The sequence below is a fragment of the Eschrichtius robustus genome, chromosome 19 (genome assembly GCF_028021215.1).
Source record: "Eschrichtius robustus isolate mEscRob2 chromosome 19, mEscRob2.pri, whole genome shotgun sequence".
NCBI lineage: Eukaryota > Metazoa > Chordata > Mammalia > Artiodactyla > Eschrichtiidae > Eschrichtius > Eschrichtius robustus.
Genome location: NC_090842.1, coordinates 52,474,624 through 52,618,802, shown reverse-complemented (window position 1 = coordinate 52,618,802; position 144,179 = coordinate 52,474,624). Strand labels below are relative to the sequence as shown.

Here is a 144,179-nt window from a genome sequence, read left to right as displayed (position 1 = left end):
GCTGGATGACTTGGTAGACACTTGTTATTTTAGCTAATGTTTCCCAGGATACATTTCTAAATTATTGCAAGAAGAAACAAACTTCAAAATTCTTCTTGGGGACTTCCCTGGCAGTCCAGTGGTTAAGATGCCACACTTCCACTGCAGGGGGCGCCGGTGTGATCCCCGGGTAGGGAACTAATAAGATCCCATGTGCCCCGTGGTGCAGCCAAAAATTAAAAAAAAACAAATCTTATTCTTGCTAACACAGCAAGATTTCCTCCAACAGTTACTGAGCTTTCTCCAACGTGTCATCTGTTTACATCCTAACGTAACCTATTACAGCCTCTTGATCAAAGTGTGATTGCAGCATGAAGCCTTATTACTTAAGAGGAATGTTCAAGATGTTAACTGCTGCCCCATTCTGGAATTTCAGAAGCAATTTAACAACAAATTTGACACTGACATTATCGTGGAGTCCTTGGAACAATGTAAGGAGTGCTTGCATGTGTGAGACTTGAAGTGTCTGACTTAATTCATGATTTTGTAGGGTTTGGACCTCCTGACAAACTCACACAAATCATCAAATTGTGATAGTTTGTATTTGAGGAAGTACAGAATGAAGATGTTGAAAGCTGCTTCAGTCTCACCTGAAGGGCTGCTTGTGATGGTTAATTTTACATGTCGACTTAACCGGGCTAAGGGATGCCCAGATAACTGGTAAAACATTTTTTCTAGGATTATCTGTGAGGGCGCTTCAGAAGAGAATAGCGTTTGAATCAATAGACTGAGTGAAGATCTGCCCTCAACAATGTGGGTGGGCATCATCCAATCTGATGAGAGCTTGAAGAGAACAAAAAGGTGGAGAAAGGGTGAATTCTCTCTCTTCTTGAGCTGGGACATCCATCTTCTCCTGCCCTTGGACATCAGAGCTCCTGGCTCTCAAGCCTTTAGACTCTGGGCCTCCCACCAGTGGCCTCTTAGTTTTCAGGCCTTCAGACTCAAACTGAATTATAGCCCTGGCTTTCCTGAGTCTCCAGCTTGCAGACAGCATATCATGGGATTTCTCAGCCTCCATAATCATGTGAGCCAGCTCCCATAATAAATCTCATATATCTGTATAGAGATACATAGACATATCCTATTGGTTCTGTTCCTCTGGAGAACTCTAATATACTGCTCAAGACTTGCAACAACTGGCAGCCACAGGATAAGTGGAAGCTGTAAGTGATGACAGTGGCAGTGATGACCAGAACAAGGCAGGGCCAAGGGACACATGGCCAACTGACATATGACAGGTGCTCCCGCCTAAGGGAAGACATGAGACTTGGCAGCTGGCCTAGAGGAACTCAGTGGGCCCACTGCTAAAAGATCATTCATGTGAAGACAAGCTAGCCTGAGAGGGTCTGCCACCTAGAATTTTCCTCTCTACAGACTTGCGTGCTTGCTCTTTTGTAATAGAGGAAGTGCCTCTGATGGGAATATAGCTCACTTTTCATCAGCTATATTAAGAAAGGAGGTGGGGGAATTCCCTGGCAGTCCAGTGGTTAGGACTCCACACTTCCACTGCAGGGGGCACAGGTTTGATTCCTGGCCGGGGAACTGAGATCCCATATGCCGTGAGGCGCACCCCCCCCAAAAAAAAATAAGAAAGGAGGTGGGTCAGCAGGGGCTTCAACAGAGCTTGACTGTTGAAGAGCATCTTTCTATCACCTCTGCAAAAGTGGGAGAGAAGTGGGCATTCACTTTTGGAATTAAAAGAAACAATTTCCACTTCACCAATAGGAAGATGAGAAGTGCTGACAATTTCTATTATTTATTTTAAGTGGATATTTACACCTGTACGGTCACTTTCTACAGTCAGGGTATTCCTTTCTTTGAGCATTCATGGGCGCAGTTTGTCTTCTCTTTAGAGGAAGAAAAAATACAAGTCCTGACTTTTCCCTGTTTTGAGGAAGGCATGTGACCAAGCTAGAGGACAACTCAAATGCAGGCAGCCCAGGAGAAGATGGGGTGAAGGCCGCCCTGATGACAGGGTTGGGGGCAGCAGGGCTTTGTGAAAGGGGCAGCAGTTTCCCAGTCCAGATCATTCTGTGTCATGGTCTAGGGTGTAGGTCTGGAAAGCTCAGCCTCTAGTCTGCCCATCGATTCTGCCCATCAACTTTAAATAAAATTCATTTTCTGCTAAATTGGCCAGAAATATTATTTAGTATCTTGAATAGAAGTACATTAAATAGAAGATAAAAGGATAGTTTCTTCAAAAATCATTTTTTTCAATTGTCTATCTTATAAAAGGAAAGAATTACCCGAGCATCTGGCCAGGAGTTAGTGGTCACCCTTGACCTGGGCCAGGAATTCACCCAAAACAGACAAAATCTCAATGTGGTTTTAAAAACTATCCAGTGAACAGAAGTATACAACCCCTCCAAAGCCACAGGGGTGAGAAGTGTAAGAAGATGTAGAAAAGATTCGATTACAGAGGCCAAGTTGCCCTCGTGACTTGGATTATGCCCCACTCCACCCATTCTCTTCTCAAGGGACCGTCCTCCATTCTGGATCTGCTCACCAATTACAGTCAAGCCTCAGTCAAGGCAAACACTCCTCCTACTGGGCACCCTAACTCCTGCAGAGAGCCCCATCTCAGGACAAAGAAGAGGCTAAGCCCACAAGCTCCTTTGTGGCATCTTTATTTTCTACCTGGTATATGAACAATGAACATAGGTCGGAAAAATCAGCTGCACTGAAACACTTCAGCCAACTGTAAGACAGAGGGGGCCTGGACATGGAGAGGGTGAGGCTGGCAATTCCAGACCAGCTTCCCCCAAAGGGCTTGTGGTCCAAGCCCGAAACCAGAGGGTGCTCTGGGCAGGACCATGCAGTGCAGACTCTGGGCAGGAGGGAAAAGACGGACCGGTCACAACAGGGACTGCTGCCGGGCACGAGTTTATTGGCTTCTGGCCTCACGCTCCTGCTTGATGAAGTTGATCAGCCCATTGGTGGAAGAATCGTGAGAAGTCACTGGGCTGCTGCCATCAAGCTCAGGTTCAATTTTCTTAGCCAGCTGCTTTCCCAGCTCCACTCTGCCAGGGCGAGGAGAAAGAATGGTATGAGGAAGCTTCCAACATTGCTAGTGAAATCCACCAGCCAACTCACAGGCATTCCCCACCCTCCCCTTTAGCCAGCAACTCACCCCCACTGGTCAAAGCTGTTGATGTCCCAGATGATGCCCTGAACGAAGATCTTGTGCTCGTACATGGCTGTGGAGGGAGCACGTTAGGGCTCTACCAGCCCAGTCCGACCTACCCGAAGCCGGGACCTTCCCCGCTCACTTACCAATCAAGGCTCCAAGAATGAATGGCGTGAGTTTAGTGAACACAATAGAGTTGGTTGGGCGATTTCCTTCAAAGACCTTCAGAAAACACCCAGAAACGTCCCCCAGTTAGTCGTGATCCCTAACTCCTCATAAGGAAAGCACATGCCGCCCCAGAGGCTGGGATGGGCAGCTCTGTGAGGACAGCCCCTCCTACTGTGCAAGACAGGTAAGGCACTCCACGAGCCCCTGCCCTGGCCACACAACTTTATCCTTCCAATTCCAGGATGCCACCCAAAGCCCACTTCAGGAGAAGTGCTGACCTTGTGGGGCAACAGCTTCTCAACGTTCTCTGGACTCTTCCCTGCAGCCTGTAGCTCCTTCCGGGCCTCCTCTGTCGACTTCCCCCGCATCAGGGCCTCAGTCTGGGCCAAGAAGTTGGCCAGCAGGATCTGACGAGAGAGACATCGAGTACCATTTTGAAGCACTGTCTGAGCTTCAGGCAGATGGACAAGACTGCCTGGCACTGCCCAGTCGGGGTTAGTCTCAGCAGTCGGGGTCAGGCTGCTTGCCCCGACTCTGGAGCTTACTTGGAGCAAGGGGGGACAACAGAGCACATCTGTTGACACTGGCAAGTAGGTAACGATGATAACTACCCTTCAAGGACTATGTACTACTTGCCGAGGGCCCGGTTAAGAACTTTACCAACATCTATTTTTTAAGATCCTGAGGGGGAGAGGCGTCATCTCTTTTCTAGTTGAGCCTCAGTTTCCTCAAGTCAACAGCACTGAATCCCAGAAGGACAGAGGAGAAGAATTAGAATTCAAACCCAGGACTCCTGAGTCCAAAGCTTGTGCCCACAGTAACCCATGCTACTCTGCACACCCAAGATAAGGCAGGATCGGTCCTCTTCAGGACTTTGTCAGGTCAGGAGTTGGGTGGTTTTCCCCTTTGTTGCTGTGGCAGGCAAGATCCTGGCTCCCTGATCTTTTCCCCCTGCTGTTAACGCCTGTGTATATTATATCGCATGGCAAAAAGGGATTTTGCAGACGGAGCTAAGGTTACAGACCTTAAGATAGGGAGATTATCCAGGTGGGCCCAATGTAATCACATAGCCCTTAAAAATAACAGAAGAGGACAGCAAGTGAGTCAGCCAGAGAGATGCAACAGAAGAAGAGGCAGGAGAGAATCGAAGCTTCAGATGGACTCAACCCAGCCTGGCTGGTTCTGAGACCAAGAGTCAAGGGGGTTTCTAGAAGCTGAGAACGACCCCCAGCTGCCAGCAAAGAAACCAGGTCTTGGTCCTACAACCATATAGAAATGGATTCTGCCAACAATCTGAATGAATGAGGAACAGGATTTCCCCCCAGAGTCTCCAGAAGGGAACACGGTCCTGCTGACACCTTGACTTCAGCCTGTGAGAACCTGAACAGAGACCCAGCAGAGCGTGATGGGCTTGGGACCCACAGAAACCAAGATAATAAATGGGTGTTGTCTTTAAGCCACTAAGTTTGTGGTGGCAGGAACAGAAAACTAGTACTGCTGACTAATGCATCAGTCTTAAGAGGTCTGGGTGTAATGTGAGCCTAAGACAGCATGAAGAGGGTCGGGATGAGGGCTTTTACCTTGTGATGCAAACCCTTCCTTATCGGGTGCTGCGTCTGAGCAGGGATGAGGAAGTCACAGGGTATCATCTTGGTACCTGCGAAGGGCACTGTGGTCACCCAGGCGCCTATCCCCACCCATGGGAACCATCCATGTGGCCTACAGGAGAACGCTGACCTCATGGAGGAGTCTTTGCTGGCGTGCCCTCCCCGTCCCCAGCAGCACTCCTGCCCAGGCCAGATGGGCCCTACCTTGGTGGATGAGCTGGTAGAAGGCATGCTGGCCATTGGTCCCTGGCTCCCCCCACACAATGGGGCCCGTCTGGTGGTCCACACGGGTGCCGGACTTGGTGATGTACTTCCCGTTGGACTCCATGTCACCCTGGAATGGGGCCAGAAACCCAGTCATCGATCTGCAAGTCTTGCTCCTTCATGCACATGCCCAAAACCAGCCTGGGATGCACCAGGCACACCTGCCCTGCCCTGGCCCTGTGAGATATGGGCAGGCATGATTCTTTTATGTCCCCTCACCTGGGAGGGCACAGCTCACAAGCTTTTTGGCTTCGACCGCGCTGAAGCACCCATGACCAGCAGAAGGTGTATATGGAGGTCCAGGGAGGACCTCCCTAAGAGCAGAAACGGGTCACAAAATCTTCAACTGATTTCTTAATGGAGAGGCAGGCTGGAATCCAGACTGTATAGCCTTTGAGGGCCGTCACCCCAACTAGACTCTGGGCCTTGGGGAGCCTCAGCCCCTCCTCCAGTCACAGGATCCACTGGGAGAGGGGCTGCTCTAGAGGGGCTGTGGAGATTCCAGGGGCAGAGGGCTGTGAGTAGCTCAAAGAGGCACCACAGACTGGGTGTAAACCTGCTTGTCTGGAGGGACAAAGGCAGTGCAAACCATGGGGGTCCCAGGCTATGGCCCCACCCTGTCGGGTGATGTCCAAGAAAGAAGTGACCTGGCTGAGGCACATGCCCTGAGCCAAGCCAGAGCCTGACTGGCCAGGGCACCATGATAGCCAGTCATGCCCCTCCCACGGTAGCCAAACTCAACTGACACCGATCCTGGTTACAAAGATTCTCCATGAGATGGGGAGCACAGGTGGGCCTTGGACATGCCCAAGGGTAATGGAGGAAAAGGCCCCTGGAGGAGCAGGAACCTGGGCACCCAGGCTCATGGGCCCCCCAGCCCAAGGCCTGGCCTGGCAGCTGGTACCTGCTGGAAGTAGGCAGCAAAGCGGTGCAGGTACTGGTCATAGGGCAGCATGGCATGCGTCTCACACCCAAAGCAGTTGATGTACCAGACGCCCAGCAGAGCCAGCAGGACGGGGGCATTCTTCTCCAGGGGCGTCGTGCGGAAGTGCTGGTCCTGAAATGAGAACAGGGTGGGTGGGGGCTGAGCAGCTTCCCAGGAGGCAAGGAGTGAGGGCGAGGGGGAGGGAGCTGGGCCAACCACAAGCTTCCAGCCAGCACCTGGCAGAGAACACAAGCCTCAGCACTTACCATCCAGTGAGCCCCTGAGAGCAGCTGCTCGAAGTTGTCAAATCCTGCGACACAAAAGCAGCGTCAACAGAAATGGTCATGCCCTATGCCTCCTGGACGTGGACACAGCTTCTTCTGGAACCGGGGAAAGGCTGGAGGGGGAGCCAGAAGAAACAGGATCTGGGAGGACTTGGGCCTGTAGAAAGCCCCTCTAATCAGAGTCAGCCCTGAGCACTGAGGCAGCTCTAAGGCCACCTGGCGTGGAGGAGCGAGCAGGACCGCAGTGGTGAGGGGCGGGGAGAAAGGCCAACCCGCAAAGCCGCAAGGAAACTCGGCCCTTCCCACCTGACCTGAAAGAACTGTTCCAGCCAAGGGCAGAGAGGCCAGCGGCCTGTGGGAACGGGAAGGTATTCAGGGACACAAGCCCCCAGCCCGACTTCAGACTTCAACACGGTCTCCCGAGACAGAAACACAAACAGGCACACTCACCCACGTGCAGGGCAATGGAGAGTCCGATGGCTGACCACAGCGAGTAGCGGCCTCCCACCCACTAGGAGAGACAGGAAAAGGCGCTGAGGGAGGGCTGGCACACCCCGCCCCCCTCCCTCCTGCCATGGAACTTGCCCCCTGAGAACCATGCTCTGCTACAGGTGAAGCTCCGCGGCCCTGGGGCCAACCCACCTCTGGGAAGCAAGACAGCAGGCCAGGCGCCAGCAACTGTTGGGCCGACCAACAGGGCAGACTATACGAGGGACTGACCAGGGCCACGAGACTCAACAAAAGACCTTACCGTGGCTGGCCCCACCTCCTCAGACACCGACAGACCCGGCGCCTCATACCTGTGCCAGGTCCGGCCTCCCCAGGCACCAACAGACCTGGCGCCTAGCCCACCTCCTTGGACACTGACAAGTCAGAATCCCATACCTGTGTCTGGTTGTGCCTCCAAGGACACCGACAGACCCAACGACTCATACCTGTGTCCAGCCTCTTTAAACGCTAACAGACCCAGCGCCTCATACCTGTGCCCATGCATACTTCCTTGAACAATGAAAGACCCAGCACCTCCTACCCCGCCTTGGCCCCTGCTCCTCAGATACTGATAAACCCAAAGTCTCATACCTGGGCCTGGCCTTGCCACTTCTGACAATGAGAGATCCAGTGCCTCACACCTGTGCCCATTCCCGACTCCTCAGGCTGTACTGACAGACCCAGCACCTCCTATCTGTGCCTAGCCCTGCTTCCTGGGACACTGACAGGCCCAGTGGCTCACACCTAGGCTTGACTGATCTTCAGCCTCAGCCCAAGACACACTGAGGCCTACCATTCACACTGTGCCTTCTCATGCCACACTGCAGACTCCACTTTACCTTCAGAATCCTCAGATCTCCAGTCACGTCTTCCTAACAACTATTTCTGGAACACCTACCATGTTCCTAGCATAGGCAATACAAACAATCCACAGGGGAGAAAGATATAAATGAAACAATCATGCCAATAAATGTGAAAATGAGATGACGTGCTTGGGAGAAAGGAAACCAAGAATAAAAGGACTCTGAGGGTGCTTGAGCCTGGATGTGAAGGATGAGTAAGTGTTACCCAGGGAAGCACAGAGGGAGGAGAAGGATTCCAGCAGCCAGAACAGCATATGCAAAGGTCCTGCAGCAAGAGCAGCCTTTCTCAACAGTGAGAGAATTAAGCCCCACAGAAAATGCTTTGAGTGACTTAATTTCTCAATACTCCCAAGGTTGGTCCAAGGCTAGCACCCTTCTAGAGGCAAAAGAGAGATGCTAATTCATTACATCCAATGGATGCCTTGGGGCATTAAGGCTTAATTCTATCCTGAAAGCCTGATGAGACAGGCTGGGCAGGAAGAAGTGTAGCACAATCTAGAAGATGAAGGAAGGTGTGAGAACTGGAGGGTAGAAGCTGAGAGGCAAGGCTGGAGAACCAAGAAGTCTGTGGGTGAGGGGAGAATGGAAGCAGGAAACCACCTAGGAGCCCCAGTGGTTGTCCAAAGAATGATGCTACCCTGAATGGGGGCGGCAGGGATGCAGAGCACTGATTCAGGAGGTTCAATTAAAAAGGATGAATTGGAAGAATGAGAGAATCAAATGTGGCCCAGATGTTTCTGGCTTGGATAATAAGACGAATGATGGGGCTCTTTACCTAGAAAGGGTCTGGGTTTGGGGGAACCTTACCTGACTGTCACAGTCCCACAGACCACACCATGCCTGACACTGGCTCTCAGATCTCACCCAATAGACTCAAATCCAGAAACTGGCCTGAGCAGACAGCCAGCACTCAGACCAACAGATTCCAGGCTGCTGACCTTGACTGAGGTCAGGTTCTCAGACTTCACTTTTGTTCTGGGAGAGCCCAGCGAAGCTAGTGTCTGATTTGAGCCTCTGAGACCTTAAGGACCTGAGGTCCTTAGACCTCACCTTCACCTGCAGTGGGTCTCTCACACCACACCTTAGAGATGTAGCTCTGCAGTCAGTTCCACGTTCTGTGCCTCACCTGCCCCAGAGCCTCAGACCTCACCTTCTCCAACCAGGTATAATCCAATCTCTTTCCCCACTTGATTAATTCAGACCCTGCCAGCCAGACCCCAAAGTGACAGACCACACCTTGGACTGGTTACAGATCCTCAAGCCTCTGCAACACCCTGAGCTCCACCCATCACACCTGACCAGGGTGCTAAGAACAGGTGGCTGACATGGCTCAGCTCATTCTACCTCTCCTACCTGAACCCAAGGGCTCCGCACACCTCCCCAGGCAGACCCAGGTACACATACCTACGATGACTCTGCCTTTCCCTCGATGAGAGTCCACTCTACCCACCTGACCGTGCCTGAGCCTACCACTGAGGGTCCCACCTGTGTCTGACCCACCTTCTCAGGCCTTACCAGTCGTACCAATTACGTATTTCTAGGCTAGATCCTGCCCCATTCATTTCATCTAACAAGCCCGGGGATGCCAATTTGTACCTGAACCAGGGGGCAAAAACCCACCTAAGATCATGTTTATACCTCTGCCATGTGACCCTGATCCATGGACTCAGTGACGAAGCCAGGTCCACATAGCAGCCCTGGGTATGGATGCAATGGCTTCACCTGGGAGGTTAACTCACCTACTTGTGTTCAACTCCAGTACCTCAGACCACAGGGTTATACACCTGTCAGAGGCAGGCTCCAGACAGCTCAGCTAACGAACCGGGCTTCACATACCTGTCTGTGCCTAACCTTGACCCCTCACATCTCAACTGACAGACCCAGGCCCACCTCCCTGAGCCCAACACTCAGACTCCTCACACCTTCCCAAGGGATCCAGCTCTATCTCCATGGGCCTGATCTCGGCTCCCAGGCCTACCATGAGAGAGCCAGGTCTACCGTCTGTGTCTGACTAGGCTTTTCACATCTCACAAACAGATCCAACACTATCAACCCCTGCTTAACCTGGGCACCAACACCTCAGTAAGGAGCCTCAGACCTCATTAGATGCAAACATCTCTGCGTATCTGTGCTCAGCAGACCCCACCAAGAGATGTGGTTCTATCTACTTGTGACTAACCCCAGGCCTAACTTCTAGGACCTGGGTCAATGTACCTGAGCCGGAATCACGCTCCAAGGATTTCACCTGCAAGACCCAAGCATACATACATCTGGCCCCAAAGTCCTTGCTTGAGAGAGCCACATCCACCTACTCATGTCTAACTTAGAGGCTGCGTATCTGCTATGAGCCCCGCAGAGTCCCGCCTATCTGCAGAAGACCCCAGTGCCGTGGGCCTGAATTGAGGCCACTCTACCAACCCAGGCTTAACCCTTGTCTTTCAGGCATCACCAAAAGACCAAGGGTACATACCTTTGCCTGAATCCAACACCTGAAAGAGCTAAGTCTACCTACCTGTGTTCAACCGTAACTCCTCAGGTCTTCTCAAGACTATACTTGGCAGCCAGGCTTTGCCTACCTGCCTCTGACCCAGGCTGCTCAGACCACATTTGCTGGGCCAGCTCTGTCTACTTGTACATGACCCTGGTTCCTCCGAACATACCTAGGGGACAGCTCTGCCTACCCGTACATGACCCTGGACCCTCAGTCCATACCTGGCACACCAGTTCTGCCTACCTGTACATGACCCTGGATCCTCAGACCATACTTAGTGGACCAACTCTGCCTACCTGTACGTGACCCTGGACCCTCAGTCCATACCTGGCAGACCAGCTCTGCCTACCTGTACATGACCCTGGACCCTCAGTCCATACCTGGCAGACCAGCTCTGCCTACCTGTACTTGACCCTGGATCCTCAGACCATACTTAGTGGACCAGCTCTGCCTACCTGTACATGACCCTGGATCCTTGGACCATACCTAGTGGACCAGCTCTGCCTACCTGTACTTGACCCTGGATCCTCGGACCATACCTAGTCAGATAGCTCTGCCTACCTGTACCTGACCCTGGATCCTCGGACCATACCTAGTGGACCAACTCTGCCTACCAGTGCTTGAGCCTGGATCCTTGGACCATACCTAGTCAGACAGCTCTGCCTACCGGTACTTGACCCTGGATCCTCAGACCATACCTAGTCAGACAGCTCTGCCTACCTGTACATGACCCTGGATCCTTGGACCATACCTAGTGGACCAGCTCTGCCTACCTGTGCTTGACCTTGGATCCTCAGACCATACCTGGTGGACCAGCTCTGCCTACCTGTGCTTGACCCTGGGTCCTCGGACTACACCTAGTGGACCAGCTCTGCCTACCTGTGCTTGAACCTGGATCCTTGGACCATACCTAGCCAGACAGCTCTGCCTACCTGTATTTGACCCTAGATCCCAGACCATACCTTATGGACCAGCTCTGCCTACCTGTACTTGACCCTGGGTCCTGAGACTGTACCCGACCCTGGGTCCTGAGACTGTACCCGGTGGACCAGCTCTGCTTACCTGTGCATGACTCTATCTCCTCTGACCATAACTAGTGGACGAGCTCTGCCTCCCTGTGCTTGACTCTGGGTCCTCAGACCATACTCAAGGGAACAGTTCCGCCTAGCTGTACATGACCCTGGCTCCTCAGACCATACCTAGCAGACCAGCTCTGCCTACCTGTACATGACCCTGGCTTCTTATGCTGTACCTAACAGACCAGCTCTATCTACTGGTATATGACCCTGTGTCCTCAGACCATACCTACCCAGCCAGCTCTGCTTACCTGTACATGACCCTGGATCCTTGGACCATACCTAGTGGACCAGCTCTGCCTACCTGTACTTGACCCTGGATCCTCGGACCATACCTAGTGGACCAACTCTGCCTACCAGTGCTTGAGCCTGGATCCTTGGACCATACCTAGTCAGACAGCTCTGCCTACTTGTACTTGAGCCTGGATCCTTGGACCATACCTAGTCAGACAGCTCTGCCTACCGGTACTTGACCCTGGATCCTCAGACCATACCTAGTCAGACAGCTCTGCCTACCTGTACATGACCCTGGATCCTCAGACCTTACCTAGTGGACCAGCTCTGCCTACCTGTGCTTGACCCTGGATCCTCGGACCATAACCTCGTCAGACAGCTCTGCCTACCTGTACATGACCCTGGATCCTTGGACCATACCTAGTGGACCAGCTCTGCCTACCTGTGCTTGACCTTGGATCCTCAGACCATACCTGGTGGACCAGCTCTGCCTACCTGTGCTTGACCCTGGGTCCTCGGACTACACCTAGTGGACCAGCTCTGCCTACCTGTGCTTGAACCTGGATCCTTGGACCATACCTAGTCAGACAGCTCTGCCTACCTGTATTTGACCCTAGATCCCAGACCATACCTTATGGACCAGCTCTGCCTACCTGTACTTGACCCTGGGTCCTTGGACCATACCTAGTGGACCAGCTCTGCCTACCTGTGCTTGACCTTGGATCCTCAGACCATACCTGGTGGACCAGCTCTGCCTACCTGTGCTTGACCCTGGGTCATCAGACTACACCTAGTGGACCAGCTCTGCCTACCTGTGCTTGAACCTGGATCCTTGGACCATACCTAGTCAGACAGCTCTGCCTACCTGTATTTGACCCTAGATCCCAGACCATACCTTATGGACCAGCTCTGCCTACCTGTACTTGACCCTGGGTCCTGAGACTGTACCCGGTGGACCAGCTCTGCTTACCTGTGCATGACTCTGTCTCCTCTGACCGTAACTAGTGGATGAGCTCTGCCTCCCTGTGCTTGACTCTGGGTCCTCAGACCATACTCAATGGAACAGTTCCGCCTAGCTGTACATGACCCTGGCTCCTCAGACCATACCTAGCAGACCAGCTCTGCCTACCTGTACATGACCCTGGCTTCTTATGCTGTACCTAACAGACCAGCTCTATCTACCGGTATATGACCCTGTGTCCTCAGACCATACCTACCCAGCCAGCTCTGCTTACCTGTACATGACCCTGAATCCTTAGAACCTAACTAGCAGAATAGCTCTGCCTACCTGTGCTTGACCCTGGGTCCTCAGTCCATACCCAGTGGATCAGCTCTGCCTACCTGTACATGACCCTGGATCCTTGGATCATACCTAGTGGACCAGCTCTGCCTACCTGTGCTTGACCCTGGATCCTCGGACCATACCTAGCCAAAGAGCTCTGCCTACCTGTACATGACTCTGGATCCTTAAAACATACTTAGTAGACCCACTCTGCCTACCTGTGCTTGACCCTGGATCCTCGGACCATAGCTAGTGGACCAGCTCTTCTTACCTGTACACAACTCTGGACCTTCAGACCATACCTGAAAGGCCAGTTATGCCTACCTGTACATGACCCTGGATCCTCAGACTATACCTAGTGGGCCAGCTCTGCCTACCTGTGCTTGACCCTGGATCCTCAGACCATACCTAGTGGACCAGCTCTGCCTACCTGTACTTGACCCTGGGTCCTGAGACCATACCCAACAAACCAGTTCTGCCCACCTGTACTTGACCTTGGGTCCTTAGACTGCACTGAGGGGGCAGCTGTGCCTACCTGTACATGACCTGGCTCCTTGTGCTGTACCTAGTGGACCAGCTCTGCCTACCTGTGCTTGACCCTGGATCCTCAGACCATATCCAAAGGAACAGTTCTGCCTACCTGTACATGACCCTGGACCCTTGGTCCATACCTGGCAGACTAGCTCTGCCTACCTGTGCTTGACCTTGGATCCTCAGACCATACCTAGTGGACCAGCTCTGTATACACGTACATGACCCTGCTTCTTATGCTGTATCTAGCTGACCAGTTCAGCCTACCTGTACTTGACCCTGGATCCTGAGACTGCACCTGGTGGACCAGCTCTGCCCACCTGGCATGACCCTGGGTCCTTAGACTGCACCTAGCGGACCAGCTCTGCTTACCTGTGTGTGACTCTGTCTCCTCTGACCATAACTAGTGGACGAGCTCTGCCTACCTGTGCTTGACTCTGGGTCCTCAGACCACACCCAACAGAACAGTTCTGCCTAGCTGTACATGACCCTGGCTTCTTATGCTGTACCTAACAGACCAGCTCTGCCTACCTGTGCTTGACCCTGGGTCCTCAGACCGTACTTAGTGGACCAGCTCTGCCTACCTGTACATGACCCTGGATCCTCGGATTAAACCTAGTGGACCAACTCTACCTACCTGTGCTTGCCCCTGGATCCTCGGACCATACCTAACCAGACAGCTCTGCCTACCTGTACACAACTCTGGACCCTCAGACCATACCTGACAGACCAACTCTGCCTACCTGTGCTTGACACCGGATCCTCAGACCATACCTAGCAGACCAGCTCTGCCTACCTGTAGATGACCCTGGGTCCTGAGACTGCACCTAGTGGGCCAGCTCTACCTACCTGTACTTGACCCTGGGTCCTCAGACCATACCTAGCGGACCAGATCTGCTTACATGTGCATCACCCTGGCTCCTCAGACCATATCTAGCAGACCAGCTCTGCTTACCTGTGCTTGACCCTGGCTCCTCAGACAATACCCAGTAGACCAATTCTACCAACCTGGCACCTTACACTGTACCTAGTGGACCAGCTCTGCTTACCTCAGACCACATGTGGCAAGTCAGTTCTACCTACTTGTGATTGGCCCTGGCTTCTGAGATTGCAGCTGGATGGCCAGCTCTGCCTACCTGTACATGACCTTGGGTCCTCAAACTGCACGTGGTGAGCAACCTCTGCCTACCTATGCTTGTTCCTGGCTCCTGAGACCGCCCCGGCAGGCTAGCTCTGCTTACATGTACCTCATCTCAGCTCGCCAAAGGTCGTCTAAGACATTTGGTTCTTCTTACCTGGACTTGGCTGTGACTTTTGAGATTTCACTGGACAGACCCAGGTTCCTGAACTTGCTCCACAGACTTTACCTGACAGACCCTGCTCTACACACCTGTGCTTAACTCACCCTGACAGACCCAAGGATAAAACCTGTACCAGATGCAGACTCCACAGACCTTACCTGAGAAACTCAATTCCATATACCTGTGCCTGGCCACAACTCCTCAACTTCGTAAGACATCTCTACAAGATAGGCAGAGATGCAGTTCTACCTACCTATCCTGACCTTACCTGGGAGATGCAGATCTACTCACCTGCGCCCAGTCCCAGCTCTCAAGATCTCACCTGAGACACCTACCTCTACCCACCTGCCTTCACTTCGTATTCTCAGAGATCATCTAAGAGATCCAGGTCTTTCTAGATGAACCCAACCCTGACTCCTCAGGGCTTACCTGACAGATCTGTTCTACCTACCTGTGCCTGACCTCAACTGTGGGACAGAGTTTAATGAACCTAAACATGACTTTTCAACCTACTTCTGGCTTACCTTTGGCTTTACAGATTTTACCTGAAAAACTCCGTTCTATCTACCCGTGCTGAACCTCAGCTCCTCAAATCTGGAATACAAACCGGGGACTGACCTCAGCAGCTCAGACCTTACCTGTTCAAGAACTGAAAGTACAAACCTGTATCTCACCTCAACTCCTCAAACCTTACCTGACAGACCTGCTCTGTGTACCTCAGACAGACCCCAGAATTCATGAACCTTCCAGATGGATGGATGCAACGCTCCATCTCTCTGCCCGACTCCAGCTTTTCAGTCTTTTCCCAGGGGACCCAGGACCATCTCCAGGACCACCGCCCTGAGCATCACCAGAGCTGCCCGGACAACACCTGAGGACACAGTTCTGACCTGGACCCGATCGTGGATTTCCAGTCCCACCTGTCAGACTCAGCTCTGTCTCTGCCTACCTTTGGCTTCAGTGTCCTTACCTGACCAACACTCTTCTGTCCAGATGTGCCTAATCTTGGCTCCTCAGGCCTCCTCTAAGACACCTAGTTATACACACCTTGTCTGATTTCAGCTTCTGAGACCTCAAACAGACGTGGCTTTACAGACCATCCCGGCAGACCCCACTATACAAACCTAACCTGAACCGACTCTTCCCAGAGACCTGACAGATCCCTGGCTGCTCATCTCGGCCTGAGGGAAGCCTGGCGAGAGCCCACTGGTGCCAAACAGTGTCTGAGTGACTTGGGCCTCTGACACTTCTAGAGACCTTTGTCTACCATAAGCCTCTCACACTGCACCTGAGCGACGTGGCTCCTAGGTTGGTTTACCTGTCTGTTCTTCACCCGTCCTAACTCCCCAGTCCTTACCTTTTATAACCAGGTACATTCCTAACTCTTCCTCATCTGGGCACCTCATACCCCAACCCATTCAGACCCCAATGCCACTGATCACGTCTTGGGCTGGTTATGGAACCTCAGGGGCCTCTACAACACCCTGAGCTCTGCCCGTCACACCTGGTCAGGATGCTGAGACCTACGTAGGGGACTTACCTCTGTTTGCCTAATCCTGAGTTCTAAACGCCTCACTTGAGTGATCAGCCACCCACTACCTGATGCTTAATTCAGAGCCAGTCAGAGATCCCAATGTTACACCTATCCTGAACTCACAGATCCAGGTTTAAGAACATGTACCTGGGCTTTCCTGGTGGCGCAGTGGTTAAGAATCCGCCTGCCAATGCAGGCGGACACGGGTTCGAGCCCTGGTCCGGGAAGACCCCACATGCCGCGGAGCAACTAAGCCCGTGTGCCACAACTACTGAGTCTGTGCCCTAGAGCCCGCGAGCCACAACTACTGAAGCCCGCGCACCTAGAGCCCGTGCTCTGCAACAAGAGAAGCCACCAAAATGAGAAGCCCAAGCACCACAACAAAGAGTGGCCTCCGCTCGCCACAACTACAGGAAGCCCGTGTGCAGCAACGAAGACCCAATGCAGCCAAAAATAAACAAACAAATAAATAAATAAATAAAAGAACATGTACCTAATTTTGGCTCCTCAGACTCCACTTGATAGAATAAATATCTGAATTCTTCCAGAATTCACAGACCTCACCTGTACCTTTACCTGTCCTGGTGCCTCCTCTTCAGATATCACCTGTACCTGTCCTGGCTCCTCTTCAGACATCACCGGCCAAAATTAGCTCTCCAATAATGTGTGCTGACTCTGCCTGATCCCGACATACAAGGCTGCCCCATGACTGACCACAGCTGACCAGGCCTCACCACTTACACGTACCTACGCCAGATTGGACTCTTCAGATCTTACCTCAGAGCCAGAGCAATATCCTTGTATCTATTCTGACTCCTCTCTCTCACCTGAGAGACCCTGGGTCCAGAAATTTCACCTGTTCCTGTCCCTGGCTCCTCAGATGTCACCTTCTCAATTCGGCAATATACATCCTTAGTGACCCAGGCAGGTCCTTCCAGGCATGTCTGGACTGGCCCTAGAGGCCTCCACTGTGCCCACCCTGGCCACTCGGGCCTCACTAGCCAGCCCCAGCCCCATGTTCTTGTGCCCAACTGTCATTCCTAGGCCTTACCTGGGAGACCCAGGTCTGTCTCTAAGCCACACCCCAACTCATCTCTGCAGGCTGGGAGGTTACAGGCAATGACGAGCCAGGCTGCGACACAGCCCCACTGTGCTGGGCTCCTTGGCTAGCAGGAGCCCCCACGTGTCCCTGACCACCACCTGCTCAGGCTCCAGATCCCAGGGGGGAGGAGGATGGTGCCTCCCCTCGTTTATCAGGCATGCAACATTTGTTAGAAGCTGCACAGTCTCTCTCGACCGGGGTTCCTCATCTGAGCCACAGGACGCAGAAAAGGATTTGAGTGACTCTTCTCAATTCTTCCAAGGATGGCACGTAACTAGTCCCATTCTAGAAAGAAGTTAACTCATTACACACAAAAGATGCCTTAGAGCGTGAGGGCTTAATTCTCTCCCAGACTCCAGGCCTTTAGAGCTTTCAAAGGAAGTTACATCTTCAGATGCTGCCACCAAGCAGAGAGCTTCCAGTATAAAGGCCTGGAAACAGCCCCACTGGGAAAATCCCCAACTGGACAATGCTCTCTTAGGACGCCTGCCGAAGTCACGTGTTAGAGCCACACCCACTGCATTCAAGGCACCCACGCCACACCCTGCACTGCATCTCTGCCCCCCAAGCCTTCCCTGCATTCTGCGACCCGAGCCCTTCTCACACCACGGCTGCACTCAGGCAAGCTGCAAGGAAAGCTGCTCACTGCTTGGCACCAGCTGTGGCTCTAGCAGAGATGAGTCTATGTGACCGCCTGTCACTAGAGTGGCCCACAGCTCTGCCACTCAGCAATGTCGGCTTTGCGAGCTGCCCAGCGGGGCCCCACCCAGGCCCCAGCCTGGCACCTCCTCTCTGCCACCCTCCAGCTGCCCCTGCAGCTCCTTTCCAGGCCTGCCCAGTCACACCTCCTGCCTCACCCTGCCCTTTGGCCTTTACAGATTGCGGCTGTAGTTCAGAGAAAGGTCATCACTGAGAATAACTCACAACCTCAGCTTAGCGAGGGGGACAGGGGTGGCTCCGGTTACCCCACAGTGGGTGCTGCCGGCAGGCACCCAGGGAAATGTCACCCTGGCCTTGCAAGCCTGCCCTTGGTGGGAGTGGAGCCCTCATCCTGACTGAGCAGAGCTGTTCCTGCCCCACAAGCCTCTCTGAGGGCCTCCTGGCCTTTCCCAAAGCCAGGCATACAGCAGGTGCTCAATAAATGTTGACCTGACCTTACGGGCCCCTCATCTGAAGCTTGACTTGGCAAAGGACACATGATTCACCCACCACGGGGAAGTGCCTTTACTTACATCCCAGAACTCGAACATGTTTTGAGGGTCAATTCCAAACTCCTTCACTTTGGCCTAAAAAGGGCAAAGGGAAAGAGAAGGAAGGAAGCGTGGGTTAGCTGCACAGGAACAGGAGCTCCAGGGCATGAAGAGTCGTGCCACCACTGGGGCTGCGCTGGAGCCACCTGCGAGTCCAGGCGGGACCAGGAGCCACCCACCCCCAGAGCCAGATGCCAGGCCAGCTCACGTCCAGCACACCAGTGGCCCAGTGCTTACAAAGCCCTCCTGCTGAGGGGGGGCTGCACACCCACTCTGAGGACCTGGCCCACACACTGTTCTGCAAGAGCCACCTCCTGGACCAGACCCCCTGGGACATCGGGGAAACTGAGCCTAGAGCTGGAAACTGAGCACGGGCAGGGGCAACCTCCCAGGCCAGGAAACATACAGCCCGGACACCTGCCCAGCCCTTCCAATAGTGGGATGGTGACCGCACCCCAGGAAGCCTTCAGGGAATGAGCGATCCTATTCTATCCCCTGGGCAGACAGGGTCAGCAACCCTTGCCTAGACCCCACAGGAGACGCCCCACTGACCAGTCTGAGCTCTACCCGCAGGAGGTGGACAGTGGCACTGTGGTTGGCCAGCCTTAGGATGTCCTCCTGTCTCCCCCCACAGGCAAGTCAGCACTGCAGGCACGGGTGGGGGTGGGGGTGGGGGGGACACGGAAGGAGCGGAGTCAGGAGGACCCGGGTGTGGTTCCAGCACAAAGCCCACCACACAGCAAGTGCTCAGCCGGGTCTGCCTTCCTCGCGACCCCTGCAGCACAGCCCCGCCCTGCCCGCTGACACGCCCCCGACCCTACCTTGCACAACCTGGGGCCAGGAGGAGCTGGCAGGTGGGTAACCATGTTCTAGTCCCGTGTTCTAATCCCGGCATCACCGACTCATGCAATCACTGGGTGACAAGTCACATCCCTTCATTGGGGCTTAACGTCCTTATGTGAGAAATGGGATGCATCCCCCACCCGTACCCCGCACATCCCATCTGGGGAGAGGCCAGTGGCAGAAGCCAGGGGAGGTCACATGTGTGGAATGTTGTGGGCATCAGCCAGGCCCGGGAGATGGGTGGGGTTAATGTGATCCCACTGACTGTGAGCCCCTTGCTGGAGCAGCAGAGGTTTGTCTGCCTTGCAGAAAAGGTAAGGATGGTTTGCAACTCACATCCCTCAAAGGCAACCAACCCTTCTACCCCAGCAGCTGAGCCAAGATCCCTGAACCTGTGAAACACACCTCAGCTCATGTATTCGGAAAGGCCATGACCCTGACCTGGCCCGGGCCCTCCCAGGGAGGTAGTACGGGAACCCTCATGGGCACTTACAGTGTTGGTAGACAGGGCGACAAAGTGCTTCGAGACTGCGGAAGGCTGCAAGAGATGAGGCAAGTTACACCACACCCATCCAGGGGGCCCCCCAGGGGCAGTGACCCTCCCGTCTCTGGAGAAACCAAGGCCCCAGGGGGGACCCACTGCTCCCAGTCCTCGGTTCTGAGGCTGTCGGAGGAGCCCCATGTCAAGATGGAGAGGACAGAGGGGTCAGAGGCCAGGCAGCCCAACCTACCTCACAGGCACACAAGGCCCAGGGTGCCTCCCCTGTAAAGCTGGAGGGGCCACGGGTAGAGAGGATTCCATAGGGCCAGTGGCCTTAAGGAAAGGGCCCTCAGCAGTTAGAGCAGGGCCTGCCACATTTGGCTTGTCTGGGCTGGCAAAGCCAAATACCTTTTTTTTTTTTTTCAATATTTATTTATTTTGGCTACACGGGGTCTTAGTTGCAACACGCAGGATCTTTGTTGCGGCACGCATGCGGGATCTAGTTCCCTGACCAGGGATCGAACCGGGGCCCCATGCATTGGGAGCACGGAGCCTTACCCACTGGACCATCAGGGGAGTCCCAAAGCCAAATATCTTAACCAGAAAGGCTGCCTCCTGCTGCCAACTTCAGGGGAAGTAGGGCTACAGGGCTAAGCGTGGCCACGCAGGCTGACAGGCAGGCCCACCCTGTCCTGCCCAGCCCACACACTGCCCACTGCCCACCCAGCACTCACATCCTTGGCTGACAGGAGAAACCACTCCTTTGCTGTCTCTGCATTGGTGATGGTCTCCTGGGTGGTGAAGGTCTGCAGGCAGAGAGTACAGGAGTTGGTCCAACAGCCAAGGTCGGTACGGCCCAGAGCCAGAGCTCAGCAGCGGAGGCCGTGTGGGTGCCCAGTTACCACACGGAGCAGTGCATGCAGGTCAGTGAGTTACTCCCCATCACCTCCACCCACGTGTCCACAAAGCCACGATCAGTGGCTGTGTCTGGGGCAGGGGCCTGGAAGTTGCAACGTCATCCTGTGATTCCAGGACTTCACAGACAGAGAAAGGGGAAACGCTAGTAAGAGCTACACCCCCACCTGCCCAGAGCCCACCCTCCGCCCCCGCCACCCCACCACAGGTCAAAGGCCAGAGCATCCTTCAGGAGAGCAGCTGTGGACACACCTGGGGCTCCCTTCAGTCCAGACTAAGCTGTATCTCAGATCTCAGATGGAATTCTTAATATTTAATGTGCATGGATATGAGTAAACAGGGCATAAATGACAAAAAACCAAAACGCTTACATTATCTATCTGGGCATGGCTCTGGGATCAGAAAGGAGCAGACATGAGAGACAGATCTCTGAGAAAGATGGGAACGGTCCCAGGCTGAGCACACCTTCAGCGAAGTGAGTGGGTGGGCCTAAGATGAAGGCTCATATGGACCAGTTCAGGCTTTCATCAGGTAAACTGTTTTTGCCACCAGATAAGGAACAGTCTAAGGGCAGCTGTGCCCACCCGATCCACAAAGCACGGCTCATTCAGAGCAGTTGGGAGGGTCCAGCGTCCAGGGCAGTGGCAAAGCATCCACCCCCCCCGCACCCCAGCACACACAGGGCTGGGAGTCAGGCCGGGTATGAGGGCCGTACCTTGGAGGCGATGATGAACAAGGAGGACTCAGGGTTCAGGGCGGCCAGTGTTTTGGCAACGTGGGTCCCATCGATGTTGGAGACAAACCAGACCCGGGGACCTTCTGAAGAGTATGGCTTGAGGGCTTCAGTCACCATGAGGGGTCCCTGTGGGAAGACGCAGCATCAGAAAACAAGATTCCAGGGCCCACGAGAGGTGAGAACAGCCAGGTCCCATCTGGGCCTGAGAAACCAAGGCCCTGGATGGGACCCCTCCTCCCCCATCCCAAGGCAGCCCCTTCCTTACCAGGTCAGAGCCGCCGATGCCGATGTTGATGACATCCGTGATGGACTTGCCTGAGTACCCCTTCCATTCACCACTCCGGACACGCTGGCACAGAGCGGGGAGATGTAATCAGCCCAGACCCCTGAGTATAAACGGCTGCTCAAATGCATCGTTACTTCTGTATCCTTACACCTCAGTCCCGACTTCCAGGCCCTATCAGAGGCCTACTGAGACACAGTGTCACATCCTTGCCACACTCAGCCCCAACTAGACCCTTTTTCTCATCATTAGTAAGCGGGGTGACATCCCCACCTCACAGCAACATTGTCAGAATCTGCAAAACAAGAGCGAACTTTCAGCAGAACCTAACATGACAGAGGCCAAGAGATGTGAAATGCCAACTATTGTGACTGGTCTGTGCCAGGGACAGAAATGACAGACATGCAGCCAAGCTCCACATGGACCCCAGGGATTCCTGCCTCCCAGTATTCACATCCCCATAGGGTCCCCCATGCTGTACAGGGCTCACTATGCACCCATTAGGATACTGCAGAAATGATGGAGTGTGACTTCAGAAGCTGGGTCATGAAAGACCATGCAGCTTCTGCCTCGCTCTCCTGGATAGCTCACTCTTGGGGAAGCCATCTACTATGTTATGAGAAGACTCAGTTGTACGAAGAAGCCAGTGTGGTGAGGAACAGAGGCCTTCTTTCAACAGCCAATGCCAACTCACCATCCATGAATAGGAACTGCCTTGGAAGAGAATCCTTGAGAACCCAGCAAACCTTCAGATAACTACAGCCCGGGCCGACATCTTGAGTACAACCACAAGAGAGACCCCCAAATCAAGACCAACCGGTTAAGCCTGAATTTCTGATCCATAGAAACTGTGTGAGATAGTAAATGTTTACTGCTATTTTAAGCCAAGTTTTGGTGGAATTTGTTATATAATGATAAATAACTAATGCAGACTTTGGTACCACAAGTAGAGTATTACCATAACAAAAATCTAAAAATACGGGTAGGTACTTCCCTGGTCCAATGGATAAGACTCCGTGCTCCCAATGCAGGGGGCCCGGGTTCAATCCCTGGTTGGTGAACTAGATCCCACATGCATGCTGCAACTAAGAGTCCGCATGCCACAACTAAGAAGTCCACATGCCACCACTAAGATCCCACGTGCCGCAACTAAGACCCGGCAGAGCCAAAATAAATAAATAAATAAATATTTTTTAAAAATAAAAAAATTAAAATACAGGTAAAAGCTAAAAGAACCTTGAGGAGAGTTAGTGAAAGCCTAAAAAAACATTGGAAGAGACTGTTAGCAGAGGTTTAATAGTCCTCGAGGGGGCTGCTGGTATAGATTTAAAGAAATGGGAAGAAAACACTACTGAAAATTGTAGGATAAAGAATCCTTGTTATGTAGTGAAAGAAAATTTAATAACACTGTTGCCTGCATTAATGGGGAAAGTAAAAGATGTATCTATTATGATCTGGATGATCTAGCTACAGAGATTTTCAGGCTGTGTTATAGGAACTACCTGGCCTCTTACTGCTTATAATAAAATACAAGAGGAGAGAAATAAGCTTAATGAAGAACTTTTAAACAAAAAGAAGCCAGGACTCGTTGGATTTGAAAATTCCCAGCCTCTCCAGAAAATAACTGACGCTAAAATTAGGAGATGGATCTTTGGCAAAGTTCAAATCTAGGGCACTGTAAGAAAAGCTTCAAAAGGTAAAGCAGAGAATGTAGCTGTAAAATCCTTTGTTAAGACCTCAGAAAGAACCAAGGTGGTAACACAGAGAACATTTTGGCTGAAGGTAAGGCTTCCAAAAAGCTTAAAAGTACTGTCTCTGTGGTCTTAGAAGCAATTGTAGGAAAGGACTTATCTTGAAAAAATTTGTGGGTATAGCTTTTGTCTAATGGAGTGGACCCCCCCCCACCCCCCAGTAAGCTCCACAGGAGACCCACAAAGTTTTTAAGATAACTGAATTGTCAGAAACACTATCAGCTTGGACTGAAAGTGACAGAGGTATTACAAAAGGAAAAGAGATCTTTGGGACTTCCCCGGTGGTCCAGTGGTTAAGACTTGCACTTCCAATGCAGGAGGGCGCAGGTTTGATCTCTGGTCTGGGAACTAAGATCCCACATGCCGTGCGGCATGGCCAAAAAAATAATAATAATAAAAATAAAAAAGGAAAAGAGATCTTTAATAATTTTTATGTTTTAGGCCGTGGCGTGTATATGGTCTTAGTTCCCCAACCAGGGATCGAACCTGCACGCTCCTGCATTGGAAGTGCAGAGCCTTAACCACTGAACCGCCAGGAAAGTCCCAGAAAAGAGATCTTTAAAAACCCACATTTCTATAGGCAGTAAGCAGGCTGAAAAAACTAGGCAATTACAAACACAGACTACCTTTCATGTAAAAAGGATGACTAAGGGCAAAGCCAAAAGCCTTGAGGAACAATTCCTAGGCCTTGAGTCCTAACCAAGCAATTGCCAACGCGTGTCCTGCTCAATTTCAGAACTGCTTTGGACCAATGTTTCCTGTGTGCCTTCCACTTTCCTTCCTTTTTGAAAAGGAATTATCCTATTAACAGTTATCCTATGCCTATCTCACCATTGTATGTTGGGTGTGTAGGGGATAAATAACTTGTCTACTTAATTCACATATCTTCAGATCAAAAGGAACTGTATTTAAGTTGCATTAAAGAAAATACAGATATATCTGTACCTAATTTAGATTATGAGGTTCTTCACTTCTAGCTGATATGGTAATGGCATATGGCCTTAAGAGAAAGAGAACAGGGTATTTTGCATGTGGAAGGAACATGATGAATCACTGGGAGCCAGAAGGCAGACTATGATAACCAAATTCTAAGATGGTTCCCAGCTATCGTCACCTCCTGGCACTGCATTCATGTCCTTGTGTAGTCCCTTCCCACTTTGATCAGAGTTGACCTGTACAACCAACAGGGTATTACAGAAATCAAAGAGTAACTTCTGATGCTACCTCAAGGTATTCAAAGATATTGAGGCACTCTGCCTTGCTCTCTCTTGGATCAGTCACTCTGGGAAAAATCAGCTACCTTGTCATGAGGACATTCAAGCTGTAGAGAGGTCCACAAGATGAGGAACTAAAGCCTCCCAAATGTCAGCACTAATTGCTAGTGAGCCATCTTGAGAGCAGATCCTCCATCCCCCATCAAGCCTTCAGATGAATGTAACCTTGGGCCAACATCTTGACTACAACCTTATGAGACCTGAGCCCGAACCAGTCAACAGAAATGTTGACTGCTGTTTTCAGCTGCTCAATTTTGGGAGTTATTTGTTACGCATCGATAGGAAACTAGTATACATGGCTTTCCCAAAACCAGTAAGACCCAGTAACTTTACTTCTTTTAGATAATAATCACCTGCCATGAGCAATTTTCCATCAATACAGAAAGAAAATAAGTTGCTCAGTTTTTCAACAACCAATCTCACCATGAGGGGCTTCCCTGGTGGCGCAGTGGTTAAGAATCCGCCTGCCAGTGCAGGGGACCCGGGTTCGAGCCCTGGTCCGGGAAGATCCCACATGCCGCAGAGCAACCAAGCCCGTGCGCCACAACTACTGAGCCTGCGCTCTAGACCCTGCGAGCCACAACTACTGAAGCCCGTGCGCCTAGAGCCCGTGCTCCGCAACAAGAGAAGCCACCCCAATGAGAAGCCCACGCACCGCAACGAAGAGTAGCCCCCACTCGCCGCAACTAGAGAAAGCCTGCACGCAGCAACAAAGACCCAATGCAGCCAAAAATAAATAAATTAATTAATTAATTAATTTATTAAAAAAAAAAAATCTCACCATGAGTTTTGTTATAATAAAGCATCCTAGAAGGGAAACTTTGTGTATCTTTACTATTACTACATATACTCTTTATTTAACCAGATGGGGGAATCTTACGAAAACACACCAGTTCTGCAACTTCCTTTTTCAACTTCACAGTATATCCTGAACAGCACAGCAGGTCAATGCAACTGTAGCTCCCTAATTCCTAATGGTGCCCAGGACTACGGTTTATGAACATATACTGACTTTACTGGTCAGTCCTCTGATAAATGAGGTCAGGCTGTTTTTGGTTTTTGCCATGACAATCAAGGTCATGGTGAACATCCTCACCCAATCTTGGCAACCTTCTGAGAGCACAGCCATGGGGAGTGCTCCTTACCATGGAATTGCTGCTATTCAGCAGCTTTTTTGAACTATAAATACCCCATCAGTCTGAGTCAGGTATCCAGCAGCCAGCTATAAGGGAGGGCTTTCCTGGAAACAGCTTCCCAGACGACCAGTGCCACACACTCTCCACATGGCATGCCCGAGCACACAAGGGCTGACCAAACAGAGCACCATGCTTCCGAGACACATCAGTTCTGCCACTCACAGCAGATGTCTGGAAATGCCCAACCTTACATCCCATCCAAAGCCCATCACAAGCACCAACCACTCTTAAGGGACATTCTGGAATCCAGATTCTCATCAGGATCCCAAGCCTTCCTCACCCTGCGAAGTCCCACTCACTTGCCTGCCTAGCCTCTAGGATGGATGCCCAGATCACCTCCTGCCGTTTCAGGTCTGAAGATGACCAGCCACACGTGGGGGACACTGCTCTCAGGGACCAGCTGACTAGAGCCTAGATTATCACTCCCAGAGCACGCGTACAGACATGCATAACCCACACGTACAGACATGCACACGGCCACACAAACCGTCCAGACCACAGACATCACCCTTGTACTCCAGGCTTGAGGACATCCACCAACTCTTGCAGAATCACCATGGGGTAGACACTGAGGCAATGGCAGGTGATGTGGGGAAATCTCTAGCTGGTCTCTGAGGCAACCCCTACACCCCCACACAGGACAAGGAAGCACAGTTGTGTGCATTAACGCTGACACAGGGACAAGCTGCATGTGTGTGTACACGTGTGCCTGTATGTGTTTCCAAGAAGAGACGACAGACATGCTAGTACATGCACAGGAAACTTTTGGAAAATTTAACAGTAAACATTATAAAAACTGCCTCTGGAGAGCTGGCTGGGGTGTGGTCAAGAAAACTTTCCGTTTTAAACCTCATCTAGTTCTAGACTAGGCAATAAGGGCACATGACTAAAGAGGTTAGAAAAAGCAAGTCTCTCCCCGACTATCCCATCCCTCGGGGGCCTCACTTTTTTTTTCAGAACTCTGTCCTAGCCAGATTGTCACCGTGAGCCCACAGGTGTTAGAGCTCAGGAAGGAGGCTGCTCTACTGCTGCCAGTGGTGGGTTCCCTGAGAACAGGGTCAGGGAAATTCCTGCCTTAGCAGAGCCTCCACGGCTAGCTGTCACAGAGACCACCGCCGCCTCAGGCTGCATTGAGGGCTGGGGTCCTCTCCAAGGAGCGTGGAAGGGCGGCCCATCAGGATCCCCAGATTCCCAAATACAAGCACACACACGGCCAAGGGGAAGTCCAGCCCAGCAGCTGCATACCTGGCAGAAAGACTTCATCTTCTCCAGGACCCTGTTGACCTCTGGCATCACATCCTTGCCATCCACCAAAATGGGTGTGTTTGACCGGTTCCGAAGGGCCACGTGCAGCACTGCCCGATCCTGGGGATGAGAGTCAGCGTGTGAAGGCCTCCACCCCAGGGCAGCCATACTCCCAGCTGGGCATGATGCAGTGTGGCCCCAAGAGTCAGCTCAGCCCCTTATCCACTGGACACGCAGGCCCTAAGGTCTGCTAGTACCATGGTCTCATACTCAAAACCCACTGTGTGCTCATGCAAATAGGCGCCACTCCAGGTCCTAGAGGCAAGGCAAGGCATGTGCCACTCCCTTATGTGCTGCAGACAGTCGCAAGGGGAGGGAGACCGGAACAGGCCTGGGACAGGCCCCAACGACCCACAGATGTTCAGGGTGTGAATAGTCAAGGAAAGCTGAACAGAGTGAGCAAAGGCAGACTGGTGACAACACAGGTCAGAGACAAGCAATGAATGGCTACAGAGGACCAAGGCTCATGAAGCCCAGTCTCATCTTCCTGGTGAAAGTACACGGTGTTTGTTGGCGCCTTTTGAAAAGTGTCCCTGGCCCTTTGGAAGTGGAGCAAAACAGGCAACTCAAGCTTCCCTCACCAAGCATCCCATCACACCCACTACTGGAAACCAAACCAGACCCTAAGTCTGTGATAGGCTCCAGGCAGCTGGCCTTATCAAGTGAGAGCAACAGTCCCATCAAGCTGGAGGCAGCAGAGCAGTCCTTGAAGGAAACAGGTCTGAGACTCCAGGGGGACAGGAAGGGATGATCTCAGGACTCCAACGCAGGGAGAGGCTCACTAAGGTGGAGGGCTTCATGCCACACTGCCTTCACCCCACCCACCCTCACTCCTGTGCCACATTCTGTAGACAAATGCACTATTCCAGGAAGCCCTCCTTGATTGCAGTCTCTCAACCTAGCCCAGGAGTGAAAGACAGGGGTGTTTGAATAGTGGCTCTGCCACTTACAGAATGACACTGGATAAGTAACTTGACCTCTGAGTTACAGGTTCCTCATGTGTAAAACGAGGATAATAACACCATGAGGATGACACCCTGAGTGCTCAGTGGTTCTTATGCCTACAGGGTCCCACAGCGACTCACGCACAGGGTGGCCGAGGCCTGGCCTTGCCACAGCTTCCTGTTGACTCCTCCCACTGAGGAGGTTGATTTTGACATGAGTCTTCTTTTCACTAACAAAACTTGTAGCAAGGATCAGAGCTACTTCTCTGAGCATGCCTTGAGAAGCCCTCTCCCTGCAGCCTTGAGAGGTGCTGTCCGCAGGCAGACACCGGGAGCCATTCCACGCTCACCAGACCTAGACTGCAGCCTTGGGGAAGACACACCCCAAGGCTGTGCAACTTGCTTGAGGAAATAGGCCTTCAGGCCCCTGGTTAAGCAAAAGCATTGCCTAAGAGGAGGGGTACGGACACAGGGTGATGTTGCTAACAGTCAGACGAACCCCAAAGGGAAGGAAGAGGCTGTGGAGGGTATACGGAGTCTGCCTGCTCACCTCGGTGAAGTTGATCTTCTCACCACTGAACATGCGTTCCCGGGCAGCCTCCACACCCCTGGACTTGGCCTGAGAAGAGAATACACTGAGGCCTGGTGCCACCCACGTTGGCCACCAAGAGTCCAAGGCCCCAAGCACAAGGCTTGGTGCAGCCCCCGGTGGGGCTGACAAATGGCTGCAGACTGGTGCCCTCCCCCACTGCCTGGGAAGGGTCTGCTCAGACATCAGGCACTGAGTCCCCTGGGATGCCTGTCAGAACCTGAGCCAGGGGCAGGGGCACGGGCACAGGGGCAACTACTGAGATCCACTAAGAGGAGGAAGTAAAGATGCTCAAGGACCTGAGGACGCCAGTAGCCCAGCTCGTCCACAACACCGTGGGTCAGGGGTCAAGCCTCCCCAAGCAGAACATTACCAGGTCCACCAGCATCTGCATCACAGCCTCCGTCACAAGGTTCTTGGAGTAATCCAACAGAATATGCCCATGGTTGGTGTCGAGGTTCAAGCTGCAGAAAGATGGCAGAAGCGGCTGACCACACCCCAGCCTGCTCCCTGACCAGAGATGCTTCCAAAAAAAAAAAATCCTCCCTGTGCCAAATCCAAACAAGCCTCAGGTGGCCAGCTGGCACAGTGGTGTCGTCTGTCACCTGTCCGCCCCCCACGCTGACCTGCAGCAGCAGCACAGCGCAAGATGCAGACCCCTGGTGAGGAGGCTTTCCTCTGCTAAAACTGAGCTGGGGGATGGGAAGACAGAGCTGGGTGCGCTGCCCCTGCCTAGGCCAGGGAGTGACCATTCCCTCCCAGAGCTTCCACTCTGCGACTCAGCTTACTCAGGGAAGGACCCAGATGACAGGGCTGGCCATCAGGGACTTCCAGTCTGGAGCCACAGACCTCCCCTCCCGAACCCCTGCGCCAGTGACCATTCCCGACCCCCAAGATTTTCTCCTTTTCTGGTCGTTCATGGGTCTCCGGACCTAGCCTCCTGAGCAGGAATCACGGCCCCACCTCTCCACCCTTCCATCGCGGCTCCCCGCAAATCCCCCGGGCCGGTCCCGCCCTGACCGCACCCCGCAGAAGGTCCCGAGCACACTCTCGGCCAGGAACGAGTGGAAGTGGGCAGCCCTTCTGGGCCTGCTGCGTCGGCGAGGGCCCTTGCTCACAACCGCGGAAGGATGGGCTGCTTCAAACGGCAGGGACTGGTGGAGGGGAAGGGGAGAGAAATGTCCCCGTGGAGGGAAAGCGGCAGAGAGGCCCAATCCTCATGACGAAGCTGCCGGGGCCCCGAGACCTCCGGCCAGCACCCGGAAACCTGCTTCAAGGAGGCGTCAAGGACGAAGCGCGGCCTTGGCCTGCGCCCAGATCCGTAGCCGGGGGCCCCCGGGGACCGCCGCCCAGCCCTCCCGACCCAGGCCCTGCACAGCCGGACCCCGCGCGCCGAATCCGGGTCCAGCACGTCCGCGCCCCGCCCCTGGCTCCGCGCGCGCACCTGAAGTGGTTAAAGCGGTCCTTGTCTCCTTCGAAAAGGCGGCGCAAGTTGAGTTTAGAGCCGTGCTCGTGGTACCATGCCTGCAGCTTCTTGAACTGCGGGTTCTGGGTGAGCGCGGCCATGGCGAGAGCGGCAGAGAACGCGGACTGGGACAAGCACGGAGAAGGAAGCTGGGCGGGTGGCGCACGGCAGGCGGAAGATAGGAGAGCGCAGCGAGCTTTATGGCGCAGGCCCCCGGCTCCGCTCCGCCCCGTCCCCGCCCCCGCCCCCGCCCTCCTCTCTGCGGTCCGCGCCCGAGGGGCAACCTGGTCCGCAGCTGAGGCTCGGGGGCCTCAACTCGTCTCACCTTGCCACCGGCGGCCTCTTGGGCTGCTGCTCTACCGACCTCTGCCTGGAAGTGACTGAGGAACAGAGGCAGAGCCCCGGCCTGCTTCATTAGTTCGTTCATTCACCCACTTAACCCAACTCCTTCCAACACTTCAATGTTACAGGTGCTGCGGCTATGTAGGTGACAAGTAAAATATATGGCATATCAGATGCTGGTAAGTGCTACGGAGATAAGGAAAGCTGGAAAGGGTGCTGGGAATAGGGGTTGCAATTCTGAATAGAATGGTCAAGGCAAAACTCACTCATGAGGTGACATTTGAGCAAAAGCCTGAAGAAGGTGAGGAAGCAAGCCAGTTGGCTATCTGGGGGAGAAGTGTTCAGGCAAAGGGAAGAGCAACTGCAAAATTCCCGAGGAGAGCATGCTTAGATGTTTCAGCAACAGCAAGAGGCAAGTGTGGCTGGAGGAGAGTCAATGAGGGGAGAGTGATAGAAGATGAGGTCACAGAGGGAAGGAAGACAGTAAGTCATCGTGAGGACTTTGTTTTTTATTCCGAGAGAGATGGGAAGCCATTGAAAGGTTTAAGCAAAGGAGGGACATCATCGGACGTGTTTTACAAAGGATCAGACCAACAGTTCAGTATGCATGAAAGTAAGGACAACAGATAGGACGCTACAGCAATAATGCAGGCCAGGGATGAAGGTGTCAAGGTAGCAGGAGTTGGCTGTGGTGATCTAGATATATTGAGTGAAGAATTAAGAGAAAGAAAAATAACAGTCAATGATGACATCCAGTTTTTTACCCGAGTTCCTGGAAAAATGGAATTGCCATTGCATCTTGGAGAAATACAAGTTTTAGGGGGAAGATCATGACCTTGTATTTTGACACATTAAGTTTTCCAAACCTATTAGACATCTAAGTGGAAGTGTTAAGTTCGGTGTTCACGTCTCTGGAGTATGAAGAGAGACGGTTCAAGCAAGAGGAAAAACTTGGGAGTCATGAGTGAATAGGTAGCACTTGAAGTCGTGAGCCTAGATGAGAGTCTGGGTGAGACGGAGTAAATATAGTCAGAGAGAAGAGGTCCAAGAACTGGGCACTCAAATTGAGCTTCTCCGTCGCCCAGTTCCCCCAGAAATGCCATCCATCTAGGAGTGTGCCCTGTCCTGCTGCAGACTCAGGCCTAGGTCTTCCTCTGGCCCACCTCCCAGTTCCATGCAGTCGCTGCCGCCTCTGGCCTTGCAGATGGCTTTTCTCTCTCAGCCCAGAATTATTTGAGTTCCTAAAGATAAAGAAGGAAAAAAGAGAGCGGCCAAAGACTGAAGAAATGAATGGTCACAGGACTTTGCAGGGAACAGCCCTGTCCACAAGGCCCTTATTTAGCCAGAGTTTTGGGTCAACTGTCAACTCTGAGATTTAACTCGGCTTCCCATACCCAGCACAACCCTGACAGTTGCTGAACAGCATCTGGTCTACTAGAGTTTCTGAGAAACATTCCAGAGTTTCCCACCCAAGCAGCTGACTGCACAGAACAGCACTCCCACCCCTCGATCCTGTGTTTCAGAACAGAACTTCATCCAATAGGAAGGCCAGTCTCAGTAGCCATTACCCCATCATCCACTTGCCCTATGATTCCTCAGATGACTCTAGCCCAGCAGTAGCCACTGACTTCCTTTTTCTAGTAGGCTCTTTTTGGTGATCACAGTGGACATCTGTTCATCTGTTGTCTTTGTCTGAAACCACTACCTCTCACCCTTAGGTTTCTTCCTCTGCCTCCCTGATTGCATCAGAGATGAACACATGACCTAAGCCCGCCAAACAGGGTTCTTTCCTGGGACCCAAAGCCAGGAGGAGAAACTCAGTTTTCTGTAGTGTTAAGCTGCCTTTCAAAAAGGACAGACCCGAGGTTCAGTCCCTGGTCTCAAGGAAAACAATGGAGAGTGTGACCTCCAGAGAGATGTCAGGGTGAACCTCATAGGGCCCAAGTTCCTGGGGCCAGGTCACCTCTGTCTGCAGCTGGAACACGAATCGAATCAGTGATTTCCCTTAGTGTTGATGTTGTTCTGAGCTGAGCTGTCATTTACAACTCCAAGTGTTTCCAAAAATGTTATGGGTGTTCACCTGCCCACTGCCACACCGTCCTCCCCAGTGTCCTCTCTCATCCACCCAAAACCCATAGGAGCAGCTTGGGTACTGAAGAGGGAGGAGGCAAGGCCTCCGATGATTACCTTTTTGAAGGTTTCATCTTCTTTTTAACACTCTATAATGTACACCTCCAGCAGTTTGGCCTCTCTGATTCCCAGTAGCTTCAACTATTCCAGATTTCCCAGATATTCTCAGATTTCCCCATAATATTTTAACATTGTACTTTGAAATTCCAGGGACTTGGGCTTCCCTGGTGGTGCAGTGGTTAAGAATCCACCTGCCAATGCAGGGGACACGGGTTCGAGCCCTGGTCTGGGAAGATCCCACATGCTGCAGAGCAACTAAGCCTGTGTGCCACAACTACTGAGCCTGTGCTCTAAAGCCCGCGAGCCACAACTACTGAAGCCCGCGCTCCTAGAGCCTGTGCTCCGCAACAAGAGAAGCCACCGCAATGAGAAGCCCACGCACCACAACAAAGAGTAGCCCCCACTCGCCGCAACTAGAGAAGGCCCGCCTGCAGCAACAAAGATCCAACGCAGCCAAAAATAAATAAGTAAATAAATAAATTAATTAAAAACTATAGAGTTTTTCAATTAAAAAAAAAAATCCAGTTATGTGGATTTTCTATGTTAGCGGAAAACTAGGTTCCTATCTGGAGGACCATAACTCACAGTAGCTAAGGAGAGAAAATGCAAAAAAGGAGTAGCTCAAAGGCAAGCCATTCATCATCCAACTACTAACATGGATACTTTACTACTCCCACCAGTTTACTGTGTGCAGAGCTCTGTGCTAAATTCTTTCCCACATAACCTTCATAGCAGCCCCATGAGGGATATCCTGTTGTCCTCCCCATTTAAGACAGGTTAAGAAATCTGAAAATAGCCATTCTGCTACTAAGTAGAGAATTAACTCAAGGTTGCCCCATTCCTGAGCCCTGTCCTTAATCACAACCCTGTCCTGCCTGCCACTTCCTGACTCTTCAGCCTTGGGAAGAAGGTACAGGGAAAGTGGAGGAGCAGGCAATCCCTGCCCTCCCCATTATCCCAGTTCTGTTTTAACATCAAGTAGGCCTTTGTGATATTAAATCTGATTGACAGGGTAGAATTTTACAAGTGGAAATGGCCAAGAATGACATCTCCAACGGAAAGGACAGCAGCATGAGCAAAGACAGAGGTAGGAGAATACAACCACTGGATTAACACTGGTCCCCTTGGAGTGGATCTAAGGATCTGTGTAGGGCAGTAGGGAGAAACCCACCAGGAAAGGTGCAGTGTGTGGAAGGGATCAGACATTGGAGTGTGGGGTGGCCTCTCTAACCACATTTGGGGAGTGGAGTGGGGTCTGTAATTTGGAAAAATAGTAACTTAAGGTAATTTTATGTTGACAAACGTTGAACGTGTTTTCTACCACCGTCACCACAATGGGCACCACTTGCTGTGCTAAGCCCTGTCTGCAAACCGCACAGTAAAGGGTTCAGAATCCAGGGGAAGTGAAGCTCTCGGAGGGTTATCTGCGCCCAGGCCAAGGGCTGACAATCACAACCGAAAGAAAACCTGGCTCAGAGAGTTCAACAGACTGCTCCAGTCAGTCAGGCACCTTCAAGTGCCCTCAGCAAAATGGTATGACCCGGGAGAGGAGTGGGTTGAAGGGTAGACTTAAGTCAGGCCTCAATTCAGGGCCGCTGGACAGGGGTCAGGCAGGACCTGGAGACCAGGGGATCACCAGGACAAGGTCAAAGGGAGGTTCGGGGACAGGGCGACAGCCGGAGTCTGAAGGAGGTCGGGTGTGGGGCGATACACGCCGATGGATTTTCGCGAGCCGCTCCGGGGAAGCGCACCCACCGAGGGTGCTAAGTCACGCTGACCAGGAAAGGGCAAGAAATTGCGGTTCGCCAGAGATACGGAGATCTCCTGGCACCGGCTCCACTCTCCGGAGGTGCGGCGCGCATGCGTCTATGCGCAGGGAAAGCGAGATCAGCTCAGGTAGTGCGGGGGCGGAGGTGCGCACGCGTCTGCGTGTGGGCTCGCACGTCCGGGGGTGCAAGTGTGCGCATGTTCCCGCGCCGGGACAGGAGCGGAGGGCAGTCCGCGGAAGTAGCAGACGCCTCTGCCCGCACGTCTGGGATGGACGTGTGCGCACAAGTGCGCATACTCCGGGTTGGGGCGGACTGCGCGTGCGCAGGCTAGGAGACCCGAGGACGCGGGAGTCAGCGCCCCCAGGAGGCTCGGAGCTCGTGCTGCGTGCTTCGTGCTGTTCGCCTATTCGGCCGAGTACTGTCGCTTCGGGATGTCGCCACAGACTTTTCCCTTTGAATCCACTGTTAGGTTTTTAAAAAGAATTTCCCCACCGCACGTGGGCATGGGTTTCCAGCAGAAGAGAAAACTCTGTACTTAGTTGAGCTACAGAGCCCTACCCGCAGCTCCTAGCGTCAGTCCCTTCTTGCAGCTCTAGTACAAACACTGGTCATAGTGTATTCTTTCAGCCCGACGTGAGAACCGATTTATTTTAAGTCTAGTTCTATTTTTTGCGCTGTATTATAATTTGCCTCTGGCCTTAGCAACACCTCGTTTCGTCTGGCTTGTCTTGAGTTGCTTCGAGCTGTTCTGCACCCTGCACATGTCGCCATGAACGAGACTCGCTCCTTGCTCTACTGAGGGCTTGGTTCAGGTGAGAGAGACACATACCAACACACATTCCAGCGGAGTGCTAAGTGCTGTAGTGAAAAACAAAGCTGGGTGGAGGCTGGGCTCTGGCCCAAGATAACTGGAGAGGCCCAGGCAGGTGGGTGGGGGTGTGAGGGTGTGAGGCTTCCGTGAGGTAGCAGGGGTGTATGGGACACCCTGGGGCCTGAGAAGGAAAGGCAGGAGCTAGGGGAGGACCAGGTTGATGGCAATGGAGATATAAGAACGTGGTGGAATTTAAATGTGCTTGCAGATGCACTTGTAGGACTTGCTGCTTAAGTGAGTGAGGAGAGTAAAGATGATCAAGAATGTCTTCTAGGATTTGTGCCTGAGCGCTGGGTGGATGAATAGTGGCACCTCTTACCAAGATTGGGAAAGAGGGGGTTGTCTTCCCTAAAACACTGAGTTTTACGGTCACAGACTGCATCTTCTATGCAGCCCTGGCTCCCATCCTAGCAAGGGCCTCGCCCCTAGGTGACAACAGTAAATGTTGAAATGAATGACACTCCTGAAGCAATCCTTCCTCCTCACCTAGGTCCACATCCCCAACGCAGTCCCAATATAAGCCACATCCAGTCCCCCTCACAGACAAGCAGAGGCCTGTGCCCAGCCAGCAGACCCCTGTGGAATCATAAGGCCAGCTGTTTGTGTTACTTCCAGGAGCCTGTCCCTGGAGGTTCCTCAGACTCCGACGCACATATGGTTGGGAGCCTGACAGTCATGTTGTCCACATACATGGCTTTTTGGTAATTGAGGAGCTGTCACCAGATCAGGAAGCAGATCACAAGAGGGGTCACACAGAGCACAGAGGAACGTCCTTTCACAGCACCATGGTTGGAATGCAGTGTTTCAGCTACGCTCCTAGAGCTGGATGCCCCACTCTCCCAGCATCCCCCAGGTGGAAAAGGAGGGGCACCGTCCTCATAAGGACCTCACCTACCTGTGTGTCATCCTCCATTTCTCGGCTGAGCCAAAGCCTCCAAGGACCTTCTTGGGGCTCCAGTGAACATCTGTCCTGCTTCCATCCCCACCCACCTGGCATGGAGCTGAGGCTACGGGACTCCTGTCTCCACCACTGTTGTGAATCAGAAGTCAGGGAGCAGCAGCAGGTACTAGTGTTCAATAGGAACACGTTTGAATAAAATGTGTTTTTCTGTCTAGCATTTTAATATGAACTTCCAGTGTCTTCCTTAGCATACCCATGCCACATGGCTGTTCCTAAGCAGCCTTGTCCTGAGGTGCACTTAGAAGGCTCTAGGACTAAGTCCTCATGCTCAGCTTTTAGGCATCTCAGCAGAAAGAAGCCTGAGTGGTACTTGTACGGGTAGGTTGTATATTAACGCTCACTTACTCCATTATCCTAAGTTCATGAGAAAAGTTTCAATCAAATGCTGTCTTGCTGTAAATGAAAATGAACTGAAATTCCCCTGTAACCCACCCGCCTTTTGTGGTTCCCATTTTGCCATCTTTCCTTCTCCATTAGCAGGATGGCATCATTCAGTGAGACTAGTCCTTCTTGCCCCTGTGAGGTAGGGTCTGTCTGCCACACAGTGGGTCCCTGGCAGAACTGGGGGAGACCTCATCCCTGCATCTGCTCCTTGGAAAGGCTGGCTGGGCAGCTCACAAGCGCCCATGTTTGGTGGAATGTGTGTGTTGGCAGATCACAACCGAAGGAGAGAGCCTGCATCCTTCCAGGTGACCTCCTTCACCACGACATTGGCTCTGCCCACACAGAGGCCTCTTCCAGCTTTGGCCTTCGGGAAGCTAACAGGAGAGGTGTGGTAGGTTGTCCTGCTTTCTGCCCACCCACCCCAGCTCATCCTAATACCCCCAGTGGTATTACCCTTGCAAGGGCTCAGAGTCAGAGGACAGGCCGACCTAAACCTACTCGGGTGCAGCTTTTCAAAGTAATGAACCAGACAGGGCTGCTGACATGGTATCTGCTGCAGTTCATTTTCAACAGAGATACAAAAATTATTAAATGTATATTTTAATAAAGCCGATAGTTATTTTACTTATAGGAGCTTTAAAAGTAAGATACAAAATGTAGAGTTCCAGTTTGGAAGCGTTGTAACTAGTCACACGAGCAACGCAGCCACGCCCGGCCACACAAAGGACACACACACTCACACGTGCACACACATGCGCTTCGGCGAGACCCCTCTGCCGAGCGCAGCACCTGGAATTACCAGTGTTCAGAGCAAGGCGGTGCTGAGAACACAGCACCTACAAGGAGACCACACAAACAGCTTCACACAGTCTCATAGCCCATGGAGATGCAATCACAAAATGTCTTCCTTACTTGAGAAAAACAGATTGGAAAGTGACAATTAGCAATGTTGACGTCACCTGCGCTGGAGCATCAAGGACTGACCTCTGTCCAGGATGAGGTCTTTGGGGAGGCACTATTAAAACAAGAGTACTTCAGTATAACAGAACTTGAAACACAGGGTACTGTAGACACATTACTGAAGGAAACAGAATACCTTACAAGTAAAACAGCCACGGACAACTTCAACAGAGATTAGTGCACACACTGTGACAGCTAACACAGACAAGAGCCACGCAGGGTTGGCGCAAAGCACGTGCCTGAAAAGTCTATGTACAAAATAGTTCTCTGTAAACATGGTGAGGTGACTGTTCAGAACCCACGGTGAAAGGATCATGAGTACACGTAGCAGTGGGATCCGCACGCAGCACAAAAGACAACACCCGAGGCCTGGAAACAGCCTGGCAACACAGTACTAAAAATTCAGATGGCTGGGCTCAGACACCCTAAGGGTCCTCTATAATTAGTGTGTATACGTACATATATATATTCTTTTTGGTATTTTTAAATATAAATTTACTTATATCCATAGAAAAATGAGAACATAACTGTGTTATTACAATCTTTGCCGAAAAGCTTATATGGAGTTAGAAAGAATAAACCATTTATTAGTAGTTAACATATATTAAAATGGTTTAATGATTTAAGAAAATATAAAAAAAATATTAATACTGTCAAACTTTCATACCAGAAAATATTATGGATTTTTCTCAATTAGACTTTTTCAAAGATGAAATATGAAAAATTTAAATAAGTTTTATATAAAGAACTTCTGTAACCTCAATTAATATACAGTGGGGTATGCCTAGTCTATATAGATATATTTATTATTTCTCAATTTAAGCACCATTCAATTCTTCTGGATCCATTCTGGCTGGAAAAATATCCCTAAATCCACAGGATGGTATCTATTTAATAGCACGTTAACTGAAAATGAGGTTTTTTTTTCAAAGAAAAAACTTTTAAATTAATTCCTATCTACATCCTAATTGGTTTGTCTTGAGCCAGCTCACAATGTTACTGCAATTTCAAGTGTCTCTCTGCAGCCCCTGACCACACCTCCACATTTTGAGACTGTGTCGAAGCTTCTGGCCACGTGTGGAAGGGCCTGAGGGCCGAAGGTGTAGCTTCATCCTGCACCGGACAGCAACCAGCTGGCTCATCTCCACGCACCATCAGGGCTGTGCCTCCAACATGTTTTATGATCCTGCTATTGTAAATCCGGTAGAGGCTGCACCCCCTGGGTGCTGCTGTGGGGTGGCAAGGGGCTGTCCACCTACAGAAAACCCAGGTGATTGCTTCTGATCACAAATATTCTATACTTTGCCCAGTTCGTATAAGCTTAAATAAAGATAGTGTTGAACAAACCTCCAGCCACTCTATTTGTTATCTTAAAATATTCAATGCATTTTAGGCAGGAGATGTTTTAACTAAAAACCTATATGAAAAATAGCTATAAAATACAGTGATTGGTGTGTGGTCATCACTCAATGTGTTAAGGAGGGGGGAGGGGAGGGTTTCAGAAGAATGGTCAGTTTTGCTCTCAGCCTTCAGGCCTGATGCCTTCCCAACACACACAGTGGGACTACAAACTTAAGAGAGCTGTGTTTCTCAAAGTGTGGCCTGTGGCCCACCTGCATCAGAATCACCAGAGGTGCTTATTAAACTCGAAGATCCCCCAGCATCTCCCTGAGGAGGGTCAGAAAACTCCATCTTCAGCTGGCCCTCCGGGCGTCTGATGCCTCCAAACTTTTGAGAAGCCAGGCCTTAAAGGCTTGGAGTTGCCAACCATCCCCATCCCCAAGGATCCCTGCCTGGGACAGGGGTGCACTGGTCCTCTGGGGGGCTGGTGCCAGCTAGTCAGCCCTGGGGTGGGGACACTGGCCCCAACAGCTCTGAGCAGGCAGGCAGGCTGGTCCTGGGTCAGTACTGGGGCAAGTAGGCCGGCCTGCGCTCAGCCTTCCCGGGGAAGGCCTTGAAGCCCTTGGGCGCTGCCTTGTGTGCTGGTGGGGGTGCGGGCTGCGGCGGGGTCTGCACGTAGGTGAAGGAGGCGGCGCTGCAGTCGCTGGTGGCGGCCCACACTGGGGACTGCAGCATCTGCATGGTGTCATTCCACTGGCTGCCAGGGCTGGCGACTGCATAGAGTGGTGCACTTGGGCCAGGCAGGGTGCTGGGTAGCGGGGAAGGGTGTTGCCAGGGGGCTTTGGGTGGCCACGTTTTGGTTTTGTTATCCTGAGAGACAGAAGAGGGTTCTTAGTGGCATTTCTGGCAACTGATCATCTTTTCCCACCTCCCCAGATCTCTGGTCCTTATTCCCACTGAGGAAACAGGGTGAGAGCCCCAGCCCTCCCCACAGTTCTGGAGCAGCACGTCTTAACAGAACTCGCAACATTTCAGACAGAAATGTTCTCTGTTTGCGCCATCCAGTACAGTAGCTGCTCACCGCACATGGCCAGTGCAACTGAAGAACTCCATCTTTCTTTATATTTCAGTAATTTAAACTTAAGTAGCCACATGTAGCTAATGGCTATCATGTTAGACAGCACAGCCCCGGAGCTTCCTCTACATGTGGCTCTGAGTCAGCTGAGATGGCTAATCATTTAGACAAAAATCACAGGAAGAAAGTTGTTCACCACAAAGAACCTCTCACTGAACCACAAAGAACCCCTCATTGCTTTGAGGCCCTCTTAAAACTTAAGCTTTGGAACCTTACTCATGGTCTGTACCCATAAAGCCAGCCCTCTGTGGAGAGAGCAGGGCCCACAATACCTGGTTCACGTCCTCCACTGTGGTAAGAAGAGGCGGTGAGGGCAGCGTGCTGGTCTCCTGCTCTCCACTGCTGTGCTTCCTGAAAGAACCAAGAGCTCAGTGCAGTGGTCACCTGGCTTCCCGTCCAGCTTCTCTCCAGGGGACACCCTAGCCACTTGGCTCGGGTGTCTTCAGGCACTGGTTCTAGGTGGGGAGGCCTTGGGGCCACTGCATGCAGGGGACTAAGGTGGGTCACCATGGAGTGGTGCACTCAGCAGCCCGTCACAGGGCTGGGCTGGGGCAGAGGTGGCGGGCATGAAGACTGGCACTGGCTGTTACAGCTGCTGAGTCCACCAGCTCCAGCCTTTTGTTAATTTATTCAACACATACAGACTGTTTACCGTGCACTAGGGATAGGTGACAAAAACAAAAGGCTGTTAATTTTACTACTAACATGAAAACATTTCTGTTATTATGTTGAATGAAAAAGGCAGGCATAGCAGGCAGAGAGCCAAGTAAATCAGTCTATCAGCGCTCCTACGTGCAGACAGCAGCCTCTGCAGAGGTGGTGCTACAAGTGCCTTTCTAGACGTCTAGTCAGTCTCTCCGATTTCCTGTGCCTAAAACAGAAGTCGTCAGATCTTTCCAAGGCTCAGTCCTGCTCTTCCTACAGTCCTCCGTGTCTCAGTCCATGGCACCTCCTTTCACATAGATGCTCAGGCCAAAAACTTGCGTCTCACCCTTGATTCTTCTCTCACATACCCCACTGCCAATTTCTCACCAGTTGCTCTATCATTTTGTTCAGCTTTCTGCTCATCAGAGGCCTCCCTGACTGCCATTCAGAACACAGAAAATCCACCTTTCCCCTCATTCTCTGCCCTCATACCTTACTTTATTTTTCTTCATAGCACCTAATCCAAACTGACATATTTGGGATTTTTTTATCGGCCTTCCTTCAATAGAATATCAATTTCATGAGGAAGGGGACTTTGATTTGTTTGCTGCTGTATCACCAGTGCCTGGTACATGATGGGTGCTACTGAGTAAATGAAGGTGTCCCTCCCCCGCCCAAATTCAAATGCTAAAGCCCTAACTTCCAGTACCTCAGAATGTGACTGTATTTAGAGATAAGTTGTTTAAGCAACTAATTAAGTTAAAATGAAGTCATTAGGGTGAGCTCCAACCCAATATGATTAGGACACAGACGACACAGAGGGAAGACCATGTGAATATACAGGGAAAAGACGGCCATCTGCAAGCAAAGGAGAGAGGCCTCAGAAGAAATCAACCCTGCTGACACCTTGATCTCAAGACTTCTAGCCTCCAGAACTACGAGAAAATAAATTCTTGTCGTTAAGTCCCCAGTCTGCGGTTCTTTGATATGGTTGCCCTGGCAAACAAATGCAGTGTTTGTGAGAATTAAGTGAGAAAATGTACATGAACGCTTAGCCCAGGGCCTGGCACAAAGAATGCACCCTAGCTTGTATCAGCAATCACTGTCATCACCACCGTAACTGCTCTGTGCATCCTACTCTGTGTGACTCAGGTACCCTTCTGTCTTTATCTACCTGCTCCCCATTGCTTATCCAATGAAGCCTGACCCTGTGACACGAGGGCCATGCTACGTGGCCTCCCTGTCCCCTCCACAGCATGACTTCTGACGCCCTGGTGACCGTGCATGCTCTCTATTCCTGCCCATGTCCTTTAGACCACCACCTCTGGGCCTCTGCTTCCTCACACCCACAACAGTCTCTGCATTTCTTTCTAAACAAATTCTTCTCTTATTTCAGGGCCCATTTTAATTTTTGTGACTACTTTTGAAAACTTCAGATCTGAATATACTATGTATCTATTTTTTTCAACTTTGAAATACCATTCGGGGGTCATTTTATCCAGTTCCACCTTTGACAAAGAAATAGAGGGTCAGAGAGGGCCAGGCCCATGTTTGGAGTTGCAAAGCCTGTTGGAGAGCCCTAGGTTAGAACTTGGTTGTCCTGGTCCTGCTCCTCCCACGGAAAGGGCTGCCTCCTGTAAGGCACAGACCAGCATCAGCAGACCTTGTTCTCCACAATACTCCCTTGCCTGTCATACTGGTATTTTGGGCTACCACTTGCATGAGGCTGTTCTACCAGCAAAAACTCAACCCAACTTTAAGTCACCACACAAGCTTCAGCAAGACAGTACTGGAAGAGGCCCGCTGCCTCTTTCACACACGGCTGACTGGGAGCGATGGGGCTACTGAACTTTGTAGAGGAATAGCTGTGGTTCACATTTACAGAACCCTCTGTCCTTTGGTTTAAAATTTTCTTCATACCTTCTCTGCTTGACAGCAGCAATGAGGTCAGGCCCTGAAAACATGGAGAACAGGCTGTCCCCATTGGCGGAGGATGTCTCGTCACTCGAGCTGGCCGAGTCTCCCTGAGCACCCGACCAGCCGCTGTGCAGGCCATCCCTGAAAGCCAAAGAGAGAAGCTGGTCCTGGGCTTCCTGAAGCCAGCCTGGACACCGGCTGGACAGCCCGAGGCCAGCCCCCACCCCCGCCCCAGCCCTAAAACAACAGTCTTTTCCCTGCACTCATCTCACAACCCAAGAGTGGTCTCTTGTCTCTCTCCTTCCTCTAAAAACTCCTCAGAAGCCTGTGGTTTATAGATGAAATTCATTTTAGACCAAACAAAAAGCTGAGATGGTCTTCAGCTGTGCAGAGTTATTAACCAGGTAGCAATAAGAGATGTAAAAAAAATCAGTCCTCAGATGTCTTTATCATGAAAATCCACAGTTCTCTCAATACACTGAACTGAAAACCTTTGCTTTTTGTAGGCTACAAGGATCACATTCCATAAATGATACAGGTTTCATAGCCATGCTCATTTCAGCTAAAGACCGTGTTAAACATGCAATTACTTCACAAACACCACCAAATAAGATCCTTGTCTAGAGCAGAAGAGCCTGTCTCAAAAATCACCGATTTATACCAATGGTGTGTTCACAGGGACACAACATGCCACTTGGCATCCTACAGTCAGTCACAAAACTCTGACCCCCTGAGGGTTTGACCATGTGCCACTCTCTCACGTGGGGGCCTAGAAATGAACTGCCTGATAAGGGTGCACAAAGGCCCCATGGGGAACAGCCAGGTCCCAAACTCAGCTTCCCTCCCACATCCAGCACTCACCCTTCTGCAAAGAACTCTGGGAAAGGCCAGGTCCGATGGGCATCATCCATGGGTGGCCAATGGCCCCGGGGGTTGCCGGGGCGGCGACCGTGTTGGACTTGCCGCTTCTGCTGCATTGCTTGGCTCACTCCTGCCACATAGCGTGCAAACTCGGGGTCTGAACCCACTGTGTTAAGACAAAGGGATAAACAAGATTTGGGGCCAAATTGGTCTCTTGTTTTCTTCCCTACCTTCTGAGGATGTCTTGGTGACACACACAGTGAAAAGTGGTGAGGGGCTACCAGGCTTGTGGCCCAGAGAGGGCTGCAGGATTTGCCCTGCAGCCTGCTGCGGTGAGATGGGGATTTCAGTACATGGGTCTGAAGATGGGGTATGGTGTGTGCATAGGGACTGTCAGGAAGGGGTATGCCTAGGACTGGGGCAGGCTGAATGTGTACAAAGACAAAACAGAGAGAACAAAAAGGTTTGCTTTAGCCATGACTAAATTTTAAAGACAAATGTTAGTTACTTTAAAACCTCCCAGGGACTTCCCTGGCAGCCCAGTGGTTAAGACTTCGCCTTCCAATGCAGGGGGTGCGGGTTCAATCCCTGGTCAGGGAGCTAAGATCCCACACATGCCTTGGGGCCAAAAAACCAAAACATAAAACAGAAGCAATATTGTTAACAAATTCAATCAAGACTTTAAAAATGGTCCACATCAATAAAAAACAAAAAACAAAAAACTTTCCAGTGTGTGGCGCTACATACTTAACAACTAAGAAAATCAGATGATGACTTCAGCCAAGAAATAACCTGAAAGCTATAAAAGCATCAGGGTCAGATAGAGAATATCTGCCCTTCCCCCTTGGGCTCAACTCTGATCCAATATTTTCCTGGATATTGAAGGCAGACCTGCTAATTCAGTTTGAAGATAATAAGAGCGATAACGAATAAGATAAAATTTAAAAATGCATTAAGAGGTAGATGGAAACGTATTGGACAGAACTGAGTAAGGATGTGCAGGGCAGTACAAGTAGGAGGAAAAACAGCATAGGAGAAATTCAGAGAAAGTCAAACAAAAAGATACGGTAGGAAAACATCTATAGGTCACAAACTGAATATGACTCAGCAGTGTATACTTTTTAGTTTCAAGTTGGGAAAGACACTAGGGCTCAATCCCACTCTTATTAGCTTTTTCTCTAAGGGAGCTGCCATGTGTGCACTGCACAAAGATGCCCACACCGGGTAGAGCAGGGGCTGTGTGTGCCTGTCCAAAAGGGGCACTCTGTTCTAGCTGCCCCTGCCTGAGAGGGTGCCTTCTGTAATTCATCCATCCAGAATGCCCTTTCTTAATTTGCAAAAAGGGCTATGTAGACCTTATGCCCTTGGGGTGGCATCTGCAGGAAGCTACATTAAGGACTTGAAGATCAGGAAGGAACATCCAGAAGGAAAAGCCAGTAGGATTCCTAGGCTAAAGACATAAAGGCTGTTCAGGCCTCAATAGAGATCAAAGATGATAAAATCCTGCCAAACACCATTTATACTCTGGATTTAATTATAGGACTGTCAAAAAATGTACACACTGTTCATCAGCAATTGAGAAAATGTGCCATACCTACCCAGCTGGTGGTAGGCAGGTGGGCTTGCTCTTCCATAGCAGGGTGGAACTGTTTGCCCTTCTCCACATCCCCAGGGGTTCCCCACATCCACCCACCCAAGGAGAGCAAGAACAAGAGAGCGTGAGCAGCAGCATGAGGAATTCTGAGAAGACATACGAAAACACTTCTTTCCTTTAGTAGTTAATGCTGGGTTCATTTAGTAGGGAATCTCCTCTTCTGGTGGTTATTTATATAAATATGTGCTACATTTACTTACAGTATTTCACAGCCCTTGTGAATGAAATATATTTTCCACTTCCATTTACCATTTGCTAAATTAGAGAAAAAAAGTAATCGATTTCTATATATTTACCTTGCATCTACCCACCTTACCAGATTCACTTACTAATTCTGGAAATTTTTTATTGAGGAGTCTTGTTTTTTTAAATTCTATTTCCAGCAAAGAGATGTGCCTTTTTTTTTTTTAAAGATTTATTTATTGATTAATTGAATGATTGATTGCTATGCTGGGTCTTCGTTTCTGTGCTAGGGCTTTCTCTAGTTGCAGCAAGCGAGGGCCACTCTTCATCGCGGTGCGCGGGCCTCTCACTATCGCAGCCTCTCTTGTTGCAGAGCACAGGCTCCAGACACGCAGGCTCAGTAGTTGTGGCTCACGGGCCTAGTTGCTCCGCGGCATGTGTAATTTTCCCAGACCAGGGCTCGAACCCGTGTCCCCTGCATTGGCAGGCAGATTCTCAACCACTGCGCCACCAGGGAAGCCCAGAGATGTGCTTTTTAATCTATTCTTTTCTAAAGTTTATACCACTTATCTCCTTTGTTTTTGTCTTGCTACATTTGCCAGAAAGTTCAAGACAAAGTTACATGCTATTGGTAGTAGCAATTGCCACCCTGTCTGGGTCTTTTTTTTTTTTTTTTTTTCCTGTCTGGGTCTTGATTTGAACTGGAATGCTTTTGTTTCACTATACAAAGTACTACTTGCTACTGGTTTTTGGTAGATAAGTCTTTCATATTCAAGACATTTCCTTCTATTTATGTTTTACTTCGAGGGGTTTACTTAAGAATTGCTGGTGTCTTTTACCAAATGTCTTTATAGCATCTATTGCTGTATGAGTTTTTCTCATATTGGTTGAAATGACAGATTACTGTACAGGAGCAGAGCTCCTTATACTGACCTACCTTACACTGCTGAAGTAAACCAGATATAACTCCTTTGATACACTGCTAGATTTTCTTGCATCTATCTACACTCATAAAAAGTTTTTATGGTAAAATCATGTTGGCTTCATAACTCCCTTTCCAATCTCTTCTCCTGGAATAGAACTGGGCAGGTTTTCCACTTCCTGGTGCAATTTTGGTAATGTATGTTTTATTAGGAAAAAATCCATTTTCCATTCAGTTTTCATATATGTTGTCATCACGTCGTATGTGGTAATGTCTTAAAGCTCTTTTAATCTCTCCTATACCTGTAGTTATGTCTCCTTTCTCTTTCCTAATCTTGTTTCTCTTTGCTCTCTCTTAATCAGCATTATAATAAATTGGTTTCTCTATTTTATTGGTCTTCTAAAGACCCTTCTTTTAGATTTATTTACAATGTCTATTATATTTTTCTTTTAAATTTAATTAGCTTTGGCTTTTATCCTTTTTTTTAAATTGAAGTATAGTTGATTTACAATATTATGTTAGTTTCAGGTGTACGACAACTTTTATCCTTAATTCCTCTTCCTAGTTTATTTTTGTTTTGTTTCTAAATTCTTTTTCTAATTTCCTAAGATAACTCTGGTGAATCTTCACACTGTCTAGGCCAGGAAAAGCCATATTCTATGAAGGCAGGAGGGTGCCTTACTACCTTTCACTGGTTCTAGAGTTTAGGCAAAAAAGAATCACAGAACAGGTTATGTAATCAGGAAAAAAGCAGCCCACGAAGGGCCAGCCATTTTAGCTCCCATGAATGGGAGGGCCCAGATTGGAGCCCTCTTGAACTATGGGACTTTGAGCCATTCAAGTTCTCTTAGCCTCAATTCTGCCCTCTATAAAGTGAGAAAATTAGTTCCACTTACCTTATCAGACTCATTCTAACCACTGCTTCCTACCTTTGCTGGAACTGCCCAGTACTTGCCATCAGACAGTGAGAAAGGGTCTTTAGACGGGGATTAAGTCACTGCCTCATATAAGTAAGGATGTGGTAGATGGGCCCTATGAAGTCTTTGGTGATAATATTTTAAGTTAAAACCCCAAGGTGGGGAGGTGGGGGCTCACATACCTGCAGGATCAAAAGGCAGAATCTCTCCCAACATCCCAAAGACTCCATCGCTTTGGTCACGGTTTGGCCAGGTGTTATTTCTAGGTCCCTGTGGCTTCTGTCCCAAAACCTCCGACATCATATTATCCATATAACTGCTCACCAGACCCAAGCTGTACAAGTCAGAACTGAGATCAGTTATGCCAGGCCACTGGCCAAGGGGAGACAGACCAGCTCCAATGGGCTGTGTTGGCTGCTGGGATGAGCTGTGTACCCATTTCCCAGGAGCCCGATGCTGGGGCAGGGGCTGCTGCGGTCCAACGGGTTGGAGCAGGTGTTGGTAGTACTGGACCTGGGGTTGCTGTTGCTTTGGGGACTGCTGCTGAGGTGCCAGGCCAGGCTGGGGTGTCAGAGGTGTGTGTGCCCTAGCCTGGGGAGGCCGCGGTGGAGGGGGCACTGGCAGTGACGGCTGCTGTGGCTGCATAGCTCCTGCCTTCTGCTCAGTCACCATGGCTGTGGCAGCAGAATTACGCCTTGTCACCAGTGGGGAGCCCTGATGTGACTGGCCCATGTTAAAACCCGAGAGAAAATCTATCACCTCCTGCATTTCCTGATCGGTTGGTAAGTTCATACCCTTCTCGTCCTTGCCATCATCCCCTTGCAGGAAGTTGTCATGCCTCTCCATGAGAAAACCATTGGCCATCTGATTACTGGAATTCTGAGCTGACTGTGAAGGGTCTGCAGTCCTAGGGAAATTACCAATGTTCAAAATGCTTTGTAATCTTGAATCAATATTACTGGGCATTTTGGCCTTCTCTTCTGAACACCCAGCTATGAAGATATTTTTGGAAGGGGTATTTGGAATGGAATAATTTGTGCTGCTGCTAGAGCTGGTACATGAAGCTTTCTTGGTGAACCGGGATGTCAGTTTGGAGAAGGTCTTCTGCAGGCCACCTGAAGATTTGTTTCCATTCCCAGAAGGCAAGTCAGCCTGATTTCCAAAATCACAGATCTCCCTTTGAAGCTGGATTTGTATGCAGGGTAAAGCTTGTTCCCTATTTAAAGAGAAATGCATTAAAAAAAAGGGACAAATATACAAATTGGACAATGAAATGGATCTCTTTGGTATTTAAGAAAGACTTTAAGAATAAAAAGACCTCTTTGTTTGGTATCAGGTTCATTTATTGTATAGATTAAATAAACACCCAAGAGTTTTAAGAGTACATAATTTAAGCACTTACTATCTATATTTATTATAAAAAATCTACCATGTCTAACGCAGGGCTGTGAAAACTACATTAGATTTCTGGCCTGAGGATTTTAAGTGAAACCCTCTGACCGCAACACAGGAGAGCAAAAAACACGGCTAGAGTGGGATACGCAAATGGCAGAGGCCAGCTCTGTGCCTGGATGATGGGGACTGGGAGCCTGGCAGATCCAGCAGAGGGTCAACGGACAAATCCACACAGCAGAGAGGGGCGAGCGGGCAGGACCCAGGGACACTATGCAGCACTGTTGTCCTTGGAAGTATTCATAGACAGTGCCAAGAACAGACGGTTGTTACTTCCGAAGTCTTCCAAGTACTTTTTTCCAGTACTGAAAGAAAGCCCTAGAGATAGAAAGGGCATGGGCAGGAGCTGGGCAGGTTATGGCTGGTGTGCCCCTGGATAAGTCACCTCACTGATCTGGGCTCATGAATGAAGACATGGGGAGGGCCCACGGCTAGATGTTTAAGGTCTCCACTGGTTCTAAAGTTAATTCACAAAGAGATAATCTTGCAACTGTCAGCTACTTTCAGATATAAATAAATGTCACGCAAGACTTAAGTAAATTTTCTGAATATTTTTCTGCTCTTAGTTCATAAGGAGAATGTGAGTTGGGTTAAAATCCTCTTGATGTACTTAACTCTGAAATGATAAAACAAATGAAGGCAAAAATGTTAACCCTGGGGAATCTGGGCAAAGGGCAATTCTTTGTACTATTCTTGCAACTTTTCTGTAAGTTTGAAATTATTCCAAAAAAAAGTTGCCGAATAGTTTCCTTTCTTGCCTTATTTACTAACATACTATCAGTGACATACTCTCACATGATCCTGTAAGTGGTCACACTGCCCCTAGGTGTGGACCTGAACATGAACCAATTCAAGTGCTGGGTGGGGACACCAACCTCCCTGCCCTCCAGCGGGTGAGGTCCAGCACAGCCGTGTAGAGCACATCCACCAGACCCAGGGTCTTCTCGGGATCGAGGCTTCTCTGCAGCAGGGACATGGTAGCGGGGTCTTCTTTCAGGCACCTAGGCATGAATCGGGTTGCGTGAGTCTGGGCTGCACTTGTCCGCAAAGGTGTTTCAAGCAGGCCTTACACAAAAGGCCACAGCTTTTGGCACCAAATAAAAATTTGGTAATTGTAAGAACATTGAGAGGATGACAGGGCTAACACTTGTACTTGTTGCTCCACAAAAGGAGGAGGAAGCAAGAGGGCTTGGGGTCTCCACAGATTTCTAACTGTCTAGAGTCTGTTTAGTAGGAAGAGAAGAGTTCGGTGGAGGGTTTGCCTTCCAAGGGCCCTAATACCCTCTCACTGTCCAACATCGGCTTCGGCCCTTATTTTCCTCTCTACCCTGCTGAGATTCTGTGCTCTGGCACAGTATGTACTCCTTTACAAACTTTTTTCCATAACGTCCCACCCCTCCCTCCCGCTACAGCACTTCACACCTGTACCTAAGAAACCAAGGGTCAGTGGAGGGAAAAAATCTGTCTGCCAGCCTGGCAAACTTCAGATAAACAATAAACATGGTTTTCCCGTAAATTAATTTTTTTCCCTTTCCAAGATGACTGTTTTACCTTCCCCCTCCTCAAAGCTCTGCTATCCCTACCATCTCCCATTCTTTGCTATCTCAACTCTCACTTAATTGAGAAGACACACATAAGCAGATGAGATCTATTTCAACCACCCTCACCACTAATCCCACCAATTCACCAGTGTCTGTGCCCACACACCCTGCCTTGCCCTGCCGTCAGAGCACAAGACCTGCTCTTGCCACGGGCTGACCCTCCACCTGAGCACCACATGCGCCGTACAGCCTTGCTTTTTTCCCAAGGACCTCACTCAAGTAATCACCCCATTTCTCTCCTGTGATATTCCCTTTGGCAAACAAACCAGTATCGCCAACCACCTTCTCTTAGCCCCACATCCACTCCAGATACTGCCCCACCTCTCTGCTCCCCATTTTAACAAAATCACAGTCTCCTCCTCTTCCTTACCTCTTATTCTCCTTTCATCACACTCTGACCAGGTGTTCATCCCTATAGCTCCACTAAAATAGCTTTTATCAGACAACTCAGATCTTGCCAAAGTCAAGGGTCAGTTACCTGTCTCCACTTTACTCAATCTCTCAGCAACATCATGCAATGTCTCCTTCCTCCTGGATCACTGTCTTCTGCAGCCTTGGTGACCCCAACCTTGCTCAATTTTCCTCCTACCTGGCTGGCAGTTCCTTCTTGGTCTCGTCCTGCTCCTCCTTCCCCTCCCTCTGCATCGTGGCACGTTCCAGGCTTCGTCCCTTCTTCTTAGAGGACTGCACGTGGTCCTGTGGTTTTATAGACCATCCCTACAATAAAGACTCTCAAGTTGTCTTCGCCAGTCTAGACCTTTCTCCTGATCGCCACCCTCACATATCTAAATGCACCTTTGACGGCTCTCCCTGCACACCTACCAGGCAGCTAAAAGGGAGCCTGGTCAGTACAACTCTTGATCCCTCTCCTCCCGCCAAAACCACTCTGAATCCTATGACTTCCTCAGTAAGTACGCAGCACAGCTGTCTACCTACGAGTCATTGCTAGTTTTCCCCACTTCTTACATCCAGTCTATCAGCAAATCCTGCCGGCTCTTCCATGACACAATCCGAATCCAGGCACTTCCACCACCTCTCTCGTTACTGCTCTACTCCAAGATACCACCAGCACCTGCGTCTCAGGACCAGCCTCCCATCTGGTCTCCTTTTCTCCAGTCCTGTCCCTCCAAGGCCCACCCTCCACATAGCAACAGAGCCTCCTGTAGCACAAATCAGAACGCACCAATCCCCTGTGCAAAACCCTCCAGTGGCAACCTATCATGGCTGAAATAAAATCCAAACCCCTCACCACAGCTCTCTGTGACCTGGCCCTCCTGACTCTCTGGCCATACCTCTCTTTGCTGTCACCTCTCCTCACCTTGTCTCAGCTATGAGGCCTTCTCACACGCCCTGAATAAGTTGGGTTTGCCCACATCTCAGGACCTTTGCTCTTGTTGACTTTGCCTGGACTGTTCCCCACTGAGAGCTGCTTCCCACCATTCAGGTCCCCACTGCCCACCCAGGGCACCTCCACCAAAAGGCCTTTTCTGAGTGGGAGAACCAGGAAGATGCTATCTGTCTGTTCCTAGGCTCTCTAGGAGTTAAATGGTGAAATCAACACTTGCAAAGCCATCCTAAGGAGGCAGCAGCACTCCCCAACATGACTTTGGCTTGAGAAGAAATATATCTGTGAGGATGTAAGCTGGCCAGCCTCAGAAACATTGGAAAAAGCGAGCAATAAGGCAAGCTCTGGACTTCCCTGGTGGTGCAGTGGTTAAGAGTCCGCCTGCCAATGCAGGGGACACGGGTTCGAGCCCTGGTCCGGGAAGATCCCACATGCCGCAGAGCAACTAAGCCCGCGTGCCACAACTATCGAGCCTGCGCTCTAGAGCCCGTGCTCCGCAACAAGAGAAGTCACCACAATGAGAAGCCTGGGCGCACCGCAAGGAAGAGTAGCCCCTGCTCACCGCAACTAGAGAAAGCCCGCGCACAGCAACGAAGACCCAACGCGGCCAAAAATAAATAAATAAATGAATTTATTAAAAAAAAAAATAAGGCAAGCTCTGCCAGTGCCCAGTCAGACCCTGGGCTCCTGGGAGAGAATCTTGGCCAGTGGACCTGGCCGAGGTTCATGCACCTGATTCTCTCAGCCTGGAATCGCTGATTACCAGGACACACTTGTTCTATGTTCCCAAGCCAGCTTCTACTTGTGATCTGGCTGGTCACATGTTTGCCCACTAGATGAGCATTTTTTGGTCATGCAGAAAGGAGTTCCTGGTGATAACAATAATTTCTCTTTCTAAAAATCAACAAATTGGCATTTTTATTTTATTCATCAGTCTTGAGAGTTGATCAATAAAACCCCCTGAAGAGACTAAATCCATTCTTTTGACAAATCACCCAGACTGGCTTAAAACCTTCTACCTGTTCTTAGATAAAATCCAAGTCCCTCAGGGACCCTGCAAGTCCTGGCTTCTGTGAATCCCCGTCTTCAACACCACCTAGCATAATTCCAGCCATGCCAGCTCACTCCTCAGGCCTTTGCATTTGCTGTTCCTTCTGCCTGGGATGCTTTCCCCATCTGCTCTCTGCATGGCAGGCTCCTCTCAAATCACATCCTTAAAGAGACCCTTCATGACTGACCTCCTCATCCAAAATAGCCTCCTCCTGCCATCTTTACCTGTTAATCTCTATCAGATGATGTCACTCTACTCTTATTCCTTATTCATACGCTTGCCAGTGCTTGCAGTTAACTCCTATGCTTATTAGCTGTCCCCTCCCCAACCCCATGCCATAACAAAGCCAGCTCTATTAGGGGCAGGGACCCTGTCTGTCTTGCTCATGATTAAATTCCCAGAGCCTAGAACAGTGTCTGTCACATATTAGGTACTCAGTAAATATTTGTTGAAAGAAAGAATGGGTGAATAACTTAAATATGACAAGTTAAAAAAATCTAAGTAAGGTTTTACTTTCTTTGGGAAAAAAAATGTATCTGGCAGCTAGACACTTCATTTTATTAAAAGCAAAGCATATAATAAATTCTTGACTAGTTTTGCTAATAATTTCATTTTTTCCAAAGGTGGAATAAAGCAATCACTTCTTTTTGAGTTCTTCTCAACAAGCACATATTCTGTAACTTGAAACAAAAACATAAAACTTTGCATTTTTACCAAAAGTAGCCAGCAGAGGGAGCCTCTCCAAGTAATTGCAGTCTATGAGGTCTTTCAAGGAGGTGCAATGAATTACAAAGGAAATCAATCATACAGGGAGAGTTGTGGAAGTAAACTGCAGGGTTAACCATTTTAGTACTAGCTGTTTATATTCACCCAATTATCCAAGAGTTGAAAATGTTTTCTTTAACATGAGAATCCTGGTTAAGTTTAATATTTTTCAATAAGAACCTGAATTAGAAAACAAATTAAGAATTCAGGAACACAAAAATCTTACAAAAAAGTGAGCTTTTAATCTACTGCTTGGGGAATTCCCTGGCAGTCAGTGGTTAGAACTCCACGCTCTCACTACCAAGGGCCTGGCCTGGGAACTAAGATCTCACAAGGCGCATGGTGCAGCCAAAAAAAAAAACAAAAACAAAAAAACCCCCACACAATTACTGTTTGACAGGAATGAAGATATGTATATAAATTAACATTATGCATTATGCCATATTAATAATCAAATTTAGAAATTTGGGGAAGAAACTCATAAAAGGGAGATTTGGGGACATGAAGTAAACTGTCAACCCTTACTTGATATATATCAACAAATTCTAAAACTTTCGGCAGAATCTCCACTGGACCCCTCCTCACATTTCAAGAAGAAATGATTTAAATACAGTTCGGATGTATTACCCAGCTACCACTTTAGTCCACATGGGCACCAATAGTGCCACTGTTCCTCACTAACTCTATCTCTTCCTACCTAAATGCTTTACACATTTTCTATATAGTTAAATATTCATTCTGATCATAATTTTAATAGCAAAAGTCTTCCAATATAGGCGTAATTTTTCTTGTTTACTGGTAAAGCTGTGATGCCGATCCTTCAGCTGAATCTGTGTGCACATCACATGGATAAATCCCTAGAGGTGGAACTGCTGAGGTCACTGCCCTTATTTTAGGCATCTGACAAATGAAACTGCCCTCCAGAAAGGCTGTGTGATTTATTCAACGACATCTGTGCCTGTTTTTGTACAGCTTGGCCCAAATCTAGTACTGTTATTCTAAAACAATTCAACTATATGATGGGCAAAATGACACTGTATTGTTTTTCTACTTTGCCTTCCTTTCTTTGGTAGGTGAGGTTACACATGTTCTTCATCTCTTTGTTGACCATGTCTCTTCTGATTTACCTGTCCATGTGCCTTGCCCATTTCTTACTGATCTGTAGGAGTTTTTGTTTGAACAGATTAAGAAGAATACTTTATTATAAGTTTACAAATATAATCAAATAATTAAAAATAAGAACAGCTCAGTCTGCCTCCAGATTTGCAGTGACACTGGGTGTGTACTGACGTGAGCTCCAGATCAGCAGGGTTGTTGCTGGAAGGAGAAGAAATGGAAGAAGAGAAGAAATTCTATGTTCTGTACTCAGCTTTCAAGAAATGCTGGGTGACTTAGAGAAAATGATATATATTCTGTTCAAAAGCTGTGGGCTCAGTAACACAAAAAGATAATATTATTGCTCATTATGACCCATGAGTATATAACATTTTAGATGCATTACTGGTCAATGAGACTATTTTTCAGACATCTTGGCTTCCTTATGGTGTACCGATAATCATGACACAGGCATTAACATACCTCCACTGACCACAAACCCGCACAAGTAGTAAGACCTGTTGTGTGAGCTAGCGTAGGGTTTGTCCAAAACAATGCAATCTTTCCAAAGATGTGCAAACATCAATCAGAGCTTAGGCTTGTGTTAATGTAAGAGTCACGTTACCATGTGGATGGGACTTGAACCACAATTCTGGAGCCTTCTAAACTGATTTGCGGGGCATAGGCTTCTTTATTTTCAATCTGCGCCGTATCAACTACCACCTAACAGAGAAACAAAAACAAAAATCAGCTTTCAGAGAGGAAAACGGATCATAAACAAATCAAATGCATGAGCCTATCAATGCTGAGTGACTCTGGTAAGAACTATTCCCCAGCAAGAGAGATACGCAGAGGCCAGTCAGGAGCCCCACGGAGACAAAAGCAAGTAATAAAGATGACTGAAAACAATAATACTTCAATAAACAGAAACACATTCGAGGTGCAGGAGGTAGCGAACTCTGCAATCATTTTCAGTACTTCTTCCAAATTGTAAATATGTTAATTAGGAATTACTTTGTTTCTTTTGTTTCATTCCTAAGTATTTTTTCACTTTATGCACTTGAAAGAAGTAAAAATGTCATTAAAAATCAAACCAATGCTTTAGAAAAGCTTACCTGTAATGACTGAATCCAAGCCAGAAGTGGACGAAGCTTTTTGTAAAGACCATTTTATCCTCAACCATCAATAAAAACAAAATTACTTCAGGAAAAATGAAGAACCAACCCTTTTCTCAATGATTTCCTCTTATTTGGAGAAGAGTCTGTATTTTTTATTTTCCATATTTTTTGGTCATGCCGTGCAGCTTGCGGGGCCTCAGTTCCCTGACTAGGGACTGAATCCAGGCCACAGCAGTGAAAGCACAGAGTCCTAACCACTAGACAACCAGGGAACTCCCTGGAGGAGTCTTTAATACTACACAGATGATACAGTATGCTTTGTAATTTAAAGAGTCTGACAAAGTGATGAATATATTTTCAAATAACTAAAAGAATTTTAAGAAAATAATCATAAAACACTTTGAAACCAAATCTGTAACATTTCAGAAAAGGCGAAGTCATGCAGAGTTGCTTATTAGGATTTCAAATTCAGCCTCTAATGGAGTTGATTTCCATGGCTGCAAAGAGAGTTCTCACAGCTGGTCTGCAATGTCCTTTGGAAAAGACTTCCTGTCCAAGTAATAGCCATTGTTGGAACAGGCAGGTGTTTCCTCTCTCCTCCCATCCCCAGAACAATAATCTAAAGGTTCTTTATCAGTCACAAACAAAGGTGCCCTGGGATCAAGGCAGAGGGAATTAGGAAGAAGTTTTTGCTCTCTGAATAACATGGGACTTTTTTTAAACGATGTTTTCTCAAAATAGCCTTTGGGGGACTTCCCTGGTGGTCCAGTGGTTAAGACTCTGTGCTCCCAATGCAGGGGGCCTGGGTTCAATCTCTGGTCAGGGAACTAGATCCCACATGCATGCTGCAACTAAGAGTCTGCATGTCGCAACTAAGGATCCCGCATGTGGCAACTAAGATCTGGCACAGCCAAATAAATAAATAAATAAATATTTAAAAAACTAAGCTAAAATCTTTAAAAAAAAAAAAAAAAAAGCCGGGTCTTCCCTGGTGGCGCAGTGGTTGAGAATCTGCCTGCCAATGCAGGGGACACGGGTTCGAGCCCTGGTCTGGGAAGATCCCACATGCCGCGGAGCAACTAGGCCTGTGAGCCACAATTACTGAGCCTGCGTGTCTGGAGCCTGTGCTCCGCAACAAGAGAGGCCGCGATAATGAGAGGCCCGCACACCGCGATGAGGAGTGGCCCCCGCTCACCGCAACTAGAGAAAGCCCTGGCACAGAAACGAAGACCCAACACAGCTAAAAATAAATAAATAAATTTAAAAAAAAGAAAGAGAGTCTTAGCTACAAAGAAAACAGGGTTTGAATTATTTTAAAAAAAAGCCTTTGGGTCCTCCTGCCTTATTTTACACACTCCTTTCTGGAGAGCTTATTGCCATGGTTCTCCTAGTTTCAGCTAAAATGGTCTTTGGGAATATGGATCAATCTACTAAAAAGGCAGTGGGCTCCTCCATACTTCAGCAGGGGGTCTCCAGTTTAATCTTTTTCTTAGGGGTTCCTATACTAAGGAACAGATCTTAAGGGAAACGTAACTCACCACTGTGGACAGGCCCCCACCTGGCCCTCTACAAGGCAGTACCACCCTGAGCTGGGCCACCTGAGCACGCACTCACACCAAACAAAAGGACTGCATCCTCCCAACAGCTCCTTTTATGAATAAAGTAGGAATTAAAGAAACAGTTCTTTAATTTTCTAAATCTCTAATTAGCTTCCTTTAATCTCTGAAATGCTATAACTCTTCAAAAAGCAGTCATTTAATTCTAGAAAGTGGGATAAGAACATAAGGTATACGGGTCAAAGGTACCTAACAAAAACCTAGATGTTGATTTCCTGACTCCACCCAACTTTGGCAAAAGTTATTCTTCTCATGAGAGGTGAAAAGACCAAACTTACCTGAGTTGATGTTGTTATTTTATTGCATAAACAGAGAACTGGTATACAAAGTGACTGGATGGGGGCACTACTTATACCATTGCAGGAGGTGATATTTGAGCTGACATCAGGAAAATGAGAACGAGTGAGTCACATGAAGATCTGAGAGGAGTATTCTCAGGAAAAAGGAGCATCAGGGGCAAAGGCCTGAGACAGGAAGAAGCTTCGTGTGTTTGAGCAACAGAAAGACATCCACTGTGGCTCCAGAGTAGTCAGTCCAGGTGAAGGGTCCTATCAAATCGTTACTAATGTAGTGGTTTCCTTAAAATCAGGAAAGCCTGAGACATCATTTTGCAACTAGGTCCCCTGCTAATACATATTATCAATCTATTAAAGAAAAAAAAAAGACTTTTTAATGCTGTTCTTCCTTTACCTTTTCTATCTGGTCTAAAACCTGCAGCAAGCAAAGCACTTTTTAAATTCTCCAATGTTTTCGCACATGTGCCCACACCACATCCTCATGTGCCTGAAACGTCCTTCTCTATTCTCTCCCCCATCCATCACACGTGCTCACTCACCAGTCCAGCTTGGCCAAACAGCAGCTGCACGGCGGTCTTGCAGGCACCCCGCCACGTGGATGGGCACACCTGGTTCAGGACTTCAGTCACAGGAAAATCGTCCCTGGGTGTGATTCCATTATAGCAGCCTGCCTCCTTGATCAGCTGTAACATTGTATGCTACAGATTGATAAAAAGAGAGTTCGCACCTCAAAATAAAGCCATACCAGGTTCTAAGACTTGTAGAAATGCATTTACAGGTACAAAATAGTCCTCAAGAGAAGACCATTTTACATACTCCCATATCATGTCATTTTAATTTCTTAAGTAATTATTGTTAATTACCTTCAAAGATTTTCTCAACCCTGTAGCGTGACCGGCTAGATATGAATACATGTGCGTTAATATACATATGTGATTTCTATTCTAGCACAAAATATAGCATCATTTAGCAATGTGCTAATGCAAACTGGTTGAGGAATTTTGAAATTCTGAATCCCTCTGAATAAGGAAACAAAATCATCTGGTAAAAGTAAATACCAATGAAAACCTCATCTTTATTTTGGATGAACAAGTGGTCAGGTATGCAGACTCTGGAAACAGACTGTATAAGCTCCAATTCCAGTCTACAACTTTCTAGCTGTGTGGCCTTGGACCTTAGTTCCTCTATCTGTCAAATGGGGAAAAGGGCAGTACCCACTTTGTGGGTGAGCATTAACGTAGACAATGCATGGGAAGCATTTGACACAATGCCTGGCACACATGATGCTCTGCAAATGGTCCTAATTACTTCAGTATTATGACAAGATTTCTCCTCTTATTTAATTTATGAAAGTCCACTGAAACATTAACCATAAACAGCATTTTATAGTGTACTTTCAAAACCCTGTATTTTACACATTTTAAACAAAATTATGAATAAAACTAATTTGGCAAATGTCTCATTAAAAAAGTCACCCTAGGAGCTTCTGATTTGGTGAACACATGGAGGTGCTGGGACAGCAGTGCCTGGAGAGAACATGGAACCTCCAAGCCCCTTCCCCATGCCTTGCCCTAGGCATCTCTTCCATCTGGCTGTTCCTGAGTTACGTCCTCTCATAATAAACTGGTGATCCGGAACTCTCCCAACAAGTTGGGGTTCACAGCATCAATGTACTCAGATCAAGATACTGTAAGGAGAGTATGCTGTGGCAGACGTAGCACATTACTGAAGAAGTTCATTTATGGCCGTATAACTATAAAATGGTCACAGTCACTGCCTTAAATGCCAAAGTTTCCTTGGACCCTCTCCACACACTTCCTGGATCCCCCAGCCTCTCTTCTGGCTCCAGCGACCATCTGCCTCTGAGGACCCTGGCCCTGATCCCACTTCGGGGCTCCAGACCCATACATCCAACTGCCTGCTGAACACCTCCACTTGGACATTTCAAAAGCAACCTTAAAATCACGTCCAAAAATATATTTTATGACGACTATCCCCGAGCCTCAATAAACAGCACCAAAGCAGCTGTCCAAGCCAGAAACGTGGGCCTCATCTCCTTTCCCCTCCCTCTCACAGCCAATTAATCGCTGAGTCCTGCTTGTTATAACTTCTAGATCGCTCTTGGATGCGTCCACTCGCCTCCCATTATCACTGGATGGGGCTACGGCCAAAACCCTTCAGTGCTGCTCCCCTCCCAGCCACAGGCCATCCTGAAGTCAGGGGGATCTTTCCGAAATGCAAACCTCATTACACGACCTGTCTTGGTGGGATGTCAGCCACCTGGGGATGGAGTCCAGCCCTCACACTGGGGGCTTTCTGGACTCTCCGGGCTGCTTTTCCAGCCTTGGCTCCTACCATGTCTCCCCTTGTTCTAGACGGTGGCCCTCAGGTCTGACTACATATTAGAATCCCCTGGACAACTTTTACAAAATACCAGAGCCCAAGCCTTACTTCAGGACAATTAAGTCCGAATCTCATTAGTGACTGTCCTGGACGGCCAAGGGGCCCCCAGCTACAGCTCTAAGGAAGATCTTCAGCTCTTGGGATGGGCTGTCACTTCCTGGCCATCTCACAGCCTCAGCCCCACCCCCATACTTATTATTCAGGTCTTTCTCTGCTTAAAGTCCTCTTCTCAAGAGTCACATCTCTTAATCCTCCAGGTGAGGCCCCCTCGTTCTGTGTTCCTATCACAACCTAGTGGGCTGTCAAATCTCCTAGCCTGGCACTAATGGATGCTCAATAAAGACCTACCAAATGGAGGAAAAAAAAAAAAAAAGTCACCCTAGTCTGCTTTTAGACACCAGTTTACTGAGGAAGGTCAATGCCTCCCGTCTTCACTTAAGTTTTGCTTTTTAGTCTAGATTCTTTACAAGTCCTCAGGTTTCCTTAAGAACTCTATTTTCAAGTTCACACCCAGGTTGCTGGAACCCCAAGGAAAGCTACCGTCTTAAGTTTCAGATTGTCGGCGGCCGACTCGTTGAAGGAGACACCCTTCAGGAAGTTCGATCCTATCTGCACAGGGACGGTGGGAAGCTCACACTGCATGGGCTGCGGCGGGGTCTGCCTCCGCCCTGTCTGCTGTGCTTCTGCCTCGCTGCAGCAGCCCTGGAAAAGGGTTGGATAGGAGAGGAGAGGTGACCCACAGCTCACCTCTCAAGACATCTGCCTCATGTGGATGGCATGAATGCCATACCACAGCTCCCAGGAGCTACCAGAAAGAAAAGCATACCTGCAAACTGGCTTCAATCGCCTTTGGATTCAGGTGGAAACCGGCTTTCATTGCATATTCACAGTGACCTAAGCTTTCCAGAGCTATTTTATATGCCTGCAAAGAAATTGTTTTCAAGAATCAAGATTACATAGATTATAAACTGACTAGGTTCAATGAAAACAGAAATTTAAAATTTCTATAGTTATTAAAAGACATGAAGCAAACTACCATCTTATTACTCTTTCCAATTGGTTCAGCATCACGACTTTAACTCCCTCCCTTGTTTTCATCCCTTAGATATTAATGTGCCAGTTCTGAAAAACGTACTTGCAGAGCACTGTCAATCTTTATGTTCAGTTCTTTTAGCTGGTGCTCAGGAATTGCTGCACTTTGAGAACAGAAGAGCTGTTGAACTTCAATTCCTGCCAGGCGGCCATCACAGCCTCTTTCTCTTAGTCTAGATGTTGCCTGCAACAGAAATGGTGACTGGTAGGTAAAAGAGGATGTTACAGATACTAGCAAAATTAAAAAACCAGAAAACAACAATAGTAAAGCAAGAAACTATCTAAGAATTAGATATAAACCAGACATTCCGGATAGTCTGTATTACGAAGTGAGCAAGCAGTCAGAAGTTCTGAAAGACTGACTCAAGCATTGAAGAGAAAGCAAACCTGACAACAGAACTACCTTATTTAAGAAACCCCTGGGAATTCCCTGGCGGTCCAGTGGTTAGGACTCTGCACTCTCACTGCTGAGGGCCTGGATTCAATCCCTGGTCAGGGAACTAAGATCCCACAAACCATGCGGTATGCCCAAAAAAAAGAAACCCTGGAAAAAAGACTTACCTACCTGTTATTTAGTTTATATCTATATTACATATAAATTACATACACATTAAAAATATTCACATTTTAAATTTCCCTGCTTTAAAAAGACAGATACCCTAGTATATTGGCCCTTGGAGTTTCCAGAATTAAACAATATATATATGGTTGGGTGGTCCTATACACCAAAGTAAAAAACCTCACCAATAGGAAAAGAATAGGAAAAAAACAATACACTGTAACGTGAAAGGAAAAACAGAACTTTTGAAATCTGCACAGAAAAATGAAATACTTATTGTTTAGTCACTAAATATCTTTATGAAGAGTACATAAGAAAAACAAGAAGAAATTTATCTGTGTCTTGTGATGAAATGTTATCTATACATATGGGTCAGGACTAGAGAATACAGAAAAATATATATTTGATTTACTAGATGGAAGGAAGGATTCAGGATGAACTGTCTTTCAATTTTTCAATGCCTATTTTTATTGCAATAACATTTGTGCAACAAATAACATTTTTTTAAAAATTTTTAATTTATTATTTATTTATTATTTTTTTTATTTTTGGCTGTGTTGGGTCTTCGTTTCTGTGTGAGGGCTTTCTCCAGTTGTGGCGAGTGGGGGCCACTCCTCATCGCAGTGCGCGGGCCTCTCACTATCGCGGCCTCTCTTGTTGCGGAGCAGAGGCTCCAGACGCTCAGGCTCAGTAGTTGTGGCTCACGGGCCCAGTTGCTCCGCGGCATGTGGGATCTTCCCAGACCAGGGCTCGAACCCGTGTCCCCTGCATTGGCAGGCAGATTCTCAACCACTGCGCCACCAGGGAAGCCCCCCAAATAACATTTTTTAACAGTTAATTTTTGTTCTTCTAGGCCAAGGCAGGAGTTGTAATATTTACCAAAATTGCAGGACTAAAGGAAATTAACTAGCAGCTATAATGCCATACATTTCCAAAGCTCCACAAATTCTGTATGAATACCAACCATTCCCTGAACCCTAACAGTCTCACAGTTTAAAACCATTTGACTCTCTTTCTAGAACTCTTCCATTTAGTCAAATATGTAGCCCACAAGGTCTTATGTTAGATGTCTCTGGATAGACAGTGGAGCACAAAACCTGGTCCCTACCATCTTGGAGCTGACAGCTTCATGGGTCGAAAAGGCAAACAAATAAAACATTTAAAAAATATAAAATGGAGAAAAACATCCCAAGGGAAACAGAGAACTGTAACAGGGAGTGCCCGAGAAACTGAGAGATCATCATTTAGGCTGAGTTTGAGGCAGAGGAGGCAGTCAACAGAAGTGTGGGGTGGGGGTAGGACAGGCAGAGATGTCAGCAAAGGAACTAGAACCCAGTGAGCAGGGGAGAGTGGCCACAGATGAGGCTGTTGAGGAGGCAGGGGCCAGACTATGTGGGACTAGGCAGGTCATGGGGATGGGTCCACACTTTACCCTAAGGAAATGGAGAGACATGAAGGACGGCAAGACAGAAAGGGGAGAAGCAAGTCCAGCCACTGAAGCTGTCAGGGGAGAGTAATGATTCCCTGAACTAGGTTAGTGATAGTGGACACAGAAAGAAAGGGACAGATTTGCAGTCATATTTTGGAGGTAGGATCTGCAGGGCTTTCTTACGGATTGGATGTAGATGTGACAGAAAAACTGGAGGATAAATCTCAGGTTCCTTGCACAAAGGACCCAGTGTGGCATGGCACTACATGCTAGCACAGGGAAGATTTGAGGAGGAACAGCGTGTGCAGGAAGGCTAAGGGCTGAGCCATCTGAAGACCTGAGGAGGGCAGCAGCTGAATATAGGGGCCTGAGCCCATGGGGGAAGCGAACCGGGCACACACATTTGTGTGCTTGTGGCCCCAGCCCACAAGCAGTTTTTAAAGTTCCAAGACTAGATGAAGACCCTCTAGGGGAGAGGGCACGTAGAACTCAGCCTTGAGAAACTCATATTCATAAGTTATGTTGAAGAGAAGCTAACAAAGTGGATGGAGAGGCTAGCCCAAGAGCTAAGAGGGTACCTAAGAACACCTGGTTCTCCACAAGGAGAGAGGATTTCCAGGGCTCATGTCGCTGTGAGCTGCTGAATGGAGTCATCGGGATCCTTGCATTTCTGCCAATTATTTTTGGCAACATGGAAGGCACCAGTGACCTTGACAAGACAAGGTACGTTCTTGTGTAGGAGTGGAAGCCAGATTTTAGTGAACTGAATGATACCGTTTATATAAAGTTTCATATTGTGCAAAACAATATATTTATGGATACATACATATAGAATAAAAATATAAAAATATGCATAGGAATCACAAACTCCAAAATCAAAAGAGGTTATCTCTAGAGAGAAAGGAATATGAATAAGATAGTGGAGAAGTACAGAGGGAACTCAAGTGCATTTGTAATAATATTTTCCTGTTAAAAATAAAAGGTATGAGGGCTTCCCTGGTGGCGCAGTGGTTAAGAATCTGCCTGCCAATGCAGGGGACACGGGTTCGAGCCCTGGTCCGGGAAGATCCCACATGCCACGGAGCAACCAAACCCGTGCACCACAACTACTGAGCCTGCGCCCTAGAGCCTGCGAGCCACAACTACTGAGCCTGCGAGCCACAACTACTGAAGCCTGCGTGCCTAGAGCCTGTGCTCCGCAACAAGAGAAGCCACCGCAATGAGAGGCCCGTGCACCGCAACGAAGAGTGGCTCCCGCTCGCTGCAACTAGAGAAAGCCCGCACGCAGCAATGAAGACCCAATGCAGCCAAATAAATAATAAAATAAATGAATTTTTAAAAAAAAAGTTAAAAATAAATAAATAAATAAAAGGTATGAGGACTTCCCTGGTGATGCAGTGGTCAAGAATCCACCTGGCCAATGGAGGGGACACGGGTTTGAGCTCTGTTCGAGGAAGATCCCACATGCCGCGGAGCAACTAACCCCATGCGTCACAATTACTGAGCCTGCTCACCTAGAGCCTGTGCTCCACAAGAGAAGCCACCGCAATGAGAAGCCCCCGCTTGCCGCAACTAGAGAAAGCCCACGTGTAGCAACGAAGACCCAACGCAGCCATAAATAAATAAATAAATAAATAAATAAATAAATAAATAAAACAAACAAACAAATAAATAAAATTATAAAAAGATAAAAGGTATGAAGCAAATGGGCAAAAAGTGAAGATTCGTTTGACAAAGCTAAAAGGAATATAGATGGGTATGTATGACATTTTCTATATGCTTAAAATATTTCATGATAATAATAATCTTTTTTAGAGTGAATTAAAGGTGAAGTGAACAATTCTTTCAAGAAGTTGGCTATAAAAAGAGCAGAGAAACAGGGCAGGGCAGGGAGGATTTTTATTTGTAAGCATATTTGTGTACAGGTGGGAGCATGCCGAGGAGGAGAGAAAACACAGGGTCCCACCAAAGAAGCCCTGAGGTTGGGGGCAGGGTGAGGAGAGGCAGACCCTGGACAGAAGGAGAGGGTACCTCCTCTGCTGTAATGAAGAGGAAGGAAGAGAAGAGGGTCTGAATGGGGGGAGGGGTGTCATTTGGGCGGACATGAAAAAGAGGGGCTGCTGCCAGGTAGATTCTCTTTTCTCAGTGTGTGTGGAGCAGGGTCACTGGTTGGAAGCAAAGTAAGGAAGGCAGAAAGGCCTGGGCACACAGAAGTGGGTGAAGGGAAAGGTCAAGGCGAGGTAGTCAAAGGAGCACCAGGAGGCCTCACTTGGGCTGGATTCTCAGCACGAATGATGCCAACAGGTGGAGTAGAGAAGACCTTGAGCCAGGTATGAAGGGTGTGAATGTGAGCTGCATGATCAGGAGGTTGCAGCCAGCAGGGCCCATAGCGTTGTAAGATGAGAAGATAAAGGTGTGGACCCCACTGCCCGGCCACATGCAATGAAGTCAAGAGGTCCCACTCCCACATTCAACCCCCAATTAGCATTTCAGGGCTGCTCTGATAAACACCAAGAAAGCAAAGGAGAGTCTTTAACATGAAAGAGACCAAAACAAACAAGCAAACGGGAAAAAGAAATTGAAAAGAAATAACAATGCAGTTGAACAGCATGAAACTGAAGTAAGAAAATGAGAGAACGTACAATGTTAAAATGTTGAAAAATCATGTTTAAAAATTTGATTAAAGGAGATCTCTAAAACAAAATGAAATAGTTTGCCAATTTAATTGACGAATGATTCAAACTAAATTCAAACGAAATGTTATATAATATAAAGTCTCTTTTACTCTGTGAAATGGAACAGTAAATCCTAGTTAAAGTCCCGTCTTGGAAGGCTTTTCTTCTGCCCTTGGAAACAAAGGAGTATTAAAATGCCAACAAGGGGTTTCCCTGGTGGCGCAGTGGTTAAGAATCCGCCTGCCAATGCAGGGGACACAGGTTCGAGCCCTGGTCTGGGAAGATCCCACATGCCGCAGAGCAACTAAGCCCATGCGCCACAACTACTGAGCCTGTGCTCTAGAGCCCGCGAGCCACAACTACCGAAGCCCACAAGCCACAACTACTGAAGCCCGCGCACCTAGAGCCCGTGCTCTGCAACAAGAGAAGCCCCCGCACCGCAAGGAAGAGTAGCCCCAGCTCGCCGCAACTAGAGAAAGCCCGCGCGCAGCAACCAAGACCCAACGCAGCCAAAAATAATAAACAAATAAAATAAATAAATTTATTAAAAAATAAAAAATAAAATGCCAACAAGAAATGTGTCATCGCTTACTACATCCCCACCTAGCTACCTGGCTGACCCCTTACCCTCCATATACCCTCCAGCCTCTTCTCCCTAGTCCCTCTTCCTAGAAGCTTTGCTGCACTTCTTGTTGGAGGCCAGGCCCTTCCCCTGGGCTCCTGCACACCTCCATCACGGCCCCTCAAACCTGTTTTTGTAAGACTTTTCTCCTAGGAGGTTGTGAGTAGAGGCTACTACCTCAGGGCCTGCACATGCCTGGCATGAAGTGGGCATTTACAAAGACATTCACTGTTAAATGAATGAACAAGCTAATGACAGCAGTTGAAAACTCACACTTCTACATAAAGTGGCTTTTTTAAGAACCAACAGGTAAAGGCCCTCTGGAGTCTCTCCTATCTGAACAAAGGGCACCAATCTCCCCAAAGTCAGGGTTACCTCAGCAGCCCCCCGCCAGGACCGCACAGCTTCCTCCAGTTCTGGTGTGTGGCCCATGCCAGATAAGCCACCGCCACTGCTGCTGTTCTTTTTTTCTGGCACAACCACCTCGGCAAAGCAAGAGTGAGCCACTGGCTGGACCTTCTGTAACGCCTGGGTCAGAAACTGGAAATGGACCTGCACCACTGTCAAGAAGCATCGCCCCAACACCTGTGAAAACAAGAGAGCCAGGGATTTTAAGGCTGTGGGTTGCTACTGCATGACCGCAATCAATTCTCAACTATCAATTTGAGTAGAGGTAACAATTAACTGGAAATCTGAAATCATATGAAGTTAAAAAGTCACCATGCTTTAGAAGGATCTGCCTTTGTTCTCACGTTTGGACCTGGGTGGCCTGATACCTAGAAATCAAGATGTTTCAACCAAATAGCAAGCCCCAAGGTTCGAATGGGCCTTCCCACTTCCCATCTAGCCTCCCTCCACTCCTGTTCTCCACTCGCCTCATCTGGACTCTGGCTCACACCAACCCTGGTTGTCTTTGAGCTCCTGCTGAACCACAGCAACCCACAATTCCAATTCTGTCCACACAGTATTCAGAGGGCAGAGTAAAAGCCAGGTGATTAAAAATCCAAAAGGTCAGTTTGACTATAAGAAGACATTCCATTGGAAATGGAATCCAAAGATACAGGTTATTTTGGTAACAGTGTATTAACATAGTTATTACATAGTTATTAACATAGCTGTATGTCATATTTCCAGTCTTACAAAACAAAGCTCACAGACCTGTCTTCTAGGAGTCAACAAAACATACTGTTAAGTCCATTTGTCAGAACAGTAGAAACCCACTCACCTGATACGTATCAGTAGTTGGTTGGTTGATGCAGTAGTCCGTTAAAGTAGAAAATTCATTAAAAAAACTACCATATACATGCTATGTTAATATATACTATTAACATGTAATTATAATATATGTACTAAAAATATACTACATACCATAAACATTTTAAGATACAAATGTGCCTTTATCTGCCAACCTCTGGCATTGGCTAAAGCTGTTCTCTGACATTACTTGTCGTTCCCCATTTGCTTTCTTGTGTTAACTCCAGCTACAAGGTGTTCTCTACGATTTCCTACTTCTTTTTTCTTTAAAAGACAGCAAGAATTTGCTGCTTGCAAAGCACCTTGAGCAGACACTTTCCAGATTATTGACATGTCCCCCTAATCTTTTACAGTTGTTTTAGTCATACAAAATTCAACAACAGTAACAACAAAACCTTTCTGTAACTCCTTTATCATGTTCCATAACATTCAAAACATTTTTAATGGAAGGTATTTCATATTTCATTGGCCTATACAGTGGATTACTTACTAACAAAAAATTACTTATTTTATTGAGTTTGTAATCCAACTGGAGCATAGCTGAGAGGGCCCACTAGCTGCCAGCTCTCAGGGCGCTGCCTTGGGGAGGTGGTGAAGGTTTCCATTGCCTTTTACAAGGAACTAAAATCCAACCCCACTGCCCACACTTTGGCCCAGTCCTGTTCCTTGGAGAAGCCAAAAATAAGACTCAACCTTGGACCTATCACCTCCCAGCACACATTTCAGATGCTGCCCTTTTCCACCCCCACTGGGCAGAGCTCTTCTTCCTGGAGAAAGAGAGTCAGGCAAGCTCCCAGTGGTGACACTTACTCCCTCTGAATTATTTTCCCCTGTGGAAATCACCAGGACAAAACTAAAGCAAACACACAAAACTCACACCAAAGCATCCTCCTTCTATAGGGAACCATCAGAAATACAGGCTGAATTCCCACTCAAACAAACCTTCTGGGTCTCCACTCACATCTCCCTCAAAGCTCCACCCCATCAAAGATGCGGCAGAGTGAGCCACACAGAATAAGCAGACCTAGCAACCTAGGAACTTGTGCCACAAACAGAAAAAAGAGTATTTAATTAGCATTGTACATAATATCAGCCAGCCTGAACGAAACACTCAGCATGTACTTCACCTGTGCTAAAGATTTCACACTGATTATCTCATTTAATCCTAGGAACAACCATATGAGGTCATTTCCATTTCACAAACAATAAGACTAAGGCACAGAAAGGTTATGAAACTTTGTCAAGGGGACACAACTGGATGTGGCAGAGGGGTCACTTGACTCAAGTGTCTATGCCCTTAGCCATTGTGCCCCCCTGCCTTCAACAGGCTCTACACACGTGAAGACAGCTGTGGGCTGGCAGCACTGAGACCAGACACAGGACAGCAGCTCAACCTTAACTGGCTTAGGCCAGAATGATATGGTGTCCTGACGCTCCACACAGAGCAAACCCAGGAGGAGAAGTGAAGCTGGGTCCTCAGGCACACAAACTCTTCCTCCTCCTCCTTCCTTAGCCTCTTGGCAGGCTGTGGCTGAGGGAGGAGGAGGGAGCAGTGGAGATGCCATGTGCCATTTGCTCTAGGCTCACATTCTTTCAGCTTTTGACAGATACAACTGAGTCATTCAATCTTTCAACAGATGTGTAATTTGTGAATGCCTGATATATACAAAGCACAAAAAAGCCAGAAGATACTATAAGAAAGACAGCGAACAAGTCACTGTCCTTGTTAGGGTTACCTTCTAATGGTGGGGAACAGTTAAGTAGATATGCAAAGTCAGGGGCTACTGGAGAATGAACACTAAGGAGTGAGGTGGGAAGGAAAAGGCTCTCTGAGGAAAAGACCAAGGGAACAGATGGAGTAACCCCTCTCCCTTCTAAAGGAAAATTCTGAGAAAGGCCTCTGAAGGCCTGATGCAGGGTCCTGGGCCCAGAACAGGACATTCTCTGATAATGCTGGTCGATGCTGGGCTGGGGGTTGGGGAGGGTCCTCTTGTTGTCAAGGGCAGAATGGTGGAAGGAGGATGCTTCTGTTGCAGGAGTAAATGGGGGGAGAGATGGTGGACAGTTTTAAAAGGCGGACATTCAGAATATTGTCTCCACCACTTATTACATGCTTGACCTTGGATGAGTCATTTAATATAAATTTCTTCCATGTATAGAAGAAATGATGCAAACAAGAGCTCAGCATTTCCCTCCCCCACCCATGAGGTATGTAGCACAAATATGGGTTGTGACAAAATATTTGTGTTGTAAACAATTCATTAAAAGCCAATGAAACCAATGGTTACACCCTGGAGCTTGGAAAAGCTTTTTTATTTATTTATTTTTTGACTGTGCCACGAGGCATACAGGATCTTAGTTCCCCAACTAGGGATCGAACCCGTGCCCCCTGCAGTGGATGCATGGAGTCTTAACCACTGGACCAACAAGGAAGTCCCTGGAAAAGCTATTTAAAAAATATCTATTCTACAAGTTTACCTAAACTAACAGACGTATAAACACCACCTTTTCCAGATAGAGGACAAAGCTCAATCTCCAGCCTGCCTCTGCCCCCCTTTTCTCTACAATATCTCCTGTCTTAGCCCAGCTTCCCTCCTGTAACAGACTCCATCCTCTCCATCACAGGGATGAGCCAGTCCTTGGGGTCTTCCTGAGAAACCTGGAAAGAAATAGAGACTCTAAAGTTATGAATTTGGAAGCATGTGACCCAAGGGCTGAGGACAGCTACTTTCTCTTTCACAGGGAGAATGTTTCCTGGACTGCAGGATCCAGTGAAGCTGCAGAACAGATGTGGCAAGCTGGTGGACAAATGAGTGGAGTGGTCAAAGAGAGAGACATTTTAAATGTCAATGAGTTTAAACTGTCAGTGGAGCTATAGAGTTCCACGTCTATCAACCTGGAACTTCCAGAGTTCCAGCTATCATTTACTGAGTGCTTAACCCATACCAAGCACTTGACGTGCAGTGAAGTGACTCAGGGGGGTGATAGCAATTCATCCATTTTATAGATGACAACACCGAGGCTTAGAGAAAGAAAGAACCTTGCTCCAGTGTCAAGCAGGTAATAAGTGGTGCAGTACAGATCTGATGCCAAGTCTGTCTGACTCCAAAAACTGTGTTCTAACCATCAGGCTATGCTATCTTCATATGACAAGATCCAGGATGTAGTCACGACAGTGACTAAGGATACCAAGAAGGGGAGAGGAACCCTGTGCAGGAACCCTGATGTCTCCCATACAGTGTCAGCCCAGTTCCCTGGGCTGGAAACGGAGACTGAGAGGCATGGCTCAGTCTTCTCTAACTGTGGGAAAGGGGCTGCGATAAGAGTAAAAAGTGGGGTAGCCTGTGGCACTTCAGGGTGGCATGAGTCTCAAAGTTCATGATCTGCACAGCAGACTGCTAAGACTGGCTGCAAACAGCAATGATAAACTGGGAGAGGACACACAGGGCTTGGGAAAAGAAGCAGCTTCTCTTACCTCTAGAGGAATTCCAAACCCCAAAACATCTGTTCAGGCCTTCAGCACATCAGTCCCATTCAACAGTTATGAAGAAAGCAATCAGATTTAATCTTACCCTTGGTGTTTGTATTAGTAAAAAAAAAAATCCATTCATCCAAAGGCATCCCAAGTTGATGGAATCTGGGGCAATAAGAGGCTGTTATCAGACTTGCATTAAGAGAAACATTTTGGTGTGACTTAAATTCCTCATAAAGGCCCAATTCCTGAATACAGACAATAAGCGACCTTGCCACTTCTGCCTCCAAATATCCATGGAGCATTCTGGATTACTATAAACAGCCACTGAGGATCTACTGAAATGAAACCTTGTTTTCTGGGAATCCCTGATGGCAGAGGAAAAGGGTACACGTTCACTTTCCCATTCCCCTATAAACGTACCACATGTGCTGCTAAGGGGGTTATATTCATGGATATAACCAGGAAACCTTTTCTTTTTGGTGATTTTTATATTTTATTAATTAAAGCCAATTTTAGTTTAAGGTCATCCTATTTTGAACCCTAAAAGAACACTCTTTCTACACTACCATAGTCAACTCTACCTTCCTAGAATATTTTCACAATTTTAGTTACTCCTCTTCTAGGGCCAGGGCCTGACTCAGCCCTTACTATATCTGCACGTGCTGAAATCACGAAGTGCCCAACTGCACCCCACCTGCCACACACCTTGTGATTTTCACATCAATATACACAATGTCTAAGTTCATTTTTTGCTCAAACCTCACTGAACAATTCGTCTTTCTCACATCCCTGCAGAGTGAAGAACAAGTAAAAGTGTCACATACACCATACTGTCAAACATTTCCAGGGGTTCTAGCATTTACTTCTGATCAGTTTAAAAGTCGAGAATGAATGAAATGAAGTTGATCCAGACTGGCTGCTTTTATTAGAAATTCCAAACTCATTCAGTCATTTCTCTCTCTTCAAAACTTACTTGTACCTTAAACATTACAGTTAGTTCCACGTGTTCCCAATCTTTTATTCTTATGATAATTCCAGAGTTATTACATAATGACCTAACCAACAGACCAGAATGTGATACAAAGACCTAAATGTGTCTCCAGAGAAATACAGAAATGCAGTAGACCATGCCTGGACTATGGAAAGTACCTTATGGAGATTAAATTATGGCATAAAAATGTAAAAAACAAGCTTACTGAAACTAACATATATAGTCTAACCTAAAAACTGATTAACAGTGAGTGCTTAAATATTAAAAAAAAAAAAAAAAGCAACTAACAGCAATAAAAAAAGCAACTAACAAAACAATAATCTCTTTGCAGCCAGTATTAACCTAGCGCACAAAGAAGCTGCCATGCTATGTACAGAAGAAAGAACTAGTGAGGAGAGAAAGCTAACACATCCCCAAGGGTAGATGAGCCAACACCAAATGTTAATCATTTGGACAAGATTACATTCTGCCCCTAGACATGCTGCTTTACTGCTGGTAAAAATATCAACAGACACAGTTTCTGAACTCCTACTTCATGGCCCAAACACTGTGGTGCATAAAACCTTTTATACCAGTAATACATATTCATTGCAAATAAATTACGGGGAAAAGATCAGCTAAATAAAGAAATAAACAGTATCAAATATTACTAAATAGCTATAACCACTGATTACATGTTTCTGATACAGCCTACATTTGTACCTGTAGATTTTTTTTGTAAAACTAGATCATGTTGTATGTTATTTTATAGCCTGCTTTCCAAAATAAAATATATCAAAAATTTATTACATGCAACACACATAGGAAGTTATTTATTTATTTATTTATTTATTTATTTATTTACTAATTAATTATCACCGCACTGCTCGGCTTGTAAGATCTTAGTTCCCCATACAGGGATCTAAACCTGTGCCCCTTCAGTGGAAGCACAGAGTCCTAACAACTGGACTGCCAGGGAATTCCCAGGAAGTTGTATATTTCAGCTACATTGCTATCAATGGTAGTAACTAACAGGATAATTATAAACTATCATCCAGGACATGAAAAAGTGAAAGGCCAGTGAGGGGAACTAAGTCTATGGTAGACAAAGGAGGAATGGTTGTTATTGTTCAATAGGTACAGAGTTTCAGTTTGGGAAGATGAAAAAGTTCTGCAGATGGCTAGTGGTTGATGGTTGCAAAAAATATGAACATACTTAATGCCACTGAACTGTACACTTAAATATAGTTAAGATGGCAAAATTTATGTTATGTATAATTTACCACACACACAAAAAAGTACAAGTGCTTCTAGTCACCCCCTCTGCTACCATTCTATTCCAAGCTACAATCATCTCTTGCTTGGATTACTATAACAGCCTCTTAACTGACCTTCCTGCTTCCTTTCAATTAGGATTAGTTTTATCTACACATTACAACAACGACAACAACAACAACAACAAATGCAGTGGTTTAAATAAGAGCAACGTTTACTTCTTTCTAAAGTAAAAATAAATCTAGGGTTAGGCAGTCCAGAGCTGGCATGGAGGCTCCCGGGTATCACAAGGAGCCCAGTTCCCATCTTTCTGCTCTTCATCCTCACACAAGGCTTACATACTGGAACTACCTCATAGTTCTAAATGGTTAAATGACCTTTAGCCATTCTGCCTGCATTCTAGATAGTAAAACCTGGTGGGGGGAGTGGGGAAGAAGGTAGCACCCTTTTTCCCTCTAAGGAAACTTCCCAGCAGTCTCATCCAAAACCTCTAGTTACATCTTCATGCACCAAAACTTAATTCAAGTGACCACTCCTAGCTGTAAGGGAAGCTGGGAAGTATAGTCTCTTTTCCATGCATAATATTCCTGAAAAAACAAAAACAAACAAACAAAACACCCTCCAGAGTTTTTGTTGTTGTTGTTTTCTGGCTGCGCCATGGCAGCTTGTGCGATCTCAGTTCCCTGACCAGGGACTGAACCCAGGGCCCCGGCAGTGAAAGCACCAAGTCCTAACCACTGGACCGCCAGGGAATTCCCCAGAGTTTTGTTATTAAGGAAGAAGGTGACACTAGATATTGGGAGGCAACTAGCAGAGTCTCCTCTCTCCCCTAGAGGCTACTTTCCACACAGGAAGTCTTATAAAACAAAAGTCAGATTATTTCACTCCCCTGCTCAAAGTCTTCCAATGGCTTTCCATTACAATCAGAAGAAAATCCAAACTCCTCATCTGTCCTACAATACCTTACATGATCTGGCCCCTGACTAGACTCTGAACTTATTATTTCCTATCCCACCTCTCCCTACTCTTGCCACACCGACCTTCTTGCTATTCCTCAAAAACTGTGAGCACAGCTCCAGTCTCAAGTTTTTGCACCAGCCAGTTCCCACTACCTCAGGGTTTCTCAACATCACGACTACTGACACTGGGGGCCAGAGACTTCTCTGTCGTGGAGGGCTGTCCTATGCAGCGTAGGATGTTGTTAGCAGCATCCCTGCTCTCTACTCACCAGATTCCAGCAGCACTGGTTGGGAGATGCAGCCACCACAACCCCTCAGATCATACTGTTTTGAATAAAATGTCATATCCTTACTGGTAAACAGACAAACAAAAAACAAAAATTAAAATTAAAAAACAGTAGCGGAGCTTCCGTGGTGGCGCAGTGGTTGAGGGTCTGCCTGCCAATGCAGGGCACGCGGGTTCGCGCCTTGGTCTGGGAGGATCCCACATGCCGCGGAGCAACTGGGCCCGCGAGCCACAACTACTGAGCCTGCGCGTCTGGAGCCTGTGCCCCGCAACAAGAGAGGCCGCGACGGTGAAAGGCCCGCGCACCGCGATGAAGAGTGGCCCCGCTTGCCGCAACTAGAGAGGGCCCTCGCACAGAAGCAAGGACCCAGCACAGCCAAAAATAAATAAATAAATAAAATGCTGGCTTAACTCCTAGAGAGTTTCATTATAAAAAACAACAACAACAACAACAACAAAACCAAAAAAAAAAAACAGTAGAGAAATCTCTTCCTCCTAGGGTGACTTTTGAGCTGCAAAAGAGCTGCAATAGCGTTCAAATGTGGCAGTCGACAGGAGCTTTTGAGTATCCAGGCATCTGTTTTGCTGCAGGACTAAAACATAACCTGAAGGACTACAAGGAAGAGAGATATCAAGACTCTACCTTCTCCAAATCAATTTGAATTAAAAATCAGAAATCTAAGAGCTTTGTGCTCCTGCAAACTTTTGCTTTTCATGATCTGGGGTCTGAGTCTTGTCACCTAATGTTCTAGACTTCATGCAGAAACACCATCTGGCCATGGGTGTTTATGTGCGGGGTAGGGGGGATGGGATATTGGTCAGAGGCAGAAAGAGAAACTGAGATCCTAAAAGATGACAAAAATTGTCCCCTAAATACACAGTGAGTCACTGAATTTCTGATTCCCTAACATGCAAGTCCAGCATCTTTTACTCTATCGTGCCTCCTCCTTCAAATCACTGCAGGTCCTCTGGTGTAACACTCGAGTTCTTCTAAATGAGTAAGATTCCTCTCACTCTAGCCCTAGCATGAAAAAAAAAAATGTCATTTTTCTGACAATCAAAGAAGCTTCCAGACATTGCCAAGTGTCCCCTGAGGGAGAGCCCACCCTGACCCCATTTGCAAATGAACCACTACCTTACCTGGAGCATCCTTTCCCCTGGAATTGTACAGCTATTGCTTGACAGGCATTGCTCAAATGTCCCATCCTCAGAGAGGCCTTTCTTCTACCTCTCTTTCTTCATCATTCTTTATTTCTCTTCATAGCACCTCTCACTACCTGACATTATGTTTGTATGTGCCATTTATTTTTTCTCTGTTTCCCTACCTAGGAGTTGAGTTGGATGTGGACAGGGTCTTTGTTTTGCTCTCTGTTGCATTCTCATTGCCTGGCACACAGTAGACAATCCTCCTATACATATTTGTTGAAAGAAGAAAAGAAAGCAGTTGCTACTCTCCACATAAAAACACCAAACTAGGCCAAGAGCAGCATGGTGACTGCAGAGCTGAGGGCAGGACATCATGATGTCTGCATCTATGTGCAAATGACAACTCATTCTTCCCCCCAAACTCTTCCTGCTTTCTTTCCCTGGACAGCTCTTCTGCAGCCTGCCCACAGACACCAGCTGCAACCTTGAGCTTACTTTGAGGGTGATATCACCAACAGGCATGGGGGAGATCACGACTCTCCTGGAGAGAGAAAGTCCATAAACCACGCAAGGCTTTCCTGCAAGTGACACACTCATCCCTTGAATGAAGAATCAAGTATAACATTTGTTACGCCTTGGAACTGTATGCTTATTCTTTCAAACCGAGAACCAATGTAATAATTAATGGGTATGCTGTTGAGGGAATAAAGGGTATATATAATGGAGTAAAAAGATGTATTTTCCGGATATGTTTGCATATGCATGTCTGCTGCTATCTGCACAGATACATAAAACAATTAATAGTGGTTCTGTCTGGAACTGGGATGGAGTTGGAAGAGAGAAGCATTACCTTCGGAGAAGGGACTTATGCCATTCAGAAGTGTTAGAATTTTTTACCTAAGCATGCATCATATATAAGAAAAACTAATTTGTTAAAATTAATAATCAATAGTAATATATCCAAAGTATTCCCATTAAAATGAGGACCAAAACAAAGATGTTCATTCTTAACACTGATTGTTTTATACGTTAAAACCTATGATCAGGGAGTTCCCTGGTGGCCTAGTGGTTAGGATTCTGGGCTTTCACTGCCATGGCCCAGGTTCAATCCCTGTTTGGGGAAGGTCCCACAAGGTGCAGCCAAAATAAATAAATAAATAAATAAATAAAAATTAAAAATAAAACCTATGGTCAACGCAACAAGATATATAACTACTGGAAGGGAGGAGATACATGTAGATGACATGACCACATATACAAAAATAACCCAATTGAAACATTAGAATTATTGAGTCCAGTCACATGGCAGGAGACAAGACAAAAATATAAAAATCAGTGGTGCTTCTATGTTATAGAAAAAACTTTTAAATATAATTTCATTCACGACAGCAACTAAAATAAAGATTACGTAAGAATGTTAAGAATATACACAGCCACTAGAAAGGAAATTATGGAACTTTACTAAGAGACATAACAAAAGGCCTCATAGAAGACATAATAAACTGCTAAGATCCTGAAAACAAAACAATTTAGCAGGTGTATCCAGGATCATAAATTATGTTCCCCATCACATCCTTTGACACGCACCAGCTGGTATTTGCAGTGTGGCCTCCCCAACATCTAGCCCCGTGCCTTTGGAAGCAGCCCTCAGGGAACCACTCCCCCTGCACTCTCAGTCTGGTGGTACCCCAGCCCCAGGAGTGGGCGCACAAGTCAGGCCTGACCAGTCGGTGCGTTAGTTTAACCTTTCTGGCCACAAGGTCCAAGGACAGGCAAGTGACCCAAGCCAAGCCAACCAGACTGAGTTCTAGAATTTTGTCAGAACCTGGGGGAAAGCAGAGGTGCTCTTTCTGCTGAGTTGTTGGCAACTCTGGCATGGAGACAGTCTGAGTCTGTTCAGCACTGTGTGAGCCCCTGGATCCAGCCATGCCCAAAGAGCTAATTTTCTTCGGTTTCATGGAGTCAATACATTGTTTTGTTGAGAGGCAGTACAGTGCTACGGTCAAGAATTGGTACTCTATTACAGAGTCAGACTGCCTGGGTCTAAAGTCTGGATCTGCCATGAAGCTTTTGATAAGCTGTTTAACCTCTCCACACCTGTCTCTTCGTCAATAAAATGGGAATATGAATAGTACCTAACTTACAAGGTTATTAACAGAATTCAGTGAGTTAATGTGTACAGTCTCAGAACAGCATATAGCATAAGTACTATGTAACTACCAGCTTCTTTTTGCTTTTATTGTTGTTTAAGCTGTTCTGAGTTTGGTTTCTGTCACTTGTAGCCACAGTATTTTTTAAAAAAAACAACAAATCAATTCATATCAGTCAAAATCCCCCTTTAGGACTTCCCTGGTGGCACAGTGGTTAACTCTGCCTGCCAATGCAGGGGACACGGGTTCGAGCCGTGGTCTGCGAAGATCCCACATGCTGTGGAGCAACTAAGCCCGTGTGCCACAACTACTGAGCCTGTGCTCTAGAGCCCACGCGGCACAACTACTAAGCCCACACACCGCAACTACTGAAGCCCGTGCGTCTAGAGCCCGTGCTCCGCAACAACAGAAGCCACTGCAATGAGAAGCCCGTGCACCACAACCAAGAGTAGCCCCCACTCGCCGTAAGTAGAGAAAGCCCACGTGCAGCAACAGAGACCCAACGCAGACAAAAATAAATTAAAAAAAAAAATCCCCCTGAAAAAAATCCCATCTCATTCTGTATAAAATCTAAACTCTTATCAGGGCCTACCAGGTTCTCTCACAGGTTAGGTAGGCGGTTCCGGTGTGGGGGCTGGGTCCCCTCACAGTGAGCTGGGTGGGGGGACACTGAGCCCACAGGCAGGCCTGAGGCTATTTTCCATCTGCATCACAGCACTGCTCACACCTATGGTCACAGTCTACTTATTTATCTGTCTTGCCCACCAGGCCTAGAGTGCTTTTTCTTTTTTTTTTTACATTAATTTTTATTGGAGTATAGTTGATTTACAATGTTGTTAGTTTCTGCTGTATAGCAAAGTGAATCAGTTATACATATACATATATCCGCTCTTTCTCAGATTCTATTCCCATATAGGTCATTACAGAGTATTGAGTAGATAGAGTTCCCTGCACTATACAGAAGGTTCTTTTTATTTTTTTAAAATTTGTTTTATTATTTTTGGCTGTGTTGGGTCTTCATTGCTGTGCGCGGGCTTTCTCTAGTTGCAGCGAGCGGGTGCTACTCTTGGTTGTGGTGCATGGGCTTCTCATTGCAGTGGCTTCTCTTGTCGTGGAGCACGGGCTCTAGGCACGTGGGCTTCAGTAGTTGTGGCATGTGGGCTCAGTAGTCGTGGCTTGTGGGCTCTAGAGCACAGGCTCAGTAGTTGGGGCGCACGGGCTTAGTTGCTCCGCAGCATGTGGGATCTTCCCGGACCAGGGCTCGAACCCGTGTCCCCTGCATTGGCAGGCAGATTCTTAACCACTGTGCCACCAGGGAAGCCCTCTTTTTCTTTCTAATTAATTTATTTTTTATACAGCAGGTTCTTATTAGTTATCTATTTTATACATATTAGTGTATATATGTCAATCCCAATCTCCCAGTTCATCCCCCCACCATCCCCCCACCCCCTGCTTTCCCTCTGTGGTGTCCGTACATTTGTTTTCTACATCTGTCTCTATTTCTGCCTTGCAAACCGGTTCATCTGTAACATTTTTTTCTAGGATCCACATATATGCGTTAATATACGATGTTTGTTTTTCTCTTTCTGACTTACTTCACTCTGTATGACAGACTCTAGGTCCACCCACGTCTCTGCAGATGCTTTTGATAGTCCTCATTCATCTTTGCCAGCTTGCAGCCAGCTCATCTGTATTTTACCTTGGAGGGTGGGTGGTAGCAGCTACGTGAAGAAGAAAGCAGGCCAGGTGACTGGAGCCTCCTCCAGGAGCTAGTGGGGCCTCAGAAAGGATTGGGAGTGAGCAAGGACTCACAGCGGTTCCTTTACTTTCCCATGTATGGGCACTTTGGCATTAGCTAGGTCAGAAAGGCCAGTCTCTTGGAGGGATGGACACTGCAAACAAATCCCTTGGCACAAAGACTGCACTGGCCTGGAACAGTGGAGAGGTAAAGGACACAATCCCTGTGTATGTTGGGCCCAGAAAGATTTCAGGCAAATGTCGTCTTTACAGACACTCAGATTCCTGATCTGTAAAGATGAGGAGGCTGCCAAAACAGGCTATTATCCAATTCTGTGAAATCTCAGAAGCTGACCAGTAACCATAAAAATTTAGAATAGGGGGCTTCCCTGGTGGCGCAGTGATTGAGAATCTGCCTGCCAATGCAGGGGACATGGGTTCGAGCCCTGGTCTGGGAAGATCCCACATGCCGCGGAGCAACTAGGCCTGTGAGCCACAACTACTGAGCCTGCGCGTCTGGAGCCTGTGCTCCGCAACAAGAGAGGCCACGATAGTGAGAGGCCCGCGCACCGCGATGAAGAGTGGCCCCCGCTTGCCGCAACTAGAGAAAGCCCTCGCACAGAAACGAAGACCCAACACAGCCATAAATAAATAAATAAATAAATAATTAATTAAAATAGCTTTACCTTTAAAAAAAAAATTTAGAATAGGAAGTAATTCAGGAAAGGTAGTCCTATGTTAAATTACATTCCATGAACTGTTTTATTTCTGTTTCATTCTAATTTGCCCATCAAACCTCATTTTTCCTTACATTCACTCAAGACTTTTTAGTAACTATGAAATGTTAAATCACATTCTCCTAAAAGAAAGCAACATTGCCATTTTAGTCACCAAAATTACGAGCACAGCATTCTTTCCCTGACTCCTACCTGCTGCTGGGGTCCTGCCTTCAAAGGTTTCTTTTCTCTATTCTCATTTTCTTCCTTGATTCACTTTTATTTTCTTCATTTTTCTGAAAAGCACCTGCCTTTCTTCTCATCACTATACCTTATTCAGTGACACTCTCTGTGATATTGTGATTTATAATAAATATATATTTTGGTATTCTTCCAAGGTTCCTGGCACACAGCTCCTAAAAACCCTTGGAATTTTCTAAGTGATAAGAGAGAGAAAGTATCTTTTGTTATTCATAACAAGCCTCTTTCAACCATACCTGAGTTTATGTCAACGAGGTGACTTTTGGAAAGCTCCTAAGGATGCGGGCTGGTTGCCAGGGGAACCAAGTTTGAAACTTTCAGACCAACCCCTCTGAAGAGGGGAAGAGGCTGGAGACAGAATCAATCACCAATGGCCAAAGATTTAATCAACCACACCTGTTTAATGAAGGCTCGAAAAAACCCAAAGGACGGGGTTCAGAGAGCTTCTGGGTTAAAGAACAGGTGGAGGTGCTGGGAGGGCAGCACGCCTGGAGAGGGCATGGAAGCCCACACCACTTACCACATACCTTGCTTTATGCATATCTTTCATCTGGCTGTTGCTGAGTTACATCCTTTTATAATCTAGTAAGTAAAATGTTTTTCTGAGTTCTGTGAGCTGCTCTAATAAAGTAATCAAACCTGTGGGGTGGTCATGGGGACTTCTGATTTGTAGCCAGTTGGTAAGAAACATAGGTAACACCCTGGACTTGTAACTGCTGTCTAAGGGGGCAGGGTGGGGGCGCAGTCTAGTGGGACTGAGCCCTTACCTGTGGGATCTGATGCTAACTCCAGGTAAAAAACGTCAGAACTGATCCAGAATTGCTTGGTATGGGAAAAAACCCCACCAACAAACTTATGACCAGAATGCCAGAGATGCAGTATTCTGTGAGCAGACAGAAAACAGAGGAGTTTTCCTAAATACTTCCCTTTCTGTTAGAAGACCACTTCACACGCACAAATCACTTATGAAATGGAATCATTTATTGGGTGTTCCTGATACATTACTTCTATCATGTGGTCGAAAGTTTCTCTCTCCCTTTTTTTAAACTTGGAAAATGTCCCAATATACACAAAAACAGAATATAACAAACCCCCATGAACCCATCAAAAAGCTTCAGTAACTATCAACATTTTGCCATGTTTTTTTCATCCTTCTCCCTAACTCCACCTTTTTCTGCTGGAATGTTTTGAAGCAAGTCCCAATTGACCAGGACACAGTACATGTTCAAAGTTCCCAACTTATCATTTTTTTTTTAAATTAATTTTTATTGGAGTATAGTTGCTTTACAATGTTATGTTAGTTTCTACTATATAGCAAAGTGAATCAGCTATACAACTCTTGGGAACCCTGTACCAACACTGAGGCCCCGAGGTGAAACTGGAGCCTCAGAGCTGCCACGGGGTGAAGAAAGCAAGGGGAGAAGTGTCATCACTTCACCTTGCTGCCCTCCCTTCACCTTCCCTTCAGAGGATGACCTCTTTACCTGTCTGACCTCACACCTAGTGTCTCTGTTTTGCTCACTGTTTCAGCCACAATAGGCCCTCACTGCTCTTCAAACACTCAAGTTTGCTCCTGCCTCAGGAACTTTGCACTAGCTGTCCCCTCTGCCTGGAATCCTCTTTTCCTGGTTATTATTGGGGCCTACTCCTTCATCTCCTTCAGTTCTTTACTCACATATCATGTTCTCAGTGATGCCTTTTCTAACTATCTTATCTAAGATCACAGCCTTCATCTATCTATGCGAAGGGAGGAATTTCTGTCTTGCTCACCGCTGTATCCTCTGTGCCTGGAACAGCCCCTGGCACAAAGTGTGCAATAAATATCTGTGGAATGAACGCATGAACCACAAGTCAATTTGATTCTTTTATTTACATTTGCACTGAAAAAGTAATTTTATTTAAGACACGTGATAGATGTTTATAAAAAGAAGTTGACATCTTTGATTTTCTAATAAATAGAAAACCTAATTATGGGGTTGTCTATACTTCTTTAATATGAACTACATGTTTTACTTGCAAATGATCCTTAGTTAGGATACCAGATTTCTAGGACAAATAAAATTGAAGTAGATAAAATCAAAGAGAACTCACAGCCACTCAATTCATGTAGCCTGGCATGTTACAGGAACATTAGAATTAACACACCAATGGAGATGCCCCTAGACTTGAAAAGAAAAGATAGAAACATCAGGTCCCGTATGGTCTACCTCTAAAAAATGTTGTGGGGTGTCAAAGCTTTGTATAATGAACAAATTCAATATGGGAAACCATATTTTTCCTGAGTTCACATTTTGGCTGGACTGGCAGTTCGAGACTTACACAAAGGAATCCCCATGAAGCACTTGATTAAGATCATATTTCTCATTTTAGACAACATTTTAGACAACACTTACAACAATGTAAACTATACATTTTCTATAAATCCAAAGGGGGGAAAATCCCACCTAAACTACCAACTGGCTTGCTCAAAGATTCCTAGCTACAGCAAGTGGACTCCAAGACATCCCCCACTCCACTTCCTTCCCTATGTACCCCCATTCTAGGTGCAAGGGAAATAGAGCAGTGACTATTAGTACAAGAGGTCCCCTAGGGCTTTTATGCTGGAAATGTCCTGGCAGTTTCTACATCAGGCAAGGTAATACTGCTGCCACCTTACAACACGAAAAGAGAAAATCACACAGAAGGGAAAGGGAGGTGCTCACCTCAAGAACCAGGAAAGAAATGAGCAGAGCAAATGTTCTAGGAGTGGCAACTTTTTCCACCTAAAAGGGTTCCAGTGAGACTAATCTGCTGTGTATTTCTCTCTTTTGTTGGCTCTGTACATAATTGTGCTCTGTACTGCAGAGAAGGACTAATAACACTTTTCAAGCCATGTTGGAAGCAATAATAATAAGTGATGGTGATGACAACTAACTGGGTACAGTGTTTCACACACACTAATCGCTTCTGATCTTCACCAGAACTCTGGAAGGTGGGTGGTAATTCCATTTTGTAGATGGGCAGACTGAGGCTTAGAGATGTTAGAAGATTTGCTCAAGGCCATACAGACAATAAGAAGCAGAGTCGGGGCTCTGCTGGTGGTCCAGTGGTAAAGAAGCTGCCTTCCAATGCAGGGGACACGGGTTGGATCCCTGGTCGGGGAACTAAGATCCCACATGCTGCGGGGCAACTAAGCCTGCGTGCCACAACTACTGAGTTCGCGTGCCTCAACAAGAGAGCCCACATGCTGCAAACTAGAGCCCACGTGCCCTGGAGAGAGAAAACCTGCACGCCACAACTAGAGAGAAGTTCATGTGCCGCAAAGAAAGATCCCGCATGCTGCAGCTAAGACCCGTCACAGCCAAAAAAATAAATAAAATAAAAATTAAAAAATGTAGATAATTAAAAAATAAATACAACACCTTTATAAAAAAAAAAAAGCAGAGTCACTTTCTACTCACAACTTATTTCTCTAACAGAGAGATTATGAGGTTGAACCACCCGGGGTAAGGGGCAAAGTCACTGCTGAGTATAGACAGGACAGGACTCATGTACACCCTGCCTGCCCCAGAGCACACAGTTGGCAACTGCAGTTCCTAGACACAGGCACCAGGATCTGTCAATCAATGAGCATATCCGAAACCTGGCTGCCCGTAAGGGAGCATTAGAAGCACGTTTTGGCTACCTTCAGGGGTGGGACAGTGGAACTGGTACTTTGTCTCAGGTTTCAAATGGTCAAGCGTTTGAATACTGAATTCAGGGCTTTTCTCAACCGCAGTCCTGGGCTAAGCTCTTGAGCAGAGGTCCTTGTCTAGCCAGTCAAGTTCATCAGTGTTAGGCCACAGACTTCTTTCCCCAAGGATGAATGCTAAAGAGCTTCTCTGGGCCTTGCTGATAAAATCTTTAAAAAACCAACAGGAAAAAAAAAAAAAACCCAAATGCCCAGCTATTCCATCTGAGTTGGTGAATATCCTGAGAGACAGACCACGTCAGTACATAAATTCCAGAAGCAACAAATACTGTTCTGTGGAAAGAGCAAAATGTTACGTCTGCAGGCCTACATTTCACAATCACATTTTAGGATTTACTTATAAGTCAGCAGTTTGAAACCTAGAATACACGCATATATTCTAAAACCCATCAACAGCACTTAGTTTCCAGTTTAGCCTCTGAAAGCCTGTTTAGCCCATTATATACAAAAACATGGTAGTATTCCAGCTATCCTAATCGCATTTCAATGGGGAAAGTCAAGCCAAAATTCCAAAACACAACAATAAGAAATATTTCCCCTTCTCAGCTCAAATGGTCCATGCTGGTCCCAGGAAAGCAGAAAGGACGAGGTAGGTGCTACTGTGCCCAGTGGCTTTACTAAACCCAGCTCCTCAGGGTTGGTTCATCCTTCTCTAGCTGTTCTGACCTGGGGAACAAGGGCACTTGCTCTACAGGGTTGGAGGGCAAACAGGCCTAGCTCTGTCTCCTCCAGCACCTGGAGGCATGGACTGAAGAAGAGCCCAGTAACGTTCAGGTTAAAATAACAGGCTTTGGCCTCATTTTCAAACCATTCTTGCCTGACATTCTAAATAAAGCTAAAGGTGCTTGTGTCATTGCAGGATGGGAGCTGAAACAACTTGGGTCTAATATTGTTCAGCACATTCTGAGAGGGCAGAGGCCCTAACTGCTCTGCTGCCACATCTCTGCACAGCAGTGACCAAGCATCCTGCGGGCTGAACATGGTTCTTCACATAAAACAAACAAAAGTCAAAGCTGTACATCTGTGCCTATACACACAGTAGTCTGGAATGGCACAAACCAACCAGTTAACAGTGGTCTCCTCTGGGAAAAGGAATGGGATGGGAGAGTAGAACAGTAGTTTTAAGTTTCACTGCTTGAATTTCTTTTGAGAAGTACGTTTTTTAAAAATATGCTTTATATGTGATTTACATGTGTAATTTAAAAAATACTTTAAACTATGACAAGCCATTTTAAAAATACTTCAAAATCATAATTTCTCTGAATATATGATGTGATCATAGAAAAAAATCAGAAAATAAAAATAAACTTGGATAGGTTCAAAATAGAATGAGCCAAGGAGGATATTATACATTTATACCAGCAGATTCAGCAAACTATAACTCATGGGCCAAATACAGTCCAACAGACAGGTCTACAAGGTAAAACTGGTTTCCGCATTCTTAAAGGGTTATTTAAAAAAAACAAAGAAGAATGTGAAAGAGACACATGTGGTCCACGAAGCTTAAAATTTACTTACAATTTGCCTTCTACAGAAAAAGTTTGATGATGCCTAACGCCTGATATACACCAAGACTATTGTGTCTTTTCAAAAATAGTTTCTGGGCTTCTCTGGTGGCTCAGTGGTTAAGAATCCGCCTGTCAATTCAGGCGACACGGGTTCGAGCCCTGGTCGAGGAAGATCCCACATGCTGTGGAGCAACTAAGCCCATGCGCCACAACTACCAAGCCTGCACTCTAGAGCCCACAAGCCACAACTACTGAGCCTGCGTGCTACAACTACTGAAGCCCGCGCGCCTAGAGCCTGTGCTCCACAACAAGAGAAGCCACCACAATGAAAAGCCTGCGCATCGCAATGAAAAGTAGCCCCCGTTCACCGCAACTAGAGAAAGCCTGCGCGCAGCAACAAAGACCCAAGCAGCCAAAAATAAATAAATAAAAACAAAAATAGTTTTAAATTCCTCTTATAAATGCCTTCAAAATCACAATATGCCTTTTAAACACAATAAAAAATGAGTCATAATACTTAATAGCCTAACTTTTTTTTCCCCTAAACCCACAACAGTGTAAGTTAGCTTATTCAGCTACCACAATCATCAGATTTAGTTCAGAAGACTAGTGATTTCCTAAAATCAAACACAACCCCAGGATGGGGAAAGGAACATTCTCCCTCCTAGCATCCAGAAACCTAACCTCTAATGTGCTGCTAAAACGTACAAGGACACATGGAAAAATCAAACTCAGAAGAACTCTCTGAGCAGGTAAAAATAATTTAAAAAATCTAGCAGTGAAGTTAATTTAACAGATGACAGTTTAATAAATTATTTCCTAAACGAAGGAAGGAAAAACATCATCTTTATTCTGAATGAAATTTGTATTCCAATCTTACACTCTAACGTAGAGTCCTGAAAAAGGGAGAATATTTCATTTTGATTACCAAAGACCCTAAGAAATGTACTGAATAAGAATCAAATGCATCCAAATATAAACAGATGTAAATTTAGAACTGAAAAAATAACTTATCCTGTAAACATGTGTAGAACTTTCTACATTAAACCAATGGTTCTATATAATGACAATTCACAAAGAAATCTTCATAATCATATTTAGAATTCTCAGTCCCTACTATGTACTTTAACAGTAATGTTATTTGGAAATTAAGTTCCAACTTGAAAATGTAAAGAATATAAAACATAGGCTGATTTGTTTGTTTAATAATCTTCTATCTTACTTAATTTGAAATGAAAGCAATTCAGAACCTGGCATGCAAAAATTTTTTACAAGGACAAGGTATCAATGGAAAGAGGATGAAGACCATCAATCATTTCAGTGATTTGAGAAAAAACTAAGACAAACATTCTCACTTACCTCTGGAATACATTTTCCTACCCAAGTATGACACAGAAGATACTCTACCTCAATGTCCTGGAGACTGAATTCCTTCTGATCTGTAAAGTTTGCAGCCCCGGCACTAAGTTCCATCAGCATCTTGGCGATCTCGGGCTTTATGGCTGAAGTCAGCCGACTGGCTGCTTCCATGACGTGCTCCTGCACATCTTTGAGTTGCATGGCTGCCTTGGAATAGTGAGAGTTCCTGAACACAGTGCTGAAGAGATCTGTGAGGAAAGTACTGGCACGGCAGAAGACGTTGAGGGCGTCCAGGTATTTGGAGATGCCCTGCTGGATGTCAGCAATGGGAGTGGAGTGGGGCATGGCATGGTGGCAGCTGCCTGCAGCAGTCAGACTGCCCAGGGGGGCGGTGGTGGCCGTAGATGCCAGGGGAGCACTCAGTGCTCGGCCGAGCTCAGGCATTGGGTACTGCTGGTGCTGCTGCACCTTCTGCTTGGACCCGCCAAGCAGGAAGCGCCGCTTGTAGTCCATTTTACTGTCCTGGGCACTGCAGCAATACATGCGGGAAGGGGAACTGTCCCAGTGACTGCGAGAGGGTCAGGGTCCTGATTCCTTTTTTTTCCCCCCTAAAACTGTAGCTAGGTATAAAAATAGTGGAGTTCTGCAAATCTAAGTTTTAAAAAAGGCATTTCCATGAGGCAGGTGACCATGTGATCCAATGTAGTTGTGAAAAGGACAACAGGTTTATATAATTAATATTTTCAGTGTAGGCAGGACCTCTGACAAAAAATAAAAGTGTGTCCAAAATGCTATATGAGAAATGTTAGCATTCCACTCTCTTAATAAAAAGATATGCTTGCTGAGAAAAATGTTTACCTAGAATTGCTTTGCAAGAATATTTTGATACTTGTATTTACAATGGCAGAAAAATAACTTAACTTTAAAAAATGTAATATAATGTAATATAATGTATCTTCAATATACCAGAAAAGTTAGAACCCCAAAACCCACAAGCTGATCAACAGCAATTTAAAAAGCAGTACAGAATTACTTCACACTAAGTCCTCAGTAAGGAAGATCAAATCTCTGCAGAATTTTGACAGAGCCTGCCTGCCAAATCCATTTACCTGTAAAGTGTCTTCTCAATGCGAAAAATTTCCTTTAATATTTTCTGAAAAGAAGGGTTTTTTAAAAAAAAAAAAAAGGCATTTATTATAAGTCCTCTCCTTCTTTTCTTTTGTTTGCTGAGGTAGCAGTTTCCTTATAACATTAATAAGAGGTGCTTCCAGACTGGGTTGGCCCTCAATTGTAAAGTCTGAAGCAAGAATGCACAGATGTATTTGTAAGGCTTCTAAGTCATTTCCTGTAAGGGGGAAAAATAAGACAGAGTTAGGAAAGTTACAAGACAGTGAGTAATTCTGGAACATTAACTCCTGAAATGCTATTATCCACAAAGGTGGGCTCCAAATGAATAAGAAACTATATAAAAACCTTATAAAAGCAGGTACAAGAGTGAGAGTGGAACTATGATATGACGACTGTTAGAAAATTCCTCAAGTTGTAGTACAAAAATAATGCAACAAAAAGTTTGATTCCCCACTAACCACTCCAAAACTCAGGCTGACAAGTGACACATCAAGCAGGGCCTGGACTCATGTTTGTGTTTCCTCCTCAAAGAGCTCACAAATCCACAAGAGGATTAGAAGAGTACACAGATTAGGTGAGGGCTGTTGACAAGTAGAGCACTCACAAAACCTTAAGGGGGATTTGGAAATGGAGCAATGAACAAAGATTGAGAGAAATCAGGAAGGTTGTTATGAAGAAAATGTTACTCGGAGCTAGGCCTTGATTGTAGGATAGGTTTTGATAAGTGCAAAAGGGATGGCTGGGGCTCACCAGATGAAAGGACCACCACAGCAAAGGCCCTGAAGCAGGATGGCTTAAAGTCTGTTCAGGATACCCATCTGGGCTGAAGTGCAGCATACAGAAAGACAGAGCCTGGAGAGGTAAGTGGCTGGCAGGTTTGTAGACAGGATGCTTCTCATCCTCACCCAGGTACCAATTTCCCCTCCAGATGTTTGAAAGGAAGCCTCGGAGGGTGTGCAGGTTCTTACACCCTGGGGAAGCTTCTATAGAACCCCTGGCTCTGGATAGGTGCAAACAGCAAGGTCTGAACACCTCTGGTTGCAGTTTCTGAACCTACAATAGTAGAGTAATGTGATTCTTCCTACAGAGCTACAACTAGGTTTACACTTGCCTAAACTATCTATTCTTCCAAACATAACAACAGTTCAAATATGTTTTATTGAATGATACATGTAGTCTATATTAAACTTCAATATACATGATGTCTGTATATAGTTTGGTTTACTTATCGATAACTAGGCTTTCTTTCCATTTTCCTTTTTTGATAGATAAAAATAAATATGTCATACCTTATCACTCATCACTCCTTTACGGTTCTACAATTGCATTAGGAACACAGGAAGGCAGGCAGGTTATAAGAGCAAGAGATGAGAAAAGTGCTATGGATACAAACACATACTCTAAAAGTATAGCAATCCTAACCCAGCTAGCATATAAATCCAACTAAACCAGCCACCATTTGTAGCTCTGTGTTCAAGAGAATCTTGACTCTTAAAAACTCTCATAACCTTTTCAAGAAACAAGATATCAAACAGCTATATGTAAGAAATCTGTTCCCAAATGTTCATTTTTAAAATTCATTACAATAAGGCAATCATATCTATTCCTACCCAAGTGCTCCATTGTTATCAATGTGGCTGTACAAATTCCAACGTACAAAAGAAGCACTCAGCAGGAGTGCTGAAGGACAGAAGGCTGCTCACACAGAAACTGTGTGGTCTGTGAAGGAAAACCATCACCTTGAATTGGCCATAGTGAGTGTCTTGAGCAACCCTGAGGAGAAACTTCCTTTGTTCTGTGTTGTACACTGGTGCCCCTGGCTCTGAGAGTTCACCCTCATTCCTCTGCCAGATGATCCTAGAAGGTCAAGTAAGACCCATATACTTACTAATTTTTTAAAAGTCACCATAAACATTAAACTTTTTTCTGCTTTACATGCTTCCATAGTTTATGTAAATGAAACTTGTAATACTTAAAAATATACTTCACCAAATTCATCTACAAATTCAATGCAATCTCTATCAAAACTTGAACTACCTTTTTTACGGTAATAGGCAAGCTGATCCTAAAAGGCATATGGAAATGCAAGGGACCCAAGACGACCAAACGAATATTGAAAAAAATATGTTGGAGGACTCACACTTCCTAATTTGAAAACGTACTGTAAAGCTATAGTAATAAAGACAGCAGAGCACTGGCATTAAGAAATGACATATATGTATCAGTGGAACGCAGTTGAGAGTTTAGAATAAACCCATACCTCTATGGTCAACTGATTTTAGACAAGGGTGCCAAAACCATTCAGTTGGGAAAGAACAGTCTTTTCAGTAAATGGTGATGGGACAACTAGATATCCACATGCAAAAAAAAAAAAAAAAAAAAAAAAAAGAATATGAACCCCTATCTTATATCATAAACAAAAATTAACTCAAAATGGATCAAAGACCTCAATGTAAGAGCTAAAACTATAAAGCTTTTATAAGAAAATACAGGGACTTCCCTGGTGGCGCAGTGGTTAAGAATCCGCCTGCCAATGCAGGGGACACAGGTTCAAGCCCTGGTCCTGGAAGATCCCACATGCCATGGAGCAACTAAGCCCGTGTGCCACAACTACTGAGCCTGTGTTCTAGAGCTCGTGCGCCACAACTACTGAGACCTTGTGCCACAACTACTAAAACCCGCGCCACCAGAACCTGTGCTCCACAACAAGAGAAGCCACTGCAATGAGAAGCATGCACACGGCAACGAAGAGCAGCCCCTGCTCGCCGCAACTAGAGAAAGCCGGCGCACAGCAACAAAGACCCAACACAGCCAAAAGTAAATAAATAAAATAAATAAACTTAAAAAAAAAAGAAAGAAAATATAGGTGTAAATCTTTGTGATCTTAGATTAGGCAATGGTTTCTTGGACACATCTCTCTTTTTTTTGCTGCAACAGACACATATTTTTTAATGTTTCAATAATTATCTCTTCTCGTCCAGTGTTTTCAAAATTGGTGGGCCAGTCAAATTTGGACCAAGCTGAAAGGTTGTCTCAGGGTCTCTATACAATTTAAGGTCTTCTGTAACTTACAGGATTTATATTTCCAGTGATACTACTTTGTTTCTAGCTACCTGAAATGAGTTTTTACTTACATTTGAGAACTTAAGAACAATAAAAAGGCTATCACCTTACATAAACACAATCTGATTAGGTAAATCCCAGTCCAGTTCTGAGGTCAGCTATAGGGTTAGGTGGGTGTGGACAGTATCTGGGCCCCACAGTTTGACCAGTATCCCTGGGGAGTTGTTACCATAGTAAATTGTTTTAAATACGTTTCTTTTTTTTTTTAAACCAAGTCCATCAAGTGACACAAACTCAAGTTGATGAAAGTCTTGGCCCTCAGATCCAATCTCTGTCTCCGATGGTGCAGAGGTCGGGAAATTGCACCCTGTGTCCTCAGGCTGACTCCAGACCCTCACGCCATCCTGCTCCTGTGATGGCTTCCTTTGCTGTCACTACGATCACTCCTGCTACTTCAAGGACACGGCTCCAGCAGCTTCATCACTAGGCACAATGAGATCTTCTTCACCTTTTAGTGCCCTGGACAGGGGTGTCATCCTCTGTCTTGGGGACCTCACTGCTAGTGTCCGGCTGGGCATGGCCAGTGCCAGGGTCACAGCCTGGCTTGAGGACGGCCCCCTCCATCTTGCTTTTCCTTGCCGGTCCCCTGCTCAGGACTGTGGTCGCCCTCCCCTCCTCCAGGATGGGCTGTGGGGGGGTCTCCTCCCCCACAGCTCCCTCCTCCAGCCCCTCTGTGTCTTGGCTCCTCTGTCCGGGCTCCTCCTCTTCACTGGCCACCCTCTCCTTCACCTCTGTAGGCTCTTCCGTCTGCTCTTCAGCCGGTTTCTCCTCCGTGGGGCTCCCACACCCATCCTCTGCCTCTAGGCTGGAGGCTTGGGCTGGACGCTGGCTGGCCCCCTCCTCGGAGTTCCCCATGGCCGTTTCGTGCTGCTGGGCTACCCCCGAGGCCCTTCCCTTCTCCTCCTGCTTCTCTGTCCTGCTGGGCGTCCTCCTCAGAGGAGGGGATCCTGGAGTCTTGCTCTTGGCTGGGAACACCTTGTCCCCATTCTCTTCCTTGGCACCATCCTCCTGGGAGGACTCCACGGCCCTGAGCTCCCCCAGGTCCCCACAGCCCGACTGGGGCCTTCTGAATCGCCTGGAGGGAGGGCACCTTTTTATGGAGCCCCTCGTCTGCACCTTACTGTAAGAGGGCAGATGACTGCCTTCAGGAGGCTGGTCAAAGCTGACGGGCACCTCCTCTGGCTCGCTGGCCTGAGACCACACGCCAGGGCTGCTGGGGATAGAAAGCTGGCTGTGAAATGGTGATACCATGGCCTTGAGTCCGGGACTCTTGGGTGAGGCCCCAGGCAGCAGGGCCGCTGGATCAAAGGTTAAACTGGCCTGGAGCTTCTCGATCAGAGGCGAGCTCTTCACCTTGACTTTAGGACGGTGGTTTGCATTGGGCGGTGACTTCTCTTCACCATTCTGGCCCAGTTCTACCCTGGGGAGGAACAGAGAGAGGGAGCAGGGCAGTTTCCTTCTTGTTGGTTTACTGGCTGGTGTCTCCTTTGCAGCGGCTGCCTGCTCCCTGAATCGCTCGGCCAGCTGGGCCACCGAGGGGGGCGCCGAGTCGTCCACACTGGCGTTGGTCTCTGCCGGCCTTTCCTCCATGTCCTCCAGGTGCCAACTCGGCAGTGGCTGCACGCGCTCACTCTGGCCAGGGCTCGTGATCCCTGCTCTCTGCTCGGCTCCCATCGGGCTGGGTTTGGCTGCAGCAGGCACAGCGCAAGTGGGCGGCTGCATGCCCGGCTTGCTGGCTGCAGAATGCCCCGGCCGCCCGGGCCCTGTGCTAGGGGAGGAGGGAGGAGGGAGGAGGGAGGAGGGAGGAGGGAGGAGGGAGGAGGGAGGGGAGGAGAGGGGGGAGGGAGGAGGGGGAGGGAGGGGGAGGGGGAGCTGGATATGACATCTTAAAGCACAAACAACAAAAGAAGAAATAGATAAACTGGACTTCATCAAAACTAAAAACGTTTGTGCATCAAAGGTCACTATAAAGGTGAAAAGAAAACCCACAGTATGGGCAAAAATACTGGAAAATCATATATCTTGTTAAGGGTCTAGTATCCAGAATACAAAAAGAACTCTTAAAATTCAACAATAAAATGACAAATAACCTATTAAAAGGTGGGCAAATGATACTAAAAGACATTTCTTGAAAGATATACAACTGGCCAATAAGCAAATGAAAGGATGCTCAACATGGATAGTCACTAGGGAAACACAAATAAACCACAGTAAGATACCACTTCATACACGCTGGCATGGCTACAGTAAAAACAAACGAAAAACAAAACAGAAAAGAAGTGTGGGTGAGAATGTGGAGAAACTGGAACTCTCATACATTGCTGGTGAGAATGTGAAATGATGCTGCTACTGTGAAAAGCAGTTTGGCAGTTCCGAAAAATGTTAAACAGAGAGTTGCCATTAAGACCAAGCAATTCCACTCTTAAGCATATACCCAAGAAAACTGAAAACATATATTTATATAAAAACTTGCACATGAATGTCCATAGCATCATTATTCATAATAGCCCCAAAGTGGAACAACCCAAGTCTATCAACTGATGAATGAATAAACAAAATGTGGTATAGCCATACAATGGCATATTATTCAGCCATAAAAAAGAATGAAGTGGGACTTCCCTGGTGGCTCAGTGGTTAAGAATCCGCCTGCCAACGCAGGGGACACGGGTTCGAGCCCTAGTCCGGGAGGATCCCACATGCCGCAGAGCAACTAAGGCCGTGTGCCACAACTACTGAAGCCCGTGCACCTAGAGCCCGTGCTCTGCAATGGGAGAGGCCACCGCAACGAGAGGCCCATGCACCGCAACAAAGAGCGGCCCCTGCTCGCCGCAACTAGAGAAAGCCCGCGCACAGCAACAAATACCCAATGCAGCCAAAAATAAATAAACAAATAAATAAATTTATTAAAAAAAAAAAAAGAATGAAGTATTGATAAATGCTACAGTGTGGCTGAACCTTGAAGACATTATGGTAAGAGAAAGAAGCCAGAAACAGAAGGTCATATACTGTGAGATTCCATTGATATGAAACATCCAGATAAAGTAAATCCGTAGAGACAGATAAAAGTAGATCAGTGGTTGCCAGGAGTTGAGGAGAGGAAGGGAATGGGGAGTGACTATTAATTAATACAGAGTTTCTTTCTGAGGTGATGAAGACATTCTAGAATTAGATGGTGGTGATGGTTGCACAATTTTGTTAATGTACTAAGACTCACTGAATTTCACACTTAAAATGGTGAATTTTATGGTATGAGAATTATATATCAATTAAAAAGGAGAGAAATAGGGAAAAATATATACTACTGGCCTCCAGAAATGTCTATTTAGAATAGATGAACATCTGCTACATCTAAAAAATGATTTACTGGGTAGATGGTCAGCTCTGTGGGTGGCTACCCACTAACCAGGGTGGTGATTATCTGGGTGTTTACTTGGAGATAATAAAATCAAGCATAGTTACTATAATTTGTGTACTTTCCTATGTGTTATTCTTCAGTGAAAGTTTAAGGAAGAAACAAAGGATTAACTAGAACAAAAAGGAGGGAAGCTTGGGTAAGGAAAGTTTCATTCCAAGTGGAACAGCATGAGGGAGGGGAAACCCAGAAGGCAGTACTGCAGAGACTACCAGATGGCTGGTTTCAATCAAATCTCCTTCCTCCTTTACAATAAGCCAGCGGGGCCAAGAATATGTGCACCGCACTACTCTGAAATGTACATGCTTACATGACTAACTGGGGTATAATAAAAAGTTCTAGATGAAAAGCCTTGGCAAACTTTAAGATTCAGATCTAATCCAAATTATAATTTCAGTACTAAGAAGAAAGCAGCAGATTCATGAAAATAAAAACCTAAAAAGAAAGGGGAGGGAAGTAATGTCATAAAAAATGGCAGAGTAAGGACCTCCAAAAATTCTCTCCTCCATAAAAACAGTGAGAAAACTGGCCAAATTGGTCAGAATCAACTTTTTTTTTTTTAACATCTTTATTGGAGTATAATTGCTTTACAATGGTGTGTTAGTTTCTGCTTTATAACAAAGTGAATCAGCTATACATATACATACATCCCCATATCTCTTCCCTCTTGTGTCTCCCTCCCTCGCACCCTCCCTATCCCACCCCTCTAGGTGGTCACAAAGCACTGAGCTGATCTCCCTGTGCTATGCGGCTGCTTCCCACTAGCTATCGATTTTACATTTGGTAGTGTATATATGTCCATGCCACTCTCTCACTTTGTCCCAGCTTACCCTTCTCCCTCCCCGTGTCCTCAAGTCCATTCTCTAGTAGGTCTGTGTCTTTATTCCCATCCTGCCCCTAGGTTCTTCATGACCTTTTTTTTTTTTTTAGATTCCATATATATGTGTTAGCATACAGTATTTGTTTTTCTCTTTCTGACTTACTTCACTCTGTATGACAGACTCTAGGTCCATCCACCTCACTGCAAATAACTCAATTTCGTTTCTTTTTATGGCTGAGTAATATTCCATTGTATATATGTGCCACATCTTCTTTATCCATTCATCTGTCGATGGACACTTAGGTTGCTTCCATGTCCTGGCTATTGTAAATAGTGCTGCAATGAACATTGTGGTGCATGACTCAGAATCAACTTTTTAAAGACTCTAGAAATTAACAGGATTGAAGCAAACTGGGGAGCATTTATTCAAGAGAAATGGCTGAATCTCAGTAAGAATACAGTAGTACCCCCATCCATGGAGGATATGTTCCAAGACCCCCAGTGGATGCCTGAAACCTCGGGTAGCATATACAGCGTGTGGATACACTGGACAAAGGGATGATACATGTTCCAGGCGGGATGGAACAGGACAGCATAATATTTTATCATGCAACTCGGAATGGCGTGCAATTTAAAACTTATTTCTGGAATTTTCCACTTAATGTTTTCAGGCTGCACTTAACTGCAGGTAACTGAAACGGCTGAAAATGAAACTGTGGGTAAGGGGGGGGACCACTATAGTCAGCTTTGTAGCATTTTAACTTGATCTAGTTCCATTCCCTGCTCTCTAACTCTATGGTAACCTTGAAAAATCACAGCTGCATTTGCAGTGAAAACCAGAAGGCAGGCAGCAGAACTGGAGGGAGCAGAACTAGGTTAGAGCTCCTTCAGAGTCTCATTCCTAGAAAATTATCATTATCTGACTTATCTGCAGGTTCCCTGGAAGATCCCACTTGCAAGGATCTCTATTTGATCTGACTTGGAACTCACTTGGTGAGGGAAGAGAATCTGATTTCCAGTTGCCACATCGTATCATAAAAAATGTTCAGTTTTCAATTAAAACTTAACAAGACATGCAAAGAAACAAGAAAGTATGGCCCTTACACAGGAAAGCAAACAAACAAACAAACAAGAGAAACAACTGATGAGGAAGCCCAGATGTTGGACTTACTAGACAGAGACTAAAATCAGCTATTTTCAATGTGTTCAAAGAACTAAAGGAAACCATATCTGAAGAACTAAAGGAAGTCAACTATACTTCTATTTTTTTAAAAAAGTAAAATCATTAAAAAGAAAAAAAAAAGAACTAAAGGAACATATGAGAATGATGTCTCAGCAAATCCAGAATACTACTAAAAGAGAGAAATATTTTTAAAACAGAACCAAATAGAAATTCTGGAGTTGAAAAATACAGCTAACATAAAAAAATTAACTAAAGGCTCAACAGCAGATTTGAACAGGAATCAGTGACACTGAAGATTAACCAATTGAGATTATCCAGTCTGGGGAACAGGAAGAAAAAAGAAAAGAGTCTCAGAGACCCGTGGGACACCATCAAGCATACCAGCATCATATAATGGGATTTTCAGAAGAGGAGAGGGAGAAAGGCACAGAAAAAAAATATTTGAAGAAATAAAGGCCCCAAATTTCTCAAATTTGATAAAAAGCACATGAATCTACACATCTATGAAGCTCAACAAACTCCAAGTAGGATAAACGCAAAAAAATCAACCTAGGCATATTATAATCAAATTGCCTAAAGCCAAAGCAAGAATCTTGAAAGCAACAAGAGAAAAGCAATTCATCATGCATAGTTGATTCTCATTACTTACAGGCAGTTATAAAAAGTTGCCATGTACACTGAATTAGCAAATACTGAATCAGTACTCCTAGATCCTGTGAGCCTCTAGTCAAAACATTTTCACCAATCAATATATAACCTTGTTTTATGTGTGTTTCTGTTTAAAGACACCTTAGTTAATTCATTAACAGTGAACTCACAGGTAATGGCACTATAACTCATGCCTGAATGACACTCATCTAACACGTCTTTTCTCTGTTAGGTACCTCACGGCCTTCTGGGGCTTAGGAACACTAGAGAGCACTTCAGCAATACACTTAGGGGCCATTTTAAACAGTGAAACTGCCAACAAAAAGTATAAAAATGCAAAAAATGTGGCACTAAATAGACTATGAAAAGAATACTTGTTTATAGTCTGAGAGCTGAAATGAGAAGGCAGAGCGTCACCCTGTTCATCCCCAGCTGGGGGTGTGCATGTTGTGCAATTCAAATTTTTTGCCACTCTGCACATGTCTACAACTGACCACAAGAGCGCTACAAGTATTGATTTTGTGTTGCAAATAAATTTTAGCCAGTAAGCTAACCTGCAAATACAGGATCTGAGAATCGTGAGGATCAACTATATATAACACTACTTGAAACACTTGTGTTCCCAACATAATGGGATACTCCTCTTTTTAAAAATATAATATAAAAAAAATCAATCTATGAAACAAATAATCAGAGGGTTACTGACCATCTTACAAGATACAGAGGTTCCTTTAAGTACTGAACCCATGGTATATTTAATGTAACAATTCAGCAATTCCATAATGTACAACCTTTCAGGATTTCATTGTGATTTTTAAAGGCTCAAGCCTATATACTTAAGGTACACTCTATGTGCCAATTTAGAAGTATATAATTTATAAAGACAAATTTATGCTTTAAGAGAACAATTACATTTGGTGAATCACATTCACTCCTTTTTTTCCCCTTCTAGAATGCATTATTTTAAAAATAAAAAATAACATTTGTAAAAGCTAAACAAGTTGAGGAGTTATTATTCATTAAACTTTTTATTTTAGTGCTAAGCTCATGGTGAAATTGTTTTATAAAAATGCCAATGGATATTACAAATGCTTAAAGAACAACTTAACAAGGTAAAATACATATTAATATCTCTTCACTGACTAGCTTGCATATAGCTGCTTCATCAGAGATGATTCCTTCAATCGAAAAGACAAACAATAACAAGTGTTGGTGAGAATGTGGAAAAATTGGAACCCTCATACATTGCTAGTAGGATTGTAAAATAGTACAGCACTTTGGAAAACAGTTTGGCAGCTCCTTAAAATAAGTATAGTGTTAGCACATGACCCAGCAATTCCACTCCAATGTATATATTCAAGAGAAATGAAAAATATAAATCCACACAAAACTCTATACATCAACATTCACAGCAGCATTATTCAAAACAGTCAAAAAATAGAAACAACCCAAATGTCTATCAACTGATGAATGAATAAACAAAATGTGGTATTGCTATACAATGGAACATTAAATATATATATTATGTACATATAAAGGAATGAAGTACTGATACATGCTAAAACATGGATGAACTTTGAAAACATTGTGCTAAGTGTGAAAGAAGCCAGACACAAGAAGCCACATATTATATGCTCCCACTGATATGTAATACCCAGAATAGGCAGATCCATAGAAAAAGAAAGTAGATTTGTGGAATGGAGAATCACTGCTAATGGGTACAGGGTTTCTTTTTGCGGCAATGACAAGGTTCTGAAGTTAGATAATGGTGACTGTTGCACAACTCTAAATATACTAAAACACATACGGTATGTGAATTATATCTCAATAAAGCTGTTATTTTCCCTATGTAACTTCATTGCCATTTTCCTTATGTAACTTCTCATTTAACACCAAAAGGTACATAATAAAAAATAAGTTTTCGGGACTTCCCTGGTGGCGCAGTGGTTAAGAATCCGCCTGCCAATGCAGGGGACACGGGTTTGAGCTCTGGTCTGGGAAGATCCCACATGCCACGGAGCAACTAAGTCCGTGTGCCACAACTACTGAGCCTGCACTCTAGAGCCCGCGAGCCACAACTACTGAAGCCCGTGCACCTGGAGCCCATGCTCTGCAACAAGAGAAGCCACCGCAAGGAGAAGCCCGCTCATAGCAACAAAGAGTAGCCCCCACTCGCCGCAACTAGAGCAAGCCCGTGCGCAGCAATGAAGACCCAACGCAGCCAAAAATAAATAAATAAATTAAATAATTAATTTAAAAATAATTAGTTTTCCAGAGATACCTTTAATGCCAGACTTAGTTTCCTTTTCACACTTCAATTAGAAATCTGGATTTAAATGCTGCTATCCCAAATCTGGGAATGTGAGTACTGAAAAGGCCCTTAAAGATCATCTAATTTAAGCCCTTCAATTTACAGATGAGGGAAGAAAAATCTCAGGATACTAAATGTCTTGCACTAGACCGCATAGCGCCCGTATCTTGACTCTCAGAACTCTAAATGTATACATAAATATTCTGTTCAGCACTATCCAGACTGACACATTAAGCTACGCTACAGGAATAAATCCTGAAAGGAGTGGCCTAACCTAAGATTTATTTTTTGCTCACATGAAGTTCAAGGCAGCCCTTCAACTTGTAGGGACATCATTGGAACTTGTGTTTTCCACAGTCACCTTAGCACAAGAAAAGAAACTCATATCGACTCTTTACTGCTTCCCACTCTAAGTGACACACATCACTTCCCATCACAGCCCCTTGCCAGAATTAGTCACATGCGCTAATGTAACCACAAGATAAACTGGGAAATGTAGGGGGACACATGGAATATTGGGTAAGCAATACAGTCAGTCACAGCTGCCCATCCAGCCCAGCTGTGGGTAACCAAAGCTTAAGGACTTCCTTTCCTGACATTAGAATCAGAACATCCCTTTTAATGGAATGACTATTAAAATGCTGATTCCTGGAATACAATCCAAATCTAACGAATCAATCTTTGGAGGTAGGAGCAGAGAATATGCATTTTTTACAAGATCCTCAGGTGATTCTAGATGCATGCTATAATTTGAGAATCAAACTGGTCAGCTAAAAACCTGCTAAAAGCTACAAGGATGAGGACACCTGAGCATGGACATCTGAAGCTGCTGACTATATAAACACCACTTAAGGCAACTCAGGTATTTCACCAACATTCCTATTTATCAAGAATCCAGAAAGGGACTTCCACCTCCATGTGATAAATGACTCTATTTCTTAGAACCAAGGGGCTGGTTGGAAAATTCAATGAAAACTTCTGTTTGTATCATAATTGCTTCTAACAAGACCACTCAGGTCCAACAGTCAAGCCTGAGGTTCTTCTCCAGGCAGAAAGAACAAACAAGCCCCTGAAGAAAACAAAAATTGGTTTTTACTTATTCTTAACAGATCTGGTGTTCCTGTGCTGACCTTTGCTGTAATCAAAACTAGATAGTGTTGAATTCAAGGAAATATCATGGAATTGAAATACCATTCAAGTTCTATCATTTTCAAATAGGATTTTGCCAAGAAACAATATGTAAAGAAGGTGGTGACATCCGTCTAAGGAGTCATCTTCATGGCAGTCATCATAATATCCCCTGACAAAATACTGATGGAAGCTCGGTGATGGGTACACGTGAGATTCATCATATTATCTGCTCTACTGTTGTATATGATCAAACAGTTCTGTAATGAAAAGTTTAAAATGCACACAAACAAGTATATAAGCACCTGGATATATCCCTTTTATTTTTTTTAATAAAATTATTCTCAGTACTTGTCTTATTGTTTTTTGAAAGTTTTCCCCCCATATTTATCTCCCTGAAGGGCTAAAATATGTTCAATCCATTTAAGGACATTTCTGCTGTGTATTTTCTTAAAAAGAATTTTCACTGGGAAAATATTCACCATTTATGAATCCACTATTCATGCTACATGGAAATAAATATGCATTGTGAAAGATCTCAGAAGTTAGTTGTAGCCAAGACTTGTAAGATTTAAGTACGGTATTCATAAGTTTTAATCCTGCCTAACATTCTCAAACACATGGCAGAAAAGGACATTTTAGTAGATATCACATCTTTTCAACACTACAATAATTTGCAAAAATTCTCAATAGATTAAAATTGAACTCAGACCTGATTACATCATTTAAAGCATTCCTTTCTGCATCAAAGTCAACAGGAATTTGTATTTCAAATGATAACAAAGAACATGCTTGAAACTAGACAAAAGTTAAGTATAAAAGGGTTTTCTTATACCCATAACAGATAAAAGTTTTAAAAAGTCTTCATCCTGAGAAAATTTGAAGAGCTTCCCTTTAGAGATGCAGTGGAAAAGAGAGTGGCCCTGGTGGCTGACTAACTGGGTGAGATCCTGGCTCTGCCACTTACCAGCTATGTGACTTGGGCAAGTTCTTTAACCTCTGTGTGCCTCAGTTTCATCGTCTGTAAAATAGGGATAATAACAGTAACTACTGTTATTGAGTTAAATGAGTTTATACATACAAGGCATGTAGAATAATGTCTGGCACATATTAAGCACTAATTGTTTGATGATCTTATTATTATTATCATTCCAGTAAGTGAAAGTAACCAGGCCTTATTATCTTGCTTGTCTGGAAAAAAGTTACTGACAAACAAGAAACGTCTTGTAAAGTCACCCAATCCCTAAACTGAGTAGAAATCTATGTATTCTAGGGCGGGTGGCATCACATGTTTCAGTGATGTGATAGTTATTATTTGTGAACACAGAGAACAATTTTAAATCCATTTCAGTCATTAAGCCAATAGAGAAAAAGGAGTGAAAAGCAGTCCTGTTGTCAGAAATGGTATGGCACAAAGTAGCTTCATTTCAAGACGACAGGCTAAATAAACAGGCACATATACTTACCTCCCCACCTTCCTCAAATCCCAAAGACATAACATAAAGATATTCACAAGGGAATCACAACATAACAGTAATTAAAACGGCCGAGGGATATAGTCTATTTGAATACTGGCCACTTTCTAGAAGACAGAAAGGAAGTGGAGGAAACTGTACGACAAGATAGACCAGAGCAGAGCTAGACACTTCTCAGAACATGTAAAGCCAAAGGCGGGCAGAGAAGCAGAGCCCTTTTCCTGGAGGAGCTGGATAAATGCCCAGCTTTGAGTCAGCAGGTACAGTCAGGAGTGGGAAATAGGTTCATCTACCTGATCTCCTCCATACTTCTCACTCCTGGTCACTGAATCAGCCAACTCCTATTAAGGCAAGAGGACTGTTGGAAAAACAGGAACATCTTGTCAATAACCTGTATAATCAATCTGGTTCTTCATTGATAAGCATCACCAGATAGTGAAAGAAAACCAAGAGGACATAAAGGAAAACTAAGATGAAAAGCAGATCAGACTCCAGAAGAAACATATATTTTAGGTCCCAGAAAAACACCTGGAAAGAAATTCTAACTGGTATCCTCAGAGAGATATGAGAAGATAATGCATCCTTAGAACAAAAACAAGCAAATCATAAATGAACCAGAAATCAAGGAAGAACTCTTGGAAATAAGAAATATGATTGCCAAGATGAAAAACAAGGGAATAAATAAAATAGGAGTGGAATAACATGTAGGGGATACACACACACACACACAAACACACACACACCCCACACTTGCTTATATTTTTTAAAATAAGCAATGGAAGAATAAACCAATAAAAATGTTTACCTATGAGGTACAGAGAAGAACAAAGGCAAGGTAGGAAGCCATACTTCTCTCAGTCTACCTTGCTTTATATCGTTTTATCTTTAGAACCATGTAAATATATTATATAATTATAAAACAAAAGTAAATAAAAAATAAAACAATCCCTAAAAATAAAAAACAGACAAGTGAACCTAAACTATTTATCAAATTGGTGGCATAACCATAAAGAGAAGGATTTTTCAAGTTAAAACAGTGTCTTGACTGTACCTCTCTGGTGTTATTGTCAATAAAGGAGAAGAGACACAAATATAAAATCAAAGAAATAAAAATCCTGTAATCCTTCTATTGAATTTGAATCATGAGTTATCTTTTTCTTTCTAAAAAGTACACATTTACTTTACTGAAAAGATCTAAATTCACATCCCAGTTGCAATTAATGCCCTTAATACTACTTCCTCCCACCAAATAGGATGAGAATTCCTTATAGAAATGGCTGATTCTAGATCTGGGGTCAGAAACAAAAAGATAAGCCCAGGAATTCTTATCAGGCCGGAAATCAGGGAACCCATCTAATACTACCCAGCCCATGTCATAGGACCCAGAGTCAACCTGAAGAATAAGCTCTTATATTAATGGCCAATAATGGTAGAATTTCAGAATCAAAAGAATAACTCTTCTGGAGCAAAATTCATTAAGTGTATAAAAATTAATGAGTTTGGACTTGGCAATGATTTCTTGCATATGATACCAAAAGCAAAGGCAACAAAAGAAAAAACAGACAAATTTTACTTCATCAAAATTAAAACTTCTGTACATCAAAGGACACAACCGATAGAGTGAAAAGACAACCCAAAGAATGGGAGTAAATATCTGTAAGCCATATATCTGAAAAGGAATTAATATCCAGAATATATAAAGAACTCATATAACTCAAAAACATATAACCAAACAATCCAATTATCAAATGGGCAAAGGACTTGAATAGACATTCGTCCTAAGAAATAGACAAATGGCCAAAAAACACATGAAAGAATGCTCAACATCACCAATCATTAGGGAAATGCAAAGCAAAACCACAATGAGATACCACTTCATATGCATATATGACTATTATAAAAAGAAAAAAACAACACACAGAAAACAACATGTTGGCAAGGATGTGGAGAAATTGAAACCCTGCTCATTGCTGGTGGAAATGTAAAATGGTACGGTCACTATGGAAAAACAGCATGGCAGTTCCTCAAAAAATTAAACATGTAGTTAATTACCATATGATCCAGCAATTCCACTCCTGGGTATATACACAAAAGAACTGAAAGCAGGGACTCAAACAGATATTTGTACACCTATGTTCATAGCAGCATTATTCATAATACCAAGAAGGCCGAAACAAGCCAAATATCCATCAACGGATGAATGGATAAACAAAATGTGGTATAACCATATAATGGAGTATTATCCAGCCTTAAAAGGACGGAAATTCTGATATATGCTTCAATATAGATGAAACTATGTTTATCCATGTGGCAAGTGACCTCTCTACTTGTCAGGCCATAGATCTGCAGAAACCTGGCAGTGGCTGCAATATCTGTGGCCTTAAGACAGGTGCTGTGGGGATGAAGGTGGAGACCATGGTCTCTACTTCCAAAGTCACAGCTGAATAACAGGATCATCAAGCACCCTGTTTCTCAAGCTCAGGCCTGATATGGGTGAAGAGTGCTGGTTATTTTTCTGGGGAGCCTGTCCTTTATCTTTTACCATCTGTTTACAGCATCTTTCAACACACATACACACACACACACACACACACACACACACGCTTTTCCCTCATTTCTCTAGTCAAATATGTTCATCTGTTCTTTTACAGTGTCAGGTTTTACAAGTTAATCTACCTTGCCCAAACTGATGATCAAATATAGTTGAACCCTTTGAAGAAGATACACAAATGACCAATAAGCACATGAAAAGATGCTCAACATCATTAGCTGTCAAGGAAATGCAAATCAAAGCCATGAGATACCACTTCACAACTACTAGGATGACTATAATAAAAAGACAAACAATAACAAGTGTTGGCAAGAATGTGGAGAAATTAGAATCTGTGGGAATGTAAAAGGGTGCAAATACTTTGGAAAACAGTCTGGCAGTACCTCAAAAGGTTAAAAGTAGAATTACCATATGACCAAACAATTCCACAACTATGTATATATCCAAGAAAAATAAAAGACATGTCTACACAAAAACCTGTATATGAAAGTCCAGAGCAATACTATTCATAATAGTAAAAAAGTGGAAACAACCCAAATGTCTAACAACTTAGTGGTATAGCCATACAATGGAATAATATTCTTCAATCATAAAAGGAATGAAGTACAGGAATTCCCTGGCGGTCCAGTGGTTAGAACTCGGCACTTTCACTGCCAGGGCCTGGATTCAACACCTGGTTGTGTAACTAAGATCCTGCAAGCCATGCTGCAGGGCCAAAACAACGGATGAAGTACTGATACACACAACAACATGGATGAGCCTTGAAAACAATATGCCAAGTGAAAGAAGCCAGACACAAAGTTCACATATTGTATGATCCCATTAACATGCAATGTCCAGAATAGGCAAATCCACTGAAACAGAAAGATTAATGGTTGCCTATGGCTGGGGCAAATGGGAAGAATGAGGAATGACTGCTAATGGGTACAGGGTTTCTTTTTGCAGTGATGAAAACGTTCTGAAATTCTGGTGGTAGTTACATAACTCTACGAATACATTAAAAATCATTGAATTATACACTTTAAATGGGTGAACTGTATGGTGTGTGGCTTACATTTTAATAAAGCTGTTATTTAAAAAAAAAAAGTGAACCACTCCATAAACAACTCCTTCTTCAGAGGAAAAAAATACAGAAAATTCTCTGTCCTCTCTAGACAACAACAATGTAAATCTAAATATCCACCCTTTATAATCTGGGGACACTACAGGAAATTAGGGAGGTTAGGGAAGTTATTGCCCATGAAGTTCAAAGCCCAACCACTTCCATGGTGTTTTTTCGGTCAGTGCAGAATGACACAGCCATATTTAGAAATGCACTCCAAAAAAATGCTTTGAAGATTTTTATTCTCAACATTCACGAATTTAAAGTATCTATCCAGACAAGAGAAAATGCCTGTAAGATTCAGTTCTTAGTTCTCTCTCTCGTTAGGGCTCTACTTTTTTGGCTCCCCTTGTGTTACCACATTAAAAAGAGTGACATGAAAAGATGCTAGTTCTCCTTCCTTTCCTCCTGTCCCTCTGGCCATTCTTAGTTGTCTCTTTGAGCCACTCCCCATCTGACAGACCTGAAGTGCTGTGGCTCCTCAGAGCTCTATGCTGTGCCCTGTTTCTAAGATCAACATATTCTCACTGGGATGATCCCCAAATCCATTTCTCTAGCCCAGATCTTTCTCTTGTACTCCAGATCCCAAATATTCAACTGCCTAATGGACAGGCCCCCAAGTCAAATGTCCAAAACCAACTCTCCCCAGTCTTTCCATATTCCTTCCCTGTCTTGGTGAATGGCATCACCATTAACCTACTTGAACAAGCCAGAAACCTGGAGTTATCCTCTACTCCTTACTCTCCTTTATATCCAATTAATCATTTAGTCATATCCTTTCTGCCTCCTTAACATCTTGCAAGTCTTTTTCCTTCTTTTTTCACTGCCAATCCAAAGTTCAAACCTTCTTTACCTCCTGCCTGAATTACAGAGGAGCCTCCTGAGTGATCTTCTAAATGCCTGGACTGCTCCTCTCTGGTTGCTGTGTGATTAATCACGCCACTCTCCTGCTTAAAATCGATTATGGCTCTCCATTACCTTCCCAACTTTCTCCCAACTTCCCCCCTCCTCCCTCACCCCATTTCTGCCTAGTTCTTGCTTGTGCCATCTTTCCTCTCACCATCTACACATTCAGCTCCCTCTGCATGGAAAGCTCTCCCGGCTTACTCTCACTCCTCCTGGGTGTCTAACTGAGATGTCACCTCCTCTGGGAAGCCACCTTGACAAAGACTGAGGTAGAAGGTCCTCTGTGTGCAACCATAACAGCCTGTCTTTAGCCCTGTCTTAGCACTGTCTTTGCTGTATTGTAACGTACTGCATCACAACTGCCAGTTTCCCCTGTGTTTCTCTGCCACCTCCAACCACCAAGATCACCGAGCTCATTCAAGATATTAGAGAGTGCCAAGCACAGATGTCTGCTGAATGATTAGTTCATCCTCAGTATTTATTTAATGGTTATTTCTATACAGCATTCACACGGTCAGCCTTGCTATCCACAGAGGCAGTAGCTAAGTGCCAGATAAAAGGTTCTGCTTTGAAAAAAAAAGAAAAAGCTGATGACATGCCATGTTCATGAAAGTACTCCTCAACAAAACTACCATTCATTAAGTGACTACAATGTGTCAAGCATTATACCTGGAGCTTTGGATACATAATCTCATTTAATGCTCACTAGAACTGTAAAATAAAAACAACTGACATTAACTGAATGGGTACTGAGTGCCAGGCACTGTGCTATGCACCTTACATTTGTTACCTAATTTAATGCTCACAAGGACCCTGCGAGGCAGTTAAAGAGCTTGAGTGAGTTCTTCAAGTTCCTGCCACATGGGTAAGGCAGTAGTCCCCAACAGAGCTGGGTTTGGGGCCTGGGAGTCTGCCACTAGCAGCAGAGGTCTCCATCACTGCATTATTCCACCTCCGTCAATGATCTAGACCAGGACATTCTGTTTATTACCCTTAGGAGATGGTTTCAAGCTGTAGGATTCTTGGCAGGAATTGGCAGGAAGTTGAGCTGAAGCAATGAAAAGAAAGTGGTCTCTCTTTAGGAGATCATAGCCATATGCATTGCTAATGACCCAAATTCACCTCTCCAGTCAAGACCCCTCTCTCCAGGGACTTCAAATGTTAGTCCTCCTTCCATTCCCCGGTCTTCCTCCTGCATTTACTGCCTTGGTTAAAGGCACTACCAACCCTGCACCTAAACGTAAGGTACTATCCCAGATGGTCCCTATCTTGTTCCCTTTCCTTACAATCCCTTACATTCAGTCCTGCCAATCCTGTTCACCACAGTTCATGGTTCAATCCTGTTCACCTAGTTTCACCTGGTCTATCGCAACTGCTGCATAAATGTTGGCTATTGTTACTGTTACATCCTAAATGCCTCTCGCTCTCTCCTTTATGCCAGCACTGTTCAGCTTCCAAAGAACTAGCCTTCAGGAGCAAGCATGTAAGTCCAAGAGAGAATATCTTCTATGAGGACCAAAAGCCAAGCTTCCAGATGCTCAGGTCCCAGATCTTTCAATGAAAGCATAATAGATAGACAATAGCAAAATCTAAGTAGCACGCTAAAAATGTATGAGAATGTCAGATACTGGAATAGAAACTAATAAATAGCTCCAATCCCAAGGAACCATTCTATTTTATTCCATTTCACAAAATTAGTAAGTCAGCATTCAATCTTTTAACACAGTGGCTCTCAACAAGTGAAGATGATGCCACACACACACACACACAGACACACAGACACACACACAGACATCTGCCCAGGGGACATTTAGCAATGTCTGGAAACATTTTTTGGTTGTCACAACTGGGAGAGTGCTAGTGGGTAAGGCCAGGAATGTTGCTAAATATCCTGCAATGCACAGGACAACCCCCCTGTCCACCTAAAGACAAAGAATTATCCACCCAAAAGGTCGATAGTAGCGCTATTGAGCAACTCTGCTAAACAAGTTCCTTCTATATTCAAGTACCTAATACATAAAAAAGTTACTTCTTTCTGGGAAGATGATACAAACTTTCCCCATAAGTTAAGCTACAACAGGTCCATTTGAGGTATCACTGGAAAAGAGGCAGGTAAATGCTAAATACCTGGTTGAAAAAACAAATGCCGTGAGTTGGGAGGAAGGAGAGCACCATAGGGGCTGAGTCCTTGTCAAAGATCTCAGAGAGCAGATGGGCTGCTCACTTCACACGCCAAGCCTGACAGTTAAGGCCCGCCCAAATCCAGAATCACCTCTCCAGCCTTACTTGCAACAGGTCCCTTCAACCCACCTTTCGTTCCTGCCACACTGTCCACCCACAACAGCTACTTCTCCACAGCGCCACTATGTTCTATTGTTACTGCTGGAACAACCTCTCACCTACTTCACAAAAGCTCTGCCCTCCAGCTGAGAGGCACCCAATTCCCCCCAACCCCAGGCTGACAAGGACATGTTGTCATCTCAACCCAATCACCCAACCATAAGAGCATGTTCCTACGATTCCTGAAGAAGGAGGCAGTGCAAAGACAAAGGTGTAAAATGCTTTGAATGGCTTCGGCCCTAAGGCCTTGTCCTCTGCCACCTAACACCAGAGCTTAGCAGCAGCCAGCCAGGAGCCGCCTCACTTCCCGTAGTTGCTCAGTAAAAATAGGAAGTGGGGGAAGAAATTCACAAAGCAGAAACAAAAGTAATCACTGCCTAGCTTCCTGAACACAAATCACTGAGCAGGGAGGGTATCATTAAAACATCAAAACGGAAGGGAGGCATGGAGAGCCAAGGCCAGAGGAAAGGAAGTGACACTTCTGGGTCCACCAAGCCCAGACTACTTCTGTGCCCAGGAGACTGCTCCCAAAGAAAACTATGTGCAAAACTGGACACTAGTTTATATAGAAGGTTTTCAAGGAACACTAACGCATTTTAATTTAAAGAATCATGCACAATTCCTGAAACATTAAAGTTCTATCCGAGTAAAAAAATGTCAATGAAAAAGTTTTAAGGAAGTCAAGATTAAACTACATTTTTCCTAGTCAAGAAGTGGCTGCTAAAACTCCAAATAAAACAAAACAAAAGGAAAATTACTAAATAACTGACTGGTTGACAAAATCTGAAGCCCATGCTTTCCTATACTGAGGTATGAAAACTCAAGTAGATAGAAAAAACCCTACTAAATAAAAATTCTATTCATAGAATTCTAAAAAATTCTAATCATAGCTAGAATCTATCATAGTTAAAATAAAGATGCTTCTACACCTGTGCCCACAAGCATGGCTCAACCCTGTAAGTCGTGCCTGACTGCTCCAGGCACCCAGGATGTAGAGGTTAACAGTGCTGATGTCAAGGAGCTTCTGGTCTAATGGAGGAACCAAGTGGTCCACGTGGTGACACCTGACGGCCCCTTGTACTGAGACTTGCTCTAAAACAATTTATCGTCACAAAATAGGACACCCCTCTATAAAAACAAAGCAAGTTGTCATCAGCAGATTTGAAGAGCTTTTATATTTGGTAATCTACAAATAACTGATAATTTCAGTTAAGCTGAAGAAATAAATTTGCTAACCACAAAGTCAACAGAGTTGAAATTTAGTTTCAAAATAACACAGGTTAAAAACAAAATAGGCCAGGGAATTCCCTGGCGGTCCAGTGGTTAGGACTCTGCGCTTTCACTGCCAAGGATGCGGGTTCGATTCCTGGTCAAGGAACTAAGATCCTGCAAGCTGAGCAGTGTGGCCAAAAAAAAAAAAAAAGAACAACAACAAAAACAAAACAAAAAACAACAACAAATTAAAAATTAGAACTTCTGAATTTTATTTGAGAAACACTCTAAGCCAAAAAAAATCTTTGTTAAACAGAAATCTTCAAAAGAAAAGGAAAAAGGGGGGGGAGGGTGGTGGTCAGAGCCTTGCCAAGAAAAGGTTTATCTACAATCAACTACCATACACCACCAAAAGGTGAACAAAGTTGGCTCCTAAACATCTGAAAAAGTTTACTCAGGTGAAACAAAGTTTTCATCTGTAAATTGAAATGGTCTCGGACCAATAAAAATTTGCACATCGGCACCTGCCCTGGCGGTCCAGGGGTTAAGACTCCGTGCTTCCAATGCAGGGGACGTGGGTTGGATTTCTGATCAGGGAACTAAGACCCCACATGCGAGTGGCGCAGCCAAAAAAAAAATAATGATAATTAAAAAATTTGCATATCAAAATGCACCCAAGCACTATGAGAACGTTTGTGACAACAAACTGTGCTGCTGAAGGAAATTTGAGTATAAATCAAGGAGTGAGAATAACTTACTTTAAAGTAAATCATTACTTTAAAGTAAAAATCACAAAACATTGATTAATTTTTCAAATCCAATTTGTTAAAAAAAATTTTTTTTAATCTACACCTATTAAAAACGTGCAGTTTATTTTTGTTCCAGTGTGTTACAGCATGAAAAGGCCTTGATCTACTCAGCTCTGTTAAAGTCTGGTTTTAGCTCAGTTATCCAAAAAGTTTCCAAACTGGTAAAAAAAAAAAAAAAAAAAAAAAAAAAAGCATGTTGAACTAGTTAAAACTAATGTATCCATTAGAAAGTTATTTAAGAACCCAAAGTTGTATAGTGTTACTCATTCTTAACAACTTGCACTGTGGAACCTATCCAAAACAAACCTCAAATGGGGAAAAACAAGTATTTATCAAGAAGCTTATATACAAACAGGTAAATCAAACCGTAATATGGAAGTTATTTCTCTTACTACAGAGAGGAACTATATAAACTTTAGACAAATACACTTCAGATTCAGGACCATTTCTGAAAATTTAAGGTACCCATGAAAAATTTCATCAATGGATTAATTATAGACGCTCCCTCCTCCAGGCTGGGAACACTGACTCCAATTTTGCACATCCAGCAAGGCTTTCCATCTCTCAAAAAGAACAGCAAATCAGAGTTACAGCTAGGGAGCTCATTCTTCTCCACAAACATGTCAGCAGGTCAAATATTTAGCAATGAGGATATTCAAGGAGCCTCCTGCCCATCTCACCCCCACCCCCACCGCTTCCTGAGGCAGGGAAGACAGCCCTAGAGAGCAGGCCTGCAGTGGCTCATGTTCCTACCTTGTGGGTAAGATGAAATCTCTCAACGTTGAGAGGTTATGCAGTAGTTATGGGTATGGGTTTGGGAGACAGATTGACCCTAGATATGAAATCCTGCTCTCAGTAACCATCAGTTGAATGAATGGCACTTACTAACTCTATGACCTCAGGCAAGTAGCCTGAACTCCTGTGCCTCAGTTTCTTCAGTACTGCGGTGAGGATTAAATCCATAAAGGACAGCACTCAATAAATGGAACTACTGCTCTGAAACAGGCCAGGAACCAGTCAGAAGGCGGCATTTTATCTTTTTTTAAAATTCTTCATTCTGGCCTACTATCAGTAAAAATACAAACTCCCTCTCCCCACCCCCAACCCCAAATACCACACAGTTACAACAACTTTCAAAAGTATTTCTTACCTTCTTGCAGCTCTGGCCCCAACTCCCAAAGTCCTGGCAACAAACTAAAAGGAGTGCTGCCCTGTGTTCTCCAGACGGGAAGACTGGCTCCTCCCATGGCTCCTCCCATTTCCCTGCCTACCACTCCCTCTTGCAGCCCCAAACTAGAAAAAGAACACGGACAGTGCTAAGGAATGAATCACCTCGCTTTACAAAGCACATTACAAAGTGGCTTAAGCACAAGGACAGGCACAGTACATCCTTTCCTACCTGGAGACCCAGAGACAAAATAGGTCCTTGTGAGCTGGTGAGAGGAACCACTTTCACCTCTCCCTGCCTAGGTTACCAGCCTACGGCACTCAAGTCTGGGAGCCAGCCTTCCTCTACCTGTTCTCAGGTACATACATCCCCCTCTGGGACCTGGGAGTGGGGTAAGGGAAGACTCAGGTGTTCCCAGGTTCCCCAGTCATACGACCATCTCACTAGCACCTAATCCCAAAATCATTTTCAATAAGAAAATTCTATTTTTTTTTTTCAGGTAATATCTAGCTCTAATTCCACACTCAAAAACTTTCACATTATGATTCTTTGCAGCTACCAATTTGGAAAAGCACGTATCTGACAGTGGCCTAGACACAAGGAATATAGTCAAAATGGCTTAAAAAAAAGAAAAAGCGATACCATCTAGGAATGAACCCTAGAAACAGACTCAGTAAATGTAGAGGCCTGCATCCAGGATGCCCACTGGCAGCACTGACTATAAGCACCAACCTGGAAGTAACCCACATGTCCTGCATGAAGGGGTTCATTAAAAAAATTACACAGGAACATCTCACAACCACTTGAAAGTTCAAGGTAGAGCTACCACATTTCATCAAGCCTAAACTCTCGTCGCTATAAATCCCATCATTATTTTATATATGCTAAGAAAAACTCTGCCAGCTAACGCTGACCTGCCATGGCACGACATATCCCAGTTTCAGGCTCCCTCAAGGCTCTTTCCCGTCTCATTTCTCTGCCTCAGTCCATCTGGGACACACATCACACCTGGAACAAGCCTCTTTGCATCTTTTCTCTCCTTTCACTTTTTCTAGAAGTTACCCATATTTAAGATCCACTGTTTCGATGACACCATCTTAGGCCCCTTTTGTTCCTATGGAGCCTTTCCTGAGCTCCTGCAGCCTCCACTGCCATTGCTCATCATTAGTTCTGTGTGTCTTCCCTTTCCAGATGAATTGTAAGCACACAGAGAGAGAGACTGGACACATCTTCACATTCACTTTGGTGTAAAACACAGGGCCATAACACTACCACCAACAACAAAAACCCACACCTGTCAGGAACTGTTCTAAGGACTTCACAAATATTAACTCCTTTAAGCCTCACTATAACCCCAGGAGGTAGGTACTATATTACTTCACCCATTTTCAGACAGGGTAAATTGAGGTAAAGAGAGCCTATATGATTTAGAGGTTAGTGACTAGTTAAGTGGTAGAGGCAGGACTTGAACCCAAGCAGTCTGGATATAGTCCTTGCCCTTAAACTCTACGCTACATTCCCTCTCTAAGTGACTTCTATGTATATAGCAGACATTTAGATTTTAATTCCTATTACTTTTTAATTGAAAATACACATACATATGGGAACATATGTGTATGTATAACTGATTCACTCTGTTATAAAGCAGAATCTAACACACCATTGTAAAGCAATTATACTCCAATAAAGATGTTAAAAAATAAAAAAAAAAAGAAAATACACATACACAGTGGAAAAAATTCATAGTGTACAAAAGAGTATGCAAGAAAAACCTAGGTCAGTCTAACAGCCTAGATTTCTGGGGACTCATCCCAAAGGCAATCACTATTTCTTTTCTATCATTCGAGAATTGTTTTTCTGCACTTAGAAACCTATTTCATGTGTATCCCCCCTCTCTTTTTTTTTTTTACACAAATGGGTGCATACACACATTGTCTTGCATCTTGCCTTTTTCACTGAAATGATATTTCTCTGAGTTTGATGCATACCTGCACCTATGCTGCTTTTATTCAATTGTAAGACACATATTTTCACACTTTAACTAAAGATGATTTCATGAAGTCAGAGAATCTTGGTGGGCTTGGACTTCATCAGGAAACAGAAGTCACAAAAGGCTTTTAAACATACAGCAGATATCAAGGGTTAGCCCTGTAGCAATGTGCAGGCTGAATCGAGGGGACATCCAACATGTCATTTCTCTTATAACAGTAAATACCTACATCAGAGGGTTATTATGAGGACCAAACAAGGTATTATACACAAAGCACTTCACACCAAACCTGGCTAGCACAGTGAGTCTCAGGGATGAACATAGCACCTGACACCCTGTTATGCCCAATAAGTTAGACTGTTATTAATTGTATCTTCAAAAGCTGGCCCCACTTTCCAATCTCATTTCCCTCTACTCCCCTATTCATATCTATCCACCCTTCACCCTAAATCTCCTGCAACTCACATACCTCAAACTTGCTCAGCTCTATACCTTTACAGCCATCGTGGCCCTGCCTAAAAGTCCTCTCCCCTTCCTGTGGTTCTGGACTCACTATTTCCCACAGTACTCAGCTCAAGCACAGCCTTCACCTGGCAGTCTTCCCTAACAACTGCAGCTGGATTCTCTGAACAAGCAGTTTGGGAAGAGCCTATCTGTCATGACTTCCCACCTTCTGGTTCTCAGTGCACCCAGGAGCAAGTAGGTTCAGGGGGACTGATTCAGGCTATCTAAGCTCAAAAGGTGACTGATGTATTAACCAGAAGGCCAGTCACAAAGTTTATAAATAATGATGAGAGCTAACACCTATTGAGCACTTACCGGGGGCCAGGCAGCAAAGAGGAAGGTGCTACTATTTTCCCCATTCCTCGGATGGGGAACCAGAGAGGTTAGCCAGCATCCCAAGTCCAGGATCTGACCCAGGAGTCTGGATGCAGACCACTCTCAACAGGAAATCTCCATGTGAAGCCATGTTCTAATCAAAGGGCATTAGGATCATGGAAGCAAAGCAAAGGAAAGATTCTCTCCACTAGAGGCATCAACAGAGATGCACCCATCTGTTTGGAAGAGCAAAGGCCCAGTGGAGGACTGCACAGAGCTCCTCTGGCCTGGGTCCCCAGACGGTACTACAGACACATCACCCAATTCTTCTCTTGGACCCACCACCCCAATTTCCATAGACATCATCCCAACCCTCTCCTTCTAGAATCAAAATCTTTCTTCTGAGGATATAAAATTAAATTTAAGCATCTGGCCACAAACACATTCCAATCATGCCTTCTTAGGGTTATAGCTGGGTCATTTTGGTTGAACTTAAAAGTTTTCCCTGAAATTCTCAAAACTACATTTACAAAATGTCTCTTGGCTTGTATCTTTTCTACAGATAGCTGATTTAACATTTATTCTGATTTCATTCTCAGATGATCATTGATTCATTCAACAAATACTTAATTGTTCCCCAAACACTGTGTTCTAGGCCCTGGAGACAGCAGCAGTGAACAAGACAGGCAAGATCTCTAAAACCTGTCTCCTGCTTCTAGGCACTTACGATACTTGATGGCAGCTGCTTATTTGGTTTTCTTTCCTAGGCTGTGCCTTCCAGCTCTGTATTCCAATCCTCCAGTACAGTAACTGGCCTATACTGTAAATACTCCATAAATGTGAGATAACTAAATTCATGACTAAATTCATTGGGTCTCATTTTTCTAATCCAGGGTGGGATAAGATTATGTCTGAAGTCCCTCAGAGCAAAGGTACAAGTTTAAATCAAATTGTAGGAATAGAAAGCAAATGGCAATAGAACCCAAATCAAGAAGGAAGAAGAGGGAATTCCCTGGCGGTCCAGTGGTTAAGACTCCTTGCTTCCACTGCAGGGGGCGGGGGTTCAATCCCTGGTTGGGGAACTAAGATCCTGTATGCCGCATGGCGCAGCCAAAAAAAACAAAAAGAAGGAAGAAGAGTTGTGGTAAGTCAGCTGGTAAGAACTTTAGAGTCATGAAGGACAGGCCACCTTGGGAAGCAATGAAGGGCTTCATCACCTGGAGAAAGTATGGCCTCAGAAACATGTCCAGGGGTCAGTTAGAGGAAGAGAAAGAAATTACTTGCAGCAAAGTCTGAGTTGGGGTCACCGACTGGAAATAGGATGAGGGGGTGAAATGGGTCTCTACCTAGAAGTCACATGCTGGACAAGTGGGAAGGAGCATGCACTGGGGGAAAGAGGTAGAGATATTAAGCTAGGCCTTAGAAAATGCTTCCAGGCAGATGTGGGAAGAAGAGAAGCAACAAAGACAAGTGAAAAAGCACAGTCACAAAGTTAAGCTAATGATCACAATAGCTTAAGTCAAGAAGGCCAACCAAGAGGAGATGCACAACAGCAAGAAAGTGTGGCTCACCATGCCAAATACTTATGGTCTAAGTCAAGGGAAATGAGAAAGCAGCAGCCACTGCATCTATCAATTAGAGGACCCTCAGGAGGACAGTTTCATTATGGATAAAGACATTTGAAGCACAACCCCTGAAACATTCAGGCTCTTGGTGAACTTATACTAAGAGAAAATGGCATCCTGCTTTTTCTGTAACTCCAAAAAAGCAATTCCTCATTCAAACCAACATTCTCTATCCACCTTGGAAGGTCATCATTTTCCACTAAGCAGAAAGTCACAGGAGGGAAAAGGAGAGACTGGACACTCAACTCATGTGATGCCCCAGTCCACTAGCTCTCAGAAACAATCATTTTCCTATAGACTTGTTAGACCCGCTTGACAAAAAGCTTCTGGTGTATTAGGCTTCGGGTTTTCAACAGAATAAACACTTAGTAAAATTTTCAGCAGAATCATGTGCAACTTGTTTAAAAATTTTTAAAGAGGATGCTTAAAACATGTTGTCTTCCAAAAATCCAGAGATAATTTTAGATTGAAAAATCTAGGCTTGCCAAGGGAATCTGAGAACTTTTCTATCTTGGTCTCCAATGCTAACCTACGTATTCGTGTGCAAAAATAGAGGAAGATTAGAATCTCAAATGCCAGACTGAAAAGTTGCCACAACAAACCTGAACTCTTCATATGGAGTTTGTTATCTTGTCAGCAAGATAGCAAATGAAACAGCAATAACTAAACTTTTTTTTACTTCAAAAGAAAAAAGCCTCAAACATGAAATACATCCTGGACTTGCAAAGGAAAATGATTTTTAAAAAAGATACTGTGAATGGAATTATGAAACAGCATACACAAAATCTAAATATCAAATCTGTAAGTAGTCCTTTACAAACACAAACTCAGAACTTTAGATCTAAAATATGATAAAACAGCAATTATAGTTTATTCAGTAAAGTTAGGAAAATTAACCTATTTGGAAAATAACTTCGTATCTTCAACCAAAACCAAATTTTAAGTAAATTAAAAACAGCTAAAAGTAAAAATAAAACCATGAAATGAGAAACAAATATGGATGGATGTTATGAATATTGGGATGGAGAATCATTTTTGAAGTGTCAACAAAGGAAAAATAATACTATGTATTTTTTAAATGAATGTTACCTATGACCTCATTTGTAAATTTAACCCAAAACAACAATCAGACAAATCCTTCTGGCAGAATTGTCTATCTTGTGACGAATTAGAAACAATCTACATGTTAACTTGGTATATGTTGGCTTGGTTAACTTATGATATACAATGGTACATTATGAAGTCCATAAAAGTGATAATATCTGTATTTATTGATATCACCAAAATGTTAGCAATGGCTGTCACTGAGCGGTAGGCTGGTGGATGACTGTCACTTTAAAAAGTATTGTCACAACACTTTCTGTGCTGTCTTGAATGTGAAGAAAGGAGAACGAATTGCTTTTATAATGGGGGTGAAAGGCGGAAACAAGCTATTTTCAAATTAACCGCCCCCCCCCAAGCTGAGTATTTATCTGGCAAAATTTGTGAGGAGAATAAACAAAATTCTTATCATGCCAACCAGGCATGCTTCTTTCCTCGCACCGCGCGGAGCAGGAAGACACACCCCTGACCCTACGCTCGCCCCTCAGCCGTGGGTCCTTCATCCTCAGCCCCGGCCCTCCGGCGGTCCCCGCGGAACCTCCCCTGGCCTGACTGCGCCAGCGGGCTCAGCGGGGCCGGAAAATCGTGTTCCTCGGGGCCCGGCCCGGCGGGGAAGGTGCGCGCAGCCGACCGGCAGCCGCGGGGCGGCGTGAGGGCCGCGTCCCCAGACAGTCCCGGTGGACCCCGGGACCCACAGGCCGCCGTCCCTCCGATGACTGCTCCGCGGGCTTCCGGGAGCGGGTCCCGGCGCCAGCCCGACCTCCCCGGCTCCGGCGGCCCAAGGGAGCGCCCCCCGCCCTTCCTGCCCCGCGTCCGCGGGGTCCCCGCCGCGCCCCCGGTCTCAGGCACGAGCCAGGAGGCCCCTCCAGGCTTCCGTCCGGTCAGCCAGCGCTCCCAGAGCCCGGCGTCCTCCACAGCGGACGGGCAAGGGGCGGGAGCCGACGGCCCTGAGCTCTGCGGCCCCACGCGGAGCGGCGCCCCGCGAGCTCGTCCAGTCGCCAGCCCCGGCCGCGGCCCACCGCCCACCCACTAACCCCTGAGCCCGCCCGCCTGCGCCAGGCAGCGCCCGCTCGCGCCCGCTCCTCACCTGCGACGCGCCTCGGCCCCCAGCTCACCGCCCGAACCGGCTGTGTACACCGGAAGTGACGTCTCCGGGCCGGCCCCGCCCCCGCCCCAGGCGGACGCCGGGTGGCTGCAGACCAAGCGGCTGGGAGCGGACCCCAGCCATTCCCTGCGCGAGCGGGGCGGGGACGGCCGTGCACCCCCTTGCCTAGGGACGGAGGACCTCCAAATGGGACAGCCAGGGTGGGGGTTGAGGACCGGCGGCCAGAGCCCGCAGGGTCACCCTGGTTCTCCACTGTGACTTGGCCTCCGAGCGGGAGGGGTCAGCTGCGTCCTCACAGACTTATTATGAAAATTAATTACTGAAGAACTGAGCACTTACTAGATGCCAGGTCCTCGCAGGAGCTGTAGGAACTGGATAATGCCCTCTCCCTCATACGTTCATTCTCTAGTGGTGGAAACAATCATTGTTATAAATGCGCTTGATGATATAGTGCCAATTGCGACAAGCGGTAGGAGGGGAAAGTGGAAAAGGGAGGGAGAGTGTCCCTTGACCTAGTGAAGGAGGGTTATCAGGGAATTCTTCGCTCAGGAAAAGAGCAGGAGTTGAGGTCCTAAGAGGGAGAGGAGTGGGGAAAAGAAAAAGTTGAAGAAACAGGGAGGAAAGGACATTATGGCAGAAGTAACAGCAGGTGTCTTTGGTGGCTTTGTGTTCAAGAAACGAAGGTAGTGAGAAAGTCTTACCTGAGAGCAAGGGGTGATTTTACCATACTTGTGGGTTTAAAGGGATTACTTGGGCTACGTTGTGGAGAAGGACTAGAGAGGCAAGAGTGGATGTAGACTTGCATGCCCATGTTCATAGCAGCATTATACATAAAAGTCAAAAAGGTGGAAGCAACCCAAGTGTCCATGGATGTATGAATGGATAAACAAAATGTGGTATATCCATACAAAGGAATATATTCAGCCTTAAAAAGGAAGGGAATTCTGACACATGCTACAAATGGATGAACCGTGAAGACATTACGCTAAGTGAAAGAAGCCAGTCACAGAAAGATATATTCTATAATTCCACTTATATGAAGTACCTAGAGTAGTCAAGTTCACAGAGACAGAAAGTAGAATGGTAGTTTCCAGGGACTGGGAGGAGGGGCGCATGGGGAGTTTGTAATTAATGGGTACAGAATTTTGGGGTGGAAAGATGAAAAAGTTCTGGAGATGGATGTGGTGATGATTGCACAACAATGTGAATGTACTTAATGCCACAAAACTGTACACTTAAAAATGGTTAAAATGGGGGACTTCCCTGATGGCGCAGTGGTTAAGAATCCGCCTGCCAATGCAGGGGACACGGGTTTGAGCCCTGGTCTGGGATGATCCCACATGCCGTGGAGCAACTAAGCCCGTGGGCCACGACTACTGAGACTGCGCTCTATAGCCCGTGAGCCACAACTATTGAGCCCGCGCGCCACAACTACTGAAGCCCGTGCGCCTAGAGCCTGTGCTCCGCAACAAGGGAAGCCACTGCAATGAGAAGCCCGTGCACCGCAACGAAGGGTAGCCCCTGCTTGCTGCAACTAGAGAAAGCCCCCGTGCAGCAACGAGGACCCAATGCAGCCAAAAAAAGAAATTGGTTAAAATGGTAAATTTTGTGCATATTTTACCATGATAGATAGATAGATAGATAGATAGATAGATAGATAGATAGATGGATGTAGAGATCAGTTAGTAGTCTATTTCAGTTGTCCAAGCAAAAGATGATCCCGATGTAAACCAGGACCTCCACATTTTTTGTTCTTGAACATCTATCAGGAAAAATGTTTGAATATCATCCAGATTTATTTTACTTATATTATATGCACTACACTACTAATATACTATTTACATAATGGAACATACATAAAAAGAATTTTAAAAGATAAGTCTTAAGTTCTAATATTTTCTTCCTCTACCCCAATAGATTGCCTTCTTACATTAGTGGCTGTGTGAATCTCACTTTGAAAGCCATTCACAGACTATGGTAGTGGCAGTGGGGAATAAAGTCAGTGGTTGAACTAGACATGGAGGGTTGGAAAGAGGAGGGAATCCTAAATCTCTCCTGGGTCTCTGGGATGAGCCATTGGAGTGGTGACACTCAGTGCTGGGAAGCTCCTGAAAACCACATTTGGAAGGGAGGAAGACAGGAAGAAGGCCATGAGTGCCGTTGTGAACATGACATCAAAGAGGAGGCACCAAGTAGGCAGTTGGGGCTGGAGGTCTGGAGCTTGGGAGAGAGATGGAGATGCCGCTGGGGCTTAGGGGGCTGTTGAAGCTGTGGGTAGGAGCTGAAGGTGGGTGTAGATTGGGGGAAGACTTTTTTGTGGTTGGTTTTTTAAGGTGGAAGAAACTTAAACATGTTTCAATGTCAGAGAGGAAGATCCAGTTGACAAAAAGAGACTGAATATACAGGAGAAAGATGATGTGATTCATCTTGTGAGGTTCTGAAAAGGCTGGAGGGGGTCTAAAATGCTTGGCCATGGGTTTACCTGAGGCTGCAGTAAAGAGTGAGGGGAGCTTGCGGACAGAGGTGTGAGGAGAGTGAGAAAGGTCTGAATGCGGAAAGGAAAAATGTGGTAGAATTTCCAAATTGTACTGAGGATCTGTTTCAGGTTGATAGAGCCTTTTCTCATATTAAGTGCCTTGCCCCAGCAGCTTTCAGGTAAAAGTAAGAAGATGGAGAAAGGCTTCACCTGAGGGTTGAATAACACAGAGAGGGGTGAGTGTTACTGACATAACAGGCTGTGGAACCCAAGCTACAGGAGAAGGGATGTGACATGGAAGAGGACAGCTGGCTTGGAGGAAGTGTCCCCGGGTACTGGTGTCATCATACCTATGTAGGCTGGAAAAGGGATCAGAGATGATGGTGCCCGGCTTCTGAGTGGGCCAACTGTGGCTCCTGCAGTCTCAGGACAAGCCCATCTCTTTTTTTTTTTTTTGGCATGCGGGATCTTGGGTCCCTGACCAGGGATCGAACCCGCCCCCCCTGCAGTGGAAGCACTGAGTCTTAGCCACTGGACCACCAGGGAAGTCCCAGGACAAGCCTATCTCTTGTTCGGAGGTTCTCCTAGCTCCTAATACAGGCCCCTCCAAGCCTCCAGTGGCCATGCCTAGAGGTACCTGATGAACACCGGATGGGGGCTTTAAAAGGGCCCCCTGGCAGGCTCTGACCTGCACACCCAAGCACCGTTGCTCACTTCACTCCAAGCTTCATGGTCCCAGAGTAATGTGCTGGAAACCACTCGTGCCTGGCACCATCTGGGCCCTTCTCTAGACTTCAGTCCAGGGCCAGGAGGTTCCGGAGACCTATTCAGCCATGCATGCAGTTTTTTGTTTTTTTTTTAAATGTTTTTGGCCGTGCTGCGTGGCATGTGGGATCTTAGTTCCCTGACCAGGGATTGAACCCGCACCCCCTGCACTGACAGCGGGGATTCTTAACCCCTGCACTGCCAGGGAAGTCCCGTGTGCACTTCCTATTGGAACTCAGTATGGACATTGCCAATCTTGGGGCCCCTTTGGTGGCGTCTGTGGTGCTCTGAGCACCAGGCTGTCTCGGACCTCTCAGACTTACCTGAGGACATCTTGTATTGTGGATATATCAAGTCTGCTTTGTGAGCACATCTATAACTATCATATCCACCTCCTAGAGGTTTGAACTATTTTCGTTCATCAAACGCACATACATATGGAGAGGAAAGGAAAAAACATCCATGTACCCACCACACAGGTTTGAGACATTTGTCACTTCATGTCACCTCTTTATTCCAAGCTCCCTTACACCAGAGTGCCAAAAAAGAGGATGGAGCCCACAGGTCTGGAGGTGGAGGCTGGACCTTCCTGGAGCCCCCACGTTCTCAGGTACAGAAGATTTGACCCAGCTCTGCAGAGAGGTCTACGGTTGGAGACTCAACATGCACAGGGGGATCGGATGGTGCCTCAGAGACCACCAGACAAACACCTCAACTTGCCCCTCAGGAAGCCAAGAAGGCCCAGGCCAGGAAACAAGGCCTCTCCCTGAGTCCACCTGCCCTCCTGTGTATTGGTTAAAGGCAAAGTTGGAGCCAGACCCCATGGAAGGGATGGGAGTCTCGGAGGTTGTTCTCTGGCAGGAGTGAGCAGAACAGGGTTTCAGGAGCTCCTCAGTGACCCAAGAGCTCTGTGTTAGTGAGATGGGCCAGAGACGCACCTTGGCCATGACCTGAGATGCCTCCCCTTGCCGAGGAAAACAAAGCCTATTTTCTACGTCTAGCTTTTATGAGGGCTCCACGTTCCTAACATCAGAAGAGCGGCAGAATAGGAGCATCCCACATAGAGGGGCTCATAAGGGATTAGAGAACTGATCTTCTTAAACAGCCAAAGTTATTACTGTTGGCTTGTGTGCTCTTTATGCAGTCAAAGCCAGGGCTTCCACCTGTTGGCTTTAGTGGGCATGTCTGAAAGAAGGGCGTTCAGGGAAGAGGTTTTCACAGCCAGCCGAGTGTTCTTGGTGGTGATGGTTGGGGGGAGGGGGTGGGCAGGGGCAATGGGGTTGAGTTTGGAGAGTAACTTTTCTCCTTTACCTTATTGGTCTCCCTTGGGCCGAATATGAAAGCTGCAAGATGGGCTGTGAGCCCCAGGAAGGGTAGCTGCATTCCAGAATCCACAGCATTTGGGAGCCAGTCTGGAGCGGGCTGGCCAGACATTCTGGGCAGAGCAGCTGGCTGGCTGCTGAGTACGGAGAGACCTGGGGCAAGGCCAGTCTAGTCTATTGGGTGGTGTGCCCCAGGCAGGAAAGGGGGTGAGGGCAGCATGGGTCATGTGCCAAAGGGGAAACTTCTGCCCCAGTCTCCAGGTGGTCTCCCTGAGGAAGTCGCTCCGCACCCCTCCCTTTCCCCGTAACCATTTGAGCATCCTGTTGTTCTTTCTCCATTTCCACCCTCCACTGGCTGGAAATGGCTGTGCTGTGGCCAAGAAGCCCTTGTCAGGCTGAGCTGTCTGCTTCTGTCTCACCCCCACCTCTCAGATCCCAGGTTGCCTTTGACCCTTCTGAGGGTCTGGGGCTGGCCAGGGCCCTGGGAGATCCCTGATGGGTGGGCTGGACCCCAGGATTCCAGGCCCCTTCCCCTGCAGCCAGGACAGGATGCCTGGTACCACCTTAGGGAGCACGTAAGATACGTGCAGGCAGGGGGAGCTGCTGGGGGACTCCCTGAGGGCTCTTCAGGGTGTGGTGAAGCAGAGGGGGCTGGATGTGTGTGGGGTGGGGGAGGGGGAGCTGCTGGATGCACTAGGGACCACCCTAGAGGCTGTGCATACCACAGTTATCAGCTGTGAAGGTCTGCACAATGGAGATGGATGTTTTCCAGGACTCACAGACAGTCAGGGATCCAAGGACTTATGAGCAGGAAAGGAAGGAAAGGTGTGCTGGGGAGGGAACCAGGCAAGGTTCTGGTGCTGGTGGAGCCAGAAGGGCTGCACAGCTTGAGGTCAAGTTATCCTGAAAACCAGAGGGAGCTCCAGTCCATTCTATAGCTGACAGACAGCCAAGGTCCGGCTCTCCTCAGGTTCCAGTATGTCGACCTGCTGATGGGCACCACCCTAGCTCAGAAGGTCTACGCTGTGGTCTTGGTCCAGAAAGATGTGTCTCCCAAGAACTGCGGGAGGGTAGTTTGCGGAGTTGATTCTGTGGCCTTGTAAAGAGTTCAAACTTGAACACTTGGAGTTCTGAACAATTAAATTTATGAGCATTCCCTCAGATTTGTAAATCTACAAGGGGGCCAAGACTGAGGGGCATGAGTCCCCCACATGGGTCCATCTGGTTGAAGAAACCAGAACTCTGTCCCCTTTCCTGAGTGTGGGTGGACTCTCCTTTTGGTTATCAAAATGTAATAACCCCAACTCACTGTCACTGAAACAAGAGCGGATTTATTAGCCCAAACAAAAAGAGCACTGTGGCCACTAGAATGGCTGTCCTTGGCAGCAGTCCTGATGCCTGGGAGTAACTTACAGGCTGCCACCCTGCAGCTTGTCTGCTCCCGCTGGGCTCAGTGGGAAGGAGCGCCTCAGGGGCTGTGTTGTTTCTTCCGTTTCTTCAACACATCATGTCAGAGTCCTCCGACCCGACGACTTTGAACTTGTTTAGGCCTCCAGAGATTTTTACACGTGGTTGTCCCTAGTTGCAGTTCATTTAGGGCATCTCAAATGGGTCTTCAATTTGTAGCAAGCAGGGACAGTAAAGCTGCCACTGGTTGAGCTTCCGGTGTCAATGTTGACTTGACAACCTTGGGCACTGGTCACAGAGCCTGGACTCCCTCCCAAGAGATCTGGGATACTCAGCTCATGTTATTTATTTATTTATTTGGTTACGTCGGGTCTTAGTTGCAGCAGGCGGGCTACTTAGTTGAGGCTCGCCGGCTCCTTAGTTGTGGCATGCAAACTCTTAGTTGTGGCATGCATATGGGATCTAGTTCCCGGACCAGGGGTTGAACCCGGGTCCCCTGCATTGGGAGAGCAGAGTCTCAACCATTGCACCACCAGGGAAGTCCCCTCAGCTCATGTTTGATGTAGGTGCTGGATGGTAGGACCACACAGATCAGACTCCCGTTCTCAGACAGCTGGCTGCCTCCCATGTGGAATTTGGGGCACCCGGTGTTCCAGCCAGGTAGGAGAGCAGTGTGTGTGAGTGGTGAACAGTGAAAGGGGTTTCTCCCCACTCACTCCACAGGGAGAAATGGGCTCGGGGCCCAGACCTCTAGTTTTCTCACTGCTCAGCAATGTTGTGCCTAACCTTAACCCTAAGCCACACAGCTGCCAAATATTCATGCTTTCCATTTAGGGGCAAAACTGGGCAGAACCAAATAACATTTTAAAGCCAAGTTACTAGAAATATTTGAGAAAAGGCTGAGTTTATAAACTAAAATTTGGCTCTTAACCTACAATGATTTCATTGCCATGAAACATTGCTGTTAAAGTGCAAAATAATGAACCATGCTCGCTCTGCACTGCAACAAATGAGTCTAGGCAGCTCTATCCAGTTCTGAGACTACAATGAGTCTCTCAGAAGGAGCTGATGAAACTAAAAGCCACCTTTGACTTATAAGCCAACACTTATAAGAATCACCAAGGAGGGAATTCCCTGGTGATTCCAGTGGTTAGGACTTGGCGCTTTCACTGCTGGGGCCCGAAAAAAAAAAAAAAAAAAAAAAAGGAGATTGGGCTTATTGAAAGGGAGCTAGGTTGCCTTAAACATATATGGAGAACCCTGAAAGTGAAACTTTATCTCACATAAAGCCTATCAGATCAGTAAGAAGAAATGAGATTACTTCTCAAAAATCCTGTGATCTCATCAAATTAGCAGTTTCCACATCTGCATAGGCATAGTCACAGGCAAATCCAAGAGAACCATGAGTCCAGAAGCTGTCACAAGCTTGGTCTCCTCTCGGGACAGGTCTCTGGTTGTGGGGCTCTTTAAGTTGTTTGAAAGCATGAATCATGGACCTCCTCTTCCAGGAAGCCGTCTCTGAAATCCCCAACGCTATATTTTCCCAGACATGGTATTTATCTCACAGAACAGTTAAGTTTTGCCGCTCCTGGACTGTGAACTTCTATGATATTCATCTCATACCCAACTGTATCTCCAGCACTTGGCACCACATATAGCAAACAGCAGGCATTCATAAAGTAACTTGCTCACTTATTCAACAAGTTTCTAAGCACCACCATGCGCCAGGCATGGTGCCAGGTCCTGGGAATGGAGTGGTGAATAAGACAAAAGTGATCCTTCCCCAAACAAAAATGACAAAAGGTAAAACGTAGACATGCAAGCATAGTGAGGACATGTTGCAGTGAAGAAAAATAGTCAAGGAGAACTTAACACATTCTGGAAGGTCCTGAAAATGTTATGTTTAAACTGACATTTGAAGAATGAGAAGCAATTAGTTGGGGGAGAGACCTCCAGGTGAAAGGAATTGCAAAGGCCTTTGGAATTTGACTCATTTTGGAATTTGGAACTAAGGGAAAGCTAAGGGTAGTTCCCCAGGGACTAGATCATATAAGGCAGGCTGGGAAGGATGAAACTCTTTCTTTAGAGAAACAGGAAGTCGCTGGAGAGTTTGATGCAAAAATTTGTGTTTCCATAGCGCTGGGGTGGGGAGGGCAGAGGCAGAGGGAGTTATCAAGACACTCAGGGGTCTCTGTGTGGTCTCAGAGGGCAGAGCAATGGAGAGAATCTAAGGTCCCCTTCCATATATCTTTTATCTTGATGTTTAATTTACACAAAATACACAGATCTTAAGTGCACAGTTCAAATTTTCACTTATGTGCCGTACCCACCACCCCAATCAAGATATAAATTCTTTAGCAGGCCCTGCCTCCTCCAAATATAACTACTAATCTCCATCACCAAGGTTAGTTTTGCCTGTTTTTGAGTTTCATGTAGACGTAATCATACAGTATATACTCTTCTGTGTCTGGTTTCTTTCACTTATCATGATGTCTGTGAGATTTATTTATGTCGTGTAGAGCAAGTTTGTTTTTCTTTTCACTGTATTCCATTGATAAATATACCACTATTTATTCATTGTACTGTTGTTGGACATTTATTTCCAGGTTTTGGCTATTATGACTTACACTATGAGCATTCTTACATGTCTTTTGGTGGACATAAGCCAATCACTTCTACTGAGTATGTACCCAACAGTGAAACTGCTGGGTCATAAATATACATATTTAGCTTTAGTAGATCCTGCCCATTAGTTTTGCAAAATGGTTATACCGATTTACACTCCTACCATTAAAGTGTGGAATGCTCAGTTCACCCATGTCCTCACCAACACTTCACATTATGGTCTTTTTGTTTGTTTGTTTTTTGGCTGCGCGGCTTGTGGCCTCTTAGTTCCCCACCCAGGGATCGAACCCGTGCCCCCTGCAGTGGAAGCATGGAGTCTTAACCACTGGACGGCCAGGGAAGTCCCAACATCATGGGTCTTTTATGGCATCTCATTGTGGTTATTTTTTTTTTTTTTTGGCGGCACCCCTCAGCTTGGGGATATTAATTCCCCGACTAGGGATGGAACCCGGGCCCCAGCAGTAAAAGTGCGGAGTCCTAACCACTGAACTGCCAGGGAATTCCCTCCTTGTGGTTTTAATTTGCATTTTTTGATGACAAAAAGTATTAAAAACCTTTTCATATGTTTATTAGATATTTATTAGACAGAACTTATTGTCTGTTCAAGATTTTAAAAATTGAATTGTTGGTCCTTTAAAAAAAACTGGTTTGTAATTCTTTATATATTCTGGATTATGAGCCCTTTGATGGCTAATATTCCATAATGCAAGTATCTTCTCCCAGGCTGTGGCTCCCATTTTCACTCTCTTGATATCTTTTGATAAAACAAATTTTTAGTCTTAATGAAGTCCAATTTCTCTTTCATGGTTATCACTTTTTTTTTTTCATGGCTATCACTTTTTGTGTCTTCTTTGCCTACTCCAAGGTCTTGCATATATGCCCTTATTTTTTCTCAGAAATGTTTTGTAGTTTTGTAGTTTCCAGTGTAGAGATCTTGCACATCTTTCATTAGATTGCTAGATATTTGATTTTTTGGCGGGCTACTATTATAAATGGTAATATTTTAACTTTTCATTTTCTAATGACTTGTTGCTTGTGCATAGAGACAAGCAATTTTTGTAGCTGTTGATAATTCACCTATTAATTGCAGCAGTTTGTAGATAGGTTTGGATTTTATACATACCCCACTGTGTCATGTTAAAAATGATAGTTTTCTTTTTCCCAATCTTTATACCTTTCTTTCTTTTTCGTTCCTTATTGCACTAGCTAGGACAGCCAATACAGTGCTGAACATAAGTGACGCTAACTGACACCAGTCACAAGAGGAGTGTTCAACATTTCACCATTACATGTGATGCTGGTGTACATTTTTTGTAAATGTCTTTTATTAGATTAGGAAGTTCTCATCTATTCCCAATTTCCTGAGTTTTTAAAATCTCTTTTTGGAAGGCTGAAGACGGTGTGCACACCCAGTTTGTTCATGGGGGGTGTAGAGAGGATCCAATGTGAAAAGATGTCAGCCTGCTCCATTAGGTACCCTGGGGCTCATGCCAGCAATTGTTGGGATACTGCCAGCCTTTCCACCAACAGTCTCTGTGGCTCATCATTGCCAGGTCATCTGTAGTTGGCTGTTACAGACATTACTTGCACCCACTAATATTGGTTCTATACTTCCCTGCCTCCTTAAGTGAGAACAAGGGAAGTTCAAGTTGGGATAATGCAAAAATGAGCATGTCTGACAGTTCCTTTCTATTCCTGGGAAAAGAAAAAGCAGCTATCTTCTGACTGTGCTAGGAATAGACACCAGGACAGTGGCCTATCTCCGTTCAATGGAAGTCTGAAGACTGCAGGATTTCCAGATTTAAACCAAGTAGCAGCTGAAAGAAAAAAGTAAGCTGGCTTAGACACTAGGTATGTTTTGAGCATAAGTCATGACCTGGGATGATGAAAGCTGCAGAGCAAATCCATTGACAGTCTGGAAACCAGACATAGAGAGGCATCTGACCCAGGAACACATCCAGGGAGAGGATATAAGAAGTATGGACAGGCTTGGCATTTCTTGCTTTGTCAAGAAGCCCTCTTGGGCTTCCCTGGTGGCGCAGTGGTTGAGAATCTGCCTGCCAGTGCAGGGGACACGGGTTCGAGCCCTGGTCTGGGAGGATCCCACATGCCGCGGAGCGACTGGGCCCGTGAGCCACAATTGCTGAGCCTGCGCGTCTGGAGCCTGTGCTCCGCAACAAGAGAGGCCGCGATGGTGAGAGGCCCGCGCACCGCGATGAAGAGTGGTCCCCACTTGCCGCAACTAGAGAAAGCCCTCGCACAGAAACGAAGACTCAACACAGTCATAAATAAATAAATAAATAAATAAATAAAAGAACGTGAATTTCTAAAAAAATAAATAAATAAATAAAATGTAAAAGCCATTCTTAACTAGTGGACTATCAAATTAATTAATTAAAAAAAAAAAAAAAAAAAAGAATCCGCCTGCCAATGCAGGGGACATGGGTTCAAGCCCTGGTCTGGGAAGATCCCACAGAGTTGCCTCAGAGCAACTAAGCCCACGTGTCACAACTACTGAGCCTGCGCTCTAGAGCCCGTGTGCTACAACTACTGAAGCCCGCGCGCCTAGAGCCCATGCTCCGCAACAAGAGAAGCCACCGCAGTGAGAGGCCCGCGCACTGCAAGGAAAAGTAGCCCCAGCTGGACACAACTAGAGAAAGCCCGCGCACAGCAACAAAGACCCAACGCAGCGGGGAGGGGGGGGGGGGAAGAAAAAAAAAAGGGTTGACGGTGCTTCACGCTCGAGTAGAGGCAAACAGATTTCTCGTTCAAGACAGTAAACCAACTACAAATGTTTACCTTTTCCTTTAAGACTACATTAAATTGTCAGTAAATGACTAAGATGATATTTATAATATAAATAGAATTGGGCAGGGAGGAATCTGTGAGGTATTTTTCAACAAATTTGTAGATTGATTAGAGCAGATGAAAGAAGTACGGTGACCCAGGGCAGAACAGAGGGTGCTGTCGCCTGGACCACACCCGGGGGTGCTATTGTGCAGGAGGAGCCACTTGCCTGAAACCCTGAAATGCTTCAGACTCTGAAGCAGGAGGTACGACAGAGGGCAAGCGTGGGAAGGGGGCTTGGAAACAGGAAAACTAATCTAAGGTCTGTCTGCACAGCAAGCAGTGAACAGTCTTGTTTCTCACTGCAGTTAGAATGACCTATAATTAGACAACACACTCCTAGGAAACACAAAACAAGTACAAGGAAGATTCTTTCCTGCAGGTATGGTGTTTCTGTGGATCTGGAAACATTGGCACCTCTGAACAAGCCCTCAGAGACCTCAAAGATAAAGATTACAACTTAGAGCATTTGTCAGATGACAAATCCTGGCCACACCCAGAGCTCCAGGGCAACTCTTCTGCTTCCTTCCAATAAGAGATAAGCAAGAATTGTCAGATATTTGAATAAAGTCTACTACAGGAAGTCTACTACCAAGATTAACAACCTTGGTTAAAAAAAACTAAGAAACACAAAGGTTTGATTCGACAGTCTTTTTTTTTTTTTATTTTATTTATTAAAAAAAAATTTTCTGGCTGCACTGTGCGGCATGCAGAATCTTAGTTCCCTGACGAGGGATCGAACCCATGCCCCCTGCAGTGGAAGCATGGAGTCTTAATTAACCACTGGACCACCAGGGAAGTCCTCTTCAATTGGACAGCTTTTACATTTGCGTAAGAGAGAGATCTAGTGAAAGAACAGGGTGGGTAACATCAAAGAAATTATCTAAGAAGTAATAAGAGAAAGAGCTAAAGGAAAGATACGAATCTTTAAGTCAAAAGGGTCTACATGGGAGTTCCCTGGTGGTCTAGTGGTTAGGATTCAGCGCTTTCACTGCTGTGGCCCAGGTTCAATTCCTGGTCAGGGAACTCCCACAAGCCATGCCGCACCCCTCCCCCCCCCCACAAAAAAAAAAAAAAAAGGAAAAAACACATCATCTATCATGGGAAAAAAATCAAATTGGCATCAGACTTAGCACCACTGCATGTAAGATGAACAGTCAGCAATTGAGTTAAGAATGATTTTTATATTTTTAAAAGGTTGTTAAATTTAAAAAAAAGAGGAAGATGTGACAGAGAACTTACTATCTGGTCCTGTATACTTTTTTTTTTTTTTTTAAAGAAATTCACGTTCTTTTATTTATTTATTTTATTTATTTATGACTGTGTTGAGTCTTCGTTTCTGTGCGAGGGCTTTCTCTAGTTGCGGCAAGTGGGGACCACTCTTCATCGCGGTGCGCGGGCCTCTCACCATCGCGGCCTCTCTTGTTGCGGAGCACAGGCTCCAGACGCGCAGGCTCAGCAATTGTGGCTCACGGGCCCAGTCGCTCCGCGGCATGTGGGATCCTCCCAGACCAGGGCTCGAACCCGTGTCCCCTGCATTGGCAGGCAGATTCTCAACCACTGCGCCACCAGGGAAGCCCTGGTCCTGTATACTTTTTAAGAAAGCTCCCTAAGTAAGAATTCTAACAAGAAAATGGAAAACATGGCATCCAGGAAACTGTGACTCTAACCCAGGAGAGCAATGAAGAGAAATCCCAGGATCCTAAGTTTCCTGAAGATCTCGACAGTAACATGTTTGTATAACCTTTCGCAGAATGGCCAAAGTTTATAGTACAATAGTCTCTAGGAAAAAAGGAGACTTCATAGACTAAATCAAATGATAGTTAACAGTTTGGAAAAACTTTATTATATGATGAAGGCAACAAATACAAGCACAAAAGAACATTCAGAAACTCCCGGAAAATCAAAAAGCTGTAGGGAAAATAATGGTCCAAGGAAAAAGTGGTCTAAATGAGATTTGAAAATTGGTGAGCTCAAGAAGAATGGAGTAGATCCCAATTAATAGAGGATATGAGAGAGAGCACAAGAGAACAAATACACACGTGCAAGAGCCAATCAGAAATTCTACAGATGGGCTTCCCTGGTGGTCCAGTGGTTAAGGCTCCACGCTCCCAGTGAAGGGGCATGGGTTTAATCCCCGGTCGGGGAATTAAGATCCCGCATGCCGCCAGGTGCAGTCAGAAGAAAAAAAAATTCTATGGAAAAATATTGTGAACAAAAACAAAACCAAGATATAATACAAACTTCAGGATAGTGGTTTCCTTTTGGGTGAAGCAGAAATGGAATAAGGGAGTGGTAATACATAGATGCAGGTTGTTGGTAATGCTCTAGTTTTTGGGTTAAGTGACAGGTTCAGTTACTCATATTATGGGTCACATATCCTTTTGCATATATTAAATGTGAAAAAGGAAAAAGATAAAGGAAAAACAATCTAAAAATTGAAAAAAGGCAAGGTCCAGTCATGAAGCAAATTAAAATGTAGATGATCTTAAGAAACTGATGGAATCCAGAAAAAGACAATCTATTTAATCTTGATCATAGTAATATATATATATTTTTGAAAGGTACAGTATTTATGGCTCTAGAACTGTAGAGAAGGCATATCACTTGGCTCTGTGAAGAAGAATTCTTATAAAATCATATCAGAATATTATTGGTCTTCAGCTTTTAAAGTCAACCAACATGTGAAAAAAAGGCAACTTTTAGTGGCGGGAAGAATAAAACATTCTGTAAAAAGGAAATACAGACAGGGTTTGTACTACTTGGCTCATCCATAAAAAATATTTACTTAGTTGCAATGAGTATTACTAGCCGTAATTAAGTGTTATAGTAAGTATATTAAGAGGATACAGAGCAAGGATGTGTGAATTTCTGTGTGTGTGTATGGGGGGAATTAAGAGAGTAAATCTATATATCAGGAGGTCCGTAGTTGATAAACACATGAAAATAACAAAGTAAAGAACAGTTGACACAGGCTCTTCCTACTGACATATTAACAAAAGGGGGGACGTGGGTATGGTGCGCACACACACATACACGATCTGGAGAGGGTCACTTTCTGGAAGAATACGGATAAGCTGTTAATAGTATTTGCCTTTAAGGAAGAGAAGTAGACAAACTGTACACTATTTTGTTTCATTTGTAGTAACTATGCACAGGTATTATTGAATTAAAGAAAAACTTTTTTCCCTTAATAAAAAAAAGAGCTCCTGTAAATAACCAAGAACACTAACATCAGAGGAGACAAATAAAGAATATTTATAAAAAGTTCACAGAACAGAAAATATTAATACCAAACTCATTTAACAATGTTCAACCTCCCTCAAAGTGAAATGCATGGCATACTGAAATAACACTTTTCGTTCATCAGACTGGCAAACGTACTCAAAAGTTTGCTAATGCCGTACTGGTGATTGTATAGGGTAATAAGCACCCTGAAAAACCAGTTGAAGTGTAAATTGCAATAATCTCTATCGAAAGGGACACAGGAATATTTATTAGAATTATGAAGTTATGTCTCCAGTTATCCAGAATCTCCAGTGATTAGTTTATCTTACAGATACATTCATCTATTTGTGAAATGACTCATGAAGGGTCATTCCAGCACTGCTCGGACTAGCAAAAATTGGAAACAACCTGGCTCCATGTGAAGAGGGTAACTGTAGGTCTGAGGGACAGTGAGAAAAGGGAAACAGCTTTTCATTGGAAATCCTATTAAATTATTTTTGAACTGTTTGAATGCATACATTAAAGCCTCAGCCAGAGGAACAATCCACTGAGGAGACCAAACCACAAAGGCCTCTGCAGCAGATTCAGTACTGGAAGGCTAGGCCATATGTTCTAACTACCAGGGAGCAGGGAGAACCACTCCGGGTTACTGCACTGGCTTCCTAACTGGCCTCCCTACTAATTTATTCTCAACAGAGCAGCCAGAGATTCTTTTTATTTTTATTTTTAAAAATTTATTTATTTATTTTAAATCCAAAGATGTGCATTTGGAAGAGATTCACTGACAATTGTAGCAGAAGTGCCAATTTTTTTTTTGGGCTGCACCTCGAGGATTGTGGGATCTTAGTTCCCTGACCAGGGACTGAACCCAGACCCACAGCAGTGAAAGTGCTGAGTCCTAACCATTGGACCACCAGGGAATTCCCCAGAGATGATGATGATGATGATTCTTTAAAATATTTATTTATTTTGGCTGCACCAGGTCTTAGTTGCAGCACACAGGATCTTCGTTGTGGCATGTGGACTCTTAGTTGCAGCATGCAGGCTTCTTAGTTGCGGCATGTGGGCTTCTTAGTTGCGGCATGCATGCGGGATCTAGTTCCTCAACCAGAGATCAAACCTGGGCCCCCTGCATTGGGAGTGCGGAGTCTTACCCACTGGACCACCAGGGAAGTCCCAGAGATTCTTTTAAAATGTAAGTCAGATTGTCACTCTTCCATTCAAAACCCTACAATTGCTTCCCATCTCAGAACAAATGACAATCATTACAGTGTACTCCACTATTCCTTCCCTGTCCAGTCTCCACTGACACTCTAACCTCATATTCTACAAGCCTCTCCTCCCTCACTCCACTCCAGCAATACTAGGTTCACTCCTGCTTCAGGGTCTTTGCAGCTAAAATTTCTTCTGCTTGAACATCCAATCAGCTTCTTGAGTCATTTCTCAAATGTCAGCTTCCTAACCTATTTTAAATTCACGCAGCAATCCACCCTCAAGCCCACACACCCTTTCTTGTCCCCCGCTTCTTGGCTTTTTCTCCATAGAACTTAAGCATCTTTTTTTTGGCCACACTACACAGCTTGCAGGATCCTAGTTCCCTGACCAGGGACTGAACCAGGGCCCCTGCAGTGAAAGCGCTGAGTCCTAACCACTAGACCATCAGGGAATTCCCTTAAGCATCTTCTTAACATACTTTATATAAATTTTACTCATTTCTCTCCTCCCAGAATACAAGCTCCAAGGTTTATTTTGTTCACTGTTGCTTACCCTGCAAATGAACTATACCTCTTCTACATAAGGGCTCAATAAAGATTTGTTGAATAAATAGTTTCCCCTTTTCCACAGAAAATCAGTAAAACTAAAAACAAAAGACTAGGGGTAGCAAGGGATGATTGATTGTTAGCATGACTGAGGGCTTTCATTATAAGCCTTTGTGAGGCATTTAGATTAAAACACATGCATACACATCTCTTACCAAAATAATTAAACGTTTTAAAAATAGAAGCGGTATTACATATATTTAGAAAGTAGAATTTGGGACTTCCCAGGGGCTTCCAATGCAAGGGACGCAGGTTTGATCCCTGGTTGGGCAACTAAGCCCGCGCGCCACAACTACTGAGCCTGTGCGCTCTGGAGCCTGTGTGCTACAACAAGGAAGAAGCCTGCGCGCCACAACGAAAGATCCCGCGTGCCACAATTAAGACCTGATGCAGCCAAAAATAAATAAATAAAATAAAATAAAAGTTAAAAAAAAAGAGAAAGAATTGATAGAAATTGGTAACAGGCATGAAGCTGGTGCAGAACTGAAGATAAATGGAGTGTCAAAGGTGACTTCCACATTTCCAGCACAGTCGGGTTAGTAGATGGTGTTGCTACCTACTGGATCAAGAACACTGGAAGAAAAGCAGAGGGAAGATCATCACTTCAGTTTGGGGAACGTTACATTTGAGAGGCTACTATAAGACCTTCAAGCACAGGTATCAGGAAGTCAGATCCAGGGACTTTCCTGGCGGTCCAGTGGTTAGGACTCAGCGCTTTCACTGCTGTGGCCCCAGGTTCAATCCCTGGTCGGGGAACTAAGATTCCGCGAGCCTTGCGGCTCGGCCAAAGGAAAAGTCAGATCCAGACTCAGAAAAGATCTGTGCTAGATAAGTGAATGTGAGAATAACTCCGTGTAGTTAAGACCAGAGAGAGTATGCAGCTTAAAAAGAGGGTGGAAAAAAAAAAAAAGCAAACTTATCTGGCAGGAGAGATAACAAGATCACAAAGTTGGTTTTCCCAGTGTGAGGCTTTTCTGGATGTGCCGACCCCTGTGATTTCCCCAAATGTGGGAAACTCCACTGCATAATTTGTGGTAGTGTTGTGTGTGGGGAACAGAAGGGAGAAGAGAAAAAAGCTAAAGTTGAACCCTGAGGAACACTATTATTTCAAAATGGGGTGACTGAAGAAGTAGAATTAGGCAGACCGAGGAGCAGTAGCTAGAGAGGGTGGGAGGAAAAGCAGATGAGTATGGCAGCCAGGAAGACAAGAGTATTTTCAGAAGGGAGAGGTAGACTGTATGGAATGCTTCTGTAAAACAAGTAAGAGAGGAAAACTTTGAAAGGCTCACTGGAGATCATTAGTGACCTTACCAAGAACTGTTTCAGTGGTGTATGAAGTAGAACAAGTGGGTTAAGAAGTGAAAGGGAGATCAGGCATCTAGATAGTTCAAGAGCTAAGGAGGAACTGGTAGGATGTAGGATTCAAGGATAATTTTCTTAAAAAAGAAGTCTGTAACATAATAAATGCTACATAGTTACAATTATAGGCATACTTCATTTTATTGTGCTTTGCAGATATTGCTTTTACAAATGGGAAGTTCTGTGGCAACCCTGCATCAAGCAAGTCTATCGGCACCATTTTCCCAACAGCATTATTTTAAAATAAAGGTACAGGGCTTCCCTGGTGGCGCAGTGGTTGGGAATCTGCCTGCTAATGCAGGGGACACAGGTTCGAGCCCTGGTCTGGGAAGATCCCACATGCCGCGGAGCAACTAGGCCCTTGAGCCACAACTACTGAGCCTGCGCGTCTGGAGCCTGTGCTCCGCAACAAGAGAGGCCGCGATAGTGAGAGGCCTGCGCACCGCGATGAAGAGTGGCCCCCACTCGCCACAACTAGAGAAAGCCCTCGCACAGAAATGAAGACCCAACACAGCCAAAAATAAATAAATAAATTAATTAATTTAAAAAAAGGTACATACATTGTTTTTTAGGCATAATGCTGTATTATTGCACATTTAATAGACAAACGTACAGTGTAAATCTAACTTTATATATACTAGGAAAGAAAAAAATTCGTGTGACTCACTTTATTGTGATATTTGCTTTACTGGGGTCTGGATCTAAACCCGCAATATCTCCAAGTTACGTCTGTATATATAAATATATGAATACTAACACATTAATATGCTATATAATATGCCAGCATTATAATTAAATGCGAATGGAAAGGATCCTTTATCAAGGAAGAAGTTGAAGACACAAAGAGGTAATTCAGTAATGGGAATGGTGGGAGTTAGGGAGCCAGAGCACAAGCAGTTTTTTGATACGTGGTCTTTTCTCTGTTTTTAAAGGACAGCCAGGAAAAGGCTGGATGCATATGTTAGAGAGTGTGGTAATTGCCTGAGGCAGTTTCCATCCAATGTCTTCTAGTTCTCTTTGAAATGGATAGCAGGGCCATTTGCTGACTACAGAGAGGTGATTACAGAAAAGTACTAAGTTTTGCTGGCAATGTTGAGGGCCAGGAGAGAGCAGTAATCAGATTTAGAGTGGTACTAATGTATTCAATTGTGATTCTCTTCTGCAGGACACAACCCTCTGAGTGAATACTGACCATGTGGATGGTTGGATGCTTTCAGGGTTGAAGTTTCTCTAGGCAAGAGCACAAAAAGCTCAAAGGAGGAGCAAGGGAGTTTAAGGTTATTTGTAAGATAACGATAGTTCAAGGAGTCTAGGCTGGTTGGAGATGGTGGTAGGGAAAGTAGAAGAAAGATGGAAGCTAACGAATCCAAAGTAGAAAGATGCCTGACCTGGAGATCTGCACCAAGCTAAAAGCAGTTACTGAGCAAAGGAGTGGTTAGGTCACTCTATGTGTGTATGTACTTATTTATTATTTCTTGAGCAAGCCAGTTGGGAGATCAAAGTGTAGGGTGTCTAAATCCATGATTCAGAGATGATGCAGTTGAGGTTGATGGACAAGGTCCAGGTGTGTCTACAGGTTTGGGCAGAAGGAGGTGAGAAGAAAAGGTCAGAGGGAAAGGAACAGGGGCCAGGGTGTAGGATGGGTCCAGGAAAGTTAACACAGCAGGCCTGACTCCTATCCTTTATAAAGACTGCTTACAAGTTTGGCCCTTGGCTGACATCTGGAAACTAGGATTTGAGGAGGGTTTCCATCATTCCCAGAACTGGTAAGAGTGGCTCACTGTGCCTAAACTGTACAGTCAACGTAGTGTATTTGTGCTTTACTTCTGGGAGTCTGGGATTTTAGTATGTGCCACGCAGAAGATGCCTAAATAACCAGACCCCGATCAAAACCCTGGGCCCGTGAGCCACAACTACTGAGCCTGCGCGTCTGGAGCCTGTGCTCCGCAACAGCAGAGGCCGCGACAGTGAGAGGCCCGCGCGCCGCGATGAAGAGTGGCCCCCGCTCGCCGCAACTAGAGAAAGCCCTCGCACAGAAACGAAGACCCAACACAGACAAAAATAAATAAATAAAATTAAAAAAAAGAGAAAAATCCCTGGGCCCTCAGTTGCTGATGAGCTTCCCTGGTAGACAACATTCCACACATGTTGGAACAATTCTTTGTTGGGGGAATGAAGTACATCCTCTGTGACACCACTTTCAAAGTCCCCTCTGAAAGTCTGAGCCTGGTTTACTCCAGACTTCGCCCATACACCCTTTCCTTTGCTCAATTTTGCTTTGCATCTTTTTGCTGTAAGAATCATAGCCATGAGTATGATTATCTTGGGAACTCCCAACACAGATGGGTAAGCCACACAGATGAAGTCAGATGGAAGGATGGAGGTATAGAGGAAGAGAAAGGAAGGAATAATTTTTTTTTTAAGATTTTTTTTTTTTTCATTTTATTATTTTATTTATTTATTTATGGCTGTGTTGGGTCTTCGTTTCTGTGCGAGGGCTTTCTCTAGTTGTGGCAAGCGGGGGCCACTCTTCATCGCGGTGCGCGGGCCTCTCATTGTCGCGGAGCACAGGCTCCAGACGCGCAGGCTCAGCAATTGTGGCTCACGGGCCCAGCTGCGGTGCGGCATGTGGGATCTTCCCAGACCAGGGCTCGAACCCGTGTCCCCTGCATTGGCAGGCAGATTCTCAACCACTGCGCCACCAGGGAAGCCCAGGAATAATTTTTTTAAGAAGATGGGAGTAATCAGGTAACCAGGAGAGCGAGAGGATCACATAAGCCTGAACGGAGTTAAGTAGGGGTTTTACCAGAAAGGCAGGGAGCAAGGACACCAGGTCTACATCTTGAACATAGGTTTGTAGGGCAAGAAATACTCCAGTGCTGCCACTGGGAAGGGTGGTAGGTGGAGCAGCGTCCTTAGGGAAAAGGCTAGGCCCACAGAGGAGGATTAACCCTGCATCTGCTCTAATATACACACCTGTGTCTACATCTATAGCACATCAGGGTTTGCTAGTACTTTTTTCTTAGTTACAAATTCCTTGCCGTCGCGCACTAGTGGGGAGCAGCACCATAGCTGGGTACTACCATCTTTCACAGTATTCCAAGGCCTTAAGAGGTACAAGTCAGTGTTCCTCTTACCCACTCTAACTTCAGCTTCTCTTGTGGGGGAAAAAACTGTGTCAGCATTATTTTAACAGCCAAAAGCTAGAAATGACCCAAATGCGGTATCAACAGCAGAATGGATAAATCGTGGTCTGTTAACACAATGGAATATTACACTGCAACGAAAACGAACGGTCCACAGCCAAATGCAAGAATATGGATGGATCTCACAAACACAATGTTGAGCAAAGAAGCTAAGCACAAAAGTGTATATGCTGTATAATTCCATTTATGTAAAGAACAAACACAAGCAAAAGCAATCTAAGCTGTTAGAAGTCAGGATAGTGGTTACCCTTGAGGGGGTGGGGGCGACTGGAAGGGAGTTTTAAGGGGGCTTCTGGGTACCGTTTACATAGGTAATCATGATATGTGTGCTTTTCTGTGTGCATAATCATACTTTAAAACAAAACAGTGCTACTCAATACACGAAGTGAAAAAAGCAAGTTTCACAATAGTACGTATACTATGAATCTATTTTTGCTGAAAAGCACGTGCCTGTACAGAACAATGCCAGGTTGAATATATAGCCAAATAGTGTTACCAATGGTTAGCCCTGAATGGTGGGACGGTAGATTTTCTTTCTTCTTTTATCTATTTTTAAAAACCATCTTCCATACTGCCCATATCCTTTTTACAGTGTATTACTTCTACAAAAATGAAACTATACCTCATTCCTTTGCAAACTGAAATCTGCAAAGCTCCAAAACCCATTCTGGGACAAAAGAAATGCTGTTAAACACTGGGGAATGGAGTAAGGGATAACTGTCACCCAACAAACCCATTAAAAGAAGTTTACAAAACAATTTCAGCACAAGCAAAATCCTGAACTGCAATGTTGGGATTTGCATTCTCATCAACAATCCTGTGTGAGGCCAGCACCCGAGGATTATAAGGATTAAGCGAGTACCAGGATAACAGAAGCACACTCCAGACATCTAGTAAACATGTTCCTGTTCTCTGTGCTGGGATGACTGTAAGCCATTCACTGGAATTCATTACAGCCTCGCCTTGGCCCAGGCCTCTCACACTTCCTCAAATTGGCATTCTTGGCTCTCCGCTCTTCCACTCCCAGGCTGCTCTTCAAGTTTAGAGGCAAAGGCAAGACTCTCTGGGCCATGAGCTCCTTGCTGGCCGCTCTCAGTTGTTTCTGTGCACCTGAACTATGAGTCACTCTGTGAAAGCCTTATTATTAAACTGAAATGTGCTTTGGCCTCACAGAGCTGCTTTGTTTCTTTATAAACCACAATACAGACACCAGTGTATTTTAAAGCATTTCCCTAAAAATCAACATTATGAACTAGAATCAGATTCAGGTTGATTTTGATATGTTTATGAGCTAAACCTGAAAACATTTTTATCAGTCAGCCTAGTCTGTTAAAATACGAACCGAACTGGAATTTAAAGAACACCCATATAACGGGCACAGCTTGGCACCATCACTGAGAACAGAAACCACATTAGATTCATAGTCTCATCATGTGCTCTTGGAGCCAGATTTCAAACTGTCTCAAAAACCACAAGCTCGCTTTTACTAACCCTGGCTTTGAAGAACAGGATAAAAAGTTCTGCGTCACTCCTCCTCAGGAGGCTGGTTTGACCCCCACAAGAGCAGGGCCTGGGACCTGCATCTTTAGCTTCCCAGTGTACACACTAGCTGACTGGCTGGCTGCTGCTGGCCTCCAAGTCTCTGCTGCTCAAAGCTACACTCTCCCTTACTTCCCTCACCTGACTAGCTCCTATGCCAAGAAGTTGTCCCAGTGTCTCTATATTGGGAGAAGCTGAGGCAGCCTGCTCTGAGCAAATCCCCATTAAGCACACCCAGATTCAGAGATTAACGGTGCTACTTTACTTCCTTAAGTTTGATTCCGATTGTACTCATACTTGTCATTTTTTAAGTTTTTAATTAATTAATTATTTATTTTTTGTCTGTGTTGGGTCTTCGTTTCTGTGCGAGGGCTTCCTCTAGCTGCGGCAAGCAGGGGTCACTCTTCATTGCGGTGCGCGAGCCTCTCACTATCGCGGCCTCTCTTGTTGCGGAGCACAGGCTCCAGACGCGCAGGCTCAGTAGTTGTGGCTCACGGGCTTAGTTGCTCCGTGGCATTGTGAGATCTTCCCAGACCAGGGCCCTATCCCGTGTCCCCTGCATTGGCAGGCAGATTCTCAACCACTGCGCCAGCAAGGAAGCCCCTTTTTTAAAAAAAATTAATTAATTTTTATTTTTTTGGCTGTGTTGGGTCTTCGTTTCTGTGCGAGGGCTTTCTCTAGTTGCGGCAAGTGGGGGCCACTCTTCATCGCGGTGCGTGGGCCTCTCACTATCGCGGCCTCTCTTGTTGCGGAGCACAGGCTCCAGACGTGCAGGCTCAGTAGCTGTGGCGCACAGGCCTAGTTGCTTCGCGGCATGTGGGATCTTCCCAGACCAGGGCTCGAACCCATGTCCCCTGCATTGGCAGGCAGATTCTCAACCACTGCGCCACCAGGGAAGCCCTGTCATCTTTTAAAATCACAAAGTAGGTAAACTAAGCAAACTGGTTGACATCTGAGCTCCTCTAAGAGCTCACCTTCATTACTTTATTCTGTGACACTCTCCCCACTGTCACTACTTAAACCAGCTTATAGTCTCTGAACTAATAGGGCAGGGGGATCCTGTAACAATGAATCCAGACACGATTAGATGTGAGCTATTACCACAGGGCTGTGCAGAAAGAGTAGCTTTTCTTTCAGGCAGACAACCCATGGAGACAGGGACAAAAGCCATGTAAAATTGAGACACAGAAACAACCAACACACACTCATTTCCTATATGCTAGGAACGGAGCCTCGGTACTCAAAGCAGCCTAACCCTAGAGGAAACAAGTCTCAATTTTCCTGTTTCCCCTTAGATTCTGTCCTGCAGAAATGCTCCCCTGTTCCATTTAGTTCTTTCCCACTCTTCATGCTGGAGTCACAACTTAGATATACTGAATTTGGAAGGACAGAGAAATGATAAAAGAGTTCTACATGGAAACATCACCAAGGCCCTTACAAGGAGGGGGGCTAGATTAGATGAGTCAGCTGTGATGTTTTAAAATTGGCTTTCTAAACCTGGCTGATCAGAACTACCCGTGGGACTTAGGCAAATTCCCAGGTTTCACTGCAGAACTTCAGAATCAGACTCTCCAAGTGCGGGGCATGGGAATTTGTACTTTAAAAAAATGCTCCTCAGGTGATTCTGGTATGAGATTTATGAACTACTGACAGAGAACAGGATGAAATGGTAATTCCTATGTGATAATGAGTTTCCAAAATGTTGACAGTACTCCTGCAAGTAAAGTCCTTTTCCTTTTATATACCATGTAAAGATTCTTTAGTAAAGTTTCATTAAAAATTTTGGGGGAAAAATTAATTCCCCACTCATTGTCTTCCCATGTAGAGGGACTTTAGTCAGTATTTCTCAAAGTGGAAGGGTCACTGCTGCACTTTGGGCTGGATAATCAATTATGGCACCGTCTAGCATAGCACAGAACATTTACCATCCTGGCCCTTACTCTTAAATGCCAGTGGTGGTCCCGAGTCATTGTGATAACCAAAACACCTGCTTTCTCATTCCTAAATGCTCCCCGGATGTCAGTTCACCCCTGATTAAGATCCATTGAGCTGAATTAACATTCCTGACCACTCTCCCTACCCCTCACATTAAGTCGTGCTTTTGGAAGGAGAAATGGTCTATCCAAAGACAAGTTTCAGCGGAATCAGCCCTTCCCTTTTTCGCCTTTTGCACCTGCTTGCCCACAGAGGGTGCATTCTAGCCTAAGGTTTCCAGCTTGGCCTGTGCCTGGTTGGCTTAGTCTCCTCACATCATGGATTGTAACTCAGGAGCTGTCTGTACTC

At 45.8% G+C, this 144,179-nt stretch overlaps 2 protein-coding genes and 2 pseudogenes across 6 annotated transcripts; 1 reads left to right on the top strand and 3 right to left on the bottom strand.

Moving 5' to 3' along the window:
* Positions 1 to 2,650: 2,650 nt before the first annotated feature.
* On the bottom strand, positions 2,651 to 30,555 carry GPI (glucose-6-phosphate isomerase). Its single transcript, XM_068527633.1, has 18 exons — positions 30,329 to 30,555; positions 29,258 to 29,348; positions 28,846 to 28,914; positions 27,292 to 27,411; positions 21,808 to 21,891; positions 21,522 to 21,668; positions 20,626 to 20,697; positions 19,904 to 19,948; positions 18,550 to 18,603; positions 6,865 to 6,925; positions 6,397 to 6,440; positions 6,110 to 6,262; positions 5,146 to 5,275; positions 4,915 to 4,991; positions 3,613 to 3,741; positions 3,313 to 3,388; positions 3,170 to 3,236; positions 2,651 to 3,059 (listed from the first exon to the last, which is right to left on the bottom strand). Exons 1-18 carry the CDS (start codon positions 30,448 to 30,450, stop codon positions 2,924 to 2,926), a joined length of 1,677 nt encoding a protein of 558 aa, XP_068383734.1. The 5' UTR covers positions 30,451 to 30,555; the 3' UTR covers positions 2,651 to 2,923.
* Positions 30,556 to 39,160: 8,605 nt separating this feature from the next.
* On the bottom strand, positions 39,161 to 119,663 carry GARRE1 (granule associated Rac and RHOG effector 1). Of its 5 annotated transcripts, XM_068528291.1 has the most exons (15): positions 119,285 to 119,333; positions 102,067 to 102,120; positions 87,395 to 88,691; positions 66,896 to 67,105; positions 61,279 to 61,419; positions 60,970 to 61,065; positions 60,684 to 60,845; positions 58,280 to 58,438; positions 55,336 to 55,433; positions 49,729 to 49,854; positions 47,584 to 48,617; positions 43,726 to 43,891; positions 42,868 to 43,005; positions 40,575 to 40,653; positions 39,161 to 40,037 (listed from the first exon to the last, which is right to left on the bottom strand). In XM_068528291.1, the coding sequence occupies exons 3-15, from the start codon at positions 87,887 to 87,889 to the stop codon at positions 39,729 to 39,731; spliced, it is 3,213 nt and encodes a 1,070-aa protein (XP_068384392.1). In that variant the 5' UTR covers positions 87,890 to 88,691; positions 102,067 to 102,120; positions 119,285 to 119,333; the 3' UTR covers positions 39,161 to 39,728. The 5 variants fall into 5 exon arrangements, with proteins under 5 accessions (XP_068384392.1, XP_068384394.1, XP_068384391.1 ...); XM_068528293.1 differs by lacking the exons at positions 102,067 to 102,120; positions 119,285 to 119,333 and adding an exon at positions 119,642 to 119,663; XM_068528290.1 differs by lacking the exon at positions 102,067 to 102,120 and having other exon boundaries at positions 119,285 to 119,338.
* On the bottom strand, positions 92,042 to 93,330 carry LOC137752397 (capZ-interacting protein pseudogene; annotated as a pseudogene).
* A 17,041-nt stretch (positions 119,664 to 136,704) lies between the features above and the next one.
* Positions 136,705 to 136,851, top strand: LOC137753973 (U1 spliceosomal RNA; annotated as a pseudogene).
* The last annotated feature ends 7,328 nt before the right edge of the window (positions 136,852 to 144,179 follow it).

Bases quoted from the DNA above. Each gene is read 5' to 3' on its own strand.
- GPI (XM_068527633.1), bottom strand. From the start codon at position 30,450: ATGGCCGCGCTCACCCAGAACCCGCAGTTCAAGAAGCTGCAGGCATGG. The intron at 19,949-20,625 runs GTGAGTGCTGGG...CATCTCTTGCAG, and splicing joins TTCTCCTGTCAGCCAAGGAT to CCTTCCGCAGTCTCGAAGCA. The intron at 3,389-3,612 runs GTCAGCACTTCT...TGTTTTCTGAAG, and splicing joins AGAAGCTGTTGCCCCACAAG to GTCTTTGAAGGAAATCGCCC.
- GARRE1 (XM_068528293.1), bottom strand. From the start codon at position 87,889: ATGTATTGCTGCAGTGCCCAGGACAGTAAAATGGACTACAAGCGGCGC. The intron at 60,846-60,969 runs GTATGCTTTTCT...ACCCTTTTCCAG, and splicing joins CGATTGAAGCCAGTTTGCAG to GGCTGCTGCAGCGAGGCAGA. The intron at 40,038-40,574 runs GTATTGTGGGCC...TCTGTCTCTCAG, and splicing joins CAGTGGAGGACGTGAACCAG to GATAACAAAACCAAAACGTG.